Below are 118,777 nucleotides of genomic sequence, written 5' to 3'. Positions count from 1 at the left end.
ATAAGCTGATTTAAGATGATGTTTAGATGATTATTGATTGAAAATATTTGAATATAAAATATGTGCAATAAAGTGGAATATAATCAAACAAAATATAATTCAATTTTGATTTATATAAGTTCATAAATTTCTGTCTCATATCTTCATTTTATGATCTTATTGATAGGCTAATAAAATCGAAAAATAGTTTCTGATTTTCTGCTTATTTCTATCAATAAATTCCAAAGAGTCGAAGAAAAAAAAGCACCTAGAAAAATTCGTTTTCTCTCTCCGACTTTGGTGGAGTGTCCCTGACAAAGTGAGTAATATGTATATAAGTACAATTTTTTAAGAACAAACAATAACAATATGATATCGAGTGGTACACATTCCACCACTTCAGTGATGTTCTGTCGCTGCTGACAAGGAAACGAAATGAATGACGACGACAACTCAACGCCCTTTGGGGCGGGAAAGTTCATTTCATGTGGCAGGAAAGTTGACTTGATGCACTTAGTTGTTGCACTTGTAATTGAAATTTAGCAACAAAACGACACACACACACAGCAGATGGAGAGAGTGGGAGAAAGCATTGTCTCTGCTTCTGTTTCTGGCTCTGGGAATTGAATTGAGCTGAGTGACTGCATGAGTGACTTGAGTGTCAGATGCCTGGGCTTTGATTGATGAAGATGAAGACATTTTCCGTTTCGGCGACGACCCACGCACTGGAGAGCAATCCTCTCGCTGGAGAGAACAACAACAGCCACAGCAACAGCAGAAGCAGCAGCAGCATCAAAACTGCAGTTGACCAGTGGACCACCAATGGTATGTGGAACTGTGTGCAGCACAAACCCAAAGACTTGTCAACGTTGTTGACCCCATGCCAACGACCGACCCGACCCATTGGCTGTTTTGGTTCTCGAATGACACTCATGGACGGGGGAGGTAAATGTGGACAGTGGGTCCCAAGCCAGCAAATGGAAAATGTGTGCAGCATTTCACGAATATGCCTGCCACAACCACTGTAGGAAATTGCCCCCTTGTCAACGCTCTCAGTTACCTTTCGGCCCGCAAACTTCGCAGGAGAACGTGGACCACGCCACTCCCACAACAGACAGTGGCCATCGCATCGGTGGCAGCCAGCGACCAGCAACTGCAATAGCAGTGGCAAAGGCAATGGCAAACGTTGACTGCATCAAACTAAGATGCCATTACGCTGGCCTGCTGCTGCTGCTCATTACCGACTGTTAGACAGAGAGAGAGAGAGAGAGAGAGAGTGAGAGAGAGGGTGATAGAGAGAAACTGGACCCCAAGAAGTCCAGCCGCAGTTCAAATGAATTTAATTGAAATTTCAAACTTGTCAAGCAGTGCCTGCCTGCCTGCCTGCCTGCCTGCCCCTGGGTTCGTGGGCGAAATTGAAAAAGCCGCATCTCCCACATTTTCCACATTTCCTACATCTCTGCTACATCTACTCTCCCCCTCTCTCCCCTTACAGCTAAAAGCAGAGGGCGGCGCGCAGTCAAGTGCTGCGAAATGTGAAAAAGTAAATAAGTTTTCGCCGCCGTTGCACTTTTAATGTTTTCCGGGGCAACATCTGGCCAAGAATATACTGGCCAACCAGCAGCTTCAGCTTCTCTGCCACAGGCCCACATAAACCCCCGCTCCCCATCCATCCGTCCATCCATCCGCATCCTTCCCCCCGTCCAAAGCAAAAGTGTCATCCAGGGTACAGGGTAACTTTTTAAAAGAAAAGTTTCCCATTTGGCTGAGACTTGTCGTCTTTTCTTCTTTCACTTCTTTCTACTTTTGTGCTTTTCATCTTTTCGCTACTCTTACTCGTACCTTTACTTGGCTCGCATTTTCCTTTCTTCCTTGCTTTTCGGTAAGTAGCTAGTTGACTTTTTTTGGTGTAGCTTTTTTTCAGAGTTATTTAATACGCCAGGAAGTGTACATAGTGCTCTGCTGTGCACAGATCATTAAATCATTTGTTATCATCAATAAAATAAAGCTAAACACAATAGAATAGAATGTGAACACATTCCTGCAAACATCAATCCAACAACGCCCAACATCTGTAATCATTTAAGTGTTAGTTTGTGCTTCTATTTCAGGACGTGCAGAATGTTTATTTGGCAGCAGTTGTACCCATTACATAAATGTACATTTCCAATTTAAATTTGAATTTTAATTGCGATGACAAAAACCCGCCCTTTTGCTGGAACAGGGACAAAATACGGTAGTCTCCCCCGTATATATTTCGCTTCAATCTTAACCCAATTATGATCAAATTACTAAGCGCTGGCCCATGGCTCATGGGCTAAATGCGGTGTAGCGCGTTGGCACTGCCCCAGCCTGAGGGGCTAAGTAGAAAATAAAAAATTCTGCTAAGAAAATGCTGCACACAAAAAAGTTCCATTTGCAGCTGTCGCAACTTTCGGGGCGTTGAGTGCACTTCACTTTAGCCGGCGACCTCTTTTTGGGGGGTTGTTTTCATCTTTGCTCAACATGCAAATACATCATGCATCAGGCATCAGGAATACATTTACTACAATACTTTTTTCGGGGGTTAGAAACCCTTCTTTATTTTTTTTTAGGCAAGATTCAATCGTTGTTAATGATGCTTGGCTGCCAAATTTCGACTCGTTTTCATTTTCATTTATGTGAAGTGCTGCCTCTACAACATCCTGGAGTTGAGCATTTGGCAGTTTCAACCAGTTTTGCAGGGCACATTTCATTGGAGTACTAAAGTGAATGAAAAACTATGAAGAACCCTTGAAATTGTTTCAATTAGTGCACAAGGTTGCATAAAAAGCAGAGCATATATGAACCAAAACTAATCAAAAATTAGATGAAATTAGTCTTTGAAAATATTCCTCACACATTTAACATACTAGATTTATAAAGCAAAGCGGTGAAAAAAACAATTAAAAGATATATGTATGTATTTCCTAATTTTAGGATTTACCTCAGCATTAAATAGGTTTTTTTTTTGCTCTTTTCATTTCGTTGAGTTTTTATTTCGCATTTAATTTTGCGGAAAATTTGTTTTTACCTTTCTGCACGCGATTAAGTTGATCGTTAAATTATCGACCGAAAACTTTCGCGCTTATATAAAAATGCAGTTAGCTGCAGAGTCGCGAATGGCGGTTAAAAATATATTTCATAATTCGCATAAACCATAATTTATAATATCAATAAAATGAAAGGAAGGATGAAAATGAATATAATAATAATAAAATAATAATACTCGTAACCAAAGCATAAAACAAACTGCATGGATGGAAAATTGTGTGCAAATAAGGAAAAATGCATAAACTTTTTCCGTCAACCGCGCCAGAGGGGGGACGAGTGGGTGTGGTGTGCATGGAAAATTGCAAACATTGAATTTTTAATTGCTGCAAAATTTGTGTTCTTTGGTTTTTATGGGTTTTACACCACCAATCCGCCGTATTTGTTCATTTGCGTTTATTTATTCCTGAGCCATTCTATCGACCATTCAGTCCACCCACTTTCCAGATTTTTGTATTGCAAATTATTAACTGCTATCCTTTTTCCAACGCTTTTAATGAAAAATGTATGCAGTACATTTTCCGAATTTTTTATCATAATCACTAAATTGTTATCATAAACAAAAAAAGAGAAACCGTTGTACAGTCCATAAATCGAAACAACTTTAATCAATAGAGGCGGAAAATGATTGAAGTACCAAAGAAATGTATCCCACAAATCGTTGATTAAATATTCAATCGAATTTGGATTTGATTTGCAGCGAAAATGTTTCTAAGAAAAAGGTTGGCCAGACAGAGTTGAGTTTTTTGGTCATGAAACCCATTTTGTAATGTGATTTCCCAGAATATTTCCAGTCTGTATACATAAATATATAATAGGCATTTTGTTTCAATCTCCTATCTGCACACACACAAAACATTTGCCAAAATTGTTTATCAAATAAATAATTAAATAAAATACATTCGAAACAGAATTTGGTAATTTCTGATGCATGAGTAAATTTTGTAATTTCCACTTGAAGGGGTACTCACTGTAAGGCCTCCCTCCGCCCGCATCACTCTGTGTAATTTGTCATTTAATATGGTTTTCCGTTTGTTATTGCATTTAATTAGTAATTCAATGTGTCCATAAATATTTCATAGAATCATGTACGAATTACATTCCATTTGTTTTTCTCGATTTAAACCAAAATATACAGAGCGGTTCTGTAGCATAGGAAGAGACCTAGAGTTCTACAAAAAGGTTCAGTTTTGAGCCATAAAACGCTGCGCCTTTGTTATTTACTCTCTTGTGCAATTAACTTTTCCACACTCTTCGCCATTGAAGGAGGGGAAAATGAGGGAGCCAAGGGATTAGCGTGGCGTCAAGGAAAAGCCTCTTTATAAAAAACAAATAAAATAACTTTAATTATAATTTAATTAATATTTTAATTACAAAGTCAATGGCTTTATTTTGCGAGTGATTTTAGATTAAGTTGAAATTTTAATTGCCATTTTATTGTCCATTTTAAAAGCGAACGAATCGCACAGTTTCAACAAGATTTAAACGTGAAATTTGATATATATTTTATAAAATTAAACCAAATTTAATACCGCCTAACGAACAATGCTGTTAATGGATCCAATAGTCAATTGGTTTTTGTTTACATATTACAGTTTGCTGAACACAAAAGAAACATATGTTTTTCTCCATAAATATAAACCTATTTAATATATTTACATATTTAATTGATTTATTGATTGATCACAGTCACGATTTTCCGACAGCCTATATTTCCATAAAATGTTTTAGAGACTTCAATAAATTATATAAATAAATTTGCAATTATAAATCACTCAAAACGCATGGTAACTCAATATATATCAAAACACCGTTTGACGAATTTTCCCTTACTGGAACTGTGGCACAAGTCAATGTTCTCTTCTTTGCCTTTTGTTTGGCAAATCCCATTCCCCAAATCCGAGTGAGAGGTGTGCCCCAAGCGATAGTGTCATTAAATCAATCATTTTTCTTTTTGTTTTTTTTTTTGGTCAGTCAGCCACTTGGCACGGCCCTAATTTGGTCAACACGCCAGGCGACGACGAATACATATTTCGAATATTTCATTTTTCGCCTATTCGCTTTTTGCTGGTTGTTTGTTTTTGTCGCTTTTATTTATTATAGTACGTTTTTCTTCTGTTGTTTACCCGAAAAAGGTTCTTCTTTCGTTTCGTTTCGTTTCTGCTGAGCTGACAAGTAAAAATGATTATAATCAAATAAATGATATACTACCCCCAGACAACACCCAAAAATAGTCTAAAGCCTAGAAAAGCTTTGCTGAAATTTCGCCACTAATTTGACTAATGAATTTTTGTTGTTTTCTTTAGCCTTGAAGGACAATTACCAAAGTGTCAGGTAAAAGAATACTTAATGATATATTTGCATCGAGGACATTAAGGATTTCATAAAGTGATGCCTATTAATAACAAAAGTTTTGACACAAATGGAGAAAATCCTAAAGCTGCCCTGGCCGATGGATCGATGCTATGTTTTAAATGTTTTCTAATGTTTTTTAGAAAAACAAATGGATATTGAATGTTTTACTGATCTGCTGTTGCTGAATATGGAATAGAATATATTGTAGTAGCATTCTATATTAAAATCAAGGAAAATCCTTTGGATTCCTACAGCCATAAATTCTGATAGCAGTAGCAGCCTTAGCTGCACTTTTAGCAGCAGCAGCAGTAAACTGGCAGACAGATAAACAGATACATAGATGGAAACGCGGGCAAACGAGCTAGCTTTAGGCCGTAAAAATAAGTCATGAATTTATTGAAATTTGTTGGCATAAAGCATGAGAGAGCATGAGGATGCCTGGGAAAAGTCTCCCAACAGTTGCAAAGTTTTCTTCTGTTTCTTTTATTTGGTTTCTTGCTGTCCGACCAAGATGAAATCGTAGAAATTGAATTTAATTTGTCAAGTGGGATGGTGCCAGGGTACCCAGCAAATTGCAAACGATATGCGTATCAATGGATAAAATAAAGAAAAGCAAAGAGCAAAAAAAAATAGCAGATAGCAGATAGCAGACAATCCATATACAAACGGCAAACACAGCAAAAGAAACAAACAAACCAAAAGCAACGGAAAAACAGAGGAAAAACTAAGAACCAGTTAAGGAGACCAGCAAAAGGAGAAGGAAAAGCACATAGTGCCAAGTCGTTAGAGGTGGATACTTTAGCTATAGCTATTTTAGAGTTTTCTCTACCCTAAAAATTGTGTATTTGCTCTGTAGAATAGCAAAGGAAATATTAATTGTCCTAGAAATTCCACAAGAACTCCCTTGGAATATATCTTAATGATGGGTAAATGTAGACCCGTAACAACACGCATTACACGGCAGCGATTTTGCTGTACAAATTACCCATCGTTGCTTAATTCGTTGCTTAATAGCATAGACTATTTTCTCTACTTATTTTTGTCATTAAAACAATAATCAAATTATACTTTTACATTTCTCTATTTAGCTTTCTTTTGTGACATTTTTGGGTGGCAGCACAGCAGCGAAGTGGCTTTGGCAGTCAATCGATCTACATACTCATACGAATAGTGGTGTCTGCCCATGTCTGTATGTCCTATATCTTGAGTAGTGATAACTTTTGGCACGACTTTGGCTTTGGCGTTGGCTCAGTGGGAGCCAGAGCCACAGCCAGTCCAGAGTCAGCCACCCACCCATTGCTTTTCCTTCTGGCTCTTTTCTTTCTATATTTGTATATCTTAAACGCGTTTCGTTGTATCTACTTAAGTCAGCTTAAATATTTGTGTAACATAATACAAAACATACGGGCTTCTTTGGTTATACTTAGATACAGAGCTTAGATACGTGGATAGGAAAGTGGAAAGTGGAAATGGAGCAGGAGGCAGCTCCATAGTAACCACAGACACAGGCCCCAACCCAACGATATGCACATTGGGAGCATAATCATTATTCTACGTTCCAATTATAGTCATCGAAAAAGATAAGTTTAGGAACTTGAGTTCCCAATTGGAAAATAGAAACACTGCGAAGAATTTTTCATTAGGTTCATCCGTGGAAGATTAGTGGGAAAATGCATGCGCTTAAAGATTAAACCCTCAAAAACGACGACAACCAAACTATTTTGAGATTGGAAATATCAGACTGTGAAATCGGTTAACTAATTCAGACATAAAATACATTAATTGTTATGGTATTCCGTAACCGGAATACGATCCATAGATCTGTTCTGTGTGTGTTTTTGGGCGTGTCAAAGATATCATTTATTGGGTTTAATATCCAAATATTTCAGCGTCTTTTGCTCTCCTGCAGCTGGTCTTTCTTTATTCTTTTGCGATTACGCAGTGGTATGCGGTTTCGACTGAAATCCAATCTTGAACCCTATCGCATGCCCGCTTATGTCTGTCACTGCTGTCGTGTAATTATCTGTTCCACTGTGCGGGTAACAACATGTTCTGTTTACATTTCAAATGGAAATTGTGGGTCTCCGTCTACGTCTACCCCGCTGCCTTGTCGTATCTCCTGCTGTGTGGTTGGTCTGTCTCTGTCTGCGAAGTGCATTTATCCCATTTTCGGTACGTCCTAATGAGGAGTCTACTCTGGGCTGTCATGTGTGTGCTGCTTTTAGTGCCTTCTCTCTCCGATCGGTTGCTTAGTCGGAAAGGACAAAACGTGCGCTAAATAAAGATTGCCTGCCTTTTTGGCTTCCCCTGTTCCCTCTGCATTTCACAGTCCTTAAGCGCTTGGCCAGAAAACATCAACCCAGAACGCAACGTCACATTTGAAATTCCAATATCCGTATGTGTCTGCTGCATGCCTCTCTGCTGTCACTTTCATGGCAAATTAACATGTATGCATTTCAGAAGAGAACTTCAGAAAATTGCATTGTGAAGAGCAGCTCAAGGAGGGGACAATTATTGAGACTAACATAGGCCCCTCCTTGTTTTTAGTGGACAGATAACAAACAGTGTCCAACTTTTGTTTTTAATGCCTTAAAGCCTTTCCCAAAAATATATTTAATATCCAAAAGCTCACCTTTTCCATACAGCGACGATCCACAATAAATTGACCTTTTCCAGTGTGTGATTTGAAAGTGAACAAATTATCCTTCCAATTCCAGTTCCAGCTGTTGTTGTTGGATGATCTTTTTGGGCTTAACTGTTGTTTGCAGCTGTTGTTGTTTTTATATCGATTAGCACACACAGAATGGAGCATTGGCCATGGCGTTTGCGATTTGAACATCAATTGAATGGTTTGGCGGAGGCATTTACTCTTCGCGGATCGCTTGTCGTACTTAAACAAATGATAGACACTGACACGAGACAACACCGAAGAACACAGATTTCTTATAATTATTAATTTATGCAAAGGCGAAGGCGGCGGAGGATGGTGGCCGTCGGATGGTGTGCGTAATAGGATAACGGCAACAGCGGAACCAACAACAACAACGACGACGATTGACGATGACGATTACAATTACAATTACGATGATGACGACGACGACAAGTATTGTACATATGTACAGGGTAGGCAGAGAAATACACACAACAACACACACAGAGAGACACAAAACAGACACACGCACGCACACAGAGAGAGAGACACAGAGAAAGAGAAAATACACTCACTCGCGATTATTGATAGACAGAGAAAAACGATTAGATTAACGCGGCTCGAAGATCCAGTGATCTCTGAACGATGAGACTTTGGGAGAACAACGCGATAAAGTTGACTGTTAACGGTTTTCGTACACGACGACACGAGGCAGTTTTCTTTATGTAGTTTTTGCTTTTCTTTTTGGTTGCTTTTTGCTATGCTAGTGCACACTTTCCATGGCAAAAGATGGCGGAGAACACTGCAAGGGAAACACACATTTGATTAGAATTAGAATTTAATTATGATTTTCTTGGTATTCGTTTTGGTCTAAGCCGCAGCAGCAGCCTTTCTTATTTGCGGCTCGCGACTACCATTTTTCCCGTTTTATTATGACAACGGCACCTTTTTCGGTTGGCAACGCGCACACACTGCCTGCAACGGGGACGAGGACGAAGGACAACGACTGCAGAGAGAGACGGAGCGATAGAGAATGCGAATGGGCGAGCATAAGGCACGGCTCAAAACACATTCTGCAGGGTGGGATGGACGGAACAGAGACGACAGAGAGACAAAGTGAGAGAGAGAGAGAGAGGCATTTACATATGGAGGCAGGCAGCTGCTGCTGGCTCTCTCACGGCTCTCGTTTTGTGTGGCCAATTTGAAACGCCACGAGAATGAAATGCAGCGAAACGAATGGGTAGCACAAAGCGCAATCAACAAAATAGAGAACGCAAAATAAACAAAATATAATAAAAAGGATAAGCACCAGCACCCAGCACCCAGCAGAGCAGATGAAGAGCATAAGAGAGAGAGAAGTGGTGGAGAGAGCAAAGCGGCATCTTCTCGCTCTCTCTCTCTCTCTCATCTATCTTCCTTTCTTTCTTTCCCTCCCCCAACTTCTCTCTCTCTCACTCTCTTTGGTAGGAGGTGTGCGCGCCAGGCGAAAAATCAATGAAAAATATCTGGGAAAAACTGCCGAAATTCTGCATTTGTTGTTCGTTTTCTTCGTTTTTTTTATGGTGCTGCGGCTTAAACACTTTTGGTGTATTGAGTTTTAAGGCACAATTTTCGCTTTTGTTAGTTTTGCTTTGGTCATTTCGATTTCGACCGCTCGACGGGGTCGTTTAGTGGCTTTATTATTGTCACACACAGAAAAACACGGCACATACGAGTACTTCGTTTCTATTTGATTTGTTTATGGGTGGCTGCGTGGGCGTGTAAAATCCCTGGCAGGACTCCCGGCCACCGAGAATTAAAGGGTAACGAACCTGCCTCGACGATTATTCGCGCTCTTTTTTCCTAGGGATATTCAACATAAATATACATACACATATATAAATAATATATATATTTATACGTATTTCGGCCAAGTCAAGACAAAATTCCGGTATTTCGTTGTCCGCGGCCCGGCAGTTGGATTCGAGTTTTTCAAAGTTTTTATCACACGAAAAGTTGGCAGCATTGCCCATTCACAATAAGATTGCCCGTTCACAGTAAGATAAAATTGCTCAATCACAATAGGAGAAAATTGACAATTCACAATGGGAGAGAAATTCCCTGACCGTTTAACAGCAGGAGAGAATTTCCCTAACTGTTTGGCAACTGAAAAACATTTTCCTGACTGTTTGACAACAGAATAGAAATTCCCTGACCAGAGGAATTCACCAGAGAGCTAGGTTTTAACACGAGAAAAGAAGAGTCTGTTAGGAAACGACGGACATAGGAGCCCATTCGATTTGATATTCTTATTTGATATATTTTGTAACCCCCGCTTGACAAAATATGCGAATTTGAACAGACAATAACAGTTTTGGTTAACATATGTTGGTTCATTGAATTTTCATTAACCGAAATCTGTTAGGGAAGAGAGAGCTCCCATATTTCATCGTTCCGCTCTCTTTGCCGCTCTCTCGGCGGCTGCTCGAGTCGGCGCGAGTTAAGGGCGTTTGTTTATAAAAACATTCATTTTGGACACAATCAAATCAATTCCGACCAAAACGCATGAAAGAAAAATGTTTGGTTGAATATTTTACATATTTAAATAAAATATTACAATAATTCCAATTGTACCGCAGTTTTCTTGAACCACCTGACAACTCTATAGAACATTGTATCACTCTCTGCCGCTACCTCTCTCTCACTCGCACTCATTGCATGATGTTTAGCGCTCTCTGTTTTTGCCGGCTATGCTTATGTATTGGTTTATTTATAATTCACAAATTGGTTAATTTTGCATACTCACACAAATACATGAGTGTGTTCAAGTACATGATGACAATTAATTACACTGGCGTACTTTGGCTTTGCTTTAATTAGTTATTTTATTCTTTCACTACATCTCCACAGCAACAAAAACACGCTTAGCCCGCACATGTTCATACATACAGCACACACACATGCATGTGTATGCACAATGTTTGGTAAAAGCGGCAAATAAATGCTTAATTATGTTTCTTTATCTATCACTGCTCGTTTTCTATGCACTGTTCATTTGTTTGCTGTTAATAATTGTTGTTTTATGCACTTTGTACGTTCTTGAAGCCCGTTGACTGAGAAATTGCTGAGCTGCCCATTCCCATTGACAGAGCGACGCACAGTGGAACTACGGCCATAGCCTAAACGCAAAAATAAATTCTATTAATTCGTGGATCCATAAAATACTTATTTGGTTTTATATTCATATTCAGAAATGTTCTTCAAGTTGAGTCTTAAGCCATCCAAACTATGGATAGAATTCACATAATATTTGAATTTTACCACCCGATTTTGGCCAAGGCCCCACGGTGCGCCTTGTTTACAAATGTGGAGAACTATGCAAGTGTTGCAAGTCGTAGCAGTTGAGAATTGCCTAACGCATTTTTAAATCTGCCCCACAACAAGCGTTAAATGCCTAAATTTTGTAAACACATTTTGTACCCTTTCCTTAACTTTATTTTTGGGAAAATAGTCTGCATACCTACTAATTCTACAAAACCAAGCCTATAAAATTAGATGAAGTCATTCCTTACCCTGCTTTTAAAATTCCCTGCGAACATGCTGTGAAAAAAGACGCCCCATGGCTAAACATATCGGAGGCTGCCATACTTTCGCATATATTCGATATCTTCACACGAAAATCACCCAATACAACAGAAAACGGACCATCATTTTGTTTATTTTAGATTTGTGTATCGATTTCACATGACACCCCTTTTTTCCGAAGTACCCGGCCATTTGAAAATGTAAGTATTCCTGCCACTCGAAACTTCCGGTTTTTAAATAAAATGAATTAGTTAGTCGATAATGATGATTTTTCATCATTATCCGGTGTTCATTAGCAAAATAGCAAATGTATAAACCGGATTCTAGCCCCAATTATTTTGTATAGATAAAAGAACTGCCTCCCAAACCAATCCGGGCTTATTATAATATTTATTTATGTTTCCTTTCTGCAATATTCAGGAAAACAATATAATTTTATTTCATCCTTTGTTGCGCGCGCTATTTTTCAAACATTTTCAATGAAATCAGTTAACATGGCTCTGTTAATAATTTACATACATTAACATACTGAAGAAAAAAGGGAGCTTAACATACTGAAGAAAAAAGGGAGTTTGCAGAAGATTGAAAAACTCAAATACAAATTTTTAAAATATAAGGTCATGAGGTGAGCAATCCAATAAAACCGTAAATTTATAATAAGCAAAATTTGTTCTTCAATCGGGTTAAATTATTGTTTCAGTGTTAAAAGTCTTTGCAGGCTGGTAATATCAAATAGAACATACAAATCGAGGAATATGAGTAGAGACTGCGGTGTATTTTTGGTATATTTTTAAAGAATTAGGTATATTGCGGTATATTTTTGAGGGTTGTGAGATATATTTGATCGAAAATTCAGCGGTTACACTGCACACTTATTAATATTAAACAAAACATTAAAAAAAATTGGCGGATGCAACAATACGAATCGCGGTCGCATGCAGGAAACAATTCTGCAAAATTTGTTCAACGAGACAGTAATAATCACGTAATTTGTATAAAACGCGGTGAAGTAGCAACATTTTTGCATTTTACTTCTATAATCCAAGCGAAACGCAGCTATACGTGTGAAAATCAAAGTGGAACAGCAATTCAGCCGCAAGGTAGTGTTGTGGCCGAAATATGTACACATGGTGGAATTTATAAAGAAATATTAAAGTTTTCAAGCTGCCATTTTGAAATGAAATACCTGAGAATGTGTGAATGCAAATGAAAAACAAAGAATAGGATATCAAAAGAGGCGGAAGATAAAGAGAGAGGCTGTGCGGAGATAAAATATCTCCAGAAGTGTCTGTGTGTGAGTGCGTGCGAAGCAAAAGCAGATGGATGTGGCGGAAATGGAAACATAAATATGTGTACCCAAGACGGAATGGAATAGTTTCCCAATGAATTGATGTTTTTTTTTGTTGTTCTCATTTGTTGTTAGCAATACACATGTATAATTTATAAATTGCTTTAATCTACAAATTGCTATTGCGTTTTCACTTGCGCCCCCATCTACGTTTGTTTCACTCGCACCCATGGCACATTAAAGCTCGAAAGCGCAGTTAGGTGAGCTTGCGAGAGTGTCAACTTTTGCCAGTGTGTGTGTGGCAGCGAGAGACTGAAAAGAGAGAGAGAGAGAGCGAGCTTGCGATTAAAACGGAGCTCAAAAGCAAAGTTCAACTTAGTACATTTCCACAACTCAAACCCAAACTAATTATTTTGCAGAAGAACTAAACAACAGAAAACCCCCCACCTACAAAAACTTTGAATAAAACGACACTCGAGTGACGGATAGTGAAACATTCAAGAAACAACAACGGGCAACGCAACAAGTACAAGTACATACTCGTGCCGCGCAGAATAGAAACCAGCAGAAGCAAAACCAGAACCGCAACGAGAGCAGAGCCGAGCAGCGCTGAAAGCAAAGGCAAAGAAAATTAAGTAAAGCAAAGCCCTAGAAAGCTCGAAAATGTGGAACCAAACAACAGAGGCAGCAAAAGCAACAGCCGCAGCAGCAACAAGTGATAATAGCAAGGAGGAGGCCAGTGCAGAGGAGTGTGCATGTGCTGGCGCTGCTTCCAGTGTTGAGCAGCGGAACGCTAACAAACCCAACTCATTTGATAACAGTAAACATCCAAAATCCTCATTTGGCGGCAAAATCAACGAGAAGTCGGAACAAAGGGGCGACAACGACAACGACAACGCCATTAACAAGCAAAAAGAATTTGCAGCCCAAAGCGAAACAAGTGATTCTGGTTTTATATCTGGACCCCAATCATCGCAGATCTTTAGCGAGGAGATTATCAGCGAGCACGACACCGACACCGAGCCGAAGCCCGCACCCGCCGTTGAGCCACCGCCGCAGCAAACCCGTCACGCTCCCGATCACAAGCAAATCTCTTCCGTGGTCCTTGATTCGGGCTGCATTGACGAGGACGAGACCGAGGAGGAGGACAACAACGACGAGCAGGAGCAACAGAATCCAACATCCTCCCAGGCTGGCGTCAAGCAACAGCCGGCCGCCACTGAACAAATGCGCCTCAAACACAACACAGATGCCGGCATACCACAATGGACAGTCCAAAGCAATCTGGCCGGACGTGGCGAGGTACTCAACAATCTGGGCACCACCAACAACAGCACCTCCATTTCGGGTCGCAGCAAAGCCACCCCAGCCACCAGCAGCGATATCAAGCCCACAAATGCAGCATCCACAGCATCTGCCTCTGGATCGGCTAATCTGAATAATAGCAGCATCAATATCATAAACGCCTGGGAGCAGTTCTATCAGCAGAATGACGACGGCGACACGTAAGTATTTCCGTTGAGAATTTCCCGCAAAAAAACGCACCGAGGCTGACTTGACCACCAACTGTGGGGGAGAGTTTCATGAATCACATTAAAGACAATGAGAAAGACACTGGGACTGCGACTGCGACTGCGACTGGGGAGAAACGCGACTTCAAATGCGAACGGACTGACACATGTGTGTGACTGATTCGGGGGTTTTCCTGGTATGTGGGCAGGTATCATCATCATCAGCCACAGCAACAACAGACTGCAAAAACAGGTTTTTGGGCAAGTGTTTCTTTACTTGCCTTTTTCTGGGTTTTTACACACAAACACACGGCGAAATGACCAGACAACAAGTGTTCGAATGAAAGCCAAAAAGAAATTACTGAACGGAACGGAAGGAAACAAAAGGGAGGGAGGGAGGGTTGACCTCAGGTAGCGAAAAGGGAAAGAAAAGAAAAGGTAAATAAACTCTGTCTGATCGTATTTTCCCACTCTGTCTTTCAGACCTCTACATTTGGCTTGCATATCGGGCTATGTGGATGTGGTGGCTGCCCTCATACGCATGGCCCCTCACCCATGTCTGCTCAATATCCAAAACGATGTGGCGCAGACCCCACTGCATCTGGCTGCCCTAACAGCCCAACCGAATATCATGAGAATGCTGCTACTTGCTGGAGCTGAGGTAAATACTAATCTGGTTAATCCTTAATTAAAGAGAGTGATAGAGAGAGAGAGAGAGCAAAGTTCCATCATTTAAACAATTATTATAATATCATTGCACAGCCCACAGTTCGTGATCGTCATGGCAATACGGCGCTGCATCTATCCTGCATTGCCGGTGAGAAGCAATGTGTTCGTGCCTTGACGGAGAAGTTTGGTGCCACGGAGATCCATGAGGCGCACCGCCAGTACGGACATCGTTCGAATGACAAGGCTGTTAGCTCCCTCAGCTATGCCCGTCTACCCGCCGATCTGGAGATACGCAACTACGATGGTAAGTGCCCCTAGATATGTTCCTATATGTACACATTTCTATATAGTAAATGGTTTATTTTTGGGCCACATTTTCACGAAAAATTTGTATGAATCTGTGCCAAAATGGTGTACATATTATTTCTATATGTATACTAGAATGTTTCTGTCCCGACATCGGCTAGCCACAGTGCGAGACAATGTCTGTCGCCTGATCGTAGAATATATCTATACCATTCGGGGGAATGTGTATTTGCGTACATGCACACACACGAATATTTGGTTATAGCCTTTGAACTGATGCCAAAAATACATTGTGGCCTCTCCTCCGCCACAGCATTTTCCACGCTTTTCCATCGTTAAAGCCTTCCGACAGCTCCCCCTCCTGCTGTTGGCCTTTTTTTCGCTATTGATTAACAAAAATAAACGAAAAGCAAACATTTGCCAGGTTCTCAGACGTCAGCAAAAATTACTATAAAAGCAAATTGTACAAGAAAAACGAAATGATAGACAGCAGATTCTCTTATATAAGAAAGTATTTTCCAAAATTCACTTAAATCAATTAAGCAAATGAAACATGGTTATTTATTGAATTACTTGAAGTTTCTCAAGATTTCTGTACTTCATTTTGCATGCATTTTGCGTCAAGGAAATAATTTTGTCAGGCATTTGGCAGCAGGCGTGGCGGCCCATCATTAACATTTGTTTGGTTTCCTTATTTGATTTTGAACAGAAATCGAATTATTGATTTGCATGAGGTGGAAATATGTGTGTGGGAGGCATGAGAATGGCTACCCATATATGCATGTACTTTATTTATAGAAAATCATTGTTAAATGTTAGAGAAAAATGCCACTGAAATATGCAAATACAAGTACAATATTTGTAGGGAAGATTTTCTATTATTTTAAACCAAATTTTGCTTACTATATTTAGCTAAAATACAAACCAATAAAAGTAAAAGTCTTTGTCTCGCTTTAGCCACCAAAAAACAAAGAGGTTAATAAACTTGTGTCAGAAGGTACTCTAGCAGCCAAGTTATTTGCTTTTAACCTTTCGTTTGTTTAATCGATTTCTCTCTTACATTTCTGTTTTGCTGTTGCTATAACCTTGCCCAAAAATAAAACCCAACAAAAAGAGTAGTGCCAAATGAGTTCGAGTTCGTGAGTGGCAAACATTTTGGTGAACAAACATATGTAGATATTTTTTTGTCAGCCTTTAGCCAGCAGCAGCAACCGGTTATTTGGGAGCACCAAAAACAGCTGCTCTTCATATGCAGCACATATGTATGTATTTGTGTGTGTCTATTTATGCCATATATATATAACCATTTCGAAGACTGAATATAATGTATTTTGGCTAGCCAACAGCAGCAGGCAGCAGTCAGCAGACATAGCCGACAGAAACTATTAAAAAGCAAAAACCAACAGAGGAGAGAGACGACTCCGAGACGAGCAGACGCTGCCTGAGTATTTCTCTTTTGTAATTTCTGGGTTTTCCCGATCACCAGTCTACACACAAAACTGATTTTGATTTGAAAACAATTCAAATTGTTCGAAATACTGGCCGAAGTTCTGTAAACAAATTACTCAAATAAATGCACAACGGCCTTCCTCCCTATCCTGCCAATTGACGTCAGCTTTTAGGGAATATACAAACAAAATATGAACATAAAATATCGCAGATATCAAAGTTCAATGTGTTTCCAGTGGCGCCAGCAACCCAGTCAAAATATAATCCTTTAATTTCAATAACAAACTTTCTTGAATTTTGTTTTGACAAGATGTGTCCGAGTGGAATTTGTTTCCTGGAAACCCTTTAAGAAGTAAAAAAAATGCCGAAAATGCTGACGTACTCTAAAGAATTTCCAACTGATATTTATAGCATGACTAAATTTAGTATTATATCGCACCCCATTTAAAGGGGTTTTAACTAAATTCCTTTCCAATTTAAAATGTGGGAAAATGGTGTTAAAAATAGTGCGAAACATTTGTTGAGTTTGCCTGGGTTGGCTCATGGCCAAATACGGCAACAGACAGAGCCAAAAAGAGTCCAATGAAAAAGTCTATGACAATGCAAGAGTTTTCGATCGATAAGAAAACAAAAAGAAGAAAATTACGCTTCGGTGTGGATGAAATTGGGTAAGGTTCGTTATCAATGAAGGTCCCTCCTCTAGCCTCAACTCAAAATCAAAGTCAACGTTTGATGGCTTTCTTGTGGGGAAATCCCAAGTATTTTTGTAATTACGGGCATTATATTTATCCATTTTCGTTGCCTCTTATTAACGCTACGCACTCGCAGGCACGCAACGGGGAAATGGAAATGGAAATGGATTTTGATTATAAATAACCTCACGCAATCGGAATCCCCATAGGACTTGGGCACTATAAATAGTGGAAGAGCTTTAAGCTGTGGTGCCAGGTACACTCCACTACAGAAATTCCCCACTTTGGGTAATCGATTCGTTATCTAAAAGAGCGGAGGATTGCACATATAGAAGTTTTATTATCTGGTTGGTAATTGTGACGTTTTGAAGTACCCAAGTTCTAATGTAGTGTGTGGATTCCTTTTTCGAGCTTATCTGCGTGTGTAAACAAGCGAATCCCCCGGATCGATGGTTGGATTTCCAGAATACGCCACTGGGGAACTTTATTTTTTTTTTGCAACATTGTGCAGTATGAGTTTCCCCAGGAAAAAGACCTAGACAGTCGCCTCGCAGCGCTTCCTATGCCTTATCGCATATGTGGCATTAAAGGGATTTTCAGAATCTAAAGGAACCCCCAAGCAATACGAAATATTTAAACATTTGTGCCGCATGTGTGGCATGTTGTATTGGGAATGCTGTCTTTAAATATTCCATTAAAAATTTGTTTCCCATTCATTGATTTGGAATGAGAGTACAAATCTGTTGCTGGGCACCTAAATTCCGTACTTCCCCGACGGCTATCGATTGATAAGGCTGTCCGCTCGGAGAGGTAAAGCCTAAAGCAAATGTGAGATATGTCCAGCTGTGTGTGTACCAGTCGATGTTCGATCGTCCGCAGACATTTGGTTACGTTATCAGTGCGCCGGTCAGGAAAACCCCATAGGTGGTCGTTTATTATACGATTATACGAGTACGACGCTATGGTTTCCATTCGCACAACAAATATAAGATAACTGGCTATCACGCAAATGGTTTTACCATTTCAATATTCCTTATTTACGATCATCTTGGGCTTCGGCACGATACTATATGTACATTTTGCTTGCATTAAGTGATCAATATACGCAACGTTCGATCGTTTGTTCTTTGAACCATAATTTGTATACGACAAAAGACAGTTGGAAATTCGCTATCAGTGCATGACTTGACGGAAGTTGAAAATGGAAAACCACCCATAAAACCTTTGACGCATATATATATATATCAATGGAAACTCATCTAATGATCGATTGAAGTTTACAAATGGGCAACAATTAACAACGATTGTGGGGGATTTCATAACTATGAAATCTAGAAACTTAAACAGCAAGAAACTGGAACGAGAGAGAGAGAGAGAGATTTACCTTACACGATTCGTTCTATAGAACCCGTTTTGTGTCGGGTATTATTTACTTAGTTTTGATTCTATGACATTCTATATGGCACCCATCGACAATCAACAATCAATGACTATTACATTAATGAATAACAAATTAGTCAGAGACAGGGGAGAACTGGCACTGGCATCTCCCCGCCTTTTATGCAGCTGCGGTTTCTCAATTGTAGATCTTGGGTACGTGGGTAGCTTCGATTGATGAATCGTTTTGATCCTCTCATTTCCGCCCAATCCGCTTAACTCTTTGAAGAGAACTCTGTGCGTTAAGTTTGCTGACCCCTAGAGCTGTCTTATGAGAATTAAGTTCCACGATGAACAAGGTTAAATCTGTCGGAAATGTTTTCTTTCATTATTTATACTGTTTTATCTTCAATGAATACTCGCAAAAGTGCTTATATTTAATGAGTAAAATTTACGTTTTCCCCTCTCTAGCATGAACTCATGCAAATAAATCGCTTTCAAGATTTTACGGAAGTTTTATTATTGTTATACTAAAAACACTAATACTACCTGTTGGAAAAGCCTACGCAAACCCTACCAACGTTGCTGATCTCCTTTCCCACTGCTGCTGCCACTCTGATACGGGTGAGTCGGTTGACCTCTTGTATGGGAAACCGTTGGCTCTGGCTCCGTTGCTCACTGGGGATTTTCCCCAAAATTCCCCTCCATTTGCGGCTTAATTATACCTGGGGTTTGTGTGTGTTTTCTTTTCTTTCGTTTTCTTTTTTTGTGCGCGCCACACGTGTCTGACGATCCCCGGAGTATGTAAGTATTTGCATTCCGCATTCGGATCGGTTCGCATCGAATATGTAGCTCAAAAGAAAGTCAACAATGTGGCGGTGGCGGATCGCTGACATAACCCGGACTGTTACTGGGACTGGGACTGGGACTGAAACTGGCTTTGAATCTCGGACCACCGATCGAGTAGAGTTGAGTCGCGACTCGGGGGTTGGGTCTTGAATTGAGGTGGCGGTGGCTGTGCCTTTCAAAACACTTTCATTGCCAAGTCAGTCGTTGTCGTCATGGAATGGAAAATCCGTAGCTTTAATTGTGCTAAATTTTGCGCGTTGTTTGTCATTTGTTATAGTCGTTGTTGTCATTGTTGTTGTTGTTGTCGTCGTCGCTGGCTGTTGTTTCGCTTCATTTGGCGGTCGTCTGGCTCTGGGGTTTTTCACTTGCAATTCACTTCATTTTCACGTTGGGAAAGTTCGTTCGACTTCGACACAACAAATTGGCAAACGGCAAATGGCGCCCAGAAGTCTTTCAGAAAATAAATTGCTAATTTGATATTGTCTTTTACCATATACCAATTTTTTCTTTCTATTTATTTTGTATGCTTTTGTGTGTCTTGTGTTTTGTTTGGACAGCTGAGGCAGCTTTTTTGTATATTTTATGGGTTTTGTGTGGCCCCAGGTAATTCCCCTATTGGCCTGGTACCTTCCTTTTTTGGCACGCGTTTGGGGAAAACTCAAAATACAGCTGCAAAAACTTTACAAATTGTTATCAAAGTTGGAGGAATACCCAAGGCTTATCGATAATTATCGAAACCACATCCTGCCAGGGGTGTTGCCTGACAGGGCTGTTAGATCATGGGAATTCCAGCATCTAATTGCGTCGTCGCTGAAACAAAAAGCATTCCAATAAATATTTGAATTATCTTTTATTAGGAATAAATTGAATACCATAAATGTATAATTATGAATCAATGAACCGCCAAGTTATCTCACACTTGCACTCTGAAGGACAAATATTCGTACGGAGTGAAGTGGTGGGTACTACGGGGTATACAAGAAATAAAAACACGCACCGCACCAAAAACCCGTTGTAGAAATAACAAAACAAAAACAAAAACAGATCCCATCTCACAGATCTGCCTGCTGCTGCCTGCCTGCTTCAACAATAAGCACAATTAATTAAATTTAAACGAAAGACAACAGCAGCCAGCAGCAGCAGCAGCGGGGCAACACATCGTGTTTAATATTTGCGAGCTGTCAATAAATTTATGAACTTTGCGACGACTTTTTTGGGTGACTTGTGGAGTACTTTTAACTGCGCCGTTTTTGGGTTTTTCTCCATATACTCGTACATGCATTTAACAGTTAACATGAGGTCGCCGTCGGCCAACGCCTGTGTAAATAGGTTGGCAGTAGGTGAAGTGGGTGGCAGGCATTATTTGAAAGTGTTTAATTGTCGAGTGCTCGAAAAATAGAATTTCCCATGGGTTTTTTATTCTGCGCAGTTCCCAATACGATTTCATAACGGGGGCTCAACAAATGCTTACCAATTCGATTAGCATTATACTTTACTGTTTGCACATGTCAGCCTCAATATCTCACAGACTTGTTGGCAGGCAGTTCCAGTTTCCCACCCAAAAAAAACAAAAAAAAAACACCTGAGACGCTCGCGGATTAAAGTCTTGTGACGCAGCAAAGCGGCTTGCGGGATGGGAATTCCCAAAACAAAGTTTGAAACAAACTTTTGTGTTTCATATTTCATGTTTTTATATGTACAAATGTATGATAGCTGTTTTTGGTGTCTATTTATAACTATCTTATACGAGTTGCCTACCCATCTTTAATCGTATGCTAACGATTGGCACGTTGCTAGCCAGCCGAGCTTTTGCAACAACAATTTAGGATTGTTCCGTGTCTTTTACTGCCCTGCCGCCTCATCTCTGTCTCTTCCTATCTCTATCGGTTAGTCTTAGCTGCTTCTCCTTTTAGTTAGCCAAGCTTTGGAACAGAAACGAAAAAATCTTCATGTTGTCATCGTTTATTTTTAAAGCTTGTGACACAATTGTTGCTTTTGTAAACCTCCATCATCGTAGCCGACGAGTCCGAAATAAAAATAAAAAACTGGACTGTAGAGTTTTTGACTTTCTTGAGCCGCTGTCCGCCGCTTTCTTTCTCTCACTCTCCAAACGGAACTTGAAACGTTAAAAAAGTACTGGTTTTTTATATGCCATGATCTTTGGGTAGTTGATGTAATCGTTTATTTCTGATAACCTCCTGATTTCCTGGAACCCTGGAAGTTCCTGACACAAGCTATCACTATTGCGTCTAGGATTCGACTGACTCATTTCAAACTTTGACCATTACTACATTTCCATAAATACTATTCGTAGTCATAGTCATAGGCTTAGAGACTAAATAGTTATTAAGCAACAACAAATTCTTTGAGAAAATCTCCTCTCTAAGATCTTCCTCTAAAAGTGTTGGCTTGGGGTATTATGCAAATGGGATTGCCGTGCCGTTCCGACTGCTGTTTGTGTGTGAAAGTCAATCAACAGCACGTGTAGCCGCAAAAAATACAAAATAAAAAGCAACAACAACAGCAAAAGACTACGTCAACTAATCATAAAGCCATAAAATCAAGCAAAAGGCCCAGGCATGGAATACTACACAACAAAAAAACTAAACAATCTGCCTTTGTTTTCAACGTTTTTTTCCCCCCCTATAATCTGTATGCGAGACGAGAGACCACAGAGCACAGCAACACAGAGCCGAGAAGTAAACGGCTCAATTTGAGAATGTTACCAGTGGAAGGGAGATAGCAACAGCAAAAGTGTAGAGAGAGATCAGATAAAGGAAAAGCTTGAAATACCGTTTCTTTAGTAATAGTGCTAGGGCATTAGGGCTTTTTGTGTGTGTAAATTATCTTTGAGAGAACAGACTCTGAAAAATTAATAAAGCAAATAAAAGTTCATGGTATGGTTTACTTTGCCAACTTTCAATTAATATTTGTCTACCTCTAACCCGTATAGGTACTGATAAAATAACTCAAATAGAAGTATTCGGATTGGGATCTCTTTTAATTTTAAATGTCATTTAAATTATTTCAGATTTAGCTACGTTTCGTACCTATGTATATTAGTATGTGTATCGTATCTATGGTGTGTTCAAACCAATTTGAACTTGAGCAAACTTGTTGCTGAAGCAGAAATCCAAATTCAACTTTGAGTTTGTCTTTTGGTTTGTTAACTTTAAAGCCAACTGCTTGAATTTTTGTTGTTGTTACTGCTGCTTGCTTTTGTTGTTGGCTTTGTTATTGTTGTTGAGGTTGAGCTCTGCTCTGTGTGTTATTGCTGCTGTTTTATTGTGGGAATTTCTTGGGTTTTTCAACGCACACACCCATGCACTCCACTCGTCAAGCAATCACACACACAGACATACGAGTGTGTATACACACAGTGCGAGACATGCGAAGTGAACGCGTTGTCATATTGTCTTATATGGCAAAAGCCTCCACTTGGCTGGCTGGCTGGCACCCCATACATACCCTACCCTCCAGCCCACATGGCAACCCCTTCCGTCCACTGGTCATTGTCGTAATCGAAGCTTTTATTTTTTGTAGTCGTATCATAAAACGCTACTTGTTTTACAACTGAAAGCAGTTCGAAGAGACAGAGAGAGGGAGCTTTTGACGGCTTCAAAGCTTTGAGAGCGCAGGAGATCGATCACATTTCATTCATAAATGCAGCTTTGGCACAGTGATGCGAAATGTCATTTATAGAGGGGCAAATATTTTTAATAACTTGTAACAATTTTTTAATCAAAATATTCTAATTTTTGTAATTCCAGGTGAACGCTGCGTACATTTGGCTGCTGAAGCCGGTCACATTGACATTTTACGCATTTTGGTATCACATGGAGCTGATATCAACGCTAGGGTAGGTCCATAAAAACACTCTCAATTAATTGTAAACTAATTCAAATTTTTGGCCACTTTTATAGGAGGGTAAATCGGGACGCACACCGCTGCACATTGCCATTGAGGGCTGCAATGAGGATTTGGCCAATTTCCTGCTCGATGAGTGCGAGAAGCTGAATCTGGAGACGGCCACCTTTTCGGGCCTGACAGCCTACCAGTTTGCGTGCATCATGAACAAATCCCGTATGCAGAATATACTCGAGAAGCGCGGCGCCGAAACCGTAACGCCGCCCGATAGTGATTACGATACTAGCGATATTGAAGATCTAGACGATACGAAGGTGAGCGTGACGGCATAAATTCAAAGAAAAAAAATCAAAAGAAAACTAGAACGTAAGCAAGAAAAATGGACCACCACCAGCTTCCAAAATGTTCAAAAATAATATGAAAAGAAAGGGACAAGTCCTTCAAGCTGAACTGGTATTCAGTTGAAACAATCTGTTAAGAAACTATATAAACTACTGTCACATTTATGTATTGTTAACCAAAAAAAAAAAAAAAATCAAACAGAAAGCAAACAATAGAGAGGCAGCAAGTAAAGTCCTTCAGCTGGACAGGGAATCTATGTTTTAGTAGAACCCCATTGAAAGAAGAGAAAAACAACTGCAAAATAAGATAAAGAATCAAACCAACAAAGTAACGAACAAACACTGCAAAATACAACAACTTTTACTACTGTATGCTGATTGATGTCCGTAAACCACAGTGCGTGTCACAACTACAATTACAATTATACATAGATATATGTATAGTTGTGGTTAGCACTGTAACAATTATTCGTATAAGCTGTCGTTTTATGTAAACTCTTTGATGTTCGTTGCTCTATAACTCTCTGTATCTATCCATCTACATCTACTACTATGTATTCTTGTGTGTCTGTTTTTGTGTGTTTGTAATTGTTGTATGTGCATGTGTGAGTGAGTGTGCGTAGCCCATAGATGCACTACCCCCTAACTCTTAACGCAGAAGAAAAATATGGAACCAGAAATTCTACTATACCTTAAGTTAGCTAAATCTAATTGATGTTTTCATGTTCTGACTGAAAAAAATAAATATTTTACTCTTAAAAAAAACACATTAAACAAATCCAAATAAAAAAGAATGTTCTTTAAATTATGAAGAAGATTTTGTGTGGGGGCAAAGGTATGTAAAAGTGTTTTAGTTTTAGTTTTTCAATTGTTTGTTCTTGTTTCTTGCTTCTGTTGTTGGTTAATATTGCTTTTGTTCTTTATTTTTTTGGTTAACAAAAAGTCACTCAAAGTATTGTTAGTTTATATGTTACTTAACAAACATTTTATTGTAACAATCCCCATTTTGTGTACTTGCAGATGTACGATCGCTTTGGTGATCCTCGATACTTTGTCAGCTACAGCGGCGGCAATCCCATGACAGTCGCCTGAGTGCCCTAACCACTTGTACATACCCCATAACATAGCATTACAAAATATCTATATATTCTTAAATGATTAACGAAGAAAACAACAAAAAACAAAACAAAACCCAACCCGAATTCCAAAACTTAACAAACTGGTTCAATTGCTGTTCCTGCCCCCTGCCGCTGTTTCTGCACCACGAGAAAATAAGTAAAATGTATGCAATAATCGTTCTCCCATAAAGAATGAATGTAAAATGTATATGCATGTATGTCTGATGGTACTTAAAATGAAAATAAAGCATACAAGGCTGCAGAATATCGGGCATTTTATTTATACACATTTAAACTTAAATTAAATAAAGTATTAGACCAACTCCTCCATTTAGTCTCTCTTACGATCGTCTTGGTAGTACACAGCAAACAGGGATTAAAAGTAAAGATTAGGTAAAGTAAAGCATTCAATATAAGTATAATTTTCTAGTCCATGAACAGAGCAACGTAAATAACTCTAAACTTTAAACGCAAACAGAAGGAAATATCTAATGGCAATGGTTACACACAGTCTACAATAATTATAACGTTTAAGTTATTCTCTTCTAACGGATGCTCTGTCGGAAGACGCTCTGCTTGGCCTTGCTGTTGACGCTGGCCGACTTCTTGGCTGCCAGTGGATCGGGAGCAAAGCAATTCCACAAACGCAGCGTCTCATCCGCACCGGCACTGATGACGGTGCTGCCGTCTGGGGACATGGCCATTTGCAGGACACGCGATGTGTGGCCCGTCAGATCAGCCTGCTTCACCATTGTCGGATACTTCCAGATGGTCAGCTGATTGTTGGCAAAGCCATGGGCCGAGATCAGCTCCTTGTAGTGTCGGGAGAAGAGCAGCGAGCAGACTTGTGACTTGGAATCGACCGACTTGATCAGCGAGCCATTGTTAACGTTCCAGAACTTGATGCAGCGATCAGCAGTGCCGCCACCAGAGGCCAGAGTACTGGGCTGCCAGGGACACCAGGCCAGGGCACGCACGGCCGCCTGATGCTCATTGAACTTGTGGAGCGCCTCGCTGGCCGTGCCCACGCCGCTGCTGGCCAGTGACCAAACATTCACCAGATTATCGTTGCCGCCGCTGGCCAAGTACTTGAAATCCGTTGACCACTTCAGGCCGCACACCTCCTGTGTATGCCCGGCTAGCGAGGAGATTTTGTGCTCACGCGAGCGCACATCATGATGGATAATAGTGCCATCACGACTGCCAGATGAAACGAGGAACGAATTCCAGGCCAGGGAGCCCACACGAGCACTGTGACCGTCCATGACACGCAGACGCTTCACCTTCGAGCAGTCCCAGAGCTCAACGGCTCCAGTGCTGTTGCCTATGGCCAAGATTTGACCCTCCTGGATCCAGGAGAGCGAACCAGCGTAGTCGCCCTCCTCGAACTCGGTCAGCTGTTCAATGTTGCCGCTGGCTGCATTCCACAAATAAACACAGCTGCCCAGAGCAACGGCCACAATGTTGTCACCGCTCCAATCCATCAAATTTAGATCTGCAAAAGAAATGGGACAGAGAATTGGAGAATGAACGATTCAAGGGAGGGGAATGCAAGATGCCACCTACAGTAATCGTTTATGAAGTCTGGAGCATCTAGAATTCGTTCCGAAGTGGTGGGTATATAGCGGGATCCACTCTTGGTCGATATGGGTGTCTTGATAGAGTAAACCACTTTGAGGGGATTTGTGTGGGACTCTGGAGCGGCTGGTGCCTTGTTCTGATAACACAAAATGCGGCCACCATTGCTGTCGCCAGGCACTTGGGTCACTTCCGAGAGGAGTTTCTGTCGCTCTCCCTTGTGTGCGGAGGCCTGGACATTGCTCTCGTTGCTGTTGCTAGTCGTGGCCTTGTCATTCTCCTCATCAGATTTGTCGCCCGAGTCTTTATTTACCTGCACAAAGAAAGTTATACCCATGCAATCAATGGCATTGCTGTTGTTTTTTACTCACCAGAAAGTGCGCCAGCTCAAAGTTGGTGGCCGCGCGATTCGGTATAAATCGATCGCCACCGCCTGGCGTCTTTGTTGGCGTTGTATTCGACTTCTTGGTCTTGCCCTCGCTACTCTTGCCGGGCGTCTTGGTGGGTGCCTGGACACCGGAGAAGCTGGTATTGTAGGAGACGGACAATACCGAGCGCGTCGTATTCACGCTGCCATTCAGGGACGCCTCCAGCTTCTTCTTCCAGCGTGGGGCAGGACCGCGAGTCTCGCCATCCATGATCAGAGCATTTTGCAGATCGCTTACAAAATTGAACTGGGACATCTTGGCAAACGTTCGGGGGTGTCAGGAAGTTTCAATTATAAATTATGCTTAATCAGTTGTCTGGTAATTGCACAAGCGTTTGGTTTATTTCAGCTTTTTGTTTTTCTTTTCATTCCTTTCGCGAACAATAATGGCGGTTTGATTTGGAAATGCAATGTGACCGTGAGGGGCTATCGGAAAAATGCTACTTTTACGCATCGAATTGTACTAAAAATACACCACTATTGAATTCCGCAAAGAGGCAATTTGCTTACATTTAAATAGTTTCGTTTGTATTTTGATTATAAAAACAAAACTTAAGTAAATTTCCAGGCTTGTGCGACCCTTTTCTACACGACATAACAAAGTGATGAACAATTTGAGTGTGACCGTCGTGTTCCTCCATCCCTGGGCCACAGCTGTCATCATCGCCGCCCTTGTACGAAAAATACAAGTTCGTTTTTACAACATTGAAAAGCCGAAAATTTACGTAAATAATTAGCAAGTGGTATAATTAGTTGCGTGCCTTAGCAAGAGTTATTTGTCTACACGATGGTGTTCAACTTTACCGCCTTCACGTACATCGTTGCCTTGATTGGCGACGCATTCTTGATATTTTTCGCAATATTTCATGTCATTGCGTTCGATGAGCTCAAAACAGACTACAAAAATCCAATAGATCAGTGTAACAGCCTTAATCCGGTGCGTATGATCAGTGGGAAGGCAATGTGTTTATGTATCTAATGAACTTTTACTACTTGCAGCTAGTTTTACCTGAATATTTGCTGCACATATTCCTCAACTTGTTATTCTTGGTGTGCGGCGAATGGTTCTCCCTGGCCATCAACATACCCCTTATTGCCTATCACATTTGGCGGTAAGCAGCCCGCATGCATAATGACTCACTTTACAGATTAAATTTAAAATGTATGAATATCTTTGTAGCTACAAAACTCGGCCTGTGATGTCCGGACCGGGTTTGTATGATCCCACAACGGTGCTGAAAACGGACACGCTGTCCCGCAACATGCGTGAGGGTTGGATCAAGCTGGCCGTCTATCTGATTAGCTTCTTCTACTACATCTACGGGTAATTAGCAATTAGCGTTGCAAATTAATTCGTTTTATTCTTCAGCGTGCTGTACCACTCATTTGTCTTAACATTTCTTTGGCTAATTTTAGCATGGTTTATTCGCTCATATCCACATAGAGCAAGCAGCTGCCTGGGGCTCGGTCGGGATCTCTGCATCGTCTATAAGTTGTCATAAAAAGCATAACGGGGAGTGTGTGGTGTGTACCGCTTCGGATGAGATTATCTCACAGCCGCGAACAATAAATATGTATAATTCACCTCTGTAAATCCCATTGAGTGCGCTTCATAACAAACCGATATTGAAAGTATCAGATCAGATCAGCATTTCCTTCTTCTTGTTTGCTTATGACTTGTTTTATTATTTTTATAATTTCTGTAAAATTGTATTATTAATTTTTTTTTGCATTTCGCATTCGTGGTGTAGTTGGATTTTAAGCATTAAATAAAAGTCAAATCAAAGTAATAATTGTACAATTTTTATAGCCTGAGGGATAGTGGATTATTTGACTAGCCAGCGGCTAGAGCCTCGCCCAACCACCCACACCTTTTTGTTCTACAAGATTACGTACCAAATGCTTATCAACAATGCCAACATAGATATCACAATCTAGCATATTGGCAGCGACTTGGAGACACCTTGAAATAAACGCATTTTGTTCCCCGTATCTTTATACTTTATTTTTTTACAATTCGGTTCATTTTCGGTTCGTATCGTATTGGGAGGCCACAGCATGGAATATTATTTTATATTTATTATACAAAACCAAAAATGTGTTTAATCATAATTGTGGGTGTTTTACAGAGAGGGCAAAGGTAAAAGGGCAGGCATTGGATTATGACATAAAAACAACAAAGAAAAGGAAGAAAAATATCAAAACACCGAAAATCTTAATCATCAGCCAACGATTCTTGGAGACAGACTGAAAGTATTTGAGAATCTCGCCATGCGCCGCCTCAATATTCAGCTCTGCATCGGCCACATTCGTATCGATGCGTTCGACAATCTCCTCCTGCTCCTTGACCATATGTGCCAGCTGCTGGAATATGCCGCCCAGCTCGACAATTGTCGACTCAATGTTCTGCATTGTCTCGGCGCGCTGTTGTACATAATTGTCGGACTCATCATAGATGGCCATTTGCTGTTGCTGCTGCTGGCCACCCAGGAGCGGCGATGTATCACTGCTGCCGCCCATGTCTATGCTGACCACTTGGTTCTCCTCGCTCATCAGCAGCGAGCCCTGCTTGGCCGTCGATGGGGACACGGAATGAGCAGCCCTGGGACCTGGTCCCTGGCTGAACTGATCACGGCGCGTCTTCTGGTGCTTGAGATTTTCCGTGCGCACTTCCAGAATCTGCTTGAAGTCCGTGCTCATGCTGGCCAGCTTGGATTGGAGTGCCAGAACCATGTTGGAGGAATGTGATACCAGATGTTTGCCGCTCGTGTTGCGTCGCTGATCCTTGGAAATTTCCTGCAGACGTGCAATCTGCTGATTCAATGCATTCAAATCACCCTTGATGATGTAGGTCAGTTCCTGTATCTCCTGTGGTCTGTCATCGAAGAGGCTTTTCTTTTTGGCCACTGCAAAAACAACACAAAGGAGGATTAAATGAAGAGTTCTGGCATTTCCTCACTCTCATACTCACATAGAGTTAGCTTCTCCAGCTTGACGTACGTGCTGGCTATGTTCTTGCCAATAAATCTGGCGACCATCATGAACTCGGAATAGCTCTGAATCTGTTTGGCCTTGCGGGGATCCCGTATGTTGACGGCCCGTGTGATGTTGCGTGCCTGAAGCGAACGTATCGCATTGGCAAACTCGCCCGTACGATCTCTGGCCGCCATAATGAAGATCTCCTGCTCTGGCTCTGGCTCTGACTCCTTTCGTTCGTTTTGTGTGGCTGTGAGAGCTTTTGTCGTTCCACTGTAGTTGTAGTTGTTGTTGTCGTTGTTATTGTCGCCTGGATGATTGCCGGTGACAACAGCTGCTGCTGCACTCAATGTGCGCAGTGCCTGGCCCGAGAAGGCACGCAAATTCCACTGACGAGCTGCCTTGCCGTACTTGTCGTCCGAGTCTGTTGTCTGGGCGGTAGGCAGTGACTGCGGATCGCCAATGTGTATGGCAGAGTCAAGGGTCAAGACTCCTCCTGGTGGCTGCAGTGGTGATTGCTGCCCAGGTTGTACTAGCGCGTGAGGTCCTCCGCCGCCCGATGCTTGCTGATCCTCCGCTGCGTGAAGGGTATAGGTGCTGCTGCTGTAATCCTGCTGGTCCGTTTGATGGAGTCGTCGTCGAGTTTGCATCTCATTTCAAGTTACGCTTTTCCCCCACAAGTTGACGTTGCTAGTTTTCTTTCTGAATTCGTCATACACTGGAATATTCGCAAAAGATCTCGGACTGGACTTTCCTTTGCGTTGCGAAACTTTTTCAGTTTTTTTGTTTTTTTCGCCTGCTTTTCTATGTTTTTTTCTTATTTCTTTGGCTTGCAAATGGAAGTCATGCTCTGTGTGTGTTCTATAGCATTGTTAATTTTGTTTTAAACATCATTGGATTTGGCTTTGTATATAAATTAAACAGATTTGATTGCTGAATTGTACAAGAAAACTCACAGACACACACACACACACGCAGCCACGAGCGCACACACACACCAAACGACACTTCACAGATGGCAGATGACGTGTTGATAGCGCTGTCGCATATCGATAGTCAGTTATCGATACCGCGCACAGTAGTTAAGTGACAGCTGCGTTTTCCTCCTCCTATGTTTTAATTAAATAAAGGAAAATAGCCATAATTATCAAATAAAATGACGCTATATCATTTTGGAAACTGCGTAGCTTTGCTGATGCCATACTACTTCACCTATAAATACTCTGGCCTGTAAGTTTGGGGCCCTTCAATGTGGGTCACGCTTCCGAATCAATAAAAACATTCATTACATCTCTGTTCTGTCCCCGGCACCACATTTGTACAGCTCGGAATATGGGGCATTCTGGAAGTGCGTGCAGGCGGGAGGCATCTACATATTCACTCAACTCTGTAAGATGCTCGTCCTGGCCACATTCTTCTACTCGGACACATCCTCCACGGGCAACGGAGAATTTAATTTCTTTGCGGTGAGTCTTTATCAGTGACCCCGCCATATTTACATTGCATTAAGGTTAAGGTGTGCTTTGCAGGAAATCTTTCGGTGCAGCGTGGACATAGCCGATTTGCTTGGTTTTGCCTTGATTCTGAGTCGCATACCCGGCAAAGGACATTCCAAACTAATTACGGCTGGCCTTGGCTGTGAGTGACCCAAATAATATTTATTTATGAACAAAATCAATTGAGATAATCAATTCTTGCAGGGGCCACTGCCGAGGTAATACTCTCACGTGGCATTATGCTCTGGGTTGGTGCCCGTGGCACTGAATTCAGCTGGATCTACATACTCAAGTGTCTGGAGTCGAATGTTATGCTGGTTCAGCACATATCCACGGCCACGCTCATTTGGCTGTTTACGCGCCACGATCTGAACAAGGCACTGAAGCCATTGGTTAGCGTACTGCTGGCCGTGACCGTCTTCAAGGGTGTCTGGCTAGAGGGTCTCCTACATATCCTGACCATTGGACCCTGGCTGACGATTGCCGTGAAGGCTTTGGTGGCTGCCATCATTGGCTTCTGCACGCTGCACATTTACTCGGGTCTGGCCCAGCAAATTGGCATTTAAGCGCCGTCAGTCAGCCAGTCATAATTGTATTCCTTTTGTTTAATAATTTTTTTTTATTTTGGTGTTGTCATAGGAGAGATTGAGAGAGATTTTGTAACAAAGACAACAAGAGTAAGGTTTTAGAAAATATTACGAACAAATGTTGATGAATTATTATAACTATAATAACGTAATAGTAACAAAAAGTAATAAGAAAGAAACTTAAAGATTATTGTTTGATGAGGGGAAAAACAAAAGTAACAAAAAAAATTATAAAGATGAGAATTGACGATAGATAATGATAAAATGACCCTACAAGGGGCCTTTTTTTAACAATTCCAAAAAAATAGCAACACTTAACGATTACCAACAAAATGATGGCTACTCGTCCATCGATATGTTTAAAATTAGCCTAATGGACTGCTCGCCCAGTGTTATTTGATCCATTTCATTGGAGTTTGGCCTTTTCGAGATATTTACAAAATTATCGCGTACGAGACCTGCAAGCAAAAGATTAGTTTAGCTTGAAAATAGTTTTATTTGAGGTCTTACACAATAGATGACTGAAAGCGAGGACCGCTTTAAAGCGGTCTGGGAATGTTTTGAGGAATTCATTGGCATCAATTCCTTTGAGTTCCGGATGGCTGCGCCAGGTGCTCAAAAGGTCCATCATAACATCGTAGCTGTCTGTATACACAGTGTTAAGCATAATGGACACTGCGAGCTGCTGCAACTTACCAAACTGACCATCCTCATAGCTTTTTTTCTTGTGCTTATACAAATTATTGTTGTTGCTGGGAGATGCTGCATTTACTGGCCGCAGTTGGGGCGGTGCAATGTTTTCCACACCTTCCAAGGGGATAGCCGGATCAGCAACAGCTATTTCTCCTCGTTTACCTGCTGTACACGGGTTTGACAGCTTACCAAACACCTCCTGGGCCAGAGTGTCTGTATATTCGCCACCCAAAATTGTTCGCAAAGTGCTCTCACAGTCGGCGTCCATTTGTTCAATGGTTAAGGTCTGGCTTTGCCGTTTCTTTAGCACATCTGGAAAGATAAAGCTGCCAGGCAGGGGCTTAAGAAAGAGTTTCGTTGAAGTATTCCGTATCTTACTTGTTTTTTAGTGTTAATAGAAGTATTTTTGCACTTTTTAGTAACTTGCTGGGCGACAGTGCTGTAATCACTCTGTTTCTGTGCTCCTTTAGGTATTGAAGTCTGTGCTTGATTAGTACATCCCGAGAATATTTGATAAATTTGTCCACTATTAACTTATTTTGTTTGCCACGTTTTTTCGACTGCTTCCTAGGGACAGGGACATCGGTGGGTGAAGACAGTGGAGGTTGCGGCAACGCAGGTTCATGGACATCTTGTCGGTATACCGGCATAGCTAATGGAATGTTATTATCCTTGACTATAGCACTTTCAGCATTTGTGGTTCCAAATGGACTGATTCCCACGTCCAATCTAGGAATTTTAGCATCTAAAATGTCCGTTGAATTCGGGCTCAAAGAGTGACGCTTTAGGGACTGCCGGTCCCTGGGGTAGAGCTCTTCAAATATAGTCAAGTCCACCTGCTCATTGTCACCAAAACCCTCGTTATCCTTTAAAGTGATTTGCTCCTCATAGACAGAAAACTCTTCGGTGATGGTTAAATGGCTGGACAAGCTGGCTTCCTGAACCATTCGAGGCAACTCAATGGACTACAGACAAATCAGCGAAAGTATTGGAAAAGTATTCTAAGCAAATGGCTTTTATACTACCTCTTCCATGACTTCTTGTGAGCTCTCTGTGTGCCACACCTGGCAGTTGGAGATCAGGGTGCCATAGTGATCCAAGACATCGTCATCCAGCAGCTCGGGCTCCTGCAGTCTGGGACGCTTCGAGAGTCTCATTCTGGCCTGTTTGGTTATAACGTGCTTGCGCTTGTGATGCGTTCGCCCTTCTTGATGTTTGACCACCAAAGTTTCCTTCGTTGTGAGCACAAAATCGAACGTTGTCTGATTCATTTGATCCAGCAAATGTTTCGCATCGTCTGTATAGGATCATTTGTGTGTTATAACAATTTAGTTTTGTTTTTTTCTTTATCTTACCCAACAAGGTGTCCACCTGCCTCCTGTATATATGCGCCGCGCCATAGGTGAGACGCGTAATGATCTTGAAATCAACATACCCTTTGGTACGTGTGTTCAATGACCTCGCCTGATTTATTCTCAATTTATTTTCATCAATTAAGTCAGTTATTTGCTTGCTAAAAAGCCATACAACTAAGCAAACGAACTTTTTACGGCTAAGATGTACTTACCAGCAGGCCACTATGTCCACTGCCGCGATCTCATTGCGGCCCACACCTGTTTCTCGCGGGTTCTTGTTTTTGGAGGCACCTGCCTTCCAGCAGGGCTCCAACAGGTTGCTTTCATACCGGGCCAACTGTAGACTTTGAAGCATCTTTTTTCGGTGCTTTGTTTAAAATTGAAAGACATGTGCACCTGGAAATTAGGCCAATTTAAGAAAAGCCAACGGTAAAAATGTATCGTATACACCTGTGATCCTAAGAAATATACCGAAATATACCTTCACATTTTTTAAGTGTACCGTAAATATACCGTAAATCTTAAATCTTTTCCTCGATTTTTCTATTCTATCTAATGTTACTAGCTAGTTAGGATATTCAGCGCTAAAAATATAATTTTATCCAATTTATCAATCAATTTTCCAACAGATTGGCTATTACTCATGACTTCCTTTTATTTCATTTTTTACAAAATAAGGATTAAACTATAAAGGTCAACCAAATAAAATAGCATAAGACGTTAATGGCCACCATCGATAGTTTCCACTATTGTGAATCGAAACAATCGATGGCACTATCGATTTTTTTTCTCCAGCCCTAGTGTTTTGTTTAATCAAGCGAAATTGTTTAATTTCTTTAAATTATCCAAACAAGACCCGGCAAAGACAGTCATCAGAGCCCAGATCCTTAGGTCCCGCCACCAGCCAACTACAGCAATGGTAAGTGATTTGGCCAGGTCGAACATCAATTACCAGAAGCATGACTAATGGCCCCTGTGGGCGTGTTTTGTGTTTGGTGATTGCTTTTGTCAGATAAGGTCCGGTGGTTTCTGTTTATGTGCATTTATAAATAATATAATATATTTGCCCTGCAGGGTGATAACAAAATATGCGACATCAGCAACGAAGTGCTGGAGGAATTGAAGAAGTTTCGCTTCAGCAAAAGCAAAAACAATGCGGCTCTGATATGTAAGCAGAAATTTCCATGGCTACGGACAAGTTAAGTGATTGATTGATGGTTTCTTTCAGTGAAAGTCGATAGAGAGAAGCAATCTGTGGTTTTGGATGAATTTATTGATGATATCTCCGTGGATGAGCTGCAGGACACACTGCCAGGCCACCAGCCGCGCTACATAATTTATACATACAAAATGGTGCACGACGATCAGCGTGTCTCATATCCGATGTGTTTTATTTTCTACACACCAAGGGATAGTCAGGTAGGTTACAGAATGACTACAAAGAATCTGTTTTAATACTGCCATTTCAGATTGAACTGCAGATGATGTATGCCTGCACGAAGAGCGCCCTGCAGCGCGAGGTTGATCTCACGCGTGTCTACGAAATACGCGAACTGGACGAACTGACCGAAGAATGGCTCAGGGAGAAGCTAAAGTAGAGACACAAACCATTCCAGGCCGTTGTTCAAAGCAATATTTTATGATGACTCTTATTTTGGAGGCAATTCTTTTACTACGACTACATTTATACACTTTAGAAACTGGATATCAGGAGCCAATACCAACGATGCAATATGCATAACAATACCAAACAAATATGACAATTTTTTACGACACAAATCAATATATAAGCTACAGTAATGACAATTTTATGTACACATCGTCGTCGGATTGTGTATTAAGAAAGTTTGTTTAGTTTTCGCATTTAAGTATAATACGATAGAGTTTACAATCTTTCCATTGACATTAGCATTCGTAATGATCTTATAGAAGCTGTGCTTGCCAAATTCTACATTGTATTTATTGTAAAGAGAGACAAGAGCAGACCATGCAAAAATATTCCATTTTATATAAACTAAAATAAACAAAATGTGTTCGATTAGTAGTGCAACCTTTGGGCCGCTGTGTGATGCAGCATTGAGTAGCGACCCTCACTGGGTGTAGGTGGTGGCGGTGGTGGTGGTGCCAGCATATGAGCCTGTGCCATGCCCAGGTGATGCAGCGCATCGTGATGATGCATGGCCGCCGTGGACGGACCCGTGCCTGCCGGATGATGATGATGGTAATGATGTGACATGGGAGGAGCTGGCGGCAAGGGTAGATTCAGCAGATTATTGTTCACGGCGTGCGTGCGAAAGTGCAGGCTCAGGCTGTCGGCTGTGTCGAAGGCTTTATCACAGTCGGGACACTTGAAATGAGCGTGATCATCATCGAGGGTATCCAGACCCACGGGATCCGTGTCTATGGCCTCATCATCGTCATCATCCACAATGTCGTGCACCGTGCTCGACTCCAAGGGATGAAGCTTCAGCTTGTGGGTGCGCATGTCACGTCGCCGACTGAACGCCTTGCCACACACATCGCAATGATGATTCTTGATTCCCGTGTGGGTTATCATGTGCTTGGACAGATCCCCCGCCGTATAGAAGCCCTTCTGGCACAGCGTGCAGATCTGATCCCTCACTCCAACGTGTATCTTTTGATGTGCCTGAAAGTTGCCCAGCGCCGAGAACTGCTTGGAGCAGATCTCGCACTGGAAGGGCTTATCCCCCGTGTGGGTGCGTTCGTGCACCTTCAGATTGTACTTTTGGGCAAATCGCTGGATGCAATAGCCGCACTGGTAGGGTTTCTCCCCCGTGTGCGTTCGTATGTGCTGTGTGAGCTGCGCAATGCACTTGAAACTCTTGTGGCACTCGTAGCAGGTGTGCGGCATCTTGGGCAGGGGCTTGGGTCCTCGCTTCTTGTGCTGCTCGGGCGGTTTGCGTTGATAGCGCGAGCGTCGTTTGCTCGTCTTCGTGTTCGTCGGCTCCTCCTCATCACTGGAGATCAGTATATGACTCTGGGGCAGGGGTTTCTCTACAAAGTCCGTGTTGGTGGCTGCATCCTGGCGCCAGGATTCGAGCACACCCAAATATTGGCGCAATCTCAAATCGCTGTTCTCGCATTGCTGCTTAAAATGGAAGGCTACACCCAGGCGGTATATGCAGTTATTGCAAATAACCGACGGCAAGGCGTCTGTCTTGTAGACCTATAAAAAAACATCAACATAAACAAATCGACGCCAACTTTTACTCTTACTCGTATCTTGGCGCACTGCATCAGCATCACCGAGGGCATCATGGCAAAGTCTGTGCTGTAGATGGACGTCAGTGGCCCCGGGGTGCCCTCCTCCAGGCACACCCGACAAATCTTATTGTAATCCATTTAGTGGAAAAATTATTTAAATAATTCAGTAAATTTCAATCTCCAGCTGATGACCAGGGCTGGCCGAAAGCGACAGTGTTGCGCAGAGCTGCGCGGCATAACACCCTAAATAAGAAAACGGTATGACCTTATTTCGCTTCGAGCTGACGTGACAGTTGATTTGTTTGATTAAAATAAATAGAAAAAAGAGAGACCAAGAGTGAAATTCAATTATACATAAATCAATCAATCAAAGCAGGCGCTACCACCACACACAGAGTGTCCCCGGAAGACATTGGCACTGGACGTGAAGAGCACACGCAAAAAACGCAGCCTGCAAAAGTTGGAGCTGCTCGGTGAAATTTTGTGGTTGGGACACTGCTGCTGCTGCTGTGGAGGCGCCCCCTCACTCCCCAGTCCGTTTCCATCCCCGGCTCACACACACAACACACACAAGATGCTGTGTATACAATATTAGCGATTATTGAGAAAGTACGCGCAGACCCCCTCCAACACACACACACACCCGACACACACACACACACACACACACACACACAGACCAGGTGGAAATCCGCCTCAAAATTAGCCCGTAGGAGCCGCCGCCCGTGTGTGCCGGCAACAGATTTTTTCGTTGAATTATTTATGGTTTTATAAACAATACCACCCCACTCCACACCCCAACGGATAGAAGGTCAAACAAACACAGAATAGTTTGTGTTGCTCCAGCGAATGAGCAAAAAGATTTTCCCGCAGTTATAGTTTGGAGCTTGCAATGGCAACAAGTAGAAGCGAAAGCCTAGTGCCAGACGAAACGCTGCTGCTGCAGCAGGAGCACAGCCACGAGCACGACCACGAGCATCGTCATCATCAGCCAAATGGCAGCGCAGCAGCAACGAACGGCAAGGCGACAGCAGCAGCAGCATCCACGCTGATGGCCAATTCGGGTACTTTTATGAAATTTAAAACATATCTGCTGGCCCTGCGTCCTTGGTCGCTGTCCGCCAGTCTGGTGCCCACGCTGCTGGGCTCCGCTTTGGCCTATCGTTCCCAGTGGGCGGAGGAGTTTTCGATGCTTACCTTCTTCCTCACCGCCTTCACCGCGGTCACGGTCCACTGTGCGGGTAATGTGGTTAACACCTATTTCGATTTCATCAAAGGCATTGACAAGCAGAAGGCTGACGATCGCACACTGGTCGATCACATACTCACCAAGGATGAGGTAAGCAAGCGATCCAATCGATCGTTCGCTATTAATTGCTGTTTAATTAATTATTTATAAACATTTTCGTTCTAATTTAAAGGTGGTTTCGCTGGGTGCCATCTTGTATATGGCCGGCTGCGGTGGCTTTGTGCTGCTCGCTGTGCTCAGTCCAGCAAAAATGGAGCATCTGGCGCTGATCTACTTTGGCGGTCTATCGTCGAGTTTTCTGTACACAGGCGGCATTGGTTTCAAATACATTGCCCTGGGCGATCTGGTCATTCTGATACTGTTTGGCCCCATCTCGGTGCTGTTCGCATTCATGTCACAAACGGGTCACGTCGATTGGACAACAATGGGCTATGCCATACCGCTGGCACTCAACACGGAAGCCATCCTCCACAGCAACAATACGCGCGATGCGGAGAGTGATCGCAAAGCGGGCATTGTTACACTGGCCATACTCATTGGACGCACTGCCTCGCATGTGCTCTATGCCATGCTGCTTTTTACACCCTACTCGCTGTTCTTCATCTTTGGCCTGAAGTACTCGCTGTGGTTCCTGCTGCCACTCGTCACCCTGCCGCAGGCCTTTAAGATCGAAAAACGTTTCCGCAACGAACAAACAATGCATCTGGTGCCACGGCAGACCGCCAAACTGAACTTTTTCTTTGGCATTCTGTACATCGTAGCCTGCTGTTGTGCCCAGCAGCTGCCCACGTTTGTGCTGCGCAAAGTTTAGGAGGAACGAGACGATCCATATTCACAAATCGCTGCAAACATTTTTAGGGAATTTCATTAGTTTTTTATAGTCAAATGTGGAGTAGCCTCTCGTATCGTAAGAAAACAACTGAAAAATGTAATTTTGTGTCAATTTCGCGCAGGGCTTTTGATGTTGCACAAAACAAAATTTCGAACGCTTGCAACTAGTCTCCCAAACAACACCCAACACTTGTGGAACTGAACATATCCTATGTACCCCCTACACCTACTACTACTTTATACTCGCTCTTATTTATTTCACCTTTCATTTGTACCTCAAAATGTAATTTATACTCTTCCTCCTCTCCACTCGCGCGCGTTGGGAATCACGGACCAAAATGGATGTTGATGTCAGTAATCGGAAAACAAATCAGCTTATATCTAGCTGAATTGAATTGTTAGTTAAAGTTATACATCATAGCCATAAACATACATAAATGGTGCAGCAGTTACTTAAGTTTTTTGCCGTGTGCGTGTCGTGTCGTGTCGTGTGTGTTGTGTGAATCAAAATGCAGATTTACTTTATAGAAATGCTTTGAAATGCAGCTAAGTTAAGGTTAATATTTGTGTGGCTGGAAGCTGGCTTTGCTTTTCTTTTTTACACATATTATATACAACATATATACATACAATTATATATACATATATACATCTATGTAAGCCCAGTGTCTAGCAGGCAGGCTCAAGAGTGAGAAATAACGAAAGCGAAAAACACAAATTTAAATTTAAAATTTAAAGCAAAAGAAAAAGAAAAGATGGAGAATATATACACACAAAATAAGTCGAAAGTCGAGCAACAATTGTTTTCCATTAACAATAACAAATAGCTTTAACAAAAGAATAGAGAGCAAAGAGAACCGAACCGGAGAGTAAAATCCATTTGCATTCAAAAATCCATTGTGTAATTTTTATTTTTCGTGGCAATAATTATTTTGTACGCTTACTTACGTTTTTTTTGTATATTGTATAAGCCGATCCAATCATATTTCATTCATTAATTGTTTTCTATATTTAATGCTTTTGTTCTGTTAACTGAAATATCAGAGGATCGATCGAATGGATGGAAAAGAAAACCAAACTAAATGACAACTTTGTAGACTACAAAACACCACAAACCAACAATGAACAATAATAATTATAATGATATTGATAATTAAATATTTAATTAGAGAATGTAAACATGACAAGTGTGGTTTTTATTTATCTTTGTAATATCTGTTGCAATGTTACATACATTTGGGAGAGTATTGTTAGAGAGTTTATAGATTCTTTATGGAATTTCAAGACCAATGTACGACTGAATATGAGAGTCACCGCAAGACTCCGATTTTGTCTGATTCTTACACAGTTTTTCCTTGCTTTCCTTGCGAACTGTCATTCCTTATCGTCATAGATGACTATCCCACAATTAAAGAAAAGTTTATTAGCAAATATTTTCAGCTAAACGTTGATATGGCCAGGACCTATGTACATAAGTACTTATATGAATTATGTTGCTTAGCAAAATATACCTATAAAATATAAGCAAAGTTAATTCGTAATCCACACAGCTGGATCAGCAAGCCTGTTCAGGTGCTCTGGCCACCAGCATAATCTCGTATGGCTTCACTGCCGCTGTGGCACCCTCCAGTGGCACCTCCTCCGGCATTTGTCCCGGAATGGCAATCAGCTTAAAGTGCTGCAGCACGGTGGTGGTGAACATGAACAGATTCTGGCGTCCCAGCAGATCGCCCATGCAACGATGACGCCCAAAGCCAAAGGGATTGAAGGCCTCTGGCAGCTTCAGCTGGCCATCGAAGAGGTAACGCTCGGGATTGAATGTTTCCGGTTCGGGAAAGTCCACCGGATTGATGAGCATGCCACGGAAGCAGGCAATGACCATTGTGTCCTTGGGTATCTCGTAGCCAGCCAGACGCGTATCGCAGACCGCACGATGGGGAATGCCAAAAGTGTGGAGCATAAACATTCGCACCGCCTCCAGGGTGATAGCCTCGCAGTAGGGCATCTTCGAGCGATCGCGTGTCCACTCTGGAATGCGCTCCAGACCCACAACCTCCTTGATCTCGGCATAGGCCTGCTCCTGTATATCCGGCCGCAGGACCAGGTGCATGAAGCAGAAACCGAGCGACTTGTTGGTGGTCTCTGAGCCAGCCAGGAACATGTCCAGACAAATGGCCAGCAGACTTTCGTCCGAGAACATGCCCTTTTCATCGCCACCCGCCTCCTGGGCACGCAGATAGCTGTCCATGAGATCGCGCGGTTCATCGTAGTTGCGATAGGTGCGACGATGCAGCTCAATCTCCTTGCTCATAAAGGTATAGAGTGCACGATGGCTCGCCACAAAGCCATTGTAGCCGGAGTAGTCCGGCGCAATGAAACGCAGCAGCGGAAAGTGACTGAACAGCGCGCCCACCATGTCAATGTTCTTGAAGAGCTCGAAGAAGGTCTCCAGCAGTTCGGTGATCTCCGCAGAGCCCGGCTCATAGCGCTGTCCACTCAGCATGCACCACAAGGTGTTCAGCACGTAGACGCTCGTCAGATCGTGCATTTCGATCCTGGCCTGCTGCCCGCCCTCGCGGCTCACCACTGAACGGAGATCCTGCAGCAGGCAGCTGGCCTCATTATGCACAATGTCCGTCATGCCGCTGCGGGCGAAGCCAAAGTTCTTCAAGTGTCGCAGAATGAAGCGACGCTGCTCCACCCACATCTCGCCATCGGTGAGCAGCACGCCCAAGCGGGAGTTGAACGTGCGCAGGCGATAGAAGATGCCATCGGGCCGGCCATCAATGTCCTCATTGGTCATCATCTCGCTGATGGCTTCGTTTGTGTACGCAATCACCACCCTGTCCTTGCCAATCTTCAGGCCATAGAAGCCATAAGGATTCACATAGCGACTGGCCAGCACATCGACCACCTTGCAGAACATGCCCAGGCGACATCGCAGCTGTGAGATCTGCAGGGCACTGCCCACGATGGGGTACCAGCGTGGTCCTGGCGGAAATCTTCTCGGCTTGCGCACCCCGCCCAGCAGCACAGCCACCAAAGTGGCAAAGAAAATCCAGATGACCGCATAAAACATGTTTTCCCACTTTCACTTTTTCCACGTTATGTAATTCCACTCTGCTGCAACTTCGACTTGGACTTGGACTGCGGCGTCTCCTCTTCCCCAGAGTCCAGCGGCTGACGGTTCACCCAAATCGACTGAATCCGCTGACGTGACGCGGTCTCGCTTTTATAGATGTTTTTTGGCTGCGAAAGAAAAAGCTTTTTCTTTTTGTTTCCTTTTGGCGGAAAAGTTTTTGCAAAGACTTGTTTTTGGGTGATAAAAGGGGAGCAAAAGTAGTTGCAGGAGTTGAGTTGCGTGGGAGGGCGAGGATCCATGGAAAAGTGTGAGAAACGTTCTTCTTGCACGGAGTTTGAGTAAATATCCTTTGGCGTTTGGCATAGCAAATGGAAACTATGTTCTTGGATGGCCAACGAAGTTGATCAATTAGTAAATTAAATATTTGTTTGCAAAATTTGTCCTCTTATTGATTTGTCAGCTGTTAAAGAAATGTAAACAAGGTGCCGTAGATAACGTATTCACCACAGCGGAGTCTCTTTCTATCTCCATCCCCTTCTAGCGCTTGTCTCTCTGCCCGAGCGTGGTGAATAAGTTATTGGTCCTCACCACAGCGGACAACGTCAGCTTGTTCGGAATTTCATGGCGCACTTTTGCTTCTTTTGCTTGTTATGGCTTCACTTTAGGCGGAGTTTCTACAAAATTATCACCCAAGTGCAAAGTGGAATATGTAAGCCAGGTTTTAGTTCTGCAATGAACTCTAGCTTAAGAGAGCTTTAAGTGATGCAGAGCGTCGTAGAAGGTGCTTCTGGCTGTTCCTGGCAAATGTGTTTCCCATTCAACTTTAAGCATTTTAAAATTTTTGATCCACTTTCGAAGGGAGCTGCAAAATCTATTTAAATTCGGGCTTATATTATAATGTAAAAATCCACTAAAATACGCCAACAAACCGCTTTAAAATCGCACCACAAACCAGCATTTCCATTTACAGAAAATTACTAACTACTCCTGACCCCCATTGAGTGATTGCCACAAAGCTTTTTCCTTGAAGCCTTAAAGACACAAATCTGAACCGTAAACTGACCCACTGCCCACTGTAGAAAGTTCATTTATAATTTTCTAGGGGATTGAGTTGGCTTGACTGACGCCTGACGCAACAAACCCACCGACCCACCGCAATGGTCATGAGCATGAGGCAACCGCAGGGGCCCCCAAAACCCAAAGTCAAGGAAAACAAGAAAAGCGAAGAAAATGCGCAAATAGCGAGCGAAAAACTCGTTTGATCGAAAGGGAAACCACATCCGAGATGGCGAGTGAAGACCGTAGACTGGGGGAGAGCCTGGACAACTCGATTGGATGAGGCTATTATGTCATCGCCATTGCGGAAAGCACTGGGATGGACTTTGTTTTGATGATAAACTTCGCGTTGTTCCGGTTTTTGTAAGCGCGAAAGTCGGCCGAAAGTGGAGCTGGCACTGCAGACTGGAGACTGGAGACTGGAGCCTGGCATCGATTTTTTGGCATCCAAAATTGAAGCTTAAACATGAGTGCAGCTCGGGGAGACTGCCCATTTGAACGCTGACAACGAAGCTCAACGGACACGCAGGGACTCTCCTTTTGCAGGATGGGATTCAGGTGGGTTCGTGCCACATATCCAAGTCAATTCAGGAGTCACCTAAGACCTAACTTCCTCCTTCGCAGATTCATACTCTTGGCTGCCACCGGACTCGGGGCCATGTACATGATGCATCTGCTGGCACAGGACTGGAACAGGATACGCCCCATCCAAGGCATCACCATGCTGGCGGGTCAGGTTAGCTCTGGCCTCAATCTCAACAGACTGCCAGCACTGGCAGGACAAGCAAGTGCTGCGTTGACTCGGATACGTGGCAGAAGAGAGGCGCCCTCGTACCATAGACAGCGGCATGAACCGGGCTGGGGTCGTGGCACTCCCGATTCTGGCCGGGGTCCATATCGCGCACCTCCGCCTGCCATCGACTGGAAACGCATTCTCTCGCGCGATCCCTTCGAGTGCCTTCAGTCGCTGATCTGCCAGCTGATGTCCGGTGCCGAAGCAGCTGCTCCCGAGGCCGAGATTCTCATGGACTACCTCGAGTCATCGCTGGAACTGGCGCCGGCCAAGATTGGACGCGCCTTCAGTCGTGGACTGGCGCTGCGTGGCCACACGGATCGCTGCTACGATGAATATCCTTTCTGTTTGTACTCCGCGAAGACAATGTTGCGCATTCTGCGCTGGTTCGGCGAAACGGGGGAAGTTCCACAGGATATGGAAGAGGGACAGAAGGCAGAGGATTAAGACTAAGATGTTTCGTTTAAATAAAGTTTAAGAGATAAGAAAAATCGGTTTAGTTTTAAAAGAGTTTTCCCCAGAATATTGTACGTGCCATTTCGGATTACATTTTTGGATCAAAAAAAGGTAGAAGAACGCACGAAGTGTCATAGGTTGTGTGTCTCTATAAATCCTATAAATTCTCAGTCATTCTCTTTGGCAGAATTCACTTGTGCAACACGATTTAAACCTAAAGCTGGGCTGCACTTAATACAATATAATTTCCATAATAAATCTATTTTAAATGTGGAATTTTAACATGGAAGTATTCACACTCTCTAAAAAATGTAATCAACGCTTACCAAGCTGAAAGATTGACGCTAGCTCCTCCACATCTTGTTTCGGCAACAGCTTGGATTTTCTGGCAGTATTTGTACGTAATTTATTCTCCTTTTTGTGAAAATTAGTAACTGAAAACCGATACCTAAATCCCTAGTATCCTGCGAGTATCATACTTATCTGAAGCATAAATAATTCCATTTTCTTTTTAGTTAAGAACGATTCCCATCGTAAAATACTTGCTTGATTATAGAAAAAGTTTATTAATAACAATAAAGTTTTCCGGTGTTTGTTTCAGTGTGCAAAAATATTCCATATATAGTATACAGTCTATATAACAAATGATTAAAACAATAAGCGGAATGAAAACAAATCGGTAAGGATTCGGATTTGGAGCGTTCGTTGGATAAACCCCTTTGGGGGTAGATTCCGGATTAGCTTCTAAAACTTGAGGCTGCGATTTGCGCTTGAGCGATCGCTTTGTTTGGGGTATCAAAATAGGCTTTCAAAGCGCACAGCGGCATAAATCTAGATAACATAAAATATATGTGTAAAATATGTAAATAGTTAATAATAATTAGTTTGTTTTGTTTGTTCAACATGATTTGTACATAAGAGAGCGGTAGAGAGAGAGAGAGCTTCTGTTGAGAGATTGATTTCCTTTGTGCACTTTTTGATTGATTTGATTTGAGCGCCAAAAGAATTGGAAACTAAATATTAAAAATGATACAATTTGGGAAATAACTGCTTAAGATTCGATATAAAAAAGAGAAAGCACATTCAGCGAGGAAGATAAACGAGTCTTAAGGCACCCCGGAGGCCCCTTTGAGTGTAATGCTTGTCACATCCTTCACAATCATTTCGGCCACCTGCCAGGCAATCTCCTCCTGCACATTGTCCTCGGGTAGATTCACCAGCTTGCGCATGGCATTCTTGATCTTGCTCCCACTGACGCCCAGCGACCAAGGCTGCGACTTCAGCGCCACAGCATCCACAGCCTCAAAGTCTCGCTCGTAGCGCCCGAGGGAGTTGACAAAACCAAATTTAAGAGCCCCTACAGGTCGCTGCCAGAGCAGCTGTGGATTTGTTAGCTGCCGCGCATCAATGTTGAGATTTCCTGCGGCGGCTGGCTGCTTCGTTTGCTGATCCATCGCGGCCAGCAGTGTGTTGTGCTGCGAGATGTGCGTGCAGTCGGACATGGACATGGTCTTGCGGTGCCGCTGCTGTGCGGATACCTTGGAAGCACCTCGCAGGCTCAGTTTGTGCTGCAGCGAGTCTGGCACATCCTGCGCGGCGACTGGGGTGCCCCGCTTGGCCTTCAATTCATTGACATAATTGTCAAAGATGTGAGAGCTGAGGAAGTCCGCAAAATACTTTTGCTCCAGATACTTGGCCGTGACGAGCAGCGCCAAATCGAAGGCCTGCCACATGTCAGCGGGTCCGCAGATGGCCTGCTCCACGCGCAGCCGCAGCTTCTGGGACATCCACAGACGGCACTCGGACTGCAGCGAGAAGTAGCGCTCATAGATGATCATGGCATCGGACCTTGCCGCCTGCTGGTCCTCATCCCCGGCGAAACTCTTGCGGAAATTGATTGCCGTTATCCAGAACTCGAGGCACTCGCGCTCCTGCTGCTGCTCCAGATACTCCGTGAAGTAGAACAGAGCCAGTTCGCTGTAGAGCACATCGTAGATGTTGATGCTGCCCACGCCCTCGATCAGCTCCAGGCAGTAGTTGCAGTAGTAGCTGCTCTGCAGGAAGCCCTGCACATGCCCGCGCTCTAGCTGCTCCAGCACATAGTCGCGCGCCTCGTCAAAGCAGCTGGCGGGAATGGGCTGGTGCGGCAGCGACTTGTCCCTGCCACAGAGCAGCAGCGAGATGTGCGCGAGGATGACAATGGGCAGCTCCACCTGTAGACTCGCATTGACTATCAGATACTTCTGGTAGATGGCAATGGCATCGCTGATGCTCGCCCGCGAGAGATCGGTGCTGGCTTTCTGCTTGTTGATCTGCTTGTTGGTCTCCGCATATATGCGGCTCTTCTCGTCGTCCGTGAGGGGCTTCCGCATGGACAGATCGCACAGCGTCTTCAGTTCAGGTACATCGTTCTCTTCGTTTGGCTTCTGGTTTTCCGCTTTGGTCGCAGGCGCTTCGGGCTCTTCCTTTTCCCGATCCATCTGGCAGCCCACAGCCGCACGCTTAAAGTTCTCTATGTCCAAATAGAACTTGATTAAGGGTAGTGCCTGTCGCGTCTCCAGGTACTGGATAAAATAGCTCAAGCAATTCGGTTCGCTGACAATCGCCGCCAGATCCATGGTGAGCCGCGAATTGTATTTGAATATTTCTGCCAATAAAAAAGCAACAAAGAAACAATTGTTGACAGAGAAAGGTGCAGAAACGTGATAAGCAATTGTTCACGTTAATTACCATCATCAGGGCCCCCGCCATTCAGCAGGCTGACGGCATCGGATGCGCCACCATTGCTGCCGCCTTCCTCCTCTTCCATAAAAACCTCATCACAGAAACTGGTTGTGGACCGCAGCGAATGTCGCTTCTGCGCCGCACAGTCTATCACGTCCACATCATCACTGGGAGCCACCGCCGCGTCGTGGGCGCTGCTCCGACGACGGCCTGCAATCAAACAAACACACAAAAAAGAAATTGTCTTAGATTGGTGTCATGCCCACAGTGGGGGAACAGAAATTCGCCAATTTTCAGCCACTTACTGGTCTGCCTCTTGATGTACTTTAGCATCTTTACATGCTACTGCCTGGTTGCTCAGTTTGCAGCCTTTTGTTTGTTTTTTTTTTGTCAATTGTTTCTTAATTTATGCGTTGCGTAGTTTTTAAGTTTTATTTTATTTTATTTATGTTTTGTCGTGCGATGACAGGCGACAGGTGGCGCTTGCGAACTATCGAGAAAAATACCGCATTCAAAAAATATACCGAAATATCGAACTTATCGCCACTCTATTTTAACTATCTCGTATAGTTGGTGAAAGTTATAAATATCTATAAAAGTGGGTATCGTCGTGATGGTTGTGCGGTTTTTAAAGTAACAGCTGCTGACTGTTTTCAGCCCTGGTACACATTTGTCTGCAGCGACACCTGTCGTATTTTTATCGCAGTTCCTGATTTTATATATGTTCCGATACTTCTATAGTTTGTTTCTTGCGATGTTGCCGGTTAATTCAAATGGAAAGGTGGAATTGAGGAATTTACCTTTATTATGTGAATAATCAAAACTAACCCATTTTGAAACAACTCATAGTATCAGAGCTGAGAGTCATAGCTTGCTGGAAATATTATCAGAATATCAAATGATGTTGTATGATTAGCATCGGCATATTTGGGGTATTTTTTGCAATCGAAAAGGTATACTTTTGAGGGTCGGACGGCAGATTTTGTTCTTTTATTATTATGTATATTTTACATTCAAGAATATAGGGTACCGAAACACATACACCCCTGTTTTTTCAATTTTCCCTCTGGGGGATATTCTCTCTTATCCGTAGTGAATTTTTTCTCTCTCTTTTGAGGTATTTTCTCTCTACTTAGTGGGATTTGCTCTCTCCTTTCAGGGATATTCTCTCGCCGATTGGGAATCTCGTTGGGAAAACACTGTTGAGCACTGGTCAAAATGGCGGTAGTTTTCAATTGGCATTTTATAATATTAGATTAAATCACTGTGAGGGCTGTTCCCCCAAATCGAAAGTCTTCTCATTTTCATTTCTTGCAAAATAGTTTGCGAAATATATGCAGTTTTACCCCATCAAGCACAATTCCTCTACAGACATCCAGACCAATCCAATAGAAGGTCATAAAAACTAGCCAATCTTGTGGAGTACTGCTTGATAAATCTGATAAAATTATAATTTAAGCGTTGAGAATCCTAACTAATATTAATATAATTAATATATTTAATAGAACATCAAAGTCGGGGAAAAATATTTCGGACATGGGATATTGCTGTGGTAACTTTTTGCTCATGTTTGAAACGCCAAAGTGAGTCCGTCAGGAGAGCATTTCCCTGACCGTTTAGACACAGGAGAGCATTTCCCTGACCGTTTACACACAAGAGAGCATTTCCCTGCCAAGAATTTCCCCCAAAACTTCCCATTCACAATAGCGACAAACCGTTCACAATGGGAACCCCTCGTCAGCGCGCGCAGCCATATTTCGAAATCAAGCTTTTTTTGATAAACATGTTACACGCGGGTCGCGGACAAGGAAAATAGGGAAACAACGTGAAAATAGTGTCGAAAACTTCGTTGATATATTGATATTTTTGCAAAAATATCATCAGCAACAAATATACAAAAAAAATACTCAAATATAGCACAGTGTCGCGAACAACAGATATTTGGCGCTTAATGTACAGTTCATCCATTGTAACTAGTGCGCGCGCGTGTGTATTAGTGAATACCAAAGTGCTGTAGCAAAATAAAAAACAGCTGCGAATTGCACCAGAGGAAAACTTCGCACTCTGAGCGCCCAGGATCGGTATCAAATCAGCGAAAATCGAATATTTTTCGGAATACGTGAGTGTGTTTGTGTGTGTGGGCCAAACAATTTGCCGCTAAATAAGCAGCTGAAAGACCAGCTGACACAACGATCGATAGCAGTACGTGTGTGTGTGAGCAGAGTGTAAAGAGTAGAAGCGATAAGAGTGGAAGTGGAAACAGAATAGCAACAACAACAAAGTGCAAGTACAGCAACAAATAGTGAGACGAGAGTAGAGAGGCTGCAACAAAGTAAATGCAACAAAATAGCAACAATAAAAACACGTGCTTCACCAGTGGCTAAGAGAAGTATTGGGAGAAAAACGACAACTACGATCACTGTGCGATTTGAGTCGCCCACAATAAGCCAACACACGATCAAACATGTCTGGAGTACCGGTCGCCATCAAAACGGAGGAAGTCATACTAGAAAACGCCGAATACAACAGCGCAGAGGAATTGGATGAGGAATTACAGTAAGTCAACGTCCACGTCCCATCCGCAAGATCGCATTACCCGACTTTACGGTTAAATGTTTATGTTTTTTGCCTCTACGAATAACAGTAACAAGAAACCCACAGCTTAGGTTGCATTTTTTATCACGCAAATTATTGATTATTTTTACTATGAACGCGCGGTCTCTTTCTCTCCCTTTTGATTTCCTTCGTTTCTAAGAGAGTGAGAGCGCACAGTGACGGCGAGAGAGAGAGAGAGAGCGAGAACCTTTTGCCGCCTGTTTTGCCGACAAAACAAATACGGCACAAAAACACAACCACCACCACTACCAATGCAGTCGAATTCCATTCCCATTTCCACACCATTCCACTTCCATGCTGTTTCTTGTTGCTGGAATAAATGTGACGCTACTTTTTTTTTCTTCTTTCATCATCCTTCTCTTCCTCTTGTTCCGCTCTTTCTGGCTTTTTGTACGCTCTGCTCTTGTCTTTTTGCCTCGTTGTCGTCGTCCATATTGTAAAAACGGCTGTTTTTGTCAATTTATTCAGCGGCTCCACACTGCAGGCCAAAATATTGTGCCAGTAGAAAAGTACAGAAAACTCCCAGCATTTGAGCTCATAAACGAATAAATATTTGGTTAATTGAGCATCGAAATACATTTATAGTATATTTTTAGCATGAATTCGGCCTTAAATCTCTCTCTCGAAGCGTTTACAGCTGCTAGCAGCCAGTCAGCCATCCGATCATGCAGTTCTCTCCCCTCTTGTTCTCTTCTTTGCGCTCACATGTTCGAAGGAAACAGCTGTCCCTCTCCCTCTGCTTATCACTGGTTGCCTAACTAATCAACATTTTTCTGATGCTAGTCGAATCGAAATCAGCTGTACCGGTATGCGTGTATCATCATATGGTTTTGCACTATTCACACGATGTGCTTCTACCTGAGCGGCGTCGTTTTCGTTCTCTCTCTCACACACACCCACACAAGCGCAACAGTGGCCGACAACGAGACGACCACCTTGTGGCTGAGAGTGCGAGTGAAAAATGCTCTGAAGGGAATGAAGAGGAGAGAGGAGTGCAGAGTGGCAATGCGATTGCTCTGCTGTGCTGTGTTAGGGGAAAAGTGCGCTAAAAAGAAAGAAGAGCGTAGCACCAGCCCAGAAATGTACAGTTTAATTTTCTTTTTCTTTCTTTATTGCTGTATTTGTTGATCGTACCTTCTTTCTTATTGGTGGCTCTCTCTTATGTATTTGGTCGAATTTTGCAGTTTTCAAAGCGAAAGTTGTGCCGGCTTATCAGAATCATATGGCCCTCACACGTCACGCCGCTTATCTGACATTTGTATGTACATATGTTCTTCGCAAAGAGGGAGAGAGTGTGCACAGAGCAACACCCAGCACAGTCGCGTCACCCTCTAATCTCACACAGCTGGGGTTGCAAGGCTCTCTTTGAACATGCTTATCTATAAAATTTCGCATGTTTTCATTATTATCATCGTTTTCTCGAAAATCAGTAACAGCTGACCATTTTAGCTGATTTAAATACGCGACTTCCATACTATTTTAGCCACCAGTGTGTGGGAGGGAACTGCGTTTTAACAGCAGCTGCTTTGCGGCGTGCCTCGGCTAAAAGTCTCCACACGTTGCACATTTGCAAATACTACGGTGCCGCCTGCCTCACCATGTGGCGTCATTTCCGCTTTTACCCCACACACACACTCCACTCTCGACCATACTCTTTGTCGCCTCTCTCACTGGAAAGCACACAGACAGCTGCCACGCCACGCTGGGAAGTTTCTCAGCTCGTCTTTAGAATCCACAACTCGATTCTCCTCGGGTCAGCTTGCAGTTTTTTTTATAAGAGCCGCTCCCCAGTTTGCGAAAAGTATATAAACCCCGCCAAGAGAGCATCACTCTCTCGGTCTGGAAGTGTGTGTGAGCAAGAGTTGAGTGTGCTTGCTGTCAGAGCAGGAGAGCACGATTGTCTGTGGTGTGTTTGAATTGCACTCAAAAGCTTGTTGCGCCTTTGCTGGTGTGGGTGAGAGCGAGTCAGAGAGAGATTCGCAAAAGTACAGATGCCGCCACACGGCGAATGCTTTTTTCTACTACTACACACGTTTCATTGAAAAAAGTATACACAAAAGCTGCTCTCGGTGCAGGCAACCAGCAGGGCAGCGTGCAAGTGAGAGCTACTAAAATGAAAGAAAACGAAACGAGCAAACACTCGCACACAGACACACCCATACAAACATAGATAAAAATCTGCTGCGCAAAATGTTTGGGCGATGCCCGCCGTGTGCTGCTTCCACGTTTCATATGCCAAAACGTTTCGCCTGCTTTGTTATACCCTTTGCAAGAGGTATCATTCACAGAAGATTTAAGCAATAGAAAAATAGTATAATTCACTATGAACCAAATAGCAGTTAAGAACGGACAATAGTGAGAGGGTATCAATAGCTTCGACGTCTCATTCTATGTTTCGTGTGTTTTTTGCAAGCGGCATTTATTGGCAACCTGCGAAGTAGACAAAGAAAGAAAGAGAGAGAGCGCGCGCGCTCGACTGTGGGAGAGTAATGAGTGCGAGGGCGTGAGAGCAAAGCATTGAGTGGCGGCTTCGGGTTGTTTATGAAAAACACATGATTTTTGTGTACAACGGTTTTTCGTGCAATGGCAAGAGGGGGAGGAGGCGATGGCGGCAAACTACTACTACACTACACCAGCCAACCCTCACTCTCTCGCACACCATCTCCGTTGGCACTCCCCTCCCACTGGTCGACAAGTGGCAGATTATGGCAAATTTGTTTGCACCAGATATGATTTATGCACTTTCTGTGCCACACGCATACATACCCCCCTTTTCAGCCACAACCCTGTGTAACCTGAGAGGACGATGAATGTCTCTCCTCCACCCACTGTAGTATTACCTCATTCCGACCTGGCCTTATGTAATCTATCTGTATCTGTGCCTCTGCTTTTACTATATTTTTATGGCAAGTATGGCGCCAAATGGTGGAGATAGAGAGCAGTTAAGAGAGGCAGAGAGATACAGAGAGCGGGGAAGAGTGCGAGAGGATCTATCTGGTCGATTTTAAAATATTTCATTAGTTTATGGCGCCTTTACTTTGTTGCACAAATTACGCAAGTGGAAAGCGTTTATTGCGTTGCATTTCATTTCGCCCTCAGACCCGCTGCAGTCGCGCAGTCAGCGTCGCTGCCACCGACTCTGATCTCTCAATACAGTCTCCACCAAAGGTGTGTGTCCAGTCTCTGGACATGTATTGGAGCAACTCAAGAAGGGGTTTTTATTTAATTGCTTTATATAACTGAAGCATTTTGTATCGCTTGAAATTTGTACTAAGCTTTAAGGGAATTTCTCTTCTCATTTAAACTGTAAATTTTTCAAAGGATCTACAGGTTGTTTGGGTCTTAAAATATCTATGGTATTTGAGTGTAAAATATTGCTTAACATATGTAAATATTATTCAATTAAATTCCATTGTTAAGCTTTGGTTTATATTTATTAATGTCCAGCTGTCTCTTTCTCAAATTTAATCCTTTACAACTGTGGAAAATTTTTCTAGGCAGCTCCCCTATTACGTGATTTTTATTTAAATTTTATTCAATTCAGAGTCTCCATCTCAAGGTTGTCCTCAATCCTTTTACCGACTTCTTCTTCCTGCCACGCATAACCCTTCGGCTGCTTCTCTACGTTTTTGTTTGTTTAAGCAGCATCCCATCCACCAAAAAGAGTGTGGCAAGGCTGATAAGGACGACTTACAGGGGCAGAGTGGGGCGCTGGCTGCTGTCCTTTGTGTTACATGTTTCCTATCATTGTTTACCTTTCGTGTGTTGCATAATTTCATGTTTATCTTTATGAATTGAAAATGCCGGGCTTTCTCCCTTCCATCTATCCTTTTCGCCCGGGCCACAAGCCTCGCGAATCATCCTGATACATGCCCCCGTTTTCACCTGCTTCACAGGAACTATGGCAGCAGCAGCAGTAGCAGAGGCAATACGACGAATTCCAGTGAAATAATGACGTAAGCAGTGACCCAATAAACGTATGTACAATTTATGTGCAAAGTGCAACAGCAGCCCAGAGGGGGGGAAGGTGGTGAGGTGCGGTGCTATGCGGGTGGGGGAGTGGGTCGTTAGGTGCAACAGCAGAAGCAGCGGCGTCGACCGCTCTCGATGGTACTCGTGACTTCGGCTTTGTCTCTCTCTTTCTCTCTCTCTATCTCTGTTTATCGTGTTGCGTGTCTCTCTGTCTCTGCTTGTGTGTGTGTGTGTGTGTTGGCGAAAAGTGGCCAATGAACTACATTGAACTCTGGCAGCGCGCAGCATGGTGCAGCAGAAGCCAAGAGCCCGCACCAACAACCAGCTGTCGTATGTCATATGTTCCACTGTTTTCGTTATACCCTTTCCTAAGCAGTATAATGACTATGAACATATGTTGGCAACGCAGAGCAATAGGCTTTGTTAACCGTTCTCCTTTTCTCTGTCTCTTCTTAAGCGCATTTTCCCCTGAGCAAAATGGTTCTGTAGGGTATCGAATGCTTCGACCATCTAAGGTTTTGTCTTGTCGCTTTGGTGAAATGCAAAAAATGCGTGCTGCATCTTAATTGCAATTAAAAATGTGAATGTGAAATGCAAGTCTCTCTGCGTGCCTCTCCCCCACCCAATTATTTGTATTTTTTATTTTAAGATGGGGTCACACTGGCTCTGCAGCTGTTGGCGCGTGTTGTTGTGCAGCACTGGCTGCGTGCTATAATTAAACTTTATTTTGAACAGCTGTTGCTGCAAAGCCCCCAAACTCTCTAAGAAGAACAATTTGTGTGCCCCCCCAAGAGGGGAAGAAACTTATTCTAGAACATTGTGATGGGTAGACTTCCGGAAGAAGCTAGAATGTTTGCTTGGGGAATCTGTGCATTCTCTGTATTCCATAAATAAATACATAGTTCATCAAAATTTAAATAGAGTTCTCATAATTTCCTTTGACTCATGGGGGAAAAATGATGGAAAGAATCTGTTTCATATATTGTGTAAAACTGCAGAAAAAACGAAACATTTACTGGATTTTCGGATTAAACTGGCCAAAAGAAACTTTACAATAGATTTAATTCCATCTCTGGAAACATGGAAAACAATTTCCGGAATATTCTACTTCTCAGTGGAATACTTCCTGAAAGTGCAGGTATTTTGGTTTGTGGATCAAATATTTTCACTGCCTTGACTCCGCTCTGCTTAACTCAAATAATTACCCATCATAAAATACCGACCCACACACAGGTGTATTTTTGGAGGAACACAAAAAGGCACCACAAGAGAGCAACAGCAGCAGCAGCATGCAATATGCTAGTGCATTCCCCGAGTAGTTTCATTCAACTTTTTTAGATCTCCTCTCCGTGTTTGGCTTGTATTGTGCAAAAAACATAGAAAATAAATGGGGGGAAAATGGAAAATGCCAAAGCCAAAGAGCCAGAAACAGGCACTGGAGCCAGAAGCTAGCCACATTCCTGTGCCACAACATCCGCCTGCTGTTGACCAACTCCAGAAGTAGCAGCAGCAGCATCTTCTATTGCCATCTCCTTCTTCGACTGCCGCAAAAATGCTGCTGCTACTGCTGCTGCTGCTGCAGCCGGAGAACGACCTTTGGATTATGTGGCTAAAAATAAACCATACAACCCCCCAACGGATGCCGACTCTAATATTTTCTAGCAGCGTCGTCGTCGTCGTCGTCGTCTTTGGAAATGTTCTTCTTAGCTGGAGGAATGCAGTGTTGCAACTTTTACGCAGACACAGTGTCCGTCTCGTTCTGGGCAATGCCTCTTTACCACACACTCCTCACTCCCTCTCACTCTATCAGACATGCATGAAGGTAGGAGCATACCATTGTGAAAATTGTTTTCATTAGGCAGGCCAAGCAAGCCAGCGGCAACTGTGGAAAAGCAAACGCGTTTGTGCTTATGTCTGTCTTTCTGTTACCGGGTAAACCGGTTTGGAATTCTTGAGACCAAGACGGCCGGACGGATGCTATGTTGCCTGCAGCATAGACCCAGGACAACACAAGACCAAGCCAAAGTAACATATATTGTAGCTGTGGCGGCCTCTATTCGGCACTCATTAGATAGAGATTAAGCGCCTACCTTCTTATTAACATGGCTTGCTTGCCTGCAACTAAATCCAAAGCCAAGAGTCTGCGCTGCAACAACATCAAATCCACACACAATCACGACAGTGATGGCAACAATAACAAAGGAATACCATATTGACAGCTGTGCTGAGCGGCTCTCGCTCTCTCCCACTCTTGGCCTTTGCTTTTGTGCGCTCTTTTACATGTTGCTGCTGCTGCTGTTGGATAGTGCAGTTATTGATACCCTCTACTGGAAGGAGTATGCTGTGATTGCTGAGGGTTATTGGAATGTTTTTGAAATGTATGAAAAGTAAATGGCATCCATTCAGAAAAAGAGAGGGTAATATACCGTTTTTATAGTTTTCATGTTTCTGAAAAGTATATAATGCGTTACATTTAGATGTACACGGTATACACAAGTAGTGCCTATCTATCCCCAACTCTTGTTCCGTTTTGTTGTGCGCCCATGTTGCTGCTCTTCTCTGCTGCCAGAGCGTCGTGACTGCGACAACTCTCTGTGTGTAGGCGTGTGTGTACACATGCTCGTACTCGTTTTGGTATGCGTGTGTGTGTGTAAGTATATTGGCGCTGTTGTGGCGGCAGCGACGGGTTCAACTAAAATTGAATTGAATGGAATTGTGAATTTATGAATGAATGAATTTTTCAACGCCATTGGGTGTGTGTGTTGCTGTAGGTGTGATTGTATTGTATAAATTGTAAAAGTTAATTGGTTTTATGTTTGGGCGGCGATAAGCCACGTTGAGTCATAAATATGCACAATACGAATATTAGTCTGTCTGGTCGCTCAGATGTGGGAATTGTTCAACAGACGTGGAATTATCATTAACCCTAGATGGTCGTCTTTCCAAAGAATCAACTACTGTTTATAGTGAATACCGTATTGGGTAAAAAATACTTTGGTTTCTCCAATTAAACCACATTATTAATATATTATACAGTCTTCACAACAAATCTAGTTCCTTAAACTTTCCTTAACTACTGCCAAATATTCAGTTTTATGGCAACCTTTGACACTTTTTTACTAACACCTTATCAATTTTTTCATTTTCAGATTACAATTAGAGGATTCGGGCGGAGAGAACACCTATCACATTTACACCTCAGAGACGGAGCATCAGACAATAGGCTCCCAGCGACGCCAATCGAATATGAGCGGCACAAACACATCCAAGGGGGGAGGAGGCGGCGGCGGTTCTGGCGGTGGGGCCATCAGTGATGGTGATGGAAAGCCCGTGGCAGATAGCGAGAAGAGGATTCGGCGGGAGATAGCCAACAGCAATGAGAGGCGACGAATGCAGAGCATCAATGCGGGCTTCCAGAGTCTGCGCTCTCTTCTGCCCCGCCACGAGGGCGAAAAGTTGAGCAAGGTAAGTTCTCAAATTATACGATTGTCTCCTACACTAACAGAAAAAAAACATTTTCTCTGAGTGGAGGTTTTTAATGATTTTATTTGAAATTCTAAACTTAAAAGATGCAATATTACAATATGCTTTGAATTACTTGAAATACGAATTTTTTTTATTTATACCCCCCTTTTATGTATGGCACGCTTTCGCTCGGTGTATCATGATTCTCTTGCACATCTCTCAACACCATTTATGGTCAAATCCCCCCTTGTCCGTCTGTCTTTTGCACACGCAACTCCAATTACATTTAACCTGAACCCTGAGCCTGAGCCGCAATTACAGGGCCCAAACACATGTTGACAAATTGCCGGCGACTCCTGTGTCCACACACACACACACTGCTTTACGAAAAGCTTCACGTTTATATTTTGTTTTAAGAGAGGTGGAGCTTTGAAGGTCCCTTTTCGACATTTAGTCGTCAACGCAACGCAACGTAACCGTGTGGCGCCTTTCAATTGTTGGTTGGAGGCGTTTCTCCTCTTTTTTTCTTTTTATGTGGTTTTCCTTTTTTTTTCGTACTTTTTGCATACACACATGTTCTTATATTTATGGGATTTTCACCTTGAGACGGCATCGATTTGTTGTGACGCGCATGTTAAGGAGAAGCTGAAGGGCTTTTGGCTGCCTGGCCGGTGAGACGGCCTTGTCGAAAGGTTGATGATGGGTTGTCAGGGTATTACCACTCAAGCTTAAAAGGAGTGGATGAGCATTTGCAGTGGGAAGGACACTCAGATGCTCAACGTATGGACAGAAATTCTTTCATAGATATTACGAGAGAGAGATACCCAGACTCCTCACATTTTTACAACAATAAAGTTAAAGCATTCGTGGCGAGGGCATCCACAATTTCAGTGTCCGCGCAACCCAAAACCTCTTCTCTCACCTTGAGTTTTTCGGGCAGACGGCACTAAATCAAGCAAATGTTACATTAAAGAATGAACAAGATTCACTTTGCGATTTTTTGTTGGCGTAATTTATGTGTCTGGTCTGCTGTGTGGGCAAAGGAATTAGGGCTGGAAATAAGCTCAAATTGGAATGATTTCAACACTGCTTTCTGGACTTAAATATAGTCCTGATCAAGTAAACGCATGCAATACAGCCTTTCCTCGTTTGAACAACAATAAGCCAATGCAATGTTCGTTTTTCTACTCCTTTAAGCTTTCGGAGCTCAGCTTATTTATTGCAAATTGAAAAATGTCAACCCAAACTGCATTTTCCCATAAATCAGAATGAGAAAAAAAAAACGAAAAAGAAAAAACAAGGCCTCAGTATAAACAACAAGAAAGAGCTAGAGTCAAGGCAACCAAGAAACAGAGAGAAAACGGGAAGAAAAACGCGTAAATATTAAAAATACTACGAAAAACGAACAAAAAGGGCAAAGCACAAACATCAAGTGTGACGACAGGGCTGGCAGCGCGACTGATGAATGACATAATGTGCATGACAGTGAGCAAAAGAGGGGCGAAACGGAGGAGAGGTAAAAAGAGCAGCAGAAGAGAGCAGAGGAGCGGAGCATGTTAGTGCAAGTAGTTTATGGATTTTTCTTCTATGCACTTTTGCCTGTCACACATAGTAAACATTGTAGTAAATATGTGAAAGAGCTAGAACGATAGTAAGACAGAGAGGGAGAGAGAACGAGCGCCGAGCGAGAGAGCGAAACGGAACACCTGGGACGACAGCTTGACCAAGTTTACGCCCGCTATATAACTGTTATATACATACATATGTACATATGTTTGTCTTTACATAGACCAATAGAGGGAGAGTGAGTGTAGGCCTTAAAAGCAGAAACAAAAACCGAATGAAATCAGATCTCTCACACACACACACACAAACACACGGAAAAGAAAACTGAAAAAAAATAAAGAAAGAGGAGCAAAAAAACTGCAATGCTGACAGAAAAAAACAAACTAAACGAGGCCCGGCCCCAAGTCCGGCCATGCCATTCACAGTTATACGCATACAACGAACGGAACGGAACGCCACACGGCACACATAATGACTGTCGTCCAGTCCAGTGCATAGTTGTTGGGGGTACAGTACATAACTGTTATACACACAGCCGCCGCCCCGCCCCAGCCGCAACCCAAGCCCAGGGCAATGCTGCTGCTGCTACTCTGTTGCTGTTGTGGTGGGTGGAAGGAAGGGTGCACTAGTCTGTGATTGCTGGGTCCGGACGACGGGGGTCATTGAACTTGCACGCTAGGTGGCGCTAAAGAGTGCAAATATCCAATTGCGTACAGTTGTGCCCCATTTGTTGTTTTTGCTGTTGCTGCTTCTGTTGCTGCTGCGTCCATTGGAGATTTTAGGCGCGCCGCAGCTAAAACTAACCTACATTAAAGTGGGTAGAGAGGGTGGTGTGCCGCACTCAGACAACAAAAGAGAGAGCAAATGAGAGAGAGGTGCCGCAAAACTGGAATATATCGATTGGGTCTCTCATAGTCCTTCCAGTGGCAAAACGCGCGCCAAAAGCTACCCCCAAAAATTCAAGATAGGACAATGGGCGCCAAACGTGAAATGGAAATATAATATATAGAGAAATGTTGGCGCACAGATGGAAGCCCACACCACTGGCACAGCTGTGTAACAGCAGGGGGTTGAGCGTGTGTTCGGGTCCTGTATCCCATGTTTCATTGCCATTTCGTTTTGGCTCTCATCGTTCCTCAACTCAGTGGCCTGGCCTAGCTTTTGTGGCGTCTGTCTGGCGCCTGGTAGGCAGCTGTTTGAACGACCAAAGACTGGAACTCGCTAGTGTAACCTCACCACCATACTCCCACCCACCACCCATCATCACAATATTGGGCGTTCAGCTTTGCAGCTGCGCACTGGTTCGTGTTGGCCCGGCGAAATGATTTTTTCCTTGACTCCGGCTCTTTGAGCTCCATTACGCGGCGCTGCTGATGACGACAGGGGCGTGGCAGGGGCTGATGGAAAGGCAGGAATGGGTTGTGGGAAAGGGAGGTAGAGTGCACTAGGCCATTGGCATCGTCGTGCAACCTTTTGGCCGGAACGAAACGCAGTGGGATTGCAGTGGCAGGCAGTAGACCCTGTCCGGGCTGTTGAAGAGATGCTGATGCCGAATGCTGCTGCTGGTGCTTCTGGGACACGCCGCCAACACCCAGTTTTGTGACTACAGAAGAGTACATAACAGGTGCTGTAGTACATAGCACATGTATGTATGTATGTACGACCTGATTATTATATAACCCCCCATGTACAGTATATGGCGCATTGTGTGTAGCAGGCTGTACTTTCAATTCCATTTCGTAGTAAAACTGTTTGCTCTACTACGACTGCAGGTGGCGCTAGTGTGGCCCGGTGGAGCCTAGTCTCGAAATCCAATTAACGCAGGGAGTTAAGCATCTGCATTTGCATCTGCTGTTTTGTAACACAAAATGAGTTCCATGCTTCAGTGGATGTGCCTAATTTCAACCCACAGGCAAACAAACAAACAATTTTCCTCACACACAAAATGCGAGTAATTAGCAGAAACTAATTGTTCTTTGCCATTATTTAAACCCAAAACATATGTATGTATGTACATATGCCTTTTTAAAAACACCAGTCAGAGAGTCAATTAAGAAGTCGAGATTCCGTTTTGGAATCCTTCATAAATCTTCGGGGTGCATGTTTTAAGGACTAGAAGGTCGCTGCATAATTGCACTATTTTACAGTGTCTTGCAGTGTTGTAAAGTAGTCAGCAGCAGCAGGCGAGAAGCCAAAGAAGAATGCACAAAGCAAAGAGAAAGCTGAAAGCAGTCAGGCCGCCAGACGCGACAGACGCAAAGGCAAGGCGATGGCCTAGCCAAAGCATATGTGCATTGGATCAATTACTTGCTGGGCAGACAGAGCGAGACAGATACAGTGTGTTTGTGTGTGTGTGTGTGCGTGCAAGAGAGCTTGCAAAAATATCGGTCGGTCGTTGGCTGCACTTCTCCCCCGTCTGTCTGTCTGGCTCTGAAGATCGTCTCGAGGCGAAACGACGCGATGCAACATCGTTGCCGCTGCCGTCACTTTGTCAATTGCAGGCTTTCGAGAGCTTTAGAGTATGCTCTTTGTTGTTGTTGTTGTTGATAACATGGAATGCCGTCTCGCCGGATTTAATGACTTTGTTGCACTGTAACGGTTTTTTTTCATCAATGGCAAAGCCAAGAAAGATCGCAGCGAGCAAACTCTTCTTTTTGTTTTTTTATGCCGGTTAAGATGATGAGGATGAAAAAAGCTTACTCTAGTCCAACGAAATGAATATACCTAACCTGGCAGTAAACATTTGATAGCTTTATTCTACTGTATAACTCAGAAGTTATTTAAAATAGGCAACAACAAATATAATTTGTTAAGAATAATCAAAGCAGCAATACCCACTTGAAGAGTATCTTAAACGTCATTAAACGTCTACGACTTGCTATGACGGCCTCGGCATCGGCCTCCATTTCCCCTAGTACTACTTCTAGTATGTAAATATGTACATATGTATGTGCAGTGCTGCTCTGGTGGTGTGCTAGTAGTAGTTCCGTTCAGTTTCGATCCGCTCAAGATATGCAAGTCAATTGTTTTTGCCCATAAATCAGTCACTGAGCAGATGCCGCGTCATAAATATTGAGATTTCCATCGAAAATTATTCAGCCATAACAGCTGATATGTATACGGAACACGGGCTGGGCTGGGCTGTGCTGGTAAAACTCGATAAATTTCTATATTGTAGATTGAGTGTAAAATAATTAAACGGGCCAACCGGCATTTTTGCTGCGCAATTACACAAACGTACCTACGGTACAAGAGAGTGTGTGAGAAAGAGGCGGTTGGTAGGGCGGGAGAGTCAGCTGCTGGTCAAGCAAAAACAACAATGCTAAATAAACAAGGTTAGACCCGGCAAAAGCTTAGCTTTCCCAATTGCGTCGTAAGATAAGCTTGCGACAAAGCCAGTCCAGTCACCGAGAAAGCGTCATCATACATATCATTCAGAAGTGTAATTAAATGTAGTACATAGTACATGTATTTATAACAGTCCTCAATGTTCGTTTTTGTTGTTGCTTTTTGGGTTAATTAAAACAGCTGTCTTGTGTTGTGTTTACACACATTGATCGAAATAAGTATGACATGAAAGCCGATCAGCTGATCTCTCTCTCTCATGCTGTAAAACTTGAAGAGTTTGTGTGAGTGTGAGTTGTGTGCTTTTGAGGGTCAGCTGCCGCTGACTGACTCTTTGCCTCTTTCATTGGTTGTTGTTTGCTGCTTTGGAATTTGACAACGACAACATTTTGCCGGCATACAAAAATGTAAGGCTTTTGTTGTTGTTGTTGTTCATTCTTCGTGCTTGTCCCCCTTCTCTCTATTTAAATTCAAATCGCTTTCAACCATTTTCGCGTGTGTTAAAGAGAGGAGTGTTTTTGTGTGAGTGTGTGTGTAACCTTTTTTTTATGTTAATTAAATGCTTTCATTGACCATGAGCTTTGTGAGCGAACGCCGGCAGCAGCAGCACCAGCAGCAACCGCGTGGCATTCCGTGGCTAGACCCCATTGCCACTCGCCACTCTTTGGGTTAAAGGTTTTATTGACCTTTGACGTAAAAGGGGATTTCTTAGGGGTTTTTTGAATGAAGCGAAAAGTGCAAGTGACAATTTTGTTATGAAATTGGGGTACACTGGCTACAATGGTGTTCCTAGCATTAAATCAGTTTTAAGGCTCGGCAACCCTGGTAGTCCGTTAGGTTTTTATTGAGTAGCAGCCCTGGGCCGTTAGTTTTTCAATTGCTGCGCTACGCTGGCGGTCTTTAATTGCCATTTTTACGACTTTTGCCTTGCGTCAACTGCTGGAGATATACGTATTCATGTATGTAGATATTTATATACATATGTATGTAAAATATATGTAGTTTTGGTACAAACTTAAATGTGTGTACATAGCTGAGCTCACAACAGCACGTGTTTGAATTTAATTAGGTTAGCGTTAGAGGCAACTAATACCTAAAATACAGTAATATCTTTTATTTTTTAGCTCCGACTGTTTGAGTCAGCAGCATCAGCTCGTTGAAAAATTTTGCTAAAAATTTGCAAAATCTTGAGTGCGAGGAGAGATGTTATATCTTATGTGCATGTGTATTGTCTGGTGTTTGTATAGATTTAACACAGCAGGTGTTTTTTGTTGTTGGCAACTTTTGTATGAAAAGCGCCCCAAACCATCTTCATACAGAAATAACTCTGCCCCAAAAGTGACCTCGCCCCTAGCGCCTAATCGTTTGCGTTGCCCCCACCCCAACAACTTTCGATGACGGCATTTCTCTGCTACTCTCTTTTCGTTTCCCTTTGTTATTTTACAGTAAGCATGTGTCGAAGGGTGTCTGGGGTGTAGGGTGTGTGTGTTTGCTAGTGTGGCAGTATAAAAATAGCTTCAATTTGTGCATTAGCCGCCGACGATGCCGACGCATCTGAATGACCACAATACGCGCGATGTTGTCACCAGGTTGTGCCGCTTGCTCTCTTAGCCCCCGTCTCTCTCTGTCTTTGGTGAGATTAACAGCACACACTCTCGCTTACAGAACCGCTATGAGAGCGTATATGTGTGTGGGGGAAACACATGTTTGGCGCCCAGCGTGGTGGGCGCGCCGCCAACCAGCTGTGTGCTAGAAAGAGCGAGTGCGACTGAACCAAAGACAACGGTATGACCGTGTGTGTGTGGGTGGAATCGCACATACATCCGTCCATGTGTGAGTGTGAGTAAGCGAGCAAGCATCAATGCCGGCAATAGTAGTCGCAGCTGTTTTTCCTCTTCTTTTTGCATTTCGTGTGGGAGGAACAGCAAATGGGAACAACATTAACAGCAAAGTCTCGACGTGTGTGTTCGTGCTGGCGCATATTTCTCATATTTATGGCTAAAAAGCAACAAAATAGTTTCTGGCTCTGCTGCAACAAATCGGGTACGTACTCGTCTCGGGTTCCGTTATGTTTGCCCGTTGTTGCTAATTTTAGCCAAAAGCTAAATGCTAAAAAATGCTAATGAGTATCACTCCAAGCTAAGCCAACACACGCTTTTGTTTCTTCATCAGTTTCGGGGGGAACTAAAATTTGCTCAAAAATTAATGTCAGCTGACTTGCTTCTCCATCAAAGAGAACTTGCACACACACACACACCTGCCATCTGGTACCAGTCCCTGATAAGCAGCAATCGCAGCAGCGACGCAATAACACAAAAGGGAAATGGAGTATAGAAAGAAAGGGAAAGAGTAAACAGTTGAATCGGTAAACTGGGACTTCCCTTTAAAAAAGGCGATCAAGGTGCGATAAAATAAGGTGCAACACTCTCCTCTTTTTGTTTTCAAAAAACACACTATAAATGTTCCCTGGAAACCGAGATTTCATTACATGCGACAGTTTTCCTGTAGTAGATAAAGTACTGTTTGTTTGCTTTTGTGTGGGGCGGGGCCAGACCGCCTCAAACTAATAACAACAAAGTTGTAAAAATAAATTGATTTTTGTTTTTATGTTGTTTTCATTTTACTACATTTTCCGGCTGTCTGCTTGCGCGCTCCTTGAAACAGTAGTATATTGGGTGAAGAGTGCCACGCGTAGGCATGCGTGCACGCACGTAGGCCTGAAGAGGGTTGGGGCTGCATTTGAATCTGAACCGGACAAGTGGAGACGTTTTTCAGGCAGTGACTGTGCCCGTGGGTTGGGTGGTCGTCGTCCCCTCTAATACACACACACACACACATGTGCAGACATACAGAGCCGTCCGTCCCATCTCTCTCTCTCACTCAATTGCCAGCTCAGCTGATGACGAATAAGTGCGGCAGCAGCAGCGACAGCAGCATTGCTATTTTTATGCATTTCGTTTTATTCAATCAAATAAAAAAGACGGCAGTGTAGTGTGGTGTGGTGTGTGAAGGGTGGAAGGAAAAACAGCAGCAGAAACAGGCCGCCGCTGTAGACCGACGCGCCATTTATAGAAGCAGAAAAGCCGCTGCTCGTCAGCTGCTGCTGTACATGCGTTTCAGATTGCCAGACTCTTTTTGGAAAGAGAGAGAGAGAGAGAGCGCGCGAACGACCGAGAGCAACACCAGACACTTCCAATTGAATATGGGAATAACTGGAAAGCTTCAGAGAGACACAGTCTCAGTACACGTGCATGAGAGACAGAGAGAGACGTCACATCAAGCAGTGCAAAAAGCTGACAAAAGCTTGGACCCACATGTTTTTTCGCTACGTTCGCCGCGCGGCCCGACTGTTTCCGTTTCACCAGTCACAGAGCAACGAAACGGAATGGAAACGAACAAAGTAGCGCAACGGAACGAAACGAAACTGAGAGAGCAGCAGCAGTGAGCGGGAGAGAGTGCTCCCATGTGCAGAGAGAGAGAGAGAGAGCATAAACCTGAGTTCGCTCTCTCTAGCAACATTTGTGACGACGCCAGACGCCGGCGAATATTCAAAAAGTTTTTCGTATTGGAACTGTTGCTGGTTCGTTGGTGGTGTTGGAAAAAAGGTACAGTCACCGCAAAAACGACAACGCTGAATGCCGCTTCTCTGCTGACGACGACGGACGACGTTGTTTGTTGTTTGTGTCTCGAACGCGTTGCGGCAGCGACGGTGGTGGGATTCTTGTTGGAAGTTGGAGCAACCAACGCGCGTTTGATCGTCTTTTATTTTTTCTTTGTCGTTTCTTTGTTTATGCTTTTGATTTTGGGTTTGCCTTTTGTTTACTCGCACTCACACTACTACGAATATTGTATCTGTGTGTATGGTGTGGAGCGGTGGTGGTACAGCTGTAGTCGCTTATAGATTTTTTTGTTGTGTTTTTTTCACTCTGTATTATTTGCCGGCACTTTCCAACTGCGTAAGAAAGCAAAAGCAGCGACTGCGACGACGAATTTTCTTATTGGCCAAGGCCTAACATGCCGGCTAGCATGGATGGCTGGTAGATAGAGAAGAATACCATATGATGGCTTCGAATGGGCTTCCGACCTTATCGAGAGCATATGATATACAGATCAGAAGGTAAAGCATGTGCTGGAAGCAAATCCAATAGGAAAAATCTTTTAGAATTGATTTTAGAATTTGGTAGAGGTAATCAGAGGTGAATGAAACTTCTAATAGGGAGCGTTTTTAAAAATCTCTGTAGCTGAATCTTGAGATTATTGAGAATACGAATATTTCAAAGTTATGTTTCTATTTGAAATGTTTATGATGATTCTGTTCCTTCTTTTTGAACCGTCATATGTTGTGAGGCGAGGATATGCTTCACTTTACGGGATTATAAACTAGTCTTTGTTTTTACAGCAATGACTTGGCATTAGTTCTTCTACTTATAAAAAGTAGCTTTGTCATTGTCAAGTCAAATCCTCTACTTCTGCATGTGTCCACGTCAAATAAATAACTATAAGTCTTTTTTTCCTACCCCTTTTTCTTAGCTTAATTATAACCATTTATCAAACTCCCTTGAACTCAAGGGGAGTGGAGTTCATATCTTTCCAATAATTCCAATGCATTAAGACGGCGACTTCCAATACAATTCGCTCTCCAACGATATCGCTAATGGAGTCAATGAACGGCCTTTGTGTATGACATCAGCTAGATTTAAACTTAAATGCACTATGCTGTTATTTAAAAATTGCTCTCTTAATTTTCATAAGAATAATATATGCTCGCGACATTGCAATGCCATCGATGCCAGACAGATGAGGAGATGCTTGAGGAGAGATGGCTGTGATTTTATCAGAAGTGTAGGACAAGAGGGGCGCCCGCCAGTCGGGCGAGTAAATCATAATAAACCTGAGAAAACTGTACACAACAACATTGCTGCTATCCCACTCTTTCTGCAGCTTTTGCGGGGCACCGACAGCTGGTGTGCATCGAGCGAGAGAGAAGCGCCAAAACAGCTTGGAAGAGAGAGAGAATGGATATTGGGTACCAGCAGCTGTGCCGCGATGCCGGCGTCTACGATATGTAGTGTTTTTGTTGTTGTTGTTGTTGTAGTAGTAGTGACCTCCGACAACAAGCAGTGCGACGCGACGCTACGTACGCCGTACCCCCATATGAGAAACAAGTTTTATTAATGCAACAACACCAAAGTGGAATAAGATTTATTGTTTTTCAATCAGAGCTAAAAGAATTTCCAGCCACACAACGCATTCCTGAGCCATGATGAAGCTCATACTTACTCTCGTATGTGTGAAGTATGTGCCCATGTATTATGTGTTTGCTGTGCACACATTCTCATGTGTGGGGGTGGCCTGTAATCTTGGGAATTTATCATCAGGAGAAGACAAACAGAATTCAGCATAGCACTCATAGGGATGGGAGACTATTAGCCTTTTGACTACGAACCAAAGAGATTTAAGGAACTTGGTCTTAGTCTGGAGTCTTAGAACCAAGAAAGTGGGTACATGGATCAAAGCCAGCGCAGTAACTGAATCCCTGTAGTGTTAGTGCCGGCATTATCTTCAAATGGCTACAATATTCCTTACCAGAGACATTTTTGGAGCACATGCAGCAAGCAGACCAGTAACATGTCGCCTACGCGCAGTGAAATGCATCTAACTGCAAAGCAGCTTTCTATGCAAACTTTTCACCGTTATGCATGTATACATATGCATGGAAGTACATATGTTTTTCAAGCCCGGCCCCCTACGCAATAAACTGTACAAGTTAGCCAGTGTTGAGCAATGCAACTGATATGGTGGCGAGCGAGCGCGCGCATTTTGAAGGACACAAGTTCCTTCACCTTTGGCGCTCGACCGCAAAAGCATCAGCATAGCGCAGAAGAGCAAAAGCATGAGAACGAAGCTTTACTACAGTGTTTACTAGAAACACCACCACACAAACAAGGAAAATAAGAAACAAGAAAACAGAAAAACACAGCAACACTGAGCAAAACACACAAACAAAACCAGACGGATGACGAGGGCAATGGAGAAATGCAAAAGCAGAGGCATTTTATGCACATACATACATACATATGTGTGAATGTTGTTGTTGCAATTAAGTTTGCCCATCCCTTTCCTCGGCAATTATGCTGCTTCCCTTTATTTCTTCATTCACTCAAGTCTCCCCACTCACTCTTTCCATGTGCATGTGTATGCTTCTTGTGAATGATTTGCATTGACAGAGAGAGAGAGAGGGAGAGAGAGTGTGAGAGTGTGTGAGAGAGCCTGGAAGTACACAAATTATTTTCCATATGACATTAACCGTAAAGTACATACAAATATAAAGAGATTTCTTAATGGCAAACAGTTAGTCAAGATTTTACCTCAACTTTACCTTAATTTTACCATCTTTCAACCACTTTTTCTACCCTCTTCTTTGCAGGCTGCCATCCTACAACAGACCTTCCAATATATTGTCGAACTGGAGAACGGAAAGACGCAACTTCTCACACAAAACAGCGAACTGAAGCGACAGGTGGGCGAGCATGAGGCAGGCGGCGGTTCGGGCGAAAGCGGTGGCAATGCTGCCAGCGGCGGCAGCTACGAATCCAACAGCAACACAACGGCGGTGGCCATCAAGAAGCGCAAGCTCACGGATAATGTCATCAGCATTCAGGCGATTAGCGACAGCTCAGACGAGGGCTTGGGCTCCATGTCCCCAGAGCCGATGACATTGCTGTCGGCAGGCGGTGCGGCAGTCACCAAATTGAACAGCGCTAGCATTATTGCGGCCAAGGAGCTGGTCGAAATAAAGAAACAGCTGGAGAAGGAGCGCAGCCTGCGTCGGCTGCTAGAGGATGAGCTGCAGATGATCAAGCGGCAGCTGTACAGCGTGGCCACAGCGCCACCTGGCACAGCTGTGGCGGCGGTTAGCGGCGGCAGCGTCGGCGGCACCTACATTCCACGTGAGGTCATCGAGCATACGGACAATTTTGTGCGAAGCGAGGATCTGGAGGAGCTGGGCGGCACCGTCTCGTATGTGGAGATCGACGAGTTGACCGGACAGCAGCAGGTGGTGGTGTGCTCCAGCATTGAGGAGCTGGAAGCAGACGCCGGTACCGAAATCATCACAGAAGATCACGTGCACGAGGAGGTCATACTGTCGTCCAACAGCTCGACGGAGTCCGAGAATGAGGTGAACGTGAATGCCATTGCCAAAGCCTATGCCGAAGGATGTACGCCGAGTGCGGCCATGCTGCAGCCCATACTGCAGGCGGCCATCAAGGCCACGCCCAAGGTGGAGGTGGAGCGCATCCACGAGAAGATCGTCAAGGTGAAGACGGAGAAGCTCGAACAGCCGGTGCCAACGGTGCACTACCGCCAGAATCTGGAGACAATTGTCGAGGCCATTCGGCACCTGGAGGGGGATCATCTCTTCTCCGACGGCAACAACGGTTCGGAGCACAGGCAGTACAGCCAGCAGAATCATCACCACCAGATCGTGACCACCAGCACGCATCACTCGGGCGTTGTGGGTGTCCACCATCAGCAGCACCATCATCACAGGCTCGCCCAGGACGCGCCACTGGCCCTCACCACCGGCAAGCAGCATGCGGCGCTGGCGGAGCTGAGGCCCTTCCTTCAGATCAAGGGCAACAACAAGGTCATCATTACGGCCAAGACGGCAAAGGATGGTGGCGGTTTGGTCACCACCGGGAGCAGTGTGACGCCCACCGCCATCTTCAAGGTGCAGAGCAGCGGGAGTGCGGGGATTGGCGGCGGTAACCATCAGGGAACAGCCACCATTGTAAGTGGCAGCAGTGTCAGCGGCGGCAATCAGCAGCTGACGATCACCACGGCGCTGAAGCAGTGCCGCCCAGGCGTTATTGTGGCCAAGCAGCTGCCATCATCCTGATTGCCCAATGATGCGACCAAGACCAGCGCCCGACCAGGACCAGCACGAGCTAGTATTAAAGGCGCTCGAACGGTGGCTTCCGCAACAACAACAACAGCAGCAGCAGCGAAAGCAGCAGCAACAACAGCAAAAACAACATCAACTAATTTCAACAAGCAGAGACATGCAGTAACAGTCGCCGGTAGGCCACCTCCTCGTAACGGCAGCAACAGTAACAGTAATCTAAACACTAACGGTAACAGAAATGCAAATGCAAGGGCACTGAAAGACCCGTTACGTACCAGAGGCGGCAACACCGGCATCACAGGCAGACAATTCATGTAAAAATTAGTAAACAAACGAAACGGAAACTGAAACAATTTTTGTATTTTTGGATTTTCAAAATATTCTTTTCTTCTAAAAAAAAAACAAAAATTTTCCACAAAATAGAAATGCGAGTACATAGCCACATTAATTAATTGCAAAATATTAGAAAGAATCCATTGTTAACTTAAGGACTAAGAATGAAGTAGGAGGAGGAGTAGGTGCAAACGAATAAAACAGAGAGAAAGCAAATTGATTTACAAACAAAACACAGAAGCAACAAAACAGAATAACGAAACAAACAAAAGTACAAAACATACAAAAAAAATAGACATAAAAGTTTATGAGTTTTTTTTTTATTATTTATTAATAAAAAAATTAAGAAATAAACTCGGAAACACAAGAGAAACAATAAATAGCAAAAAGAGAAAAGAAAAGGAAACGAAACGAAACGAAGAAAAGGATATAAAGTTTTGGAGAAAATCATTCAATGGAATAAACTAAGCAAGAAATCGCATTAAAAAAAGCAAAACATAAAGTATATAATATACATGCATACTATATATCTATAAGGTGTATGTATATACTACATAGGATACCCGTATATATAGAAAACACATGCTTTACGATCGTGTGGGAGAAGCAAATGTGTTGAACTCTATAAAAACCATCGCATTAATTTAACCGTTCTTTAAATTATTTCTTGTATTATTTCTTACTTTAACTATTATCTTATTTACGGATTCATATTACTTTTTGAATGGAACTTATTGAGTTTTTGTTGATATATTTGTGTAAAAAATTTAATTCTAATTATGTAAGCGAGCGAGAACGAAAGATTAAGCCTAAAAACATAAAAAACCCTTTAATAACGAACGTAAGAAGAAACAAAAACAAAACAAACGAAAGAGAAAACTAAAAAAAAAAGAAAGTGAAAATCGTTTATTATATAAACTATATTATATATAAATATATATATATATATACATATATAAATTATATACATATAAATCAACCATAAACATATATAAATAATACATACCTAAATAAGTAACGGAACATTACATAAAATTACTACTAAAAAAATACACAGAAACACACATACATATATATACGAGTATATATAAATATAAATATATATACATAAAAGAATAAATAAATACTTTGCATACATATTTAATATGCTTTAGTACATAAGTACAACAATGTTCAGAGTTAAAAGGGCCAAGAACCCACTTTCGAGAAGCCCTAAAAACCCTAACTCCCAAAACCCCACTTATCCTCCAGTCATAAGCGAATGCCCACGCCTGTGCGAGTAGGGCCGAGCTGTCGCCATTGCTGCTGCTGCTGCATCTCTTTGGCTAAGCCGCTGCGCGGCTGCGCTCCCTGGTAGCTTCGCCAGCTACGACACCAAGTGTCCGGAGGAGTTAGCGCCCAGCCACCGCTGGCGGCTTGGTATCCCGCGCATCCGCCCCCTTCCCCTCACAAGGAGAGAGAGTATGAGAATGATCGAAGAGAGAGCAGCAGACAAACAGACAGACAGACATACCGCTCGCACAGGTGTCTGGCATTCGGGATACATATGATGGAATGTGTCGTAAGGAAACAATATGCAGGCCCGTTTACCGTTAAAAAAGAAAACGAAAAAATACATTGAAGCATACGAGTATATAAGCCAGATCATACATACAACATATTACTACATACATTCATGCTCTATAAAAACAGAAAACTAAAAAAAAAACAACAAAAAAAACTTAAAAAATACAAAGAATTATGTCAAATAAATGGTTTTTCCTTTTTCCCTCAAAAAAACAACAACTGGAGTTATGTATTTATTCTTTTGTTTATTAACCATCACTAGAATTGACTTAATCCTATTCAGACCTGACATTAAACTACGATTCTTCTACGATTTTAAACAAGAACTTAAACTTAGAGGCGAAAAACATAAACTAATTTCTTATTTCGCTAATGGAATTCAACACTACAGCTGCTCTTCCTCGATCTGCAGGTCTGTGGTGAAAACGTACATGTCCCGCCGTCTGGCGAATAGCAGCTCCTCCGACCGGCTGGGATGCGTTGCCAGTGAATGAACTACTCCGCCATTATCACCTGAAAAACAGATATTTTCAATGATTTTCAAAGCTTAGCAACTATTAAATCCGTACTTATGCGTATTCTCTGCAAGACCTTTCCCTCCAGCAGATCCCAGATGTAGGCATCCCCGGCACTGGAGCCGGCCACAATGTGCGCATCATTGGCTAAGATGCCGCACTCTATGTGATAGTCATCCGCCTGGTGTCCTTTGTATTCGGAGAGCAGTCCGCCCGTCTCACAGTCGATCAGTCGCACCACACTGTCCTGACAGCCCGCCACCAGGCACTGTTCATCCTGCGTTCTGGCCAGGTAGGTGATGGGTTCCCCGACCTTGTCGCAGATCATCTCTCCCACACGAATATCGTAATGCCGTATGCAACCGTCCAGCGAGGCGGCATATATCTTGTTCTCGTTTGTCAGAACTGTGGTGATGCAGTCGCGAGCGTCCTTCATTACCTGGACGGGATCTAGGCGACGGGTGCGTATGTCCCAGCACATGACGACATTGTCGCGGCCACCAGAAATGGCAATGGAAGAGTCCTCATTGAAGCAGACGCAACGAACGCCACCAGCATGACAGCGCAGACGACGGACAGGTGCTCCCGTGGATACATCCCAGTAGATTATGCTCTTATCCAAGCTAGAAGAGACAATGTAGCTGCTATCACAGCTGCCAGCCACGTCTGTTACCTCATCGGCATGTCCGCCATAGGTCTTCAGGAGCAGTCCGGTGGCAGGATTCCATAGTTTGACCTTCTTGTCGGAGCCGCAACTCAAGCAGTACGAGCCATCAACTAGAAATAGTTACTTTAAATGTTGGCCTTTTAATGGGGATATCAACTCACCATTATAGCGCACCGCACGCACTGCTCCCTGTTGGCAGTCTATAGTTGTTTTGCAATGGTAATTAGCAAAAGCCGGCATTGTTTTTACAATTTTGTTTTGCTTAAATACCAAAAATGCACTAGCGCCACTGGAAAAGGGCTCAAGTGAAGATACCAGCGTTAGCAAAAAAATACCAGCTTTTTGGCACTTTTCAGCATCTTTGAAGCAGTGCTGACAGAATTGCAGAGTAAATACATGCTAGATTCCAAAAAGAGCTAAAACCAACAGGAACAAGTTTTGTGACAGTTTCGTTAATATTAAATGGCATCTACCAGCATTTAGAACATTTTCAACCTTAAATTAACATATTTCCCGTTACAGTTATGCACTCTTTTGCATTCCTTTTTATTAAGTTTTGAAAAAAGTTGTTATTGTATTTGGTATATATCAAAATCGAGATGGTAAATTTTGGTATTTCGGTCCGCGGTCACACTGCTGCAAAAAGGTAAACACAACGCAATAAACGGAATTTTCTATTTACGCACTTTAACGAAACAAGCAATTAAATCGAAATAAATTGTCGGCAAATCGGGTGTGCTTTAATAATTAAGCAAATGTTGATTTCATATAGGATTCATATATTCTTCTGTTTAAATTGAGAAACTGCGTGTCAAGTGTAACTTACTTGTGGGCGGGGGTGGCGGTGCAAAGCATTAACCAACAAAAAAAAAAAGAAGTGAGAGGTGGAGAGGAGAGAAGAGCAGGTCATAAGCAAGCGAAACGCATGTCAAGCGCGACAAAAATCACCTGCCCAAAAGCCGATTTCTGATGACGTGGGCTGCAAAACGAAGGACAGCTAGCAGTCAAACGACGACGACAGGATATACACATATTTTTCCAGTGCACACACACTCGCACACACATGAGTATGCAACGCAACAAACCAGTTGTTGTTGCATATAAGTGCAAGTGAAGGAAGCCAGGCAGCATAAAGTAAGCGAAAATCCTGCTTCCAGAATAACTGCACAGCAGAAGAGCAAGAGGAGACGAACAGAAGCATGGAATAAAGGTGCATATCTGGAGAGGAGCTAAAGTTAAGAATAAGTGCATACCAGCAGAAGGTAAGGAATAACTGCACACAAGAAGAGAACAGAGAGAGAAAGAGAGAGTGAGAGAGACAAGGAGTGCACACCTGAAGAAGAGCGAAGAGAGGCCAGGAATAAAGTGCACAACCGCACACACACGTACACAAAAGGAGCAAACACAGGCAAACACAAACAAAAAAGCACAAAAAAAAGCAAGAGAAAAAGTACAAGAAAAAGGGCCCACGGACACGACGACACAAGGTGGAAAAGTAAAAAAGTTGTTTGTCAACTTGTTGGTCGCTCAAATGTGGCAGCCACAAAGAGTGGCTGCTGGCTGGCTGTACAGCTACCAAGTGGAATCCCAATCCGATACCGAAACCGTCGCCGCTTCCCGATCCTCGAGTCATTTCAAACGCAGCAGCGCCTGCGGCTAGATCGAAACAGAGCCAGTTGGAATATCTCGTGTGGAATACTCGCATTTACCTCCCCCTCGGCAACACCAACGCGCAGCAACAGCTCCCGCCCACCCCCCTCGGCAGCACTATGTCAACGGTCACGCGGAGCGCCAGCGCCAGCCCCATGGCGCTCAATGGCATCATCGACGCCAGCCTCTTTCCGCTCAAGTCCACCGCGGATGTTGTGAATCTATTCCGTCGCGCCCTCACCTCCGGCATTGAGCCCGATCTGACCCTGCTCTCCATTGTGGTGGGTTACATCGAGCTCTCGCTGACCACGGGAGAAGCGGCGTCTCAGGCGGCCGCTGCAGCCGCTGCCATGACGCAGGCGGCGACAGGTGCGTACCCATTTACCGTTAGCCGAAACCAATTAAAACGGAAGTTTAACCTGTAGTCAAGGCAGTGCGCGAAATTAGACAGTGCGTTTCAAAAGTATAGGGCCAAAAGAAGCAATAATAAAATTAAAATAAAATTTTCATTCAATAAAAATGCTTTAGGAAAAGTATAAAAAAAAAAGTTTAATATTTATTAATCTGAATTAATATTATTCTTTATTTAATAAATTTAAATAAAAGAAAACAATGAAAATCCTTGAAACCCCTTTAAAAAGTCTTTAGTTAATGAAACGCACTTTCGTTGCACCCTTAAATGTTCCGTTTTTAGTAGTTTCCGTTGTACCTTTCGAATATTCAAGAAAACTTAATCAATCGGATCTCCCCCTCTTTTGGCAGGCGGCAGCGATGTGATCATGGGCAACAGCGTTCCCTTTCCGGTGGTTACCCACGAGCTGATTGCTGGTCTGTACAAGAAGTTCCAGACAATCCTGTCGGTGGTGGAGAAGCCAAAGCCACATCGCCAGGCCACGCGCGAAATCATCAAGAAGGTGTCGGACGTTATATGGAACTCGCTGATTCGCAGCAGCTACAAGGATCGCGCCCACTTGCAGAACCTCTACAGCTATCTGTCGGGCAACAAGCTGGACTGTTTCGGTGTGGCTCTGGCCGTGGTGGCCGGCTGTCAACTTTTGGGCTACAAGGATGTGCGTTTGGCCATCTCCGAGGATCATGCTTGGGTGGTGTTTGGCCAGAAACGAGTGGAGACCATTGAGGTGACGTGGCACGGCAAGGGAAGCGAGGACAAGCGTGGACAGGATATACGCCCTGGAATCGAGTCGGGCTCTTGGCTCTATCTTGGCGGCCTGGCGGTTGTCTGCGAGCGTGGCATGGAGGTGGCCGCCATCTGTGCTGCCCTCAACATCTCACTGACGGCCAACAGCGATTGCGTGGAAGTGGCCGAACTGCAGCAGCAGTTGCTGTGGCTCCTCTACGATTTGGGGCACCTCAAGCGCTATCCCATGGCCCTGGGCACGCTCGGCGAACTGGAGGAGATCCATCGGACGCATAGCATCATCACGTGCGAGCAGCTCTACCGCGAGGCCATCGATTCGGCGCGAACGCACTACCGCAACCATCATGTCTATCCGTACACGTATCAGGGCAACTACTACAATCGTCTACTCAAGTATCGCGACGCCTTTGCCGCCTGGGCCAATGCCGCCGATGTGATCCGCTTGTACACGTATCAGTGCCGCGATGACGAGGAGATCTACAAGGAGCTGCTGGACATTGCCAACGAGCTGATTCCCTATGTAATGAAAACGGAGAGCTCGGGCCATTCGGCACGCAGCATTCTGCGGGATGCGGAGGTCTTTGCCAACCTGCTGCGCTTCTACGATGGCATCTGCCAGTGGGAGGAGGACAGCCTGACGCCCATTCTGCACATTGGCTGGGCCAAGCCGCTGGTCAATAATATAACCAAATTTGATTACGATATACGCTCACAGGTGGTCATCAAGCTGCCCGAGGATCTGGAGGCTGAGCAGGCACAAGCGGCCGCATTGGAGGCTAAAGAAGCGGCGGCAGCAGCAGCTGCAGCTGCTGCAGCAGAGGCTCTAGAGGGTAACAACAACACGGTGGTAAAGAAGGACGAGGTGAGATCAGAGGTCAAGCATTTAATTTACTTTTGTTAAATGTTTTTCTTCTCAAAATAGAAGACAAAATCTTCGGAGCTGCCGACAACATTGGCTGATCTGACCGCAGCTTGTGGCGAGAAGATATTAAATCCAGATTTTCTGCTTCAGGGCGGTGGTCAGCCTTTTGCAGAGCAAAAGCAGCAAACAGTGGCGGGGACGGACGGCGCAGAGCCCCACAATAACAACAACAATAGCAATAGCAATAACAACAATCATCACAATGCTGAAAAGGAGGCTACAAAAACAACAACAACAACAACCACAGCATCAGTAACCACTAGCAATGGAGGAAGTGGCAGCAGCGGCAGCAACTCCATTGCCATTCAGTTGCCAGTTACTAGTGAGGCAAGCCATCAAGCTGGCCAAACGCAAACCCAAACCCAAACCCCCCAAACCCATATCCAAAACCAATCACAGCACAAAGAAGCTAAACCAGAGCCAGAGGCGACTGCACCCGATGACTACGATCCCTTTGAGATAATGCTCAAGCGTCCGGTGATTGCGTTGTACAGTCAAAAGATGAAGGGCCTCAAGGATCTGCTGCTGGCCGAGAAGCTCAATACGCACGCCATATCGCTGCAGGTCACAGCACAGTCGGTGGCCTCGCGGAAGGTACGCGGCGTGGCCGAGAAGCAGTCGGCAGCGACCATCTCCGCCACCATTACGGCCATTGCATCATCATCAACGTCGTCGGGCACAGAGGGCGGTGGGGGTGGCGCTGCGGCAGGAGCATCCCTGGGCGCCTCATCGCCAGGCGGTGACTCGATAGCCGCCTCGCGGCCCAAGCGAACACGTCGCGAGTAAAATTTGTTGTCTTGAAAAAAAGAAAAAAAAATCCTTTATTATCCATATTCGAGTATATTATATATATAGATGCATACATAATGTATATAGGATGTATGCTGTCTCATATTTTTGATGTTCGATGTGTATTTATGTAGTTTGTAAGCGCAAAAGAAATCCGTTAGAGAACGCCTAGCGTTTTAAAAACAATATAACAAGAAATACAAACAATTGTAAGAGGAATAACCCAGACAGCAGATCCACAGACACACACACAGCAAGCACTTTGAAACGATGATGATATAAGCTATGCTAAGTATTTATAATGTATTTTTTTAGCTGTTATACTTTAACTCTTTGTATTTATTGCTTCTATCCACTGTCGTATCGTATACCCCCCTCCACACACTTACCGCAGTTTATTTATGTTTTATTGATTGTTTAAGCGTAACTTTATTGGTGCTCTACTTTGAACGAAACAATATAAATATTTGTTGTATTTACTGGAATGCATTTTATTGAGGCTAAGCTGCTTGTTTATTTTTTTTTTCACTCTACAAATGTACTACCCCGCGCTACACCCCATGTAATATTTAAGACGCAACAAACAGACATAAGAAAATATGTTTTTTTTTTTTGTTAAACTCAAACCGAAACGTAATGAAGCAGAAAACATAAGAAATAATACATATTTAACACTCTTCCTCTCTATATGTGATACAAACAAACACTTTTTCTAGAAAAAGCTTTCATATTATATCTTTATAAACCTTAAACTACAATACATAGAATATAACCTCCTAAAAACCACCCACTTGAAACACAAACAGACAGACAGGCGCACTTGTTTTAGGGATATCAAAATCCCCTCTATATATATGTATATGTATATCCCTGTACTTCTTCCCCCATAATTACACCCAATTAGCAAACGCAATTATGAAGCATGTCAAAAGTGTTACTCACAAATTGGAGCTTGTAACAAATTGTTAAATGATGATAATAATTGCATTCAATTCGATTTTTGATTTGATTTGTGCGTAGAGCATCTGTGATGAATAATAAATGTTTACGAGAGAGAGAGAGAAAGAGAAAAGTGGAAGATGGCCAGCCCGAAACACACACAAACAAAAACTGATAAACTGAACAACAATATAAACTAATCATTGTAATGGTGTTTTATTCCTCATATACGAGCATATTGTACAACAAGCAAAAACATTACACAAAATCAAAAACAAAACACACAAAAAACATTACAAAATAATGAAAAAAAAAAAATTTAATTATGTAGATGCAGAGCGCAGCAAAACTAAATGTTAAATGTTGAACTACCAGTTATATTAATGTAAAATTAGATACTTAAAACAAAACAAAACAAAACGATACAAATGACTATATATATGTACAATACAATATATATACATATATTTTGGCATACAAAATTTTAAACTTTAAGTGATGGAAAGATGAGAAATGGTTTTTGATTTTCTTTACATTTTGGCCAGCACAAAATCCCGTTAACGAAAGTTCGCTATGAAACAAATCAAAAACAAAAATGCAGTAAAACCCGAACAGAAACAACAATATATAAACGTATACACACACACACACACACACGTACATACATATATATTTATAAATGTTAAATAACATAAATTTTCGCTCTAATTGTTTTAAAATAGCCAACAACAGCAGCAGCAGCAGCCATTGCTCGAAGAACAACAGTTTAAATTATATGTAGTTTAAAATCCAAATGCTCAATAACCCCTTTAGCTTGAAAGTCAAATAGCCACAAGTCAAAATGTTATAAAACAATAAAAAAAAATAACTTATTTTCGGGTTCTCTATGTCGGTAGCTTCAGTTTTGCTATTGGTGTTTTTGGATTCAACGGGACCCGGCAAATTCGTTCAGTTTATCGCACAAAAATACCGATAACTGTGAAGTCACGTGTTCAATGCCATTTAGAAAGCAGAACATGAACAAAAGAAAGTCAGTTTGCTACAAAAGTCAAACAGCAAGTTTCGTTGATAAACAGCCACTTTTCAAGCCTAGTCCATAAATAATACATTATCAGCCAAAAGTAAATGACGATATTTTGATGTCGATATTGAGTCCACGGTATATTTTTTTCAACAGTATATTCCTGAGCAACAGACGGTATATTGTGTTGCTAATTCAACGGTCACACTGCCTACAAGTGACTCGGCATCAAAATAGCGTCAAGAAAATTGCAAAAACTTAAACCAAGTAAAGAGAAATATTTATAAAATGTCTGCACCCGATAAGGAAAAGGAGAAAGAGAAGGAGGAGAACACCAACAAGGGCGAGGACTTGGGTCTGCTCGAGGAAGACGACGAGTTCGAAGAGTTTCCCGCTGAAGGTGAGACCAGACCGCTTCCAATTAGAGGAGCAGAAATTATACAAAAACAAATTGTCATTTGCAGATTTCCGTGTCGGCGACGACGAGGAAGAGCTCAATGTGTGGGAGGACAACTGGGACGATGACAACGTGGAGGATGACTTCAGCCAGCAGCTGAAGGCGCATCTGGAGAGCAAGAAAATGGAAACATAATCCAGCCAAGCCAAGCCAACCCCATTTCCCCCCCGTTCGTACCTAACCATCAAAACGAGCAAACGATCAGTTAAAAATCTAGAATAAAATCAATATATTAAGTGGATCCGTTCAGTTTTTACCAAGTGCCACCAACATCTCTTCAATCACCTTGCCCATTGCCTCTTGTTCTTCTATTTGTCGCTGCAACATTTCCAAGTTCTTGGATCGCTCTTCCTCGGCTCTTTTCTGCTCTTCCAGAGCGGTCTTACGCACATCGATTTGCTGCTGGAACTTTTGGCACTCCTCATCGTACTTCTCCTTGCGCGTTTGGAACTGCTCGGCGGACTGCTGGAGCTCCGTTTTGTTGACATCAATTTCGCTGAGAAGTTTCTGATTCTGGGCCTCCAGGGCGGGCAGCTGCTTCTCCATCAGCTCCTGCTGCTTGAGGTTTTCCTTGTAATCGTCCAGCAAGCTGGCCGGCAGCACCTCCAAGGCCTTCTCTATCTCAATGACCATATTCAGATTGGCTTCTATTTTGCTGCGATGATCGTTGAAGAGTTGCTCCTGCACGGCCAACTCTTCCTTGCAATTCTCTATGTTTCGGGACATACTTTCGATTTGCCTGCAGACGCGAGATATTAATTGAAGCTCTTGGAAATGTTTTAACAACTTACTTCTTTATGTTGAGAACCTGATCATCCTCCACGACCAGCTGCTCCCAGTGCCGGATCTGACTGGTCAGCTCCGTGTGCTGAATCTCAAGCGAATCCAGCGCCGATTTCTGTTCGTTGCACGTCTTGTTGTGTTTGGCCAACTGTGCCTGAGCCTTGGGCAGCTCCTCGCGCAACTCGTTTATGGCCAACTGACAGTTTTCTATGTCAACTTTAACAGAGGCTGCCTTCTCCTTTCGATTCTCCAACTGACACCGCTTGGATGTGATTTCAGCGATGAGCGCCTCGCGCGTTCTGATGCTCTCCTCGACGGGCACAAGAACCGAACGCTTGAACAGCTTGTAGTAGGCCAAATAGTTGAACAGAAAGTCCAGTGTTTTTATTGTCTTCTTGGGCGCTAAGGAATGCAAAGGAACTAAGAGATCATCTCTAGATTTGATGCTCAGCCGCTTACCTGGCCTGATTATGTCCAGGTACGTGTAGGTCTTGTTGGGAAAGGTAATCTGCATTATTCGCTCCACTTGCCGGCACAGCTTGACCAGGAACACGCGCTTCTCCCGCGACGTATCGGTGCCTTCGTTGTCGACATTGAATGGTGGATCCGCCCGTAGTCCGAAGCAGCGCAAATACTGAACATAGACTCTGGTTAGGAACGCCTCGGTGGGATTGGCCAGATCGGTGGGACGTATATGCAGATCTGGCATCAGCGTGTTTCCTTGCTGCAGCACCATTTCCATCTCGTTGCTAATTGGCTGGTTCTTAGACATATTTGCTAAAATTAGTTTTAAATAACAAAATTCAAAGTGACGCCAAAACAAATGTGGTGTGTGACCAAGTTTGGCTACGTGAAAAGAACTGCAAATGAAATATACCACATTTGGTATTTTTCAAAGCTGTTTGATGCAACACTCGAGTAACGGTTATCTTATGCCTGTTACCATGGATTTGCTTTATTTATCTTGCTTGAAAAAACATAAAACTCGCGAAAATGACGTCCTCTAGCGCTGTAGAAGATGAACATCTTACCGACTCTGATTTGACCGATGATGAGGGTGAGTTGGGACAACGTGTATTGACCGGAATAATGAGAAACGAACAATTTAAGAGCGCAACGTGGAGCAGCGCCAGGAGGAGCTGCGTGTTGAGACACCTCGGCCGGTGTACAGCGATGAGGAATTGCATCAATTGGTGGAGTTTATACAACGCATGTGTGTGCTGAGCGGCTTGGATCATCGTGACTGGCATGAGAACTCAGTGGACATCATTCGCCGCTGGCTGTTGGAGGTCAACGAGCCTCTGCTGACTGTCTTCTATGATGAAAGCACACTGACCGCCTGCCTGGGCTTCCCAACCATGTACATCATCGACATGAGCTACTTTCGTCGCGAACCGAACGAGATCTTCAGTGTGGAGGCCTTCCACGATGAGATTCAATTCGGCACGGTTCATAGCGATGTGGATGGCTGCCTGCTGCATGTCCTGGAGTGGCTTTATATGCCCTTCTTCCGCAATTATCCCGAATGGAATGAGACTGTACGCCAGCGCTTTTGCTCGAGCATGGATAGGTTTCTGGGATTCCTTACGGGCATGCACTACCAGATTGGTGGCATGGCCGTGCTCTATGTTCCCGGTGTGATCAAACAGCTTGGAGGCGGTGAAGGTGGAGTGGTCAAGGTGGACAGGCAGCTGGCCAGGAGCCTGGAAGGCATTGCGCTCTATTGGACAACTCAAATACGCACCATGCTGGGCGATTGCACATTGACGGTGCCACACGATTTGGTCACGGTGCAGGATGAGTTTGAGTTCTGGGAATATCGTTGTAGGTAAAGCAAATCTCTCTTACAAAATCATTCTAAATTAATGCCATTCCCTGCCCCGATCCTAGATGAAGTTCTGCAGGGCATCAACGCCCAATTGGCGCAGTCGGATGTGGCAAAGGTGTTCCATGTGCTGCGACACTCCAACTCCGTTCACATGCCCCAAATGGATGAGCTCATAGCGACGGCCAAGCTGGAGCTGCTGCAATCTTTGTCCAACTTGAAGTATCTCCAACTGCTGATCGAGCCCTGCTCCAAAATTGAGCTGTCCAGCAGCCCGGCAGAGCTTACAAAGCTGCTGCCCAGCATAATCCATCTGGTGCGCTTCATTTGGCTGAATTCGGAGCACTATAACACACGGGAGCTCATCACGGGTCTTTTTCGGAATCTCAGCAATCAGATTATCAAATTCTGCACCGAGCAGACCAAAGTGCAGGAGATACTCCAGGGACGTCCGCGCTTTGGCATCGAGATGTGCAACATGTCCATCGAATGTTGTTTGGTCTACAAGGGAATCTATGAGGAAATATCGAGGCAGCACAGCCAAGTGGATTGGCAGCTGGACGAGGGCATCATCTTCAATCATGTGGATGCCTTTGTGGAGCGGCTCAACGATGTGATTGATATTTGCGAGTCCATGATTGTATTTGGACGAATGGATGAGCACGAGACCATACCCAGGGCAGAGTTTGGCGGCACCAGAGGCGCGGAGCTGGACAAGATTGCGGCGAATGTGGAGAATACCTTTCTGGAGACACTCGGGAAGCTGCAACGCTGCTGTGGGCCACAGTCGATCATCCTGAATGTGCATCGCGAGGATTGGTACGACGAGGTGGCCATGTATCGTGCGAATGTCCAGCACTTGGAGGAAACCGTTCAGCGTTTGATCTTCAATGTGTTTCAGCATGTTTGCAATGTCGAGGAGGCACTGGAAGGACTGCAAGCCATGCTCTTCTACTCTTATCGCCATCACGGCACTCTGAGGAAGACTTTCCTGCGGGAGGTGAGTCGCTTGTGGCGCATGTTCTCCCAGGAAATGGATGCCACATCGAGAAAGCTGCTGGAGTGTCGACAGCAACCAGAATCCTGGCTCTCCCCTCATGTCTCCCGTGCCCTTAACTACCGCATAAATCTGGAACGCCTCAGCTGGCTGCGCAATCGTTTGAAGAGCGCCGCATGGCTGCCGGCCGTCAAGGAGGCTGCTGCCACGCTGGCAAAGTTCGATTCGCTGCGCAAGGAGTACGATCGAGAGTCGCGCCAGGCGTACGAGGATTGGCAAACGGAATGCTGTGGCTGGTCAGCCGATCTCAACCAGAGACTCGAGCGCTATCTGATAATACGCAGCAAGCAGGCGAGAGGTTTGCTCGAGTGCAACATAGACCCAGCTGTGGTCGAGATCTGTGAGCAAGCGCAGCACTTTGAGCGTTTGGCTCTCCCCATTCCAAGTACCATTAAAAAGTTCTACGAGCGAAGTGACAGCCTGAGATCTGCGTACAACAGCGTCACCCAGCTGTGTCTCAGCTACAATCGCATCCTCATGGGCCTCACCGACCGCGAACGTAAGCTATTTCGACCGCTCATGCTAGCCTGCGATCGGCACTTGGCGCCGGGCATCTTCAAACACACCTACGGCGACGATTTAAGCGAGCAAACGTTCTTCGAAGAATGCGGGGAGTTTCTACGAGACTTTCAGGAGATTGTGCACATTTACAAGCGCGCGAATCGAGGTGTGGCCAGGTGCTGCGAAAAGATTTGCGACACCACGCTGCTGCGCTTTAATTTCATGGGCGCCGTGGACATATCCGTGCTGCAGCAGCAGCTATCCGGCTGGCTAACCAGCGCTGGCAATACACTCAGAAATTATTACAACAATATTGTGGAGCTACTTTCTGCTTTCAGCAGGCAGTTTCATTTGGTTAAAGATGAGGTGAGTGGATGGAGTGGCCATGGATACATCTGAGAATGCTTTGCCTTTGGTTTTTAGATGTCTGCCGAGTGGATTCTTTATGTAAACGGTCTGGACGATATGCTGGCCAATGCATTCATGACCAGTGCACGCAGCTCGCTGACCAAGCTCTTCGAAGCGCTGCATCGCGATGAGGACATGGCACCAGCACCCATTTTGGTACTGGAATCGGATGTGAAGGAGGGTCGGATTGTGTTTAGCCCGGATATGGATGAAATTGGCACTATCCTGTGTGGCGTGATTGATAATATTCGCTGCATGTTGGATCAGTTTCCTCGTTTGGGCTACAAGCTGCGGCTGCCCAAGGCAGAGCAGCGTCAGGGATTCGCTGGAGTGTTTCGCGAGGATCAGGAATGCTCCGAGCTGATGCGCAGCATTCAAGCGGAAATATCCAAGCAGCGGCAGGAGATGGACAGCTACCAAGAGCACTGGAATCATCATCGCATGCTGTGGGAAAACACCGAAGAACAGTTCACCCAACGACTGCTCAAGAGTGACCGAACAGCGGGAGTGTTTGAGGGTGGCATTGAACATTATAGCGCCCTGGCCGATGATGTGTCCTTTGTGGATGCCATCACGAATGTTTACTTCATTTTAATCAATCAGAATGCTCTGAAGAGTACCATTTTGGATTGGATAGAGAAATGGCAGGCGTTGAATATTAAAATGCTGCTGGATCATGCCACCAACTGGATGAGATGTGCGAATGCATACTCGTAATTCTCCAAATCCTCATCTAATTATCTTCTCTTACAGCAACCTATCGCTATATGCGTCGGAATGAGCGGAATGTGATGATGGTGCCGCGCACAATTCGCGAAACGTTGGCTGCCAAACAGCTCTTCGAACGTTTGGTCCGGGAGGTGCCGCTCAAACAGGCGACCTTTACACCCATGCTGGAGCTGTTTGTGCTGCTGCACAAATATCAAGTAAAGCTGGCCGACAAGACGCACGAGCAGGTGCTCGGCTTGGAATCCGCTTGGTTGCACTACCTTCAGACCTTGAGCGAGGCGGATGAGATGCTCGACAATGAAGGCGATGAAAACAAATTGGAGCTGGCCAAGCAGGCGGAGAAATTCAGGTTTATATTGAAGGAGTTCCTCGAGGATTTCTACTCTAAATTGCCCAAGAAATAGCTGAGGTTTTTATGTACATTTTGCATATATTTAATATTTTATTTATGTTTTATAGATTATGCTGAATGAATGAGCTGCCATTTTGATGTCACATACACTTTAATAGTTTCTCCTTTTCAGTGGTGAACGTTAAGTTATAAAATGTAAATGCAGTTTGAGTAAAAAAACCACAAACAAGCTTGCAACTGAATGTAATTAAGTTTGCTGCTGATTAAGCACTGCGTTAATGTGCGGTTTCGGGCAATTAGTTGTGGTGTACAATGCCAGTTGTGGGTGTTGGTTGTGGTTTGCATTATTAACGCTGTTAATGCTTACTCAGATCCGAAAGGAAAACACTAGAAAACTGTGCGGCAGAGTGTGACCAGAGTTGTAAGCCGCATTCCGTACGGTTACACTCCTCAGACAGCTGCTGTTGTGTGTTTGTTTACATTTTGTGCATTTTTAAAAGTAAAGAAAATATTGAACAAGAAATGTATCAAAGACTACTTTTGATGGGATTAGCGGCTCTTATAATAGCGAAGGAGGGGGACAATCCTTTTCGATGGAGGCAATCGCTGATTCAGTAAGTGTCTCGAAAAGTTTTTAGTTAATTTTAAAGCAATATCTACCCGCCCATGAACTTTTTCCAACATTTCTGTTAAGTTTCCATTACTATCGTGATTTTGGTTCAGTAACCAAATTATTTTGGGCCAATTTGTTATCAATTTGATTGATTGTGGGAGTGAGCGAGGTCCGAGATACCGGTAATGGCTTGGTAATGTGCATTTCGGGCAGTCATGAACCGATCGCCGGTCCGCTCTATACTGCTGTTGATGCTCGGCATTTGCAGCACGGCACAGGTAGAGTCCCACCACATACTCGGCCTCTTTGTCAATGTGCATCGCTCCCAGCTGCTGGTGCACATGGCCGTGGCTCGTGCTCTGCTGCAACGCGGTCATCAGCTGACTGTGGTCACCACGCTGCCCTTGGCGGAAGTTCAACTGCAGGGCAATGTCACACACATTGTGGTGCCATGGGAACAGCCAGTGGATGAGGTTCAACCGGGATCCACTTCGGACTGGCTGCTGCGCTTGCAGCGAATGTTCAATCGCTTGGAGCAGTCGGGGGATCTGCTCGATCAGCCTGCCTGGAAAGATTTCCTGAAGCTGTCACCCAAACCCCACTTTGATCTGTTACTTTTGGGCTACCATTTCAATGATCATCTTCTGGGCGTGGCTGCGCATTTCAATTGTCCAACGGTCATAGTCTCCACCCAGCAACCCATTGGATTTGTCAACAGTCTCATGGGCAATCCAGAGGAGCGCTGGTATGTGCCTCAGCCATATGACAGTCGCCAGCGCAGTGGAATCTCTGCCTGGCTCTTTGGAGTGTGGGAAAAGCTAATGGAAATGGTGGCGAGAAGGGTTCTGCAAAAGATTTACAGGTGAGCATGACTGACATACAATTCTACACCTCAGAGTGCAATATTTCCTTTTAGTTTACACTTTCCCGAGCCGCATTATCCGCCCTTGGAGACGATGCGTCGATCTGTTGTCTTGGCTCTGAATAATCATCACATGATCAGCGAGGGACCCATTGCTCCGCTTTTGCCCAGCATGATTGATATGGGAGGAATACTCTTGGAGCAAAAGTTGAATGAAACGTTGCCAGCGATTGCGCGGAATCGTTCGCTCATCATCTTCAGTTTGGGCACTCGCTTTAGTTGGCAAAGATCCCCTGGGCATTTGGTTGAGACGTTTACTGAGGCGTTTGCTCAATTTCCCGACTATGACATCTATTGGACATACGATGGCCCCAATGCCAGTGAAATGATGTCATATCATTCCCATCTAAAGCTGGCCAAATGGTGGCCCCAGCGGCACTTGCTGGGCCAGCAGCAGGCGCGCCTCTTCATCACACACGGCGGCAAGGGCAGCGTCACCGAAGCGCTGTATTATGGTGTGCCCATGTTGGGTCTACCCCTGCTGGGCGATCAACGATCCAATCTGCAAAAGATGGAAGCCAAAGGCTGGGGTTTGACGTTGTCCATGCAGAATGTCAGCCACGTGGAGCTGGCCAAAGCCATGGGGCGAATTCTGAGCGATTCCCATTATTCCGCAAGCATTTCGACAGCTTCCCATCTCTATCGCGATCGTCCGATGAGTGCGAGCGATGTGGCCACCTACTGGCTGGAGTATGTCGTACGCCACAGGGGTGCCAAGCATCTGTACAGTCCCGCACGGCAGCTCAACTTTGTGCAGTACCACTCACTCGATGTCTATGCGTTGGTCTATGGTGGATTGTTGCTGCTAATTGGAATCTTTAGCAGAATAAACCAATGGGGATTTCTGTGACTAGAAGTATCGTTTAATTGAATACAGATACACGCGGTAAATAGCTTAAGGTATGAACTTAGTCGAAGGTATCTTAAGTACACTGAATGTTAATTGCAAATACTTCTGAACGGAACTTGAATATTCTTCTCCTCTTGCTTAGTTTTAGGTCGATAGTAAATATGCATTAATCGTAAGCTTTTATAAGTAATATTTAGTGTATACACAGTTCTGGAGTGCTTTCGGTTAAGTGGCGACGGCACTCGCTGGAGGGCGGTAGGCTCCAGGGCGCTTCAGCTTAGCCCTTGCCCCACTGCAGCTTTGTCTGCTGCTTCGTCTGATGCACTGAGCCCGGACGTGGGCAGCGTCCGTTTTTCACATCATAGAGGCCATAGTTGCAGATCGGTTGACTGCTCTCCCGATGCTGTATGCGACTAAGAAAAAGAGAGAGAGAGAGAAAGTCAAGGAAAAGTATTTTAAACCCTAATGTCGAGCAACTCACATTCGGTCATTCATGGCGAAGCCTTCCTCGCCGTTCTTTAACCTCTGGCACGCCGCATCGTTGAGATGGCAATCGCAGCGGCAGTGCAGCAACACCTCGCTAGCTCCACTTCCCCGCCAGCTAAAGTCCTTAAAGTGCTTGGGACACTGGCACTGGGTGCTGCGCTTGCGACGTCTCATATTCTGCACACATTCGCATTCGGTGTGATTGACCATTGGGATCATTCTGCCACGATTGTTCAGCATGAAAGGCAGCTCCACTGTGACGTTTTTCTTCACGGAACAGATCTCCCCATCCCGACAACAGCCAGTGGAACTGTCGCAACGATGGAGTATCGTGGCTCGAGGATAATACTGTATATTTGTCTCTCCAATCATGTAGATGACTTGGGCCTTGGGTACCCTGCATTCCGCTTCTCTGTTCACCCGGTTGTTGTGAGCTCTGGCCAGTAGGATGAATGTAGCTGCACAGGGAAGTAAAGGGAAATTTGATGTGAAAGGATGTGCGGTTATCCATTCGCTTATGGGAACTTTATGAGCTAACCAACTTCATTCGTAAATGTCTGACCAAAAACCGCCTTTAAATATAGGTCGAGCATCCATAACAATTCCGGAAATACATTTTTTTAGTTGGTCAATAATCGTTTTTACATTTTTAACTGATTTTCACTGATATAACCTGTTCTTCAGCTAATTGTTTAATATCCCATTAGGGTTCTGCTCGTCTCAGCAGTTCACTAAACTGGCATTTTCAATGCCGTTCGCATGATTTCACTCTGCCGCTTTTGATCGCCCATTGACGTTTCTCTGCTTTAAATCTGAATCTTATTTTAGCGATTTGAATTCTCTGTATTGATCGACTGGTGCAGCCTGCTTCTTTATGGCCTTTGCTCAAGTTTACCGTTCCTGCCGGCCTGTGGTGTTTCTCTCTCATTTTTTACTGTCTCTCGCACTATAAAAATTGTCTGAGCAAATCTGCAAGCGGAATTCTTTTGTGTACGCTCTAAGAGGGTAGCGTGAATGTGGCATGATGAGGTTTGCAATTTCAAATCTAAATTTGATTTAAACACTAACAAAAACGACCATAGTAAAAGCAATCGTTCAGGGTACTCCAAGCTTCGGCTTTCTTGGTTGTCCAGCTCCTATTGGAGCCATAAAGTTACGGAAGCAAATCAAAGAACATAGTGGCGGGGTGCCTCGTGGAGTTGGCAGACCACCCAGTGGGCAGCTAATCCCAGTCCAAGTCCCCCAGTTCCTCGCTCGAATCACCTACATGGAGAACAACTTTCAAAGCATTTCGGCTCCTTGGGTGGCTGAGGGGCAGCCCAGAAGCTAGGAGCCAGAACCCAGACACAGAACCAGCTGCAGCCATATGCAATTTTCATAAACGCTTCATGATTGAATCATCAACTTAACGAGTGCGCTGAGGGGGGTCGCAAGAGCTGGAATGGGAGCTAGTTTTAGTAGGTGAGAGCGAGAGGTGGCGTTGGGGAATCTCTAGAGCAAGGAAAGGGGCGGCGGCTGCGATGGTTGAATGCCTCAGACTCAATGGCTGGGTCGGCGTCATCCACAACAGCCACATGAATAATTCAAGGGGCCCTATCTCAACAAGCTTCAAGGACTGAAAATAGAGAGGCGATGGAGGAGCAAGGGTTGAGTGTGGCACAGAGTGTGTGAGAGAAGGAGAGCGCGGGGTTCGCTGCAACGTGACCGATGCTGTTGTGGAGCTTTCCCCTGTTCTGGTTGGACTGGTCTGCTGCTGGTCTGGTTTTGCCTTTGAACTTGCCATGGCATTGCCCATGAAAATGTGGGGCGACCCTGGCAGAGCAGAGGAAGGAGAGTGCGGGGACATTGTGGGAAACTCTGGGAAATTACCATAGTTTTGCCATGGCCAGCAGCTGGGGCAGCTGAGCCTGGCCAATAAAGTCATTTTGAGTGCCCTGCCAAATGTTACACATCATTTAATCAAGGCAAAAAACTTTCCAAATGGAACGCAGGGAGAACACGACAAACGATGAGTTTGCAATGCATATGGAAGATTCCATTGGGGGAACTGCAACCAGAAAATGCAACTGCAAAATGCAAGCTGAAAATGTAAGCAGAAAAGTCGAGCAGGAAGGAATTTGCTATCTATATTTGAAAGGAGATGAAGCAGAAAATCGAGACGTTTATTAGGTATAAATTTGAAATATTTATTATTCTCTAATGGAATTTGCAGCTGAGTTAAGCCTAAAGCTAGCGGAAGCTGAAATTTAAATTAATAAAATGGATTGAGCAAAGGATTTGGAGGCCTTAGAAGAAGCATTTAGAATGGTATCTAAAAGGACATTAATTAGCATCCAAACAGTACAAGTATTCTCCATCCCCACAGTATATAATATTAATTCGTGTCACTCTTTTGGAGTCTTCCCTTTCAACAAGGGAAACTCCCGTTCTTTGAAGTTGAGAGATCTTTATTGGCAGTAAAAAGAAGACCTGATCAAGTCAGTTGACTTACTTCAACAATGTTTACTTTGGAGCTCCTGTACTGAAATAAATACGCAGAAGTAAACATCGAAGGGAAAAGTCAACCAGAGACGCTCACAGCAAAAATGAAAGCAAGAGGGGGGTACAAACTTACGATTTATTGAACTTTATTTAAGACATGGCAACTCGAGGGGCAAATCTTTGGAAATATAGGATCTGCTTATCTAAAAAATATCTATCAAACCTCACTGTGCATGTTTTTTGAGTAAATTCTCAACATCATTTTCGCCCCCCATCGTGTCTGCGCACGCCACTGGCCAAAAGTGATGTGCAAATATTCGATAACGGTGGATAAACACAACTCAAGGAAGCCAATCTGTGGAAGCCTCCAACTGTCAACTTATTTTGCTGCTAATGCGAACAGCCAACGAGCAATGTGATAAGAAAATTGTTGCATCATTATGCAGCCAAGAGCAAACCACTTGAACAGCATTCACAATATCCGATAGTCGCAAATTCATTGACAATTTCCCAGGCTTAGTGACACACTTTCCATGGGGCTTGACATTGGAGACCAGCTACTGCTCCTCCTTTTACTTCTGCTTCTCCTTCTCCTTCCCATTCCCATTGCCATCCTCTGTTGCTGCTGTCCACATGCTCTTAACGGTTTTCCAAACACACAATTTTCGCGCCCATTAAACGGCGACAATTTTCCACTCGAATGCAAATGGTAAATGAGACAGACAGGGCGAAAGAAAGATAAAAAGATATTGAGACAGAGGCTTCAGCCCCCGAGGAGAGCCCGAGCTCACATTTCATTGTCATTGTCTCTCGGTCTAAGGCTTGTGCGGTTGTGCGGTTGTGGTAATTGTGGTTGTTGCTGCCAGTAGTAGCTGTTGGCATTACGCTTGTAATGAAGTAATTGGTAAGATCTATGCGAGACTTGAATTCCCCAAAAAGCAGCAGCAGCAACAGCTACATGCAATCAACAGCAGAGACCAGGGGAAGTGGGGGAGGAGTGAGTGTGGTTAACAAGGCAACTCTCCTTTTAATTGCGAAACGAAAGTGCAGATGCATCACGGTGCAAGTAGAGGAGAGGAGTAGAGAGAAGCAGTGAGAAAATAACCCAAGGGGTATTAGTTATACCATAAACACATATGCACATAAATATGAAAGAAAACTGGCAGAATTTGAGTCTTCTTTGAGCAAATTGTAGCCATAGATGGATCGATGTTTTATGCAATTCAAATAAATATCTAGAGGATGTAATGGATAGATCATCCTTAAAACTAAGAAAGAAACATGACAAACTTCTACCCTTTATTCCCGTCAGTGTATTAAAACCCGCGACTTGCTCTTCCCTTTTTAGTTGTGTTCCTCTTAAAGGGGAATTTGCACTCATTTGTTTGGTTCCGAGCCTCAGTCGCTGGCATTGAGAAAGCAAAGTCTGACTTGTGACCTTCTGTGTCGTTTGGGTGCCTCGACGCGTAGTTTCTGCTGCTGGTTTTCCATCATCCACAGCAGAGAGGAGTCACGTGCCAAAGGATAAAACAGTCATTTTCATTTCCATTGCCATAAATAACGACTGGGATTGTGCCGGGTCGACTGCTCTACACATACATAGTAGGAATATATTTATCTTTGGGTCTGGGTCTGGGTCTGGTCGTTCTCTGGCACATCAAACACCCAACAGTTTCATTCTGTTCTATGCCATTTGGTATTGTACGAATGTCTGTGTGGGCTTCCCCCCCTTTCTTTTCGCTGAAAACATTTGCTTAGCACATTTTTTATGGCCAGAACGTGATCATCATAGGCGGTCGGGCGGGCTTCAGTGCTACATTCATCTATTTGCAGCACAATTACCACAGCCCAGAAGGCCATAGAGACATCGTTCGACCTTATGTGAGACGGCATTTAATGGCCTTTAATAATGAACCCCCCTGAATGACTACTCACTGTGCTTGATCTCCTTCTCCTCGTAGGCCTGCCGGGATGCCAGCACCCTGCTTTGTGTTCCCAATTTCTGCTCCTTCTCTGCCGTGACACTGCCTGGCGCCTGATCGGATGGATAGTCCTACATTAAAAAAAGAGAAGAAAACAAGAAAAACCATTGAAAAGTGATATGGAAATGCACAAATCGAGCATATGGCACGCTCTCGTTTTTTGCCACACACTCCATGTGCGGGTGTGTCTGTTTCGGTTTTATTTCGGTGTTTTATTCGTTGTTGTTTTGTAGCCACGTAACTCCATTGCACATTCTGTATGTTGAGGCTTTCATTATTATTGCACTATGGCACAAAAATAAGTCTGCAAGCTAATAAATTGGATTGTAAATTGGCTAGGGGGCCAACCATGCTGATGACACCATGCTGAAATGTTTGAATTGCAATCTTTTATTTACATTTTTTCTGGGGGACTGCTCTTAAATTTCCATCTTGCTTGAAAGCTGTGAAACATTACTCTAATTGCAGTTGACTAAGGGTTCAGTTTTTAGTGGTGGATTCATAGTTAAGTATTAGTTTTTAAATGCGAGAGTTTTCCATAGAAACATTCATTTAAGTTATTCCAAAGACTGACTCATCAGCTGGGCTTGGATGGTTGAGAAGTACATTGATGGTGTCTCACACATCTATTCTTTTTGCCTCTCTTTGTGCCACCATTAATCATGAATTAAATTACAATTTCTTGTGAAATAATCTAAAACGTGCGTCAGTATATCTTGTGACATAATATCCCAATTTTGTTTGCAATTCTTGTGATGAAATATGAAAATTGGCTTGTGCCAAATCAGCGAATCTTTTGTGCTAATTTGTTGAGGGGAAAATGTGAAAGTGCATTATGCTAAAAACATTATACAATGTATAATGCTGACTGTATGGTTCCCCTCGCCTGCCTGCCCCTTGGAGTATGCAACGAGAGCTTTAGCCCGTTCTTGCTTCAACTTTATTTTATCCGGTGTTTGGCTTTGTTTTTGTGGCAAGTGAAAAAAAATTAAATTAAATTTATGCATTTTGATTTATGCTGGCAGGTTGCACAGCTAGGCAGGCGGGCAGCTATTCATGTGGCAGGTAGTCATGTACATGTGTGCGGTATGTGGCAGCTTTTTATAAATATATATCTGAGTGTGTGGCGGCTATTCATGGCAGTGCCTGTGTGTGTTCAGCTTGCTATACGCAGCAATTTTGATTTATTTAACAGATTTTTAACACGCTTTACACACACACCTGAGAGCACCTGAAAAGCTATCACTTACAGCTCAAAGAGCAACAGAGGAACCCACAGCAGAAGCAGCGCCAGCAAGGGGGAGAAAACTTTTACCATTTACATTGCCACATATCGATTTTCAACAAAAGGATTCTCTGCTGCACGGAGAGGGCCCAGCCCCCGATTGACATGAAAACTAACGACATGCATATAAGTGATACATAATGCGACAACTGGGTGTAATAAATGAAGTGTGCAAGGAAGAAAAATGACACCAGAAGGAGTAGAAAGCAGGCAGGAGCAGGCAGGAGCAGGCAGGGATACAACATTCCTTTAGCCACCAAAGCGTTAAGTGAAATGGCCAGCGAAATGGAAAGCTTCTGCGGCGGGCTACTCCCGGTAAATTGAAGGTTACGCCAAGGCAGTTAATGGCACTCAATTCCACTCCCAAAACTACGATATTTCTCTCACACAGAAATATTCTACGTACACAGAATGTGCGTAGGGATTTCAGTCTCCAACATGTTTATTTCTTATTTAAATGAACTGCAGATTCAAGTATTTTATTGGTTTCGATTTCCTGTGCATTTGATTCATGTTCTCGGCTTCCCGCACAACTATTTTAATTGCATTTTCATCTGCTGTATGAAGTTTAGTTTAGATAGATTTCCGAATGTTTCCGAAAGATATCAATTTGAGTTTTCATTATTATATTCCCTACTATTATGCAAAAGTTTGCATCTATAAATATACCTTAAATATTAGTTACCAAAGTAGTTCCCTTACTGCAATTATTCCACGTTTATTTTCCGACTAATATCGTCTCATATCTTACCATTCTCTCAGCTTCTTTAATAACTAACTCATCCATCTACTTTCCGAGTAATTCTCAACCCATCAAAGGCAACACCTCGACCATTGCTGGCGTTTTATAACCAGTTCTGCTTAAGCTTCATTACGCATGCTCAGCCATGACAGGGCCATTCCATCCCATCCCATCCCATACCAGGTTGCCAGAACCCGACTCCGACTTCGACTCCAACTCTGAATCCAGCGCCTCCCTGCATTACCATCAATCTGCAGTGCCAATCCCAGGAGCAGGAACCGGAGCTCCATACCGAGGGTGGGGGGCCATGGCTGGAACTCAGATGAATGAACACAAACACACACACACACAGCAGAGAGGGAGCAAAAAAAAACCCATTAAGTGTCTGCTGGGTTGACAGTATTCGGGAAAACAGTTGGTGCTCTGTTAGGCCCCGGCCTGAAACCTACAGAACAATATAAAAAAATGAAACAAACTTCATTTGCATTTGCATTTGCCTCTTGTGTTCTGCTCGAGCGTTTGAAGGATGCCCTGGACTGGCGGACTGGCGGACTGGCGGACTCTGTGTGGCAGTTTCTTTATTATTATTTTTTTTGTTGGGTTTTTTTTTTTCACCTTTTTGTTTAGCCTCAATTGGGATTCGTGGCGTGGGTGTGACTGGTGTTTGGTATTTTACGAGCCAGAAGGCAACTGCGACAACAATAATAAAGAGCCTGTCGTGGGTTTATTTGCAATCAAAAGAGTTATGAGCCAAATGCAAACAGCGCACCCAGAACGCACTGTTTTATTGTCCTGTTAGCCTGTATCCCCATTCTCCTGCCTTTCTCAATATAAAAAAGAGATCCGACCTCTCAAAGGCGAGGTTCAGTGCTTAGAGGTGTTGGCCCTGGTCAAGCTGTGGCCCCCATTTGAAGTTCTCATTGTAAACTGCGTGAATGGGCCAAATGTGAGTAAGACACAGATGCTACATTTCACATTTCGACTGAGGGATACCTACTAAACGGGAAGATACTTCACACTCTGCAGGGTACACCAAAAGCAGTGGCACAAATAGTCTGGCCTGCAAATTTGCCAACAACTGTGTAAATAAACAAATGGCACGGGGTGTCGGTGGAAGGGACAGCAAAGTTCAGATAGATAGCTAGACAGGGGAAGCGCCGAGACGAGTACAATTCAATATTTGTTTATGCCAAAGAGCGCACAATAAACAGGGCCAACTAAATATATGCGACGCTGACTCAGAAGCCCTCTCTGAATGGGGAAGTAGATTCCATCCCAGATTCCCTTTTGCTTAATTAGAATTCCAAGCCGAAACTGGGGTATGATGAAAGTTCTGGCACATTAGAGCCCATGGAAAAATGCGTAGAAGAAAGCCTTTCACTGTCTTTTGCGTGAAGATATTTGTGTTCTCGGGAGATGTTATCTTTGTGAATCTGTGATAGTTCTTTTGTGGCTATTGCTAAAGTGCAGCTTGTAAGATTTTGTTGAAGCATTTGGGGTGATCTTTGGGTGGTTTTGGTTTGTTTTAATTCAGTTAAAATGCAATAAAATCTTCTACACATATGTATGTATCTTTGGAAACAGCACAAACAATACTTTATTGTATTTATTCCACTTTCGTTTCGATTGCTAAACCCACTCCATGGATATTCTTTCCCTCGGGGCATCCCCAGTTCGTATTAACACACTCAAAGCCATTTCTCTCTCTGTGTTTCAAAGGCCTTTTTTCATTCTGTTTTCTTAATTTGTGTAGAATGCAAAATGCTGCAATTTGGCTAAAAGCTAAACAGAGAAAAGCGCAGCAGCAGCAGCAGCGTCGTGCAGTGTTTTGGAAAAATGTTGGGCAGTTCCCCGCTCTCCCGCTCTCCCGCTCTGCCGCTCTCTCTCGATATTTCTCATTTTAGAAATTGTAAACATGGCCCCCAGGCCTGCCCAGACACTAGGAATGATATAGAGGGTTAGGCTCTGGGCTGCCTGACAGAAAGAGTCGGCCACATGGCGTATGCTTAATGCGCGATGAGTTTTGCCTGCCGCTCATTGTGCCCGCCCCGCCGAGTAAGTATATTTCAGTGCTGCTGCTTGTGTTTCTCTTAACATTTAACATTTTGCTTGTCATAAAAGTGCCAATTAGGGGGCTGCTCTGGCAATTTGGCCATAGACTTAAGTAATTAAAACTAGGCAACACTTTGCATACCCGTACCCGTAGTGCTTGGTGCTTTTTATTTCTTAATTGAAACTGCACTCGCAGTTCGAGAAAAAGCCCATGCCATTTCATACATTTTAAAGAAAGAGCTCGACTTTTCGGCTCTTGTAAGATGCTTTTTAATTTTAACGAGCGAATGGATACCAGAGCAACCCTCTGGTTTTGGCTTTGGCTCTCCTTTCTGGCTTGCTGCCTGCATGGTCCATGGTCCATGGTCCACGGTTTATTATGACAATTTTATATTTGTTTGCTTTTTCGGTGAATGCGAAAACGAAAGCAGCTGTCGAGTGGGATAAAAGAAAGCAGCAACAGCAGCAGCCCCATTACCATCACCAAAGACGCCGCCTTTGGCTCCATAAAAGGCAACATTTGGCCATGCCACACGGGTCGACCCGTGCATCCATCCAATGTCAATGACAGACGACTGGAGCTGGTGCTGCCTGGTGCTGTCTGAGAGGCAGAACAGGCAGAAGAAGCTGCTGAAACAGCTGAAATAGCTGGGGCGCCTCCTTCCAATTAAGTTGCGGGCATCACCAAAACTTGCAGCAGCAACATGAACATGCCGGAAATGTAGAGAGCACCGCGATCCCATCTTCATCATCATCATTCTCATCATCATCGGCGTCATCAGCATTGAGGGATCGATAGGCAGCGGCGATCACATTGACTGATTGCCAGTCGAGACATCAAATTGAAGTCTGCGGATAGAGTTGGATAGAGAACATGTCTGGGGGCCAAGGAGTGCCGGTCTACGGGGGGGGGGGGGGGGGGGGGGGGGGGGGGGGGGGGGGGACTGCTGCAACTCTTCTAATTGCAACGCCCACACGCACTGAGAGCGAGAGAGATTGCCTAAGAGATTGAAACGTTCCGCGTGTGCCAGTCCTGTCTCTGGCTTGCTCTGCTCCGATATGATATGATCTGATCTGGTCTGGTCTGGTCTGGTCTTGTCTCGGCACTGAGGTCTGTCCAGGACTGGTCTAGATTGACTTTTCCAATTTGTTTGCATTTATCATTTAGCGTTGCCCTGACTTTTGCTACAGCAACTAAGGCTATGGGTGGGTTTTTGTGCTAACTTTGGGATGGGTTCTTTTGGTTTTGTTTTACATTTAATATAGTTTCAAATGAGGTTTGTTTTATTAGGCATCCAATTTATTCAGAAGAAGGTTTCAGTTCCCAATCAGAATTCTTTCAGTCCCGAAAACACTTTCAAATACATAAATTCCGATTTCTGCTTCCATATTCCTCCAGCAGTAATCCATCAATCAAGCATTAAGTCGTTGCGCTTCTTACAAAATATTTCAAACAGAAATCACACCTAAATCTGCACAGAAAATTCTTGGAACTACTTTCGTGCTCCATCATCTGAGAGAAAATCCCGCATTAAATATAGAACAAAGGGATTTCTATGATTTATGTGGAAAGACATGGTATGGTATGCTGTGAGTGTATTCAAAACTTCGTCTTGGCCATGATTTATATTTGTTGTTGGCTTTTAATTGCGTGACTGTTTGGCGCACGGCTCTCGTTTAATGGCCAACAAGTCGGTCGGCTGGCGATCAATCAGGCAGCAGTTCAGTTCACACAGTCCCCACAGTCTGGGCGAGTAAATTATGGCCAAGACCACCGAAATATGCCAAAAAGTGAACTCTTTAGAGCCGTTTTAAGTTTATTTATTGTACGCGCAGGCGACAAGTTCCCCTACACATTCCGAACAGAAATTCCTTTGGCTGCTGCTGCGTCTGGCCCAACACTTTCCCCTCGAGAGAGAAATTAAAAATATAAAACTTTATAGATTTGCCATTTAAACTTAAGGCGCTTCCGCATTATATATTTTAAGATTCGGCTGGGCTATAAATCATGACCAGATCGTACCAGATTTAAGAGAGGCAAAACCCGAAACCACTTTGAGCGGTTTGCTATTATGTCATAAGCCGATTTGCCTGTCATTAGTGCCAGAAAGCGCCCCACATTAGGATTGCCAATAAATCAAAATTACCCCTAGACATATCTACGCACTAGCCAAAACATACGAACATTCCCCCGTAAATATGTACAGCTGGATATGTGTGTATATCGATGTGGCAATGGATTTCGTCTCTCAACAGAGTGTGGCAATCGGCAGGTCAAGATTTTTATAGTTGCCGATTGGAGAACATTTTGTTTATTGCATTTTAAGTAGAAAGCCCAACGAAAGTGAAAGTGAGAGATTTGTGTGTATGGAATGGGATTCCCAGAAAGTACATGCTTCAAAATTGTTCAGGCAGAACGGGTTCATTGGCTGAAATTATCTTTGGCCCTCGATGTACGAATTTCCTCTTTGATTTAATATTTTGTCTACAATTAAAGAACTGTTGTCAATCTGCTCCAGGTATTCGTATTATATTCCACTTCCCAGGGAATGCAACTTTTGAATGAAACTATAATTTATGGGTTATTAAATTCCGAGAGTCCCCCAGGCGAATGTTTGATGAACTTTCAATCATTGCGCGAGTCTTATCGCGAGTCTGTTTACAAGTATTCATCCTCTAGTGGGATTATTGTGGAAGCTCTCTGTATTTGCCTCAGATAACCTCCTTCCATTCCCATTCCCATTCCCGTTCCCGTTTCCATTCTCATTCCGTTGAAGATAAACGGCATTTTGTAGTCATTCAACTATAGAAATGATACAGTTCTGTATGCGCCAAGATGCTAATGACTAGATCGGAGTCTGATTTCTCCATATATATTTGTATATATTTTGCATTTTAATGACCTTGTGCAAAGTGCCCGATGATTAATTGATGAACATATGTACACATGCTACAGATAAGTAGTACTACCAATGCACGCTGTTTTATTAGTGACCCATTAGTATTTCATGGAGAGCTCTCGCAACTACAGGCTGGCAAAAAGTTCTGCCGGCGAGAGATAACCTTTCGGCGCTGCAACTTTCGGGGTCTCTGATTGGAAATTCCAAGCATTACAGATGTTGAGGTTATGGGCAAAGCGTTTCTCCCCCCTCGGCACTCACCCCTCCTCGCACCGTTATGTGCAGTGCAGTTATGCGCACGGGGAATGCGTTGGCAAACAAACCGGTAAAAAGGAGAATAAACAGAGAATCAGAACAGAGAGAGAAACGGAATGAAAACGGATTGCGGGTGGGGGACACTAAAGGTGTGTGTGGGTGTGGTACGGTGGAATGATATGTAAAAGTGTGTGTGTGTGTGGGTTGGAATATGAAATATTCGGAGGAGGACAAGTGCAGAGATATTGAGTGGCAAGGCAAAGGTTCCCCAAGGCACGTTTGGGCGAGTGTGTGTCTGTGCATGCCAAAGGACAGAGAAATATTATATTAAATTCCCTTCTCAAAAGGTCAGAGGATGAGGGTAAAAGCTGCCTTGTGGTAAGGTTGCATGCAGGTAATTTCATGACCACAGACCATAAGCTTTTTATACCGCCTGACTGCAACTGGTCGCCTCATACCCACTGGCACGTGATTCTCCCTGCACTCAGCTGACACACATGGGGACATGCTGCTCCTCCGCACATTGCCACACGGTGCCTGGCATTTATGAACGCTTATTAAATCAGCTTTGGCATTGAATGCCACACATATGTATGTACATAGTTGCGTGTGCAACAGATAAGAGGAGCAGACAGCGGCAAACTAATGGAACTGCAATATAATCAACTCGAACAAGATGTCAGTCGCGTCAAAATATATGCACTACATAGATTGGCGGGGAATTCCAGAGTGTTTCCAGCATTACTTGTTGGGTGTTTGCAGAGGGTTGGTTTGTGAGAACTAATTATAATTATTCCTGTTCATTTCTGAAATTTGACATGACATCAGTTCCCCTGCTGAAGAGATCGTTTATTTCCATTACTTATGTATAAATTTACAATGCAACAATTAAAAGTGACTCATTTCTTGGCAATCAGATCACATTTACTACCATCTCAATTATGAGTAATCAATATTCATTGTTGTACAATCGATTCCGCTGTAAGGGCAGTTGCAGCTTGTCGCATCAATGAGGGCAATTATTGATGGCCCACCAGCATAACGGAGCCCTTTCTGTGATTTGATATTCCTTTAGTTTCCCCTCACTGAACGTGTCTCTTCGTCTTCTTTCTCTCTGTCTCTGTTTTGCGTGTGGCGATCGTTGACCAGCTGCTGTCGGCCCTGGAACATAAAAGTCACATCGGAGACAGGTTCTCTGCCTTCCCTCCTTGGCACGACATTGGGAGCGGCTTTAACTGGCCCAATTACAGGCAGGAAAGTGAAACTGATGGCAACAATTGTTGCTTGAGGAGGAACATATACGTATAACGTATTGGCTACCGATCTGAGGTAGGCAGAGCCAAATTGGCTTGTTAACCAAATTGTTGGCTCTTACCTGCCGCAACACGTTTCATAATTGCGAACGGAACCCTTTTCCCAGTATCCACAGCATTGTGTAACTGCTTCTTAATGGGTGGGCTCCTCCATGCCGAGTGCCTCTCTGTGATCAGTGATCAGTGATCAGTGATCAGTTATCAGTGCTCAAGATCAGGCTGGATGGTAGGCCCAGGGTTAGTCACTCACTCGAGTCAATCGCACTGGTTCGTGCGTTCGTTCACGCCCCGAGCGAGGTTCAAGGTGAGGCATCTCATTCCGATTCTAATGCGCAAACAACTCGCGCAGACACTCGAAACTTGTCCCACACATAGGGTGGATTAAGCAGTTGGTGCGAGCGGATTTATTTACATATCTACTTGTATTCAGAACTCTACACACAAATCTTCTGTCCACCCTCGTTGCATGAGAGCGAGCGAACAAATATTTAGCCATAACTCCAAACACACACACACACACACACACACACACCCAGTGGGCTTGCTCGCCAGAGGGACAATAATAATAAAAGATATAGTAAGATCCACGCTGGAGGCAGAGTCAACAAGCATCTTGGGTAGGAGGATATTTTTTTACGACTTCCACGAAGCCTTTCTCGCTCCCCACCTCTGTGTGTGGGTTCGGCAAACTTACCTCATCAAAGTCGGTGCTCGAGCCATCCACTTGATTATAATTATCATGCGGATGCCGTGGCACGCGCTTGTGGGACCCCATCAAGAGACCCTCGTCCCACTCATCCTCCTCCTGGTCCTGGTAGTAGCCGTAGGGTTCTGTATCACTGCTCCTTACCGGTGTCGAGGTCGGATACATGGTGGGCCTGATGTACTTGTAGATGACAGCGTCTTTCGCGGTCACATTTCGCACGTCACGATAATTATTATCCGGCAGATTGAACGACCAAGACCGGTGATAGTTGGCCCCGTCCGTCAGGGCAAAGCCGACGATTAGCGGAATGACCAAGTACATTTCAATATGTTTCAACATTTTCTATTTACTTTGCAATATTTCTGTGTATTTCAATTCAATTGGACATTTAATTTATGCCTCTTTATATTTGCGTTTGCACTTTGACACTTTTCTGTAAATTATATGAATAAAAAAACGAATTGGATTAAATGTGGAATTCATTGAATTCTGATTAAATAGAATCCGCGGGCACAAAAATATTATTTCTGCTAATTGATTTGTGTTTTGGTTTCACTCCGCCTCACTCCATGTCGATTATGTACTACTTCGCGGCTTGTCACAACATTTGTTAAAGAGTTTACTCAATTTCAACAAGTTGCTTAAATATTTCGGCACACATCCAAATATTTATATATTTTTTTGGCACACGCCTTCGCTTTTCGCGCACAGCTGCTGAGTCTCAACGGGTTTGTCGGTTATTTGCAAATGGAAACACTAGAAAAGCGATTTTTTCAATCGCTGTTTTTTATTTATAAATAATTTGTTTGCTGTCTTGTCTGCTCTTTGCTTAATGAAATAAATTCGCGTCGAGTGGCTAGCTGGCAACAATTTCAAGATTTTTTCTTGGGCCTACCTAAACGAAGAATTTCGGGATGAGTCGTCCATGCGAATATCTGTGAGTGTGGATTGTTGCTAATCGCAGCAAAAATGTATAAAGAGTCGGAAAAGAATGAAAGTGACGTGTTCCTTCAATAATTTTTAAGGCCTATTGAAACAAAGGGAATGCCCAAAAAAAGGAAACTTTAAACTGTTGTTCCAAGAGAATTAAAAATGTTCCAACTAATTGTTTCAAATTCGCTCGTTTTATTGCAACTGCAATTGCAATTGCAATTGCATTCCCTCCTATATTTGCACTAAATTGTTGTATTTCATTAAAGAACTTCTCCCGTTTGCTTAAGAACATTTACATTATATTGTTAAAGCGACTGAATATTTAATCACACTGAATTATTTCACACTTTCAATTTACATGCAATTACAGCTTCCATATTTATGATTTTGAATTGGATTGCAAACATACATTTGTGCACCTTATTTACTGCCACACATATTGAAGATTAAACACTTTTGTTAATGATATTTTGAGATTTTGTATTGGAGATTCTGTGAACAAGGAACACCGATCCGATCCGATCCGATCCGACTCGATCTGTTACGATACTAAAATGATGATGTTGACGCTCCAACTGTTGCCGGCAAACTCAACGCGTTCTGCCGATTGGCAGCCGCCTATATCCCCAAAGCTCCCCAAGTGGCCTCTCTCTCTCTCTCTCTGTCTCTCTTTCGCATTGCTCCCGATCGCACACGATTGCTGCTGTCTCGTGCGTTTGCTCTCTTTCACTCTCTGCCTCTCTGTGTAAATGAGATGCTTGCCGGAGCGCTTGTGGAGCTGTGCTTTCTTTTTCCCCATGCACTACTTGGCACTTCTGTTTTCCTCTCTTTGGGAATTCTCTTAAGTGCGTGAATCATTTTGGGGCTTTGGTCTGATTCCAATAAGAACGAAATTCGATCTGCAGTTTCTGTGAGGGCCTTCAACTGGATGCAAATTGTATGACTCACGTGGGAACTATTCTTATTATGTGTGAAATTATATGCAGCAATTACTAATTACTAAATCTGATATGATATCACAGACTCAGAAAAGATTCTTCAATTTTCTAGCAATCGATTCGTTGTCAATTTTGCTAAAGCAATAAAACAATTAAATTCTTCCAGGCAATTGCATGCTAAAAGATCTTTCACGGGGAATCCACTTTAAGGAAAATGTTACTCAGAAAGAATTCTTGTGAAGTTCCCAGAAAACAAATGACTAATATTAGAGCCATATTTAAATACGGAGCTACTTACTATAGGGTTTCCTTAGATCCTCTTGCTCTCTTAGTTTCCTGATAAACCTGTCAGCGATAAATCATTATTTTGGCTCCACTTATTAATAATTATTTATATTTGCTTATCAATCTCGTGCTGCATGTGATTCATGCTGGCAGACATCAAAGATGGCAACTACTTTCGATTTTTGCTTTAATCTTTAATTTTTTTGTACTTCTTACAACTTATAAATAGAAATGAGAATATCGTATAATGTTACCCTTACGTTAGAATGCTCTTGCCTTTGCTCTTGCTCTTCTCACGTCTTTCTCTCTCACTCGTCTTCTCACTTGTGAGTTCACTCTTTCCCTGTCGCCTACTCCTCATGTCACTGTGGCCATTAAAGTCCAATTACAAGAATGCTTATCGGCGTAAGACGCCAGCCCATGGCTGGGGGGGGGATGGTTGGATGTGGCTCTGGTGCGAAGCTTTCTGCTATTTTTGCTACTTTCAGTTGGTGGCTGGAGGAGTGTGAGGGGTTTCGTTGTTGAGACTTGTTGGTGTAACTGTTTGTTGGTGTACCATTTGGTTGGAGCCTCCTTCTGGTGTTTCTTGCACGTTTTTCTGTTGGTGTACCTTTTTGTTAGAATTTCTTGTGCTATTTCCTGTGCACTTTCTTGGCTCATCTTTCCCTCTATCAGAAGCTTTATTTCATATGCGGCAGTCTATCCAATGCATGATTCAGTTTTCGTATGAGTTAAAAGCTCCAGATATGTGTTAGCCTGTCAACAGGTTTGTATCTTGTTGCCGCCCTGTATCACTTTGTGTTTTTTGCTGCCGTTCTGGGGTTCGGTTCGGTTCGGTTCCGTTCCGTTCTGTGCTGTGCTGTTCTGTCTCTCGTCGCATCTTATTTATGGCCCCTGGCTGGTTCTGCTAATAGCGCATAAATCTTATTAATGATCTCTGTCAAGTGGCCATGAGCCCAAGAAGAGAACCAGAAGATCTGCATATATGCATTTGCATTTCATTTCTCAGTTCTAAGTCCGGACTTTTGCCCCTCCACGCTCCCGGCTCTCGTCTCTCGTCTCTCGGCTCTGAGTTCTCTGGTGTTGTGGCTGTGGCTGCTGATGGACAACTGCTTTCAACGCTACCGTCAATCAGTCAGGCTGACAAAAATGTGTTTTACCCCTTTTCCAAAGAATTATGAGAAGACCCATCGTTTGCCCTAACTTGTGTGGGTGGTTGGCAACTTGGGAAGTGGAGCGAACTTAAAATATTATAGCTACTTGGATGAGTACACATGGGGTACAAATAATATTGTAAAACTGTTTTAAGTTGAATTTTTAAACAGGAACACATTTATGAGACTTTGACGAAAGTATTACTCGAGTCTTATCTGCGCATTGTTAGGGTATCCCTGCCTCGTTATTGTCTCTTTCTTGCTCTTTCCACACACTTTGTTGTGCAACACTTGAATGCTCCCGCCTTGCCACAAATGGGCGTGTGCCTCGAGGGCGTTGCTGACTTCGCACCAGGCCAATAATCTTTAATAGCTTGCAAGAATTTGTTGATTTTTTTGTACTCCTCGTTGTTGAACTTCTCTTTTCAGACAACGCCAATCGCAAATATGCGGCAGTCCTCGTCCACCGCCTCCTGTCTTTGGAGTGTTGTCTACACCCACGATCGAGCAATTTGCATGCATGTATGACGATCTGCATCTACCACAAGACCTCCTTCCCCCTCAGCTGAATATTTGTCACTTGCGCAGCGCAGACACTTTTTGACATATTTTCATATGTCATATTGGTGTTTGTTTCTCCTTCACATGCTTGTCCGGAATGGCCATAGCAGACACCCTCGCTGATCTCGTTTCTGTCTCAAGCAATCAGTTAGATAAAGGGGAACAACGGGAAGAAGATCTGTAGAAGTGGGCGGAACTTTGACGAGACAGCAGGCTCATGTCTCACTCATCGCTCATCAAGAGGGGGAAGCTGGCACTCAATTTGTGGTCTGACAGTTCATATCTCGATATATTTGTTGGTTGTTTCAGTTCGGATTTCTGTTGTCTTTTATTGATTAATGGGATTCTTCTAATTGCTTGACATGCTGCGCTCTGCAGGCCCATGAGTCATCAAGGGAAATGACATGCAGTGAATTAATGTTTTACAATTGAATGAAATATACAGAAATTCGGAGAAGAATTTGGAACAGAATTCAGCAGCGTATTTTAGATAATTTCTTCTAATAATCTTTTCCCCCAGAAAAACTTAACTCTAGCATGCAGAATACAATTCAATCAGCAGAGGATCAGTTCAATGATCTTCCAACTCCCACCAATTGATTGTTCAGCAAAGAATTTCCATAAATGGAAAAGCATTACGATAAATATCTTGTCCGCTTGCGAGGGCGTCAAGCAAAACGATCGTTTGCTCAACTTATCTGTGGGTACCCCACTCTCCACTCCCCACTCTCCACTCTGCACTCTCCATTTCCCTCTCTCCATCTCTTTCGCTTTGTCTGTTCGGCTTGTTCCAGTTTTCAGTGTGCGGTTTTGTCTGTTACCGATGGAGCCAGAATTGACAATTAGTGAAAGTGGGAAATGTGTGTCCGGGGCCTGCTTGTTGTTGACTTAAACCAAATATCTATATCTGTATAGGCCTGCCACGGATCCCCACTGAGATCTCTGGCCCTGGGCCGTGTGAATATTTGTGGGAAAATAATCTCCATGATTTGCACTTTGCTACAGTCTCCCACTCTTTCACTCTGCTTCCCCATGGAAACTGTCAACAAATTATCAGGGAGGGAGCCTCAGAGGGTCCAGGGATTAATGGATGTTGGGGGAACCCAATCGATTGTACCCAAGACAAATTGAAAGGTAAACCATAGACAGTGCTGGCTGGGGGACAGGGGCAGACAGCCCAGACATGGCCAGATGGTTGTTGGCCTACTGAACCGCAGCGCACCGAAACTGTGCCAATAATGTAAATAGCCACCGAAGTGTCTAAATACTTTTGGCAGCGAAACCAATCGAAAGGCGAGACAAGTCGGCTGCTAAGCAGAAACCTAAAAATAAAACCCATGACGACGTTGCAGACACACACACACAGGCAGCTACACATGGACTGGGGTTAGTTCATGCCACATGCCGCATCGCATGTTGCCAACTTTTTTATTGCGTCTGATGGCCAATGATGATGCAAGGGGCTGGCCGAGACTCTTTTATTCTTGCGCTTCTCTCTGTGTGGTTTATGTTTTATGACAATTTTCTGTGCTTTTCTTCTGCGTGGGGACCCCATTGAAATTAATTGCTTGGGTTTCGCCTTTGGCAAGTGTTTATTTGGTTTATGTCTCTTTGGTCAGGCATTACTCTGTGTGGTTCTACCAGATTATTATAATCATTTGGTGTAATCTGCAATTAGCTGTAGACTGCGCAGCTGCGGAGAGGAATGATTTATGGCAAGTAGGTGGCCTCAGTAGATTTGCCTCAGTCTTGGATGATTGTTGCATGAATTACCCATGAATTTGAGTTCCCTTTTTAGTTATTTGTAACTTTCATTAGATGTTGGGGAATACTTCCTGATACTTTGAAGGGCAACCAAAGTTCTGCCTCAGCAATGCGGCTTTCAACAGACACAAACTACACGGAGATATATTTATATTTTTTTTGCCACATTTTGCGGGCACTTTGGTGTGTCTGCTGTGGCAGATGCTCGAGACATAAAAAACACCAAACTGTGCTAATGTTTTTATTCTCTGAAATATAGTATGTGTGTATGTTTATTTCTTTGACTTCTGGGGCGCCAAGCCAATTTGGCGACAGTTCCGTGTGACGGCCCCTGTCCTGCCACCGCCTTCATTTCACATTTGGGGTGGCAACAAGTGTCTGGCTGTCTTCCGTTTGGCTTTTCTTCTTCGTTTTTGATGATTAATGTGGTTTGTATTTGGCCAACAGAATCCTAACCAAGCATACTGCCAGTTACAGCATCAAATTGGGTCAAATTGGTGTAGATTTCTCGTTGCTGTCTCGAGTGTCGGATTGTCGCGTCTCCGCTTAAAGTTCAAAGTTCTCTAGCAACTCGCCTCAAAGACAATTGTTTGGTGGAAACTCTTGTGATACCATCAAAGGCGTGCCCTTGTCGGGGTTCTTCAACTCTTTCTCCAGCTCTACTCTGACCTCTGTCTGGCGGGGTTTTTCCTAAACGATCTTTTGCATCGGAACTGCATTTGTTTGTTGTTTATTCCTCCGATGCTCGCACAATGATATGCAGCTGTCTCTGTTCTTTGTTTGCCTCCCAGTTGTTCTCCAGTTACTGTTGGGGCGACGTCCCAGACGCCTCAGGTTATGCTTTGCTTTTGTGTCGCTCTCGGGTGCTGCCGCTTATCGCTGAAGGGAAATCTCATTTTCCCCCTTCCTGCCTCTCTGTAGCTCTGTAGCTCTGTAGCTGTGGCGACAGAGTTCAAGTTCAACATTGCCTGAGGGGTCTGAATGGGCGTGGAATACTCTTCATAAAATGTGGGTATGTGGATTTTGCTGGAACTTATTTAAAGGGAAGATTACTTGTAAACTTCAACTACATTTTCTGTAGTATTTGTAATTTATCCTTTGGTAATCTGTACTTTAAATCAATTTTCTAGGGCACCTGCTATTCGTTTAACTATTTGTGCCCTGTGTTAGCCGCCTACCTCTTGGGTACAATTTATTGTTTGGTTTATAATTAAAATCCGTAACGCTTTGCACGTGATTCAAACAATGAGCCCGCTTTTCCCGCTGCCCCATTCCCATTTTCAACCTAAAAATGTGCCCCTGTCCCGCTTGTCTGTCATAGTTTCCATCTCGGGTCTAGTGCTTATCGAAGTGGGCACACAGTCACAGCCATCAACGTCAGTATCATGCTGATAAGCACGTGGACAGATTCTTCTTCGGAATGGGGATAGGTATGGTGATTGTGATTGAGGGCATCCATTCAGGTGGCTTCCGACAGAGTCGACAACGTGTCGCTCGGCACGTTCAAATATATATTAAACCGCACAGATCAGGCAAGAGCCCTGGGGAGGACCCGCAGGCACACAAACACACAAACACACAAACACACAAAACCCAAAACCGAGACGAAGCGCATTTTGATTGATTAAACAGACGCACGACAAGCGACAGTTGATGCACTTAGTTACCTCTGAATGGCCCCAACAACGATTACTATACGTAATTCCTAAACGCACAACCCAAATCAGTGGCAATTAGTGTGGCTTGTTGTTTGGATTGAAATCACAGTTGAGACGAGAGGCAGCAGCAACAGCAGCAACAAGAGAGACTGTGTCAAAAATTGTGTCCAACTTGGAGGCTTAATTGCCCCGAGGCCTAAAGGAGTTGCTGTTGGGGGGATTATTACCGGTTGACCTCAGCGCTTACCGTCTGGTTACTTCATCTGCATATGTGGACCTCTCCTCACCTCCCTCGATTATGAAATCTCAGCCAAACCACCCATTTTTGCATATATTTTTATCTCCGTTTTATATTTTTTCTCTGCATATAAATAGTTTTTGTGTTTGTTTTTTTGTGGCCTAAAGCGTCTCGACCAAGAAATGTGTGGAAAAATGGGACTCACTGAGACAGAGAGAGAGAGAGCGAAGAGAGAGAAGTAGCTCCAACGAAATATGAGTTTTATGCAAATTGCTTTGTAAATTTGTGATATTTGTGTCTGGCAGCGGTTTTCCCATTTTCCATAGCACTCTGCCCTCACTCCTATGTACATCCTCTTTCCTGGTAGACATATACACATGTACATATGTATAATGCTTTTTTGTTTGTTGTCTCTGCGGTTATTGTAAACCAATTTGCCCGTGTGATTTGTCTTTTCTCTCAGTAGAAGGTTTTCGCTTTGGCTCCGTCTGCTGTCGCCCCATCAGTGTTTATTAGTCTGGTTTTCCTGACGTTTTTCTTTGGGTTTGGTCTTGGGTTAATGGCTCCCCCACGAGGTGTTTGACATTTGACAGAAAAGTGGCCAATCTGACTTGTCACTTCTTTGGCTCTTGGGGTTTTTGCGGTTTCCATCACTCGAAAGGGAAAGACATTTTCATACAGGGCTTCCGTCTCGTGGTTCATCCCGAGCTCAGCTTCTTTGCTGGACTTTGTCAGGTGCCTCAGGAACTAAAGCAGGTCATTGGTTTGCTGCTGGCTGACTCACTGGGGAGTATGGTCAATATACTGAACATTTGCATTTCGAATATTAATATGCAGGTGATTCAGTTTGCTGCAGTGAATGGTGTTCCCTTGGAATGCCCCAAAAGTTTGTCACTTTGGTGGCCTCAAGTTTATTTATATCGATTAATAAATGTTTAATTAATATTCAAAGCATGCAACGATCGAATACATTTGATCATTGATCGGAGTTTAAGCAATAGATAGGCTTATAAGGAACTCAAAACTCAAAATCGATGCGTTCCATCTCTTCTTTTCGCATATAAAACTTCTGCAACGAAAATTGCACAAGATCCCCTCCCTTTTAGCACACAATTTTGGTTGGACAATTAACCAAAAATTGGGGCCAGACAAAGGTTTCGACCTGCCATCCCCCCCTCCCCCACGTATACACATACTCGTATTTCTAGCTAAAGGCTCTGCGCAGTCATATATTCGCATGCGATGAAATTCAATTAAATTTGCAACGATGCCGAATTTCAATTTCGATATTCGATTTTTCGTCGTGTTATTTACCAGCTTTCAATTCAAATGCGATAAATGACAAGTCGAGAGGCCAGAGGCGGCACCAGGCGCACGGCACACGGCAGACGGCAGACAACAAGAAACCACTGCCAATGGCCAAGAGATTGCATCAGATGGCATCAGAGATCACAGACAGAGAACAGAGAGAGAGAGAGATATATCGAGGGGGAGAATGGTCTGAGATTATGGGTACTCATACTCATACTCAGACTCAGACACAGACTCAAACTCATATTCGTATTCAAGACCAAATCGATGTCGACGCTTGGACAGAGTCGGCTCAGAGCTTGTCTTGGCCTTTGGGGCGTTGTTTGGCTGGCAATTAAATTGCAAAATAATAATTTTTATTACCAACTTGACGACTTTGACTGCCTCGACGACTACGACGACTGCAATGGAAGACTCTCCACTTAGCCTGCAACTCGCTCTGGCCTCAAATGAAATGGAAATCATTTGCTTGGTAAAAAAAAATGCAAAAATAAAGAAAAGAGCGGCTACGATTTCATGTTCATTTAGCAGACTTTTGAGCATATTGCAGGGGCGGACAATTTCGGTGTCGGTGTCGATGTCGATGTTGTGGGTAGATCTTAATAATTGGCCATTGGCTTTCCCATCAAATAAATAAAAAAAGAAGTTTACCAAAAGTGAATAAAATCTGTCAATGGAAGAAAGGAAAAGGCTGGTTTGGTCTACGAATACCCTAAACTACCAATCGTTTTAGTGGCAGTTATGGGTTGTATACAGCCTATTGAGACTCAGGTCTGTAATGCCTGAGGGTAACACTTTTCGACTTAAAGTCAATCAATGAATGATGTTGACGATGTGCAATTAAAGTTAAATGGAGGAGTAAATGGATTCCAATTATGAGTGGCAAATATTTCCCATGAGTTGAATGAAAAATTCTAATTGAAACTCTCGGAAGCCACATGCAACTGGATTTTTGTGGGTTGGGTAAACTATTTCAATTTACAATATGAATATTATATGAATAAAATATATTTTATTGAGTAGGAGCATCTGGCTATTATTTTGTTTAGTAGCCTCAGGTAGGGTATAAAAGAGTTTGCCAAAATGTAACAAAATCTGTCTGCAAAATTGAACCAAGATCGTTCAATGAACTGAAGTCCTCTACCATCTCTCTTTCCCTCTCTCTCTCTCTCTCTCCGCTTATTTCGATAAGAGCATGTGGGTGTTGTGAAAATGAAAATGGGGCGAAAGGTTGTTTAAATGATTAAGAGGCGTTGCATTAGCAACAATCCTTGCCCCAGACCTAATCCCTGCTCACACCACACCTCCAGCAACCTCAAGCCTCTCATCCTCGGCCTTCTCCTGCATGTGTCTGTGGCTGAGGGGGGGGGGGGGGGAAATTGTGGTAGGTGCATTAGAAAGTTCGTGGGAAGTCTTTTCAAGTTTTTGCCGACACTGAAATGGTGGCAGGGGACTTGTGGCAGCGCAAGACTAACTCTGGCACAAAGTTTTTCTGCAGTCAGTGTGAAATGCTTTTCATAAAGGAAGTGAGCCAAACACAGGCCCACACATATGTAAAACTTAAGAGGTGGTAATGAAAAGCGCTAATACACGTACGTCTAATGTGCGTCTATAGTGTGTGTGTGTGTGTGTGTGTCTGTGTTTGCATTGCATGCAACTTTTATGTTAATTGAAGCAATGCGTCAATGGCAAATGCTTGTCGCCCTCTCCAGATCCGCTCTTCCACCACTCTCCCCTTCCCACCGCTCTTTGGGTTATGTCAACTGTGAAATGTGCCTTGAGAAGGTGGAAAATCTTGAACCATTTCGCAGGAACAGACGAAAACTTTTCTGTGTGTGGGCTGTAGGAACATTGTGGGCTGCGCTCTCCTCACTCCTTGAAAACTATTAGTCTGAGGAGGAGAGAGTGTGTGCTCTGTCAGAAGACGTCTGCTCTTAGTGGCTGATAAATGAAAAGGTTATTTTAATTAAAGATATAAGAAAACTTGTTGACTGTAAGTTACCTTTCCAAAGATTCCTTTTGGTTAAGGAGCATTTTTGTTAGAGTGTTTAATGGAAATTCAACACATTCTGCAAGGTGTTTCCTGCTGTAGCTATTGTGGTAATAGCTCCCACCACACTACATCGTAAACTTTTATCGATAAAAATTGATATTTATTGCAATTAACCCTCGGATTTAATCCCAGCTTTGAACTTATTGACCCTAACAAATTTCAAAACATGGCCAAGTACCCCGGGTACCACATAATCAATTACGTGATTCCAAAGCCAGAAGCCAAAGCACAAACATGTCAGCTCCATACTCACACACACTCTGTCCCCCCACTGGCCCCAATGAGGAGTTGCAGCAATTCCCAAATGGAACATTATCGAGGCGATATATGAGCCACAGAAGCGTACAATTTCCGGGGCTAATAATAAATATCAATAAGCCAAAATTTATTACCAACTAACCGCAAAATTTGCAATGCGTGCGAGAGCGGGAGAGCTTGAGACACACGGACACCCGATACTCGAAGAAACTTGCGGAGCATCATCAACAGCTAAACGACTTGTACGAACATGTCTTCTCCATGCTCTGTCTTACTTTGGCATTCTTTATGGCGTGTGGTTCTCGCTCTCTTGCTTACTCTCTTGCTTTCTGGCTTTCTTTATCGCCTGCGGTTACAGGAGGAGCAACAAAATCCCTTTGATTAATTCTAATAGCCTCAGATGCTCAGGCTCGACATCATTTCTTTCGTTTAATACTCAATTTGATGTTGCTTCTTCCTTTTGGTTTCCTTCAGATATGTACTATACACACCCCACTCCACACCTCTTCAGATATGTATGCAGAGCTCCCCGTCTGGTACAAGGCGTCAAGTTGTTTGCGTTTCACTGTTCTGTGACTAATATGCAAACAAGCGGCAGGCAAGGGCAGCAGCAGCACAGGCAACAGCACCCAAAGCACCAGAAACTTGGCCAATAACTTAACTTGGCTCAAATGCTGCCATGGCACACACTCCTGCCTCCTGCTGCCTCCTCTCACATGTCATAAGCAGACTGGGGCAACATTTACGCACCCGCCGCACGATACGCCAATAAAAAGAAAAAAAGGAACAACACACAAAATACAAAAAAGACACAGAACAAGTCCAAGTCCGTGGAGACCATAAAAATAAGATTAGCACACGATTCGCAACGTTCCCAGCTGTTGGCAGCAGTAGCAGCAGCAACTCCACTGTCCTCCACGCGCAGTGCCTTGATACCCTACACGACTAGGGGATGAAGAGATTTGCAAAGATTCTATAACAATTCAGAAAAAGTGTATCGAAGAAATTTGCCTGTAGTTTAAAAATATGTATTGGAAATTATTCTACATTCCCTTTGCTACTCTACATCTGCCGCTAGTTTTTCTTGCTTTGAAGTAAGTTGCCACTCAGTGAATGCAGTTTTATATCTGATTAGTGGGTAACTAAGAGCCGAGTTCCCTCCCACAGCTTGCTGACTTGTTCCTTCTTCTTCCGTTGCGCTTTGTTTTACTTCGTTTCGTTTTGGGCGCAAGCCAAAATGTTAGTACACAATGCACACTCGTAAATTTGTATTGTTTATGGTTTGCCGCCCCAAAATAAGGGGTTAAATGGTCACGCCTGATGGTTATAGACTAAATACATATATGAATACAGATCGATTGTGTGTAGTAATGGAAAATGTATTTTATCAATATTTTTTTTTTGCGGCTGTGTTTATTGCTCGTTTTATGAAACGCGTTCGATGTTCTTTTTCGTCTTTATCTGCCTTCTTTTATACAAATTCCTTTACTTTCTTGTTATTACAGTTGTATGTTTATGTGTTTGTATGTATGTACATAGTTGCGTCAGGTTCCCTCGCTGAACCTTTGCGTCGTGCTGCAAATGGGTAACGTTTCATATGAAAATACATTTGTAACTTCCCACGCACACTTTATTCTCAGGACAACTTCAACGATCCCAAAATAATCTGTATTTTTTATGCTTGCCCGTGCAATTACCCCATCCAATCGCAAATTAACACTAACCACAACAACAATTAACTGCAATTATAACTGTGGCTCCGTAGAACCACAGCAAAAAAAGTAATATTAAAATCTGTTTCGTTTCGGTTTCTGCATAGATGATTTTGCATGCAATTCAAATTGTTGCGCTAAAATGCAAAAAACTGTGCGAGTAAATTGCATTAATGCTTAATTCTTTGAAAATGTTTGCGAATTTTCATTGGCCAAATACCAACTGCAAAAAACAATAAAACTACTCATACAAAAATTAGCGCTCTCATAAAGATACGCATAAACACGCACGGACCGACAGTCTAACGCACTTGCATACTAAATTGGTTCGTAAAGCTGCCACAATGTTGTGCCAAGTAATACCCTTACGAGTGTGGGTGCCGAGAAGCTGGGGAAGAGTGCAATTGGAGAGCAAGCTACAGGATGGAACAGAGGTACGGACAGAATGTACAGTGAAAGCTCTGTTGGGTAAACTTACCAAGTGTCATATAGAAGGTAGAAGGTGATAGAAGGTAGTCGAAGAGGGAATGGAAATAATAGAGTATAGTTAAAGAACGTATAAGGTCAAAGCGGTTATAATCATTTAGAGAAATGGCTTGCTAAAATATTAAACAAATTCTTGCATTCGACTTTCATTCAATTTATACAAATCGTTCCATTTTTGCTGAAACACTTTCTGTGTACGTGCATTTTTGATATACACTTATAATATTTTAATGTAGAATTTAGCACTCGTTAGTTTTTATGGGTTTATTATTGGATGAGTGAGCAATTTATTTAGGGCTGGCATTGTGAAAGGCACAGTTTTATTTTGATGCTGCAGGGCAAGTCCACTGATGTTAGCCAGACGGTGTTAATAGCACTCGTTAGGGGAGAAAATCATTTAAATATTTCTACGGTTTCCCATGAAATTACATTTGTTGTTACACGTAAATACCAGATGCACTCCGCCAGATAGTTTTCAGCAGGAAATTAAATGCAATTTAGTTGAGAGCCCAGCCCAAAATGTTGTCCGCTGCTTTATGAGCATGGACATCCCATCCTCCTGTTTATGAAAACTTCTGCTGTCAATTGTGTGTGGGTGCGTTTATCTGGGTGTGAGTACATTTATCTGTGTGGGGTTCTGGCTGCCTGTCTGCATGGCAGTGCCGTTTGCCGTTTGTCGGCATTTCCTGGGGTTGGACTTTGGGGGTTCGGGTTGGGGTTACAGGTAGAAATTTCTTGATTTCACGCGAAAAATCCTCTCTCTGTTAATCTGTGTGTGCGGTGGGAATTAATTATGCAGGCGTATCATGGCAACATCATTCCCAGCCAGCCCCCTCTCGCGCGCTCCCCGATACAGGCCACACACACACACACATACTCTACCACATGTATACACAACTACTGGGACGCACGGACACATCCTTCCGCCTCCAATCTCGCACCCGCTGCCGCTCCCGCTCCACCCACTGCTGGTTCCCGTTGCCGTTTGCGGTTTTCATTTGTGAGCTCAGCCCGGGCAACATTTTGCCCTGATCCTTTTCGCTGTTTGTCGTTGCAGTTACCCAGTGCCTACGCCCACTCAACGCTTGCTGCTGCGTCCAAAGGGGCATGCTGCATTCGTGAAGTGTCCATCAAGGTATAAATAAATTTAAATTCATGTTTTCTGGTTACGTTTACCCACGAAATAATCAGCATCTAGTCTTCTAATATTTCCAAAGAGACACCAAGTACCAGTGTAATGGGTATCCTGTGGTCGCAACGCTCCTACTTAAGCAAACTTTAATGTTTTTCTTGCGTTTTTGCTTTGTTTGCATTTCCATGTGATTTCACTGTCCTGCCAGAAATCAATGGGTGGCATTGGGTGGGCATTGAACGTGTATGTGGGCCGCTGCTATGTTGCATTTTAAAGTCTAGAGACAGCGAATTATGTCAGCTACCTTTAATTGCAGTTTTAATTGATTTCATTTCGCTTCCTGCTCACATCCCCATAGAGACTTGTCTCTGTTCGCCTCTTTCTGAGTGGATGTATCTGTGGTGCGGTTGCCTTGGCTGTCTCATGGTGGCGCTGTCATCAGCGTCAACCCTTTGGGGTGCACTACTGCTTATAAATTCTATAAATTTTAGATCATAATGTGGGCGAACGGCCCCCAGTCTCGTCGGCTCCCAATGTGCGTTTGTCACGTTGTTTGTGTGTTTGTGTGAAAATTACATCTGCCTGATGATGTTGCTCTGTCGCCTGTGGGTGGGCGGGAAATGGGTCAAGAGATGAGCTACTATTTGTTATGCATTTTCATTAGTTCAAACTTGCCAGATTAGCACAAAACTGTCTGCCAGGTTTGGCTGTTCACAGGAGTAGCTGTTAGTTGGAAAGTTTTTTCAGCAGAGTAATCAGCAAAATGTTCAAGGAACTGCCGAACACTTTTAACTGGTAGATCTTCTCTTTATTTTGCCCACAATTGCCTTGCCTTCCCGAAGCAAATACCTAAAGCAGGCGCCTCCACTTCTTTGTATGTAGAAGGAAATATTTCCCCGGGCTTGGAACTCATTAGGCCAACAGCTCCTTTAGCGCCAGCCCCCTCCGGCCGCAACCCCTAGAGCAGATCCAACACCAACCCAAACTCCCTTTTGCATGGTGGAAATCATTAATTTCCCATTGTTCGGATGCGTTTTTTTGTTGTTCACTGTCATATTTATTTGGATTTTTGCATGGTAATTATATTTTTCCTTTTATTAGTAATGGTTTTTGTTCTTTTTTTTGCTCAACGTTTTGGGTTCGCTTCTAGTTTGTTTTTACACATTAAAATTTATGCTAAAAGTTGTAAATAAAATCATTTTGAAATGTTTTGTTGCTTTATAATAATTATTCGTATATATTTTGTTTGGTATTTCTGTGGGGCATCTACAAAGACAAATAGATGGCACAGATTTGTGGAAATATTTATGTGATATTTAGCATTGCATTGAGATTGCGATTAGTTTAGTACGGCTGTGGGTGTAGTGTCTGTGTGTGTGCAGGTTTGGTTTGGCGGCATTTAATAAATATACAGTATAAATTTGAGCAAATATATTGCCCGTAAATGATGGCAAATAAACGATAAGAGTAGATTAAATAATATATGTAGAATGAAGTGGTGTTTATGGAACATTAAACGGCTTATTGTGTCGCTTGCTAAGTGCTAAATAAA

At 43.5% G+C, this 118,777-nt stretch overlaps 20 protein-coding genes across 22 annotated transcripts; 11 read left to right on the top strand and 9 right to left on the bottom strand.

The window, feature by feature from the left end:
* Nucleotides 1-12,498: 12,498 nt before the first annotated feature.
* Nucleotides 12,499-25,231, top strand: LOC117584666 (NF-kappa-B inhibitor cactus). Of its 2 annotated transcripts, none has more exons than XM_034273694.1 (7): nt 12,499-12,717; nt 13,325-14,410; nt 14,900-15,077; nt 15,179-15,389; nt 23,529-23,617; nt 23,682-23,939; nt 24,987-25,231. In XM_034273694.1, the coding sequence occupies exons 2-7, from the start codon at nt 13,569-13,571 to the stop codon at nt 25,056-25,058; spliced, it is 1,650 nt and encodes a 549-aa protein (XP_034129585.1). In that variant the 5' UTR covers nt 12,499-12,717; nt 13,325-13,568; the 3' UTR covers nt 25,059-25,231. The 2 variants fall into 2 exon arrangements, with proteins under 2 accessions (XP_034129585.1, XP_034129586.1); XM_034273695.1 differs by having other exon boundaries at nt 12,501-12,591.
* A 111-nt stretch (nt 25,232-25,342) lies between these two features.
* Nucleotides 25,343-27,539, bottom strand: LOC117584668 (cell division cycle protein 20 homolog). The gene is made up of 3 exons (XM_034273696.1): nt 27,034-27,539; nt 26,651-26,975; nt 25,343-26,579 (listed from the first exon to the last, which is right to left on the bottom strand). The coding sequence occupies exons 1-3, from the start codon at nt 27,343-27,345 to the stop codon at nt 25,630-25,632; spliced, it is 1,587 nt and encodes a 528-aa protein (XP_034129587.1). The 5' UTR covers nt 27,346-27,539; the 3' UTR covers nt 25,343-25,629.
* A 183-nt stretch (nt 27,540-27,722) lies between these two features.
* Nucleotides 27,723-28,882, top strand: LOC117584673 (protein cornichon). 2 transcript variants are annotated; one of them, XM_034273703.1, is made up of 5 exons: nt 27,723-27,778; nt 27,843-28,026; nt 28,089-28,201; nt 28,270-28,413; nt 28,506-28,882. In XM_034273703.1, the coding sequence occupies exons 2-5, from the start codon at nt 27,877-27,879 to the stop codon at nt 28,531-28,533; spliced, it is 435 nt and encodes a 144-aa protein (XP_034129594.1). In that variant the 5' UTR covers nt 27,723-27,778; nt 27,843-27,876; the 3' UTR covers nt 28,534-28,882. The 2 variants fall into 2 exon arrangements, with proteins under 2 accessions (XP_034129594.1, XP_034129593.1); XM_034273702.1 differs by having other exon boundaries at nt 27,740-28,026.
* A 266-nt stretch (nt 28,883-29,148) lies between these two features.
* Nucleotides 29,149-31,030, bottom strand: LOC117584669 (syntaxin-5). The gene is made up of 2 exons (XM_034273697.1): nt 30,061-31,030; nt 29,149-29,995 (listed from the first exon to the last, which is right to left on the bottom strand). The coding sequence occupies exons 1-2, from the start codon at nt 30,713-30,715 to the stop codon at nt 29,250-29,252; spliced, it is 1,401 nt and encodes a 466-aa protein (XP_034129588.1). The 5' UTR covers nt 30,716-31,030; the 3' UTR covers nt 29,149-29,249.
* A 96-nt stretch (nt 31,031-31,126) lies between these two features.
* LOC117584672 (transmembrane protein 147) lies at nt 31,127-32,313 on the top strand. Its single transcript, XM_034273701.1, has 4 exons — nt 31,127-31,295; nt 31,390-31,531; nt 31,595-31,703; nt 31,766-32,313. Exons 1-4 carry the CDS (start codon nt 31,222-31,224, stop codon nt 32,125-32,127), a joined length of 687 nt encoding a protein of 228 aa, XP_034129592.1. The 5' UTR covers nt 31,127-31,221; the 3' UTR covers nt 32,128-32,313.
* A 150-nt stretch (nt 32,314-32,463) lies between these two features.
* On the bottom strand, nt 32,464-34,634 carry LOC117584665. The gene is made up of 7 exons (XM_034273693.1): nt 34,409-34,634; nt 34,197-34,354; nt 33,867-34,138; nt 33,220-33,806; nt 32,845-33,167; nt 32,659-32,793; nt 32,464-32,606 (listed from the first exon to the last, which is right to left on the bottom strand). Exons 1-7 carry the CDS (start codon nt 34,549-34,551, stop codon nt 32,488-32,490), a joined length of 1,737 nt encoding a protein of 578 aa, XP_034129584.1. The 5' UTR covers nt 34,552-34,634; the 3' UTR covers nt 32,464-32,487.
* A 363-nt stretch (nt 34,635-34,997) lies between these two features.
* On the top strand, nt 34,998-36,215 carry LOC117584674 (glia maturation factor beta). The gene is made up of 4 exons (XM_034273704.1): nt 34,998-35,115; nt 35,271-35,364; nt 35,425-35,615; nt 35,666-36,215. Exons 1-4 carry the CDS (start codon nt 35,113-35,115, stop codon nt 35,792-35,794), a joined length of 417 nt encoding a protein of 138 aa, XP_034129595.1. The 5' UTR covers nt 34,998-35,112; the 3' UTR covers nt 35,795-36,215.
* On the bottom strand, nt 36,041-37,638 carry LOC117584670 (zinc finger protein 32). Its single transcript, XM_034273698.1, has 2 exons — nt 37,434-37,638; nt 36,041-37,383 (listed from the first exon to the last, which is right to left on the bottom strand). Exons 1-2 carry the CDS (start codon nt 37,557-37,559, stop codon nt 36,235-36,237), a joined length of 1,275 nt encoding a protein of 424 aa, XP_034129589.1. The 5' UTR covers nt 37,560-37,638; the 3' UTR covers nt 36,041-36,234.
* Nucleotides 37,639-37,681: 43 nt separating this feature from the next.
* Nucleotides 37,682-40,348, top strand: LOC117584671 (ubiA prenyltransferase domain-containing protein 1 homolog). The gene is made up of 2 exons (XM_034273700.1): nt 37,682-38,760; nt 38,843-40,348. The coding sequence occupies exons 1-2, from the start codon at nt 38,314-38,316 to the stop codon at nt 39,479-39,481; spliced, it is 1,086 nt and encodes a 361-aa protein (XP_034129591.1). The 5' UTR covers nt 37,682-38,313; the 3' UTR covers nt 39,482-40,348.
* Nucleotides 40,349-41,050: 702 nt separating this feature from the next.
* LOC117584533 (probable cytochrome P450 303a1) lies at nt 41,051-42,621 on the bottom strand. Its single transcript, XM_034273484.1, has one exon. The coding sequence runs from the start codon at nt 42,578-42,580 to the stop codon at nt 41,057-41,059; it is 1,524 nt and encodes a 507-aa protein (XP_034129375.1). The 5' UTR covers nt 42,581-42,621; the 3' UTR covers nt 41,051-41,056.
* Nucleotides 42,622-43,975: 1,354 nt separating this feature from the next.
* LOC117583917 lies at nt 43,976-44,879 on the top strand. Its single transcript, XM_034272595.1, has 2 exons — nt 43,976-44,197; nt 44,264-44,879. The coding sequence occupies exons 1-2, from the start codon at nt 44,187-44,189 to the stop codon at nt 44,877-44,879; spliced, it is 627 nt and encodes a 208-aa protein (XP_034128486.1). The 5' UTR covers nt 43,976-44,186.
* Nucleotides 44,880-45,747: 868 nt separating this feature from the next.
* LOC117584405 (A-kinase anchor protein 10, mitochondrial) lies at nt 45,748-48,084 on the bottom strand. The gene is made up of 3 exons (XM_034273268.1): nt 47,918-48,084; nt 47,619-47,822; nt 45,748-47,535 (listed from the first exon to the last, which is right to left on the bottom strand). Exons 1-3 carry the CDS (start codon nt 47,943-47,945, stop codon nt 45,995-45,997), a joined length of 1,773 nt encoding a protein of 590 aa, XP_034129159.1. The 5' UTR covers nt 47,946-48,084; the 3' UTR covers nt 45,748-45,994.
* A 1,297-nt stretch (nt 48,085-49,381) lies between these two features.
* Nucleotides 49,382-70,876, top strand: LOC117584106. The gene is made up of 3 exons (XM_034272854.1): nt 49,382-50,168; nt 57,350-57,665; nt 69,004-70,876. The coding sequence occupies exons 1-3, from the start codon at nt 50,077-50,079 to the stop codon at nt 70,474-70,476; spliced, it is 1,881 nt and encodes a 626-aa protein (XP_034128745.1). The 5' UTR covers nt 49,382-50,076; the 3' UTR covers nt 70,477-70,876.
* A 1,730-nt stretch (nt 70,877-72,606) lies between these two features.
* On the bottom strand, nt 72,607-73,881 carry LOC117584014 (WD repeat domain-containing protein 83). The gene is made up of 3 exons (XM_034272746.1): nt 73,725-73,881; nt 72,951-73,673; nt 72,607-72,894 (listed from the first exon to the last, which is right to left on the bottom strand). The coding sequence occupies exons 1-3, from the start codon at nt 73,801-73,803 to the stop codon at nt 72,767-72,769; spliced, it is 930 nt and encodes a 309-aa protein (XP_034128637.1). The 5' UTR covers nt 73,804-73,881; the 3' UTR covers nt 72,607-72,766.
* A 311-nt stretch (nt 73,882-74,192) lies between these two features.
* Nucleotides 74,193-79,304, top strand: LOC117583966 (menin). Its single transcript, XM_034272672.1, has 3 exons — nt 74,193-75,582; nt 75,976-77,234; nt 77,295-79,304. Exons 1-3 carry the CDS (start codon nt 75,333-75,335, stop codon nt 78,078-78,080), a joined length of 2,295 nt encoding a protein of 764 aa, XP_034128563.1. The 5' UTR covers nt 74,193-75,332; the 3' UTR covers nt 78,081-79,304.
* A 969-nt stretch (nt 79,305-80,273) lies between these two features.
* On the top strand, nt 80,274-80,741 carry LOC117583968 (probable 26S proteasome complex subunit sem1). Its single transcript, XM_034272674.1, has 2 exons — nt 80,274-80,443; nt 80,508-80,741. Exons 1-2 carry the CDS (start codon nt 80,332-80,334, stop codon nt 80,633-80,635), a joined length of 240 nt encoding a protein of 79 aa, XP_034128565.1. The 5' UTR covers nt 80,274-80,331; the 3' UTR covers nt 80,636-80,741.
* LOC117583967 (tax1-binding protein 1 homolog B) lies at nt 80,706-82,127 on the bottom strand. The gene is made up of 3 exons (XM_034272673.1): nt 81,743-82,127; nt 81,292-81,685; nt 80,706-81,239 (listed from the first exon to the last, which is right to left on the bottom strand). The coding sequence occupies exons 1-3, from the start codon at nt 82,053-82,055 to the stop codon at nt 80,747-80,749; spliced, it is 1,200 nt and encodes a 399-aa protein (XP_034128564.1). The 5' UTR covers nt 82,056-82,127; the 3' UTR covers nt 80,706-80,746.
* Nucleotides 82,128-82,228: 101 nt separating this feature from the next.
* Nucleotides 82,229-86,207, top strand: LOC117584185 (dynein-1-beta heavy chain, flagellar inner arm I1 complex). The gene is made up of 5 exons (XM_034272953.1): nt 82,229-82,340; nt 82,394-83,107; nt 83,174-85,032; nt 85,090-85,771; nt 85,828-86,207. Exons 1-5 carry the CDS (start codon nt 82,277-82,279, stop codon nt 86,205-86,207), a joined length of 3,699 nt encoding a protein of 1,232 aa, XP_034128844.1. The 5' UTR covers nt 82,229-82,276.
* A 729-nt stretch (nt 86,208-86,936) lies between these two features.
* Nucleotides 86,937-88,656, top strand: LOC117584459 (UDP-glucuronosyltransferase 1-1). Its single transcript, XM_034273375.1, has 2 exons — nt 86,937-87,630; nt 87,685-88,656. The coding sequence occupies exons 1-2, from the start codon at nt 86,984-86,986 to the stop codon at nt 88,538-88,540; spliced, it is 1,503 nt and encodes a 500-aa protein (XP_034129266.1). The 5' UTR covers nt 86,937-86,983; the 3' UTR covers nt 88,541-88,656.
* On the bottom strand, nt 88,532-104,253 carry LOC117584460. Its single transcript, XM_034273376.1, has 5 exons — nt 104,085-104,253; nt 102,731-103,175; nt 93,443-93,560; nt 89,022-89,484; nt 88,532-88,953 (listed from the first exon to the last, which is right to left on the bottom strand). Exons 2-5 carry the CDS (start codon nt 103,079-103,081, stop codon nt 88,818-88,820), a joined length of 1,068 nt encoding a protein of 355 aa, XP_034129267.1. The 5' UTR covers nt 103,082-103,175; nt 104,085-104,253; the 3' UTR covers nt 88,532-88,817.
* Between the last annotated feature and the right edge of the window lie 14,524 nt (nt 104,254-118,777).

This window comes from Drosophila guanche, unplaced genomic scaffold, assembly GCF_900245975.1.
Source record: "Drosophila guanche unplaced genomic scaffold, DGUA_6, whole genome shotgun sequence".
Taxonomy (NCBI): domain Eukaryota; kingdom Metazoa; phylum Arthropoda; class Insecta; order Diptera; family Drosophilidae; genus Drosophila; species Drosophila guanche.
The sequence above is the reverse complement of the archived record's forward strand: the minus strand, read 5'-3'. Positions and strand labels throughout refer to the sequence as shown.

Bases quoted from the DNA above. Each gene is read 5' to 3' on its own strand.
- LOC117584669 (XM_034273697.1), bottom strand. From the start codon at position 30,715: ATGCAAACTCGACGACGACTCCATCAAACGGACCAGCAGGATTACAGC. The intron at 29,996-30,060 runs GTGAGTATGAGA...TTGTTTTTGCAG, and splicing joins GCTGGAGAAGCTAACTCTAT to TGGCCAAAAAGAAAAGCCTC.
- LOC117584672 (XM_034273701.1), top strand. From the start codon at position 31,222: ATGACGCTATATCATTTTGGAAACTGCGTAGCTTTGCTGATGCCATAC. The intron at 31,532-31,594 runs GTGAGTCTTTAT...TGTGCTTTGCAG, and splicing joins GAGAATTTAATTTCTTTGCG to GAAATCTTTCGGTGCAGCGT. The intron at 31,704-31,765 runs GTGAGTGACCCA...CAATTCTTGCAG, and splicing joins AATTACGGCTGGCCTTGGCT to GGGCCACTGCCGAGGTAATA.
- LOC117584666 (XM_034273694.1), top strand. From the start codon at position 13,569: ATGTGGAACCAAACAACAGAGGCAGCAAAAGCAACAGCCGCAGCAGCA. The intron at 15,078-15,178 runs GTAAATACTAAT...ATCATTGCACAG, and splicing joins TGCTACTTGCTGGAGCTGAG to CCCACAGTTCGTGATCGTCA. The intron at 23,940-24,986 runs GTGAGCGTGACG...GTGTACTTGCAG, and splicing joins AAGATCTAGACGATACGAAG to ATGTACGATCGCTTTGGTGA.
- LOC117584014 (XM_034272746.1), bottom strand. From the start codon at position 73,803: ATGCCGGCTTTTGCTAATTACCATTGCAAAACAACTATAGACTGCCAA. The intron at 73,674-73,724 runs GTGAGTTGATAT...AACTATTTCTAG, and splicing joins GCGTGCGGTGCGCTATAATG to TTGATGGCTCGTACTGCTTG. The intron at 72,895-72,950 runs GTACGGATTTAA...TCTGTTTTTCAG, and splicing joins CTTGCAGAGAATACGCATAA to GTGATAATGGCGGAGTAGTT.
- LOC117584673 (XM_034273703.1), top strand. From the start codon at position 27,877: ATGGTGTTCAACTTTACCGCCTTCACGTACATCGTTGCCTTGATTGGC. The intron at 28,202-28,269 runs GTAAGCAGCCCG...ATATCTTTGTAG, and splicing joins ATTGCCTATCACATTTGGCG to CTACAAAACTCGGCCTGTGA. The intron at 28,414-28,505 runs GTAATTAGCAAT...GGCTAATTTTAG, and splicing joins TTCTTCTACTACATCTACGG to CATGGTTTATTCGCTCATAT.
- LOC117584106 (XM_034272854.1), top strand. From the start codon at position 50,077: ATGTCTGGAGTACCGGTCGCCATCAAAACGGAGGAAGTCATACTAGAA. The intron at 50,169-57,349 runs GTAAGTCAACGT...TTTCATTTTCAG, and splicing joins GAATTGGATGAGGAATTACA to ATTACAATTAGAGGATTCGG. The intron at 57,666-69,003 runs GTAAGTTCTCAA...TCTTCTTTGCAG, and splicing joins AGGGCGAAAAGTTGAGCAAG to GCTGCCATCCTACAACAGAC.
- LOC117584405 (XM_034273268.1), bottom strand. From the start codon at position 47,945: ATGCTAAAGTACATCAAGAGGCAGACCA. The intron at 47,823-47,917 runs GTAAGTGGCTGA...GTTTGATTGCAG, and splicing joins GTACATCAAGAGGCAGACCA to GCCGTCGTCGGAGCAGCGCC. The intron at 47,536-47,618 runs GTAATTAACGTG...TTTTATTGGCAG, and splicing joins TGGCGGGGGCCCTGATGATG to AAATATTCAAATACAATTCG.
- LOC117583967 (XM_034272673.1), bottom strand. From the start codon at position 82,055: ATGTCTAAGAACCAGCCAATTAGCAACGAGATGGAAATGGTGCTGCAG. The intron at 81,686-81,742 runs GTAAGCGGCTGA...TGCATTCCTTAG, and splicing joins CCTGGACATAATCAGGCCAG to CGCCCAAGAAGACAATAAAA. The intron at 81,240-81,291 runs GTAAGTTGTTAA...TCGCGTCTGCAG, and splicing joins CAGGTTCTCAACATAAAGAA to GCAAATCGAAAGTATGTCCC.
- LOC117584460 (XM_034273376.1), bottom strand. From the start codon at position 103,081: ATGTTGAAACATATTGAAATGTACTTGGTCATTCCGCTAATCGTCGGC. The intron at 89,485-93,442 runs GTGAGTAGTCAT...TTCCCTGTGCAG, and splicing joins GGAGAAGGAGATCAAGCACA to CTACATTCATCCTACTGGCC. The intron at 88,954-89,021 runs GTGAGTTGCTCG...TCTTTTTCTTAG, and splicing joins TTCGCCATGAATGACCGAAT to TCGCATACAGCATCGGGAGA.
- LOC117584185 (XM_034272953.1), top strand. From the start codon at position 82,277: ATGACGTCCTCTAGCGCTGTAGAAGATGAACATCTTACCGACTCTGAT. The intron at 83,108-83,173 runs GTAGGTAAAGCA...CCCCGATCCTAG, and splicing joins TGAGTTCTGGGAATATCGTT to ATGAAGTTCTGCAGGGCATC. The intron at 85,033-85,089 runs GTGAGTGGATGG...TTTGGTTTTTAG, and splicing joins TTCATTTGGTTAAAGATGAG to ATGTCTGCCGAGTGGATTCT.
- LOC117584668 (XM_034273696.1), bottom strand. From the start codon at position 27,345: ATGTCCCAGTTCAATTTTGTAAGCGATCTGCAAAATGCTCTGATCATG. The intron at 26,976-27,033 runs GTGAGTAAAAAA...TTCTTTGTGCAG, and splicing joins TTGAGCTGGCGCACTTTCTG to GTAAATAAAGACTCGGGCGA. The intron at 26,580-26,650 runs GTAGGTGGCATC...TTTCTTTTGCAG, and splicing joins AGACTTCATAAACGATTACT to ATCTAAATTTGATGGATTGG.
- LOC117584674 (XM_034273704.1), top strand. The intron at 35,365-35,424 runs GTAAGCAGAAAT...GGTTTCTTTCAG, and splicing joins AAACAATGCGGCTCTGATAT to TGAAAGTCGATAGAGAGAAG. The intron at 35,616-35,665 runs GTAGGTTACAGA...CTGCCATTTCAG, and splicing joins ACACACCAAGGGATAGTCAG to ATTGAACTGCAGATGATGTA.
- LOC117583968 (XM_034272674.1), top strand. From the start codon at position 80,332: ATGTCTGCACCCGATAAGGAAAAGGAGAAAGAGAAGGAGGAGAACACC. The intron at 80,444-80,507 runs GTGAGACCAGAC...TGTCATTTGCAG, and splicing joins CGAAGAGTTTCCCGCTGAAG to ATTTCCGTGTCGGCGACGAC.
- LOC117584459 (XM_034273375.1), top strand. From the start codon at position 86,984: ATGAACCGATCGCCGGTCCGCTCTATACTGCTGTTGATGCTCGGCATT. The intron at 87,631-87,684 runs GTGAGCATGACT...ATTTCCTTTTAG, and splicing joins GTTCTGCAAAAGATTTACAG to TTTACACTTTCCCGAGCCGC.
- LOC117584533 (XM_034273484.1), bottom strand. From the start codon at position 42,580: ATGTTTTATGCGGTCATCTGGATTTTCTTTGCCACTTTGGTGGCTGTG.
- LOC117584665 (XM_034273693.1), bottom strand. From the start codon at position 34,551: ATGCTTCAAAGTCTACAGTTGGCCCGGTATGAAAGCAACCTGTTGGAG. The intron at 34,355-34,408 runs GTAAGTACATCT...ATGGCTTTTTAG, and splicing joins GTGGACATAGTGGCCTGCTG to CAAGCAAATAACTGACTTAA. The intron at 34,139-34,196 runs GTAAGATAAAGA...GATCCTATACAG, and splicing joins GCAGGTGGACACCTTGTTGG to ACGATGCGAAACATTTGCTG.
- LOC117584670 (XM_034273698.1), bottom strand. From the start codon at position 37,559: ATGGATTACAATAAGATTTGTCGGGTGTGCCTGGAGGAGGGCACCCCG. The intron at 37,384-37,433 runs GTAAGAGTAAAA...GTTTTTTTATAG, and splicing joins TGCAGTGCGCCAAGATACGA to GTCTACAAGACAGACGCCTT.
- LOC117584671 (XM_034273700.1), top strand. From the start codon at position 38,314: ATGGCAACAAGTAGAAGCGAAAGCCTAGTGCCAGACGAAACGCTGCTG. The intron at 38,761-38,842 runs GTAAGCAAGCGA...TCTAATTTAAAG, and splicing joins ACATACTCACCAAGGATGAG to GTGGTTTCGCTGGGTGCCAT.
- LOC117583966 (XM_034272672.1), top strand. From the start codon at position 75,333: ATGTCAACGGTCACGCGGAGCGCCAGCGCCAGCCCCATGGCGCTCAAT. The intron at 75,583-75,975 runs GTGCGTACCCAT...CTCTTTTGGCAG, and splicing joins CATGACGCAGGCGGCGACAG to GCGGCAGCGATGTGATCATG. The intron at 77,235-77,294 runs GTGAGATCAGAG...TTCTCAAAATAG, and splicing joins CGGTGGTAAAGAAGGACGAG to AAGACAAAATCTTCGGAGCT.